The following is a 144,179-nucleotide window of genomic DNA, read 5'->3' on the forward strand; positions in this document are numbered from 1 at the left end:
AATCTGAATGGTTTCCTGATGGCTCTTGGGGGATTTTCCTGTTGCCTCAGCAGCCAAAGCCCTGGCCAATCTCTGGAATGGAGAAATGACCAGGGCTGTGGACACAATCACTCCTGAGCGTCTTCTCTCATGAAGTGGAGCCTCACAAGCACCCTGGTTTTCTAGGGAGCTGTCGGCGATGAAACAAGTGAGAAGACAACTAGAGCGATGTTGGCAGAAAACTCGGAGTAAATCTGATCGAACACGGAGTGAATCCGATTAGGGATGTACGAAAGTGACTTACCTTTCGCGGATTATGTTGATGGTGGGGGGGAGGCGCTCCGTTCCTCCCCCCGGAATCCTCGAACGGCCGGCTGTGCTCCACGGCAGCTCTGCGGAGCAGCTGGCCAGGCCCTGCCCGGCCAGGCCAGAGCCGTCCACAGCTGGATTTCCGTCCGCGGAGGGCTCTGGGTAAAAAAAACAAAAAAAACAACGTGTACGCAAATGGTGGCAGCTATGGCCACCACCATTTGCTTTCCTTCTTTTTACCATCTTAATCTACGGAAATATTTACGTAGACTATGACGGCGAAAATCAAGGGGAACGCAAATAGCGTAGCGGGCACCATTTGCATCCCCTTTTGATTCCCCGTTTTAGCCTATGTAAAGATTTACGTAGGCTAAAACGGTGAATGAAAAAGGGACGCAAATAGCGCCTGCTACGCTATTTATGTTCCCCTCGATTTTCGCCGTCATAGTCTACATAAATATTTACGTAGATTAAGACGGTAAAAAGAAGGAATGCAAATGGCAGCGGCCGTAGCTGCCGCCATTTGCGTACGTGTTTTTTTTTTTTTTTAAACCCACCCCCAACCATGATAGGCTACGTAAAGATTTACATATCCTATCACGTCTTTTTTGTCTTTTTTTTTAAACCTAGCAATGATAGGCTACGTAAATCTTTACGTAGCCTATCACGTCTTTTTTTTTTTTCACAAGCCTGGAAATAGATGTCTCTGACATCCCTAAATCCGATCGAACACGGGCTAGAGCCTATTTGAAGGCCTAAAGGTAAAGGTAAAGGTGTCCCCAACCAGTCGTGTCCGACTCTAGGGTGCGGTGCTCATCCCCGTTTCTAAGGTGCGGTGCTCATCCCCGTTTCTAAGCCGAAAAGCCAGCGCTGTCCGAAGACGCTTCCGTGGTCATGTGGCCGGCATGACTGAACACCGAGGTGCACGGAACGCTGTTACCTTTCCCGCTGAGGCGGTACCTATTTATCTACTTGCAATTTCTTGCTTTCGAACTGCTAGGTTGGCAGGAGCTGGGACCGAAGACGGGAGCTCACTCCGTCACGCAGCACTCGGGTCTCGAACTGCTGACCTGCCGACCTTCTGGTCTGCAGTTCAGCGTCTTAACCACTAAGCCACCGCAGCCCATATATTTGAAGGCCTACTCTGTGGCAATACAGGCAGCAATTTTTTTTTCCCTGCCACTATTGCGTCTGCAAAAAGCCGTCCAGCGGAGCTGTTTCGAGTGGTCAAGGGTCTTTTATATACTAGGGTGCAAGAGGAGAATTTAAACCTCTCGACAGCCCACTGTGAACAATTTGCTCAGCACTTTGCAGACAAAGTCGCTTGGATCCACTCTGACTTGCATGCTACAGTTGATCATAGAATCATAGAATAGTAGGGTTGGAAGGGGCCTACAAGACCATCGAGTCCAACCCCCTGCTCAATGCAGGAACCCAAGATACAGATTGCTCTAACAGTCAGGAAGTTTTTCCTGATGTTCAGCCAGAATCTGGCTTCCTGTAACTTGACCCCATTATTCTGTGTCCTGCAGTCTGGGATGATCAAGAAGAGATCCTGGCCTTCCTTTCTGTGACAACCTTTCAAGTACTTGAAGAGCGCTATCATATCTCCCCTCAGTCTTCTCAAGGCTAAACATGCCCAGTTCTTTCAGTCTCTCTTCATAGGGCCTTGTTTCCAGTCCCCTAATAATCTTTGTTGCTCTCCTCTGAACCCTCTCCAGCTTGTCTGCATCCTTCTTAAAGTGCGGTGCCCAGAACTGGACACAGTACTCCAGATGAAACCTAAGCAGTGCTGAGTAGAGGGGAACTAGTACTTCCTGAGATTTAGAAGCTATGCTTCTATTAATGCAGCCCAAAATAGCATTTGCCTTCTTTGCAGCCACATCACATTGTTGGCTCATATTCAGCTTGTGATCGACAACAATTCCATGATCCTGCTTGCTTGTAGTGTTGTTGAGCCATGTATCCCCCATCTTGTAACTGCACATTTGATTTCTTTCTCCTAGCTGCAGAACTTTGCATTTATCCCTATTAAATGTAATTCTGTTGTTTTCTGCCCAGTGCTCCAGTCTATCAAGATCCCTTTGAAATTTGTTTCTGTCTTCCAAAGTATTAGCTATCCTGCCCAATTTTGTGTCATCTGCAAATTTGATCAGCATTCCCTACACCTCCTCCTCCAAGTCATCAATAAAAATGTTGAAGAGCAGTGGGCCCAGGACTGGTACCCTGCTCGTCACCTCTCACCAGTTTGAGAAGATCCCATTGAAAGAGACCCAATAGATGTAACTTTGACCCTGCTTGTCCAGTGTTATTGGATGCTTTTCAATTTGTACAGCCTGAGGATGTGGACAGGATCCTTGGAGAGGTGAGGGTGACCACATGTGTTCTAGATCTTTGCCCTTCCTGGCTCATAAAAGCAGCCAGAGGTGGACTGGCCAAGTGGGTAAGTAGAGTGCTTAATGACTCCCTTGGTCAAAGTAGAGTTCCAGCCTACCTGAAGGAGACGGTGGAGGGATCTCTATTAAAAAAGCCTTTCCTGAAAAGCCTTCCATATTGGATAATTATCAGGCAGTCTCCAATACTCCAGTTCTGGGCAAGATATTGGAGCGCATGGTGGCCTCCCAACTCCAGGGATTCCTGGATGAGAAAGATTATCTAGACCCATTTCAATCTGGCTTCAGACCCAGTTATGGGACAGAAACAGCTTTGGTCGCCTTGGTGGATGACCTGCGCTGGGAACTAGATGGGGAGTGTGTCCCCGTTGGTTCTGCTGGACCTCTCAGTGACTTTCGATACCATCAACCTTGGTATCCTTCTGAGCTGCCTTGCTGGGATGTTTTACAGTTGCTCCATTCCTTCTTGGAGGGGTGGACCCAGAAAGTGGCACCGGGGGACTTCTGTTCGACCCCCTGGCCATTGGCCTGTGGGGTTCCTCAGAGTTCCGTTTTGTCCCCCATGCTATTTAACATATACATGAAACCATTGGGAGAGGTTGTCCAGAGTTTTGGGGTTCGGTGTCACCAGTATGTTGATGACACCCAACTCTACTTTTGTTTTTCATCTAATTCCAAGGAAACTGTTGCAATGCTAAACTGGTGTCTGTCAGCAGTAATGGACTGGATGAGGTTAAACAAATTGAAGCTTAATCCAGACAAGACAGAGGTGCTCCTGGTCATTCAAAAGGTAGATCACGGAATAGGGATTCAGCTTGTGCTAGATGGGGTCACATTCCTCCCAAAGACACAGGTTCGCAGCTTGGGTGTACTTCTGGATTCAGCCTTGAGCCTGGATACCCAAGTTTCAGCGGTAACCAGGAGTGCATTTGCACAGTTAAAGCTGGTGAGCCAGCTGCGCCTGTTCCTTGAGATGTCTGACTTTGCCACAGTGACACATGCCTTAGTTACATCCTATTTGGATTTCTGTAACACACTCTATGTGGGGCTGCCTTTGAAGAGTGTTCAGAAACTTCAGCTGGTTCAAAGAGCTGCTGCCGGACTGTTGACACTATAAGGAGCATACAACTCCCCTGCTAAAACAGCTTCACTGGCTCCCAGTCTGTTTCCGGGCACAATTCAAAGTGCTGGCCATGACCTATAAAGCCCTATATGGCTTGGGTCTAGGTTATCTGAAAGACTGTATTCTCCCCTATGAGCCTGCTTGTACCCTGAGATCTTCAGGGGAGGCCCTTCTCATAGTCCTGCCACCATCACAGGCTCGCCTGGTGGGAATGTGGGAGAGGGCCTTCTCAATGGCTGCCCCCAGACTATGGAATTTCCTTCCCAGGGAGGAGAGAGTGGCACCCTCCTTGGTATGTTTCTGCAAGCAGGCAAAAACTTGTTTGTTCTGGCAGGCCTTTGGGGAAAGATAGTCTGGACCTGTGAGAATATGATGGATTGGCACTATTGTTTATATTGCTGTTGTTTTTAAATTCTGATATTTTATACAGTTTTTATATTATTGCTGATTTAATTGTATTTTTAACTTTTGTATATTTTTATTTACAAATTTTAACTGTACAAGTTTTTAATGTTGTAAAGCGCCTTGAGTCCCACTTTCGGGAAAAGGCGGGATATAAATAAATAGAATAATAGTAATTTCCAACCTACAATATGGGGGAATGGACTTGTAGTGCATTGGCATAGCGATTTAGAAATGTTTAAATCTCTCTCTGTATATATATGACCAAGCAAGTCTAGAGTTAGAGCGTACAGTCCTGTTTTTGCTGCTAACCTATGTTTCTGGATGGTCATACTGCTGACTAACCACAGCTACGTTATAATCCTGGATTTCTCCAACACACTAAAAGTGAACGGGATTTCTTTTCTAACTTCCTGTTTTTTTTCTATGCAATCCTAAACACACATACTTGGAAGTAAGCCCCAGGCCCCGCTGAACACAGTGGAACATTCTTCTGAATAAATATGCATAAGATTGCGCTGTAGCACTGTAAAGCAGAAATCCCAAATAAAGTGCAATCCTGTGCATGTCTACTCAGAAGCAAGTTCCACTGAGTTCAATGGGATTTACTCCCAGGATTGCAGTCTAAACTTTCTATATACTGGGGTCCTGGCCAATTGAGACTTCAGTTTTGACCCAAAGTCTAGCTTGCATTCTTTTTCTATTTCTGTGGTTGAGAGAAAGCGAAGCGGGGAAAACGAAGAAACGGAGTGATGCCGCCATTCACGAAATGATGGGCGTGTCTGAGAAAAAACAAGGATCGGGGCCAATAAACGATTCAGCTCCGCCCATGGGCGGAAAATAGCCTTCGTTATTGGATGCGCCCGAAAGGGGCCTCGAACAGCCAGCCAATCGCTGACGAGGGGGGTGGGAGGAGTAGGGGAAGACGCGAGGATGAGAGGGAGGATGAGGACGTGGTTGTCTGGCGGGTAGGGGAGAAAGGGGGAGGGCGGGGAAGAGCCGCGTGCGTCCCGGTCACGTGACTCTGCAGAGGGCGCAGCCGCCTGCGTAGCTTCAGCCAGCGGCCTCTGTGGCGGGAGCTACCAAGCAGAGGCAGGGAGAGGCAAAACCGAGGTCCTCCTCCGGTGAGCCCGACAGAGAATTCGGATTGTTACCGAAGCGGCAACGAGGAGTTGGGTGGCAGGGGGAGCAGGAGCCAAAAGGGAATGTTATTGGGGTGAGAGCGAAGGAGTTATGGATATGGTTGGTATGTTGCCGCTCTGCCCTGGTTACCTCGTGTGTATCGAATTTGACACAAAATGGCACGTCACGTCGGAACGCAGGAGTCGAGCTGCTCCCGCTTCGTATTTCTGTGTTGTGAGTAAATTCACGATAACCGTGTTAGTCTGTTACAGAAAAACATAACGAAGGGGCTTGTACTTTCGAGACTAAGGGTGCAGTCCCATGCATGTTTGGACAGAGGAAGGTCCCACAACTCCCAGCGTGCCGTACTGGCTGAAGGGGCAGTCCCATGCATGTTTGGACAGAGGAAGGTCCCACAACTCCCAGCGTGCCGTACTGGCTGCAGGGGCAGTCCCATGCATGTTTGGACAGAGGAAGGTCCCACAACTCCCAGCGGGCCGTACTGGCTGCAGGGGCAGTCCCATGCATGTTTGGACAGAGGAAGGTCCCACAACTCCCAGCGTGCCGTACTGGCTGAAGGGGCAGTCCCATGCATGTTTGGACAGAGGAAGGTCCCACAACTCCCAGCGTGCCGTACTGGCTGAAGGGGCAGTCCCATGCATGTTTGGACAGAGGAAGGTCCCACAACTCCCAGCGTGCCGTACTGGCTGAAGGGGCAGTCCCATGCATGTTTGGACAGAGGAAGGTCCCACAACTCCCAGCGTGCCGTACTGGCTGAAGGGGCAGTCCCATGCATGTTTGGACAGAGGAAGGTCCCACAACTCCCAGCGTGCCGTACTGGCTGAAGGGGCAGTCCCATGCATGTTTGGACAGAGGAAGGTCCCACAACTCCCAGCGGGCCGTACTGGCTGCAGGGGCAGTCCCATGCATGTTTGGACAGAGGAAGGTCCCACAACTCCCAGCGGGCCGTACTGGCTGCAGGGGCAGTCCCATGCATGTTTGGACAGAGGAAGGTCCCACAACTCCCAGCGTGCCGTACTGGCTGCAGGGGCAGTCCCATGCATGTTTGGACAGAGGAAGGTCCCACAACTCCCAGCGTGCCGTACTGGCTGCAGGGGCAGTCCCATGCATGTTTGGACAGAGGAAGGTCCCACAACTCCCAGCGGGCCGTACTGGCTGCAGGGGCAGTCCCATGCATGTTTGGACAGAGGAAGGTCCCACAACTCCCAGCGTGCCGTACTGGCTGAAGGGGCAGTCCCATGCATGTTTGGACAGAGGAAGGTCCCACAACTCCCAGCGTGCCGTACTGGCTGAAGGGGCAGTCCCATGCATGTTTGGACAGAGGAAGGTCCCACAACTCCCAGCGGGCCGTACTGGCTGCAGGGGCAGTCCCATGCATGTTTGGACAGAGGAAGGTCCCACAACTCCCAGCGGGCCGTACTGGCTGCAGGGGCAGTCCCATGCATGTTTGGACAGAGGAAGGTCCCACAACTCCCAGCGTGCCGTACTGGCTGCAGGGGCAGTCCCATGCATGTTTGGACAGAGGAAGGTCCCACAACTCCCAGCGTGCCGTACTGGCTGCAGGGGCAGTCCCATGCATGTTTGGACAGAGGAAGGTCCCACAACTCCCAGCGGGCCGTACTGGCTGAAGGGGCAGTCCCATGCATGTTTGGACAGAGGAAGGTCCCACAACTCCCAGCGTGCCGTACTGGCTGAAGGGGCAGTCCCATGCATGTTTGGACAGAGGAAGGTCCCACAACTCCCAGCGTGCCGTACTGGCTGAAGGGGCAGTCCCTTGCATGTTTGGACAGAGGAAGGTCCCACAACTCCCAGCGTGCCGTACTGGCTGAAGGGGCAGTCCCATGCATGTTTGGACAGAGGAAGGTCCCACAACTCCCAGCGGGCCGTACTGGCTGCAGGGGCAGTCCCATGCATGTTTGGACAGAGGAAGGTCCCACAACTCCCAGCGTGCCGTACTGGCTGCAGGGGCAGTCCCATGCATGTTTGGACAGAGGAAGGTCCCACAACTCCCAGCGTGCCGTACTGGCTGCAGGGGCAGTCCCATGCATGTTTGGACAGAGGAAGGTCCCACAACTCCCAGCGGGCCGTACTGGCTGAAGGGGCAGTCCCATGCATGTTTGGACAGAGGAAGGTCCCACAACTCCCAGCGGGCCGTACTGGCTGAAGGGGCAGTCCCATGCATGTTTGGACAGAGGAAGGTCCCACAACTCCCAGCGGGCCGTACTGGCTGCAGGGGCAGTCCCATGCATGTTTGGACAGAGGAAGGTCCCACAACTCCCAGCGGGCCGTACTGGCTGAAGGGGCAGTCCCATGCATGTTTGGACAGAGGAAGGTCCCACAACTCCCAGCGGGCCGTACTGGCTGCAGGGGCAGTCCCATGCATGTTTGGACAGAGGAAGGTCCCACAACTCCCAGCGGGCCGTACTGGCTGAAGGGGCAGTCCCATGCATGTTTGGACAGAGGAAGGTCCCACAACTCCCAGCGGGCCGTACTGGCTGCAGGGGCAGTCCCATGCATGTTTGGACAGAGGAAGGTCCCACAACTCCCAGCGGGCCGTACTGGCTGCAGGGGCAGTCCCATGCATGTTTGGACAGAGGAAGGTCCCACAACTCCCAGCGGGCCGTACTGGCTGCAGGGGCAGTCCCATGCATGTTTGGACAGAGGAAGGTCCCACAACTCCCAGCGGGCCGTACTGGCTGCAGGGGCAGTCCCATGCATGTTTGGACAGAGGAAGGTCCCACAACTCCCAGCGGGCCGTACTGGCTGCAGGGGCAGTCCCATGCATGTTTGGACAGAGGAAGGTCCCACAACTCCCAGCGTGCCGTACTGGCTGCAGGGGCAGTCCCATGCATGTTTGGACAGAGGAAGGTCCCACAACTCCCAGCGGGCCGTACTGGCTGCAGGGGCAGTCCCATGCATGTTTGGACAGAGGAAGGTCCCACAACTCCCAGCGGGCCGTACTGGCTGAAGGGGCAGTCCCATGCATGTTTGGACAGAGGAAGGTCCCACAACTCCCAGCGGGCCGTACTGGCTGCAGGGGCAGTCCCATGCATGTTTGGACAGAGGAAGGTCCCACAACTCCCAGCGGGCCGTACTGGCTGCAGGGGCAGTCCCATGCATGTTTGGACAGAGGAAGGTCCCACAACTCCCAGCGGGCCGTACTGGCTGCAGGGGCAGTCCCATGCATGTTTGGACAGAGGAAGGTCCCACAACTCCCAGCGGGCCGTACTGGCTGCAGGGGCAGTCCCATGCATGTTTGGACAGAGGAAGGTCCCACAACTCCCAGCGGGCCGTACTGGCTGCAGGGGCAGTCCCATGCATGTTTGGACAGAGGAAGGTCCCACAACTCCCAGCGGGCCGTACTGGCTGCAGGGGCAGTCCCATGCATGTTTGGACAGAGGAAGGTCCCACAACTCCCAGCGGGCCGTACTGGCTGCAGGGGCAGTCCCATGCATGTTTGGACAGAGGAAGGTCCCACAACTCCCAGCGGGCCGTACTGGCTGCAGGGGCAGTCCCATGCATGTTTGGACAGAGGAAGGTCCCACAACTCCCAGCGGGCCGTACTGGCTGCAGGGGCAGTCCCATGCATGTTTGGACAGAGGAAGGTCCCACAACTCCCAGCGGGCCGTACTGGCTGCAGGGGCAGTCCCATGCATGTTTGGACAGAGGAAGGTCCCACAACTCCCAGCGGGCCGTACTGGCTGCAGGGGCAGTCCCATGCATGTTTGGACAGAGGAAGGTCCCACAACTCCCAGCGGGCCGTACTGGCTGCAGGGGCAGTCCCATGCATGTTTGGACAGAGGAAGGTCCCACAACTCCCAGCGGGCCGTACTGGCTGCAGGGGCAGTCCCATGCATGTTTGGACAGAGGAAGGTCCCACAACTCCCAGCGGGCCGTACTGGCTGCAGGGGCAGTCCCATGCATGTTTGGACAGAGGAAGGTCCCACAACTCCCAGCGGGCCGTACTGGCTGCAGGGGCAGTCCCATGCATGTTTGGACAGAGAAAGGTCCCACAACTCCCAGCGGGCCGTACTGGCTGCAGGGGCAGTCCCATGCATGTTTGGACAGAGAAAGGTCCCACAACTCCCAGCGTGCCGTACTGGCTGCAGGGGCAGTCCCATGCATGTTTGGACAGAGAAAGGTCCCACAACTCCCAGCGGGCCATACTGGCTGCAGGGGCAGTCCCATGCATGTTTGGACAGAGAAAGGTCCCACAACTCCCAGCGGGCCATACTGGCTGCAGGGGCAGTCCCATGCATGTTTGGACAGAGAAAGGTCCCACAACTCCCAGCGGGCCATACTGGCTGAAGGGGCAGTCCCATGCATGTTTGGACAGAGAAAGGTCCCACAACTCCCAGCGGGCCATACTGGCTAAAGGTGCAATCCCATGCATGTTTAGACAGAGAAAGGTCCCACAACTCCCAGCGGGCCATACTGGCTAAAGGTGCAATCCCATGCATGTTTAGACAGAGAAAGGTCCCACAACTCCCAGCGGGCCATACTGGCTAAAGGTGCAATCCCATGCATGTTTAGACAGAGAAAGGTCCCACAACTCCCAGCGGGCCATACTGGATAAAGGTGCAATCCCATGCATGTTTAGACAGAGAAAGGTCCTACAACTCCCAGCATTCCCCAGCCAGCCTGGGGAATGCTGGGAGTTATGGGAATTCTGGGAGTTTTAGGGCTTGTTTCTGTCCAAACTTGCATAGGATTGTGCCCTAAGGACTTCTTTTTGTGCATAAGATTCTGCCATAATACACTTATTCTGGTATAACGATGTATTTTAACCTAACATGGCCAGCCCCATTTAAAGTTTATTAATTATTTTTAACCCACCTATTTTATTCAGGTGAGGCTTGTAATGTTCTGGAAACATAAACATATGCTGTTATACATGCAAGTAGCAATTTTGCTTCGGTTTTATGAGATTATTGCTTATTATTCATATCATATTCTAGGCTCAAATCTTTCTTCAGCCAAGAACACATGTGATCAATCAGTACTTCCTAGTTCGATGTCCTAATTTGTACAATGGGATTACTATTGGATTTGCTCACATATTTGTTCGGAAGGCAGATGAGATAAGTTTCACTTATCCTTTGGTATGTGTACTTTAAAACTTTGGTACACTTGCTAGTTGTTGAATTTCTGTGGTTCAGGTCAGAGGACAGATGACTGTTCTGCATTGCTCATGGTTAAGTTCTGCCAGTTATAGTGAACCTGTGAGAATTTATTTATCAAGTAAATGCAGATATTAGAGTTCTAGGTGCCCAAGAATGAAGATTGGAATTTGAGGGAGAGAAGTGGTTAAAAATAGGTTTTAAAAATTATTATTACATTTATATCCCACCTTTTTTCCTCCAAGGATGCCAAGGTGGCTTACATGATCCTCCTCCTCTCCATTTCATCCTCAGAACAACACAGCTGAGTGTCAGTGACTGACGCAAAGTCACCCAGTGAGCTTCATGGCTGAGTGGCGACTAAGGATGCAAGAGTGTTGTTCAGATTTTTTTTCTACTTGGGATGCAAACCTATGGTCCTTGGGAGAGTGCCTCAGGGGCCAAAGGATTGTTTTGTAACTCTTGCACTCTGAGATGGAGATCTGATCTTGGATGCTCCCTCCCAGCCCCTGTGGAAACCTTTGTAGTCCTTACCTCTCCAAAAGGGAGATGTGTCAGATGTGGGCCAGTGGGCGTGTTGGAAGAGGCTGTGGGTTTGTAGGCTACTCAGCTATCTTGACTACCCTCAAACTGGTGCCTGGTCTATGCTAACATAGATCAATTCCCTCCCATCAGTTTCAGTGGGATGCAATTTGTAAAATAAAAACAGCCTGTGGAGGGGAAAAGGAGGGGAAATGCCATTCCTCCCTCTCTTTCGCCCCATTGGGCTTGTGCCAGGTCAGCAGGGCTTTGGATTTCTTAGAGGCTCTAACATTAGTGCTCGTTTCAGCACAGATAGGATTGCTCTGCTCTTGTGTAATCCATCAGATATTTTGGCCTCATGTGCAAACTTTGTAGAAAGTTCTCTGGAAGATGATAAGCTTAGTTTTTGTTTGTGGATTTGGCCCTTTGTGTCACTTGTTTAAACGTTGTGGTTGTAGAGAAGGGCAACTCTGTTACAAGTTGTTTTTATTTATCTTAGATATTCTTCTTCCACCCTTCTTTAAAAGGCATTTTGCCTGACCTAGTTGATCAGCTTGTTAAATTGTTTCCCGCACAGTGGAGATTTTGAACTTGTGCCCTTGGACTGTGTGTCCCTCTCATTTCTGTGTGCACCACATTTTATGAAATCTGAAATGTGATGCAGAGATTGGGATTTTCTGGATCACTGATGCTGGTGCTGGGAGCTATAAACTCAGATTTCCCAGAAAAAAGTGAAAGGGCTTAAGGAAGCTAGTGGTAATGAAGGACGGGTCAGAAAGTAGGGTTCTTGGCAGAACTTGGACTACTTAAAATGTGGGGCATCTGTGAATTTCACAGAATTTTACAGTCCCCTAATACATAATCTGGTTTCCTTTCTTATCACCTGTCCTACATCTCCTGCTATCCATGCTTCTTTTCACTTTCCCATTTACTACCATCCTTTCCAAAAAGCCCTAAATTCCAAAAATGCTGGAATACATATTCAATATGTAAAAAGAAGAAGGAATCACTTTGTACAGAAACCTCATTTGTACCTAACATTAGTTTCCTTATGTTTCAAAAGAAATTATTTTGATGTTGTATTACATTTTTGCCTTCCAGGTAATTTGTGGCTAACTCACATGTCATCAGAAGATGTGACTGTCACTGTTCGTCTAGTTCGCTCCTTTGAGCACCATAATTTCAGGCCTGTCGTGTACCATGGCGTTAACTTGAATCAGACTGTAAAACAGTTTATTGCATTTGTGAAGAATGGTAAGAAGCTCTTGTTATGTTTGGCTAGCACTGCTCAGTTTGTCGAACATCACTTGGCAGGGAAAAGGTTAGGGAACTGCTACATGCTGATAGCACCCCCAGGGGAAGGGCTGTAGCTCATTGGTGGAGCATATGTTTTGTATGCAAAAGGCATCTTTAGGTAGGGCTGGGAAAGAAACCCTGGAGAGTTGCTGCCAGTCAGTGACCTGGGTCACATGTAATGACAAACCATGGTTTGTTGAACCTTAGGTTGTCATTATGTGTGAACCTGGAACTATAGGTTGTTAACCACAAACAAGCCATGAAGAGAACCTATGCTTTGTTATTGGGTTGTGAACTGTGGGTTGTTTAAACTATGGGTTGCTGTTACCTGTGAACCCAGAATTGTGGGTTGCAAATGCAGTTGGGATACAAGGAGGGAGTGGGTGAAGGAGGAGGGAAACAAACAACCCAGGGACTGAGAAAACAAACCATGGTTTGGTCGATTGGCTGTTAGGCAAACCCTGGGTAGGGCAACAAGCCATGGTTGAAATAACCATGGGTTAGCTTTATGTGTGACTGAGGTCAGTGTCAACAGTGCTGAACTAGATGGAACAGTGGTCTGCCTTTGTAAAATGCAACTTCCTTTATTGCTATCATAGTCCTACTGTGTCATGGCTTGGTTAAGCAAAACTCGAGGAATCCATAAAGTTCCATTCCATTGCTCATCCTTCAGAGGACCTGCACATTTCTCAGGAATGATTCACAAATGAGGTTTCCTGCTGTTATGGATGTAACAAAGTGGATGGAATTGCATTGTGTTAAGATAGTTGTTGGCAGTTATTGGGGTGCATTGTGCATGATATTAACCTCTAATCTCTATCACCATTAGGGCTCATTGTGTCACTGCAGCTGCTTTTGCACATAATGCTAACCCATGGTATGGGTTATTGAATTCTGGGTGGTTGTGGTGTGTGAAACCAGCAGTGCTAACAAACTATGTTTTGTTAACCACAAACAATCCAGAAAGAGAACACATGGGTTGTGAACTCTGGGTTGTTTAAACAACGGATTGTCATTACGTGTGAACACAGAACCATAAAAAACCCCCAGCAGTTCTACATGCCAGTACTACAGCACTGGTAAGGCATTTGAGATACAGGGAGGGAGCGGGCAAAAGAGGAGGGAAACAAACAGCCCAAGGATTGAACAAACCATGGTTTGTTTTCTCAATCATCTGAGAACACAAGAGCCATGCTGGATCAGACCAAGGGTCCATGTAGTCCAGCATTTTGTTTACACAGTGGCCAACCAGCTGCCCATAGAAAACCCACAAGCAGGGCATGAATGTAACAGCACCCTCTTGCCCATGTTCCCCAGCAACTGGTGTACATAGGCATACTTCCTCTGATACTGGAGGTAGCCTATAGCCATCAGGACTAGTAATCTTTGATAGCTTTATGCTTCATGAATTTGTCCAATCCCCTTTTAAAGCCATCCAAATTGGTGGCCATCACTACATGTTGTGGAAGTGAATTCCATAGTTTAACTATGCGCTCTGTGAAAAAGTCCTTCCTTTTATCTGTCCTGAATCTCCTACTGTTCATCTTCATGAGATGACCCCAGGTTACAGTATTATGAGAGAGGTATCATGACAGATAATAGCCTGGGTAGGGCAATAAACCATGGGTTAACCACAGGATAGTGTTATGTGTGAACCAAGTCTATGTCTTATCCTTGTTTACTTGGGAGTAAGTTCTATTTGCATGACTTGGTCTACAAGCCTATGTATGTTCATTTGGGAGTAAACTCCATTTGACTTCGTGGAAATTACTTCTGACTAAACATACATAGGATTGTGCTGTTAGTCCTAAGAAAAGGTAGGCATGTGTATCCATCCTGTTAAATACAGGTGAAAACTGATAGTGTTTCTTTTCAACTTTTTTTCTAGATGTGGCATTAAGGACAGGGCTTCCACCTCCTTTTAAAAAATATAGATACGGTATGTCTTTTTTTACTCTTCAGTTAAATCAAATTACCTATATGTTGAGATTTAATCTGCTTTGAGTAAATATAAAATAAGGAACTAAAGTGATTATAGAAATGGAGAAATTATGTCATAAGTGGATCTTAAAAGAGCTTGTTCTGTTCAGCTTTGATAGGAGTGGGGGAAGAGACTGAGGAAAAAAACGCAGTTTATGATGGAAATATATCATGAGGATGTACAGTACAAGGAGAGATTTGTTTAAGCTTGTATCATTTTAGTGACCTGGTTCCGATATCATGCTAAACCATGGTGGTTGTTATTGTGGGTGGTTGCAAGGTGGCTTAGCACGATTTCTGAATCTGGAATGGTTTTTCCATTGCGGGTGGTTTTTCACAAACAAACCACCCTGAAAACCCATGGCTTAGAGTAGCATTGTTTAGGGTGTCTTGTTCTTAGGGTGGCTTGTTGTGACACCCGAACCTGGCAGGATGATTTTATTGTGGGTTGTTGGGAATGGCTAGAGACCTGCCTGGCGAGAGCAGTGAAAAACTCTGCTTCTCCTCGCAATCTTGCTAATGCTGCTGCCATTCTTCCCTCTCCCTTCTTGGCACCCTCCATTGAGAATTTTAATTTTTTTGTGCAGGAGTGAATATCGGTTGCTAGGAATTTTGTGTAATACTTCCCTTGGTTTTACTGCTCTGCCATGAAATTTGTGCAATCTCCCCTCCATTTTACTGTTCTGTCATGAAATTTGCACAATTTCCACCTCAGTTTTACTGCTCTGCCTTCAAATTTTCATATTTTTAGCAATCTGCCTTATGTGTCTGCCTCAAAATTTGCATATGTTTAGTGATCCTTCCACTGGCCTTCGTTGCTAGCTGTCAGATACACATATGGGTTACAGAGCAATGACAAGCACGAAGGGGGAGGGGGAGCCAGAAATGGCTGGCGGCTGCAGGAGAGAAGGAACTTTAGAGGAGGGAGAAAACTCTTACGAGTCCCCTGGACTGCACGGAGGTCATATCAGTCAGTCCTAAAGGAAATCAACCCTGACTGCTCATTGGAAAGACAGATACTGAAGCTGAAGCTCCAATATTTTGGCCACCTAATGCGAAGAGAAAACTCCCTGGAGAAGACCCTGATGCTGGGAAAGATTGAAGGCAAAAGGAGAAGGGGATGGCAGAGGATGAGATGGCTAGATAGCATCACTGATGCAATGAATATGAACTTGAGCACACTCTGGCAGAGAGCGGTGGACAGGAAGGCCTGGCGTGCTATGGTCCATGGGGTCGCGAAGAATCGGACACGACTTAATGACTGAACAACAACAAGAACATGAAGCAGCCTTAAAAAAAAAAAAAATCATTGCTAGCAAGGGAAGCCCTGAAGTGAAGGATGAAATTGACAAGGATGTTGACAAGAGGGGAATATTGGTATGCTTGGCTGAATAGCGGACTTGTGCAAGACCCCGAAAAGAAAAAATGTGAACGCTAATTATCACGTTCATAAGGGCTCACAAAATTGTGAGATAATGCAGGAGGAGTGGTGGGGGGTGGGAGCTGATACAGGGGGTGGGGTGGGGGGGGGGAGTTCCGCTTGGGAAGTGGAGGATGAAGTTGACATGGACATTGACAAAGAGGGGGATATGGCTATACTGGGCTAAATAGTGGACATGCAGTTTTGCAGTCCTGCACACTGCAGGACTGCAGTGATTAACAAATCACTGATTAACAAATCCATGATTAACAAATCATGGTAAGCCACTGAGTGGGCAATCATCCATTGGGAGTAACGGACAAGCTGCCCACCCACCATGGTTTATTCTCAGGGTGGCTTAGTGCGATGTGTGAACTTGTCAAGAGAGTAGCTAGAAATTGACTAGAAATACTTGTGTTATATAAGTGCTGTCAACATACATGGTGTTTTACAGGTTAGCATGGGGCAGGAAGGAAAGTTCCTACCCTGAGGAGTTGTATCAGTCTGGGGAAGGTTTCTAACTAGTAATGGTGTGAAATTATAGAAGAGTTGTTGTAACAACAATAATGGCTACAGAGTTGGATACATTTGGATATCTTGTGACTTTTTTCTGGAGTTGTTGAGCATGATGCGTAAAGGCCAGAAAGTATCCCACCTCCTTTCTCGGTCAGCTACAGCTGTAATCCTATGCACACTTACCTGGGAGTAAGCCCTGTTGAACTTCTGAGTAAACGTGCATAGGATTGCGTTGTGGAACAGCTAGAAACAGGATATTGGCCTGGGTGATCTGCACAGTGCTAAAGCTTTGTTTTGTAGAGAGTGTGGCTGAGTTTTATTTATTCTATTCTGAAGGCTGGGGATCTCATTGAACCCCAAAATGAGCATGCTTAGGATTGCACTATCAGGGTCTGAACTTAGGGGGGATCAAATTGTGGCCAGTAGAGTGGATATGGCCCTCAGAGCAATTTTATCTGTGCCTACCAAATTTTAATTAAGTTATGGTAACTTTTGGTAATTGTTGTTGTTGTTCAGTCGTTCAGTCGTGTCCGACTCTTCGTGACCCCAAGGACCATAGCACGCCAGGCCTTCCTGTCCTGCGCTCTCTCCCGGAGCGTGCTCAAGTTCATATTCATTGCATCGGTGATGCTATCTAGCCATCTCATCCTCTGCCGTCCCCTTCTCCTTTGGCCTTCAGTCTTTCCCAGCATCAGGGTCTTTTCCAGGGAGTTTTCTCTTCGCATTAGGTGGCCAAAATATTGGAGCTTCAGCTTCATTATCTGTCCTTCCAATGAGCACTCAGGGTTGATTTCCTTTAGGATGGACTGATTTGACCTCCTTGCAGTCCAGGGGACTCGTAAGAGTCTTCTCCAGCACCACAGTTTGAAAGCATCAATTCTTCGGCGCTCAGCCTTCCTTATAGTCCAGCTCTCACAGCCATACATTACTACTGGGAAAACCATAGCTTTGATTAGACGGACCTTTGTCGGCAAGGTGATGTCTCTGCTTCTTACTATGCTGTCTAGGTTGGCCATAGCTTTCCTCCCAAGGAGCAAGCGTCTTTTAATTTCATGGCTACAGTCACCGTCTGCGATAATCTTGGAGCCCAAGAAAGTAAAATCTGTCACTGCTTCCATTTCTTCCCCTTCTATATGCCAGGAAGTGATGGGGCCAGATGCCATGATCTTCGTTTTTTTAATGTTGAGTTTCAAACCAGCTTTTGCACTCTCCTCTTTCACCCTCAACAAGAGGCTCTTTAGATCCTCTTCGTTTTCTGCCATTAGGGTGGTATCATCTGCATATCGGAGGTTGTTGATAATTCTCCCAGCAATCTTAATTCCGACCTCTGATTCATCCAACCCGGCATTTCTCATGATGTACTCTGCATATAAGTTAAATAAGCAGGGTTGTCAGGTTTTATGAGCCTACTGTTTCACGTTACCTTTTACTTTTGTATGTAATGCCTCATTTCAGTCTGAGTACATGCGCTCCATAGCTTGGAAGCCCTTACTGATCAATGGCAGCAACTTTGTGATGCAGCCTTAGTCATTTCTAAGGAGGCCAGTTCATGTGGCAAAATACACTTCTGGCTTCCCCAGGCCTCTAGTTGGAAAATGGAGTGCCCCCTCCCCATCCTAAAAAAAATCTTAACTGATCAGTGCAGTATGATGATGGGAAAAGCCCATACCTGGTGAAGCATTCCCTTGTATGTAACTTTTAAATACATAAGAGCTCTCTTGGGATCTGTATCTGGCAACCCATGCTATGGGTCAATGAAAGCTAGCAGTAGGAGACACTGAAAAGTATAGCAGGAATTGTGGGGGTTGTAAGTGTCAAGAGTATTCTTATTACAAAATAGAATCAAGCCTAAATTTTAAAAGGGAGTTCAGTTTCTCTCATTTTGAGGACCAGTAAAATTTGGGTTCTTAATTCTTTGAAGCTTCCTTTGAAAATCTAACTGCTTTCTCTCTCTCTCTCTCTTTCTTTTTGAAGAGTTAGTTATCTCCTGATTTGATGAAGCTATTCTGGGCTGATTTTTGTAAAGCTGATAATCTGTTTCTCACTGAAATACCCTATCTACTTTAGTCAGTTTCTCCATATTGACTAGTTGGCTCCACCTTACCTCAGTTGCTGATGTGGTATCTGAATATAATCTTTCTGTATAATGACTTTGGCTAATTTGAAAAAGCAGTGGATGCTATGAAGTAGTAACATTTAAAAAGTCTGAGATGTAGGAGAAACAGTGAATATGGTGGTTTTCATAGAAGACTGGGTGTAGGCATTAGGAAGGGAAAAGATCAGTCATTTCAGTTCCATTACAGCTAGAACTTTCCCTCATTGAGTTATTAAAGAATTGTACATCTTGGAATTCACTTCAATATTAGCATGCACATTATTCATGCTGGTGTTAATTGGCAGAGTTGTCTTTTGGGTATTTTTTTTTTATCATCTTCCTAAAGTGCCTTTTAAACTTGGCTCACATGTTGAAGTGCTGCTGATGACCCACAATCCTTTGAAATCACAGTTTCCTCTGTGCATCTGCATTTCAATATTCAGCAACTAATTGTGAGGTCGGAAGGGGTAGCCAAGTAGGAGCTGGCAGCGTGGAATGAGAGGCTTATGTGTTGGAAGAATTTACATAGTAAATAAGAAGTAGGTGAGAATGAAGCTGGAGATAAACAGGAAAGATCTTAAGTATGAGTTTGCTAAATGATCTACAATTTAATTTGAAGCAGAAGATTTAGTAAAGTAAAAGATAATGAATGATGAGAACCCAGTTATTATGGCAGTAATGCCATGCATGGGCTAGTTTGAAAAAAAAATTACACCCAGCTACATTATTTATTTATTGGCAATATTATATACTGCTTCTCATTTGAAACAAATCCTACTAATATTTTATTTACAATGGAAGTTTTGTGATAGCTGTGGTAGAATCTCTGTGGGTAAAATATGGGATTGTAAGATATTGGGACATGTTAAAATAGGAACAATATATTAGCTGGGGTATTCTTTAAAAAGAGGAATGAACCAGACAAACTTCTTTGGTTTCTGTGAATGCAGATAACAAACTGCATATATATTGGGATTAGAAATGGCTCTTTTAGGATTTATCTGACTGCTTTTGAAGAAATGATTATAAAAAAGGAAAAGTTTCAAGGAATTATTATCAAGATTGTGTAATTTGCTGTTAGAGGAAGTCCACTCTTGCAAAGTTGGATATTACGAAAGATTATAAAAACAGTCATTAATACTAAGAAACCCTAATTCAGCTCTATTTGAAGTACACCTATGTATCTAAAATCAAGTGCTACCAAAAGCCTGGTAGTATAGAGTAGTTTTCAGCACTCTCCTAAAAGCAGTGGTAAATGAGCAGATCATTCCATAACTGGAGCAATTACAGGACCTGGACTTGTTCCTAATTTTTGCTGAGAATTTTTAAAATATGTTTTTGGCACTTGATTTGTAAATGTAAAGAAAGTCAGCTGCAATCTGATCTCACTTTTTTTAGTATAAAAGGTGCCCAATATAAACCATGTCCTTAGTGACTGTTGTCCACCTGCTTTTATATTGTGTACACAATTAAACACTGTAACTTTCTGTAAGACTAATAATGTCACTGGAGGGTTAACAAGTGGGAATTTATGCTAAGGTTGCTGTCATGTTAATAGCTGGACTGGAAAACAGGATTGCGTACTTCTTAAAACAAGGTGAAGTCTTGAAAATATCTCAGGAAAGTGCCCCCCCATCAAAATATTCTCAAATTATGTGATTTTTAAAATTTTACTGGCGTTGAAAACGATGAGGTGGATTTAACTGTTAAAATGGAGCCTATTGTGGGCATGTGATCCATATAATTACAAAGTAAAACTGCTGTTGAAGGGTTGGAGTTCATGTTGTAGTTTGAATTTTGCAAACCAGATAGGTTGGGATGTTATTTTTTTGCATTTGTATCTGAATAGTCTCAAGGATATTGTTCCATGTCTGTATTGAGAGCATTATGGGGGTAAAATAACCTTGCATAAATGTAAGTAAGTAAACCTTTTATTTTAAGGTAGAGAATACAGCTGACTGTTACTTTAAGGGGTGTAATGAATTAGTTCTTGCATTTGTGTAAGAATTTATTTATGCATAATGCTTTTATAATGTTTATGTGGTATTTTGTTTCTTATGTGACATTTTGACTATTATACACCCTGAAATATGAAGGAACAATAATTTTTTTTTTATGGGGAAGTGAGAGGAAAGCTGTTGATGAGCCCAGAGTATACATTTACATTGTTTCATTGGGCAAAATGTATTTCTGCCACATTTTATAACTTCTACATAGATTTTTTTCTTACAATTTTGGGACAGTTTCTTGGAAATGTTTGTACCCTGATGTTCGCTCAGCGGAAGTCTTTTGTGGTATGTATTAAGAGGGGTCTCTGAAATGGCTGCCAAAAAAAGGATATCTAAGGGAGCAATCCTTTGGCCCTTAGACAGCATCTGGGGGCCACAGGATACTTCAGATTCTGGGATCTGAGGTTGGAGACGGTGCTCTGACTTTGGAGCCAGGACTTTGTGCTTCACCCTCTGCCCCCTTGCAGCCGGTGAGGAAAGAACTGTGCCAGCTGCCCCTCCGAGATCAGCAAGTTGTGTTGGTGGGTGGGAAGGGGGGACTGGAGAGGCTGGGATCCCAAGGGCTCTCCAGCCTCCTTCCCTGCTCCCCCCCAACATGCCCCAGCTAGATGGGCAAAAAAGTCTTGTCTAGCAAAAATGCAGAGCAGGGAGGCTGCAATTTCCTTTGCTGCTCCTCCTGCTCTGCAGTGGATGCTCATAAGTTCTGGGTTCAGAGGGTTACGAGCATTGAGGGCGTAAGTCATAGGATTGTGCCCTAAGGCTGCAATCCTGTGCAGGCTTTCTTGGGATTCATTCAGTGGGATTACCTTTCTATTAAAAGGGTACAGGATTGTGGTGGTGCTACCACAAGAAATGCTGTTGCTTGGGGTGGAACCGGATTCTGGCACGTCACCCCAAACAAACTGACTTGTTCGCTTACTTCTAGTTGGGAGAAGAAAACTATGGTGGGAAATACCACAGGGTAACACATGTGCAGGGAGAATGTAAGCATGTGTGAGACCCGAGAGGTAGTATAGAGGTAGTATAGAGCTAAATGTCCACAAACAAATCATATCTCAAAGTAAGTGATCTCTTTCAGATGCGATGAAGATTATTCACCAGGCGCATGGCTCTAAGGTACATTTTATGATTGCTTACTTCCACCTAGATTTTCCTAAATTTAATTTGTTGATATTCGAAGATGTCTGTCTTCAACTAGGATATAGTGGCTGCTCTTATTTGACGACCCCATATTTATCTTCATTTCTCCTCCTATTTCTAGACCAATGAACTTGTTGTGAGTTTAGAAGATGATGACAAACTCATTTTGGCAGAGGACAGCACCCTGCACACAGCTGGAGTAGGTAGGTATCTCATTTGGATTGACTGAAGACATTGTGCTTGTCATTATCCTGAGAATAGCTGATTATGTTTGGATAGCCAGCTGAAAAGCAAATGCTATTCCTGATGCTCTGTATGCAACCTGGTGATTATTCAGGACGGGAGGGGGTTGGTTTAATGTACATTCAAATCTTTGGGCTTGAGGGCACCGCGGATCTCTCTTCAGAATGCTAATGGAAGTGTGTTTTTTTTAAAAAGAAGGTAGGCTTAGAATTCTGCTGAGGGTAATTTTAAATGATTGACAGCTTGGTTATTAGTACCATGTCTGCTTAGTCTTTTCAGTAACATTTAAACTGATGTTTTGGTTGGATATTCAAGCAGTGGAACTAGTGAGGAATAATGAGATGAGTGTTTAATAATGTGCAATGCGGTGCTGGAGAGTCACCTGGATCACTTGGGGGAACACAAGTATAAGAGCGTGTGGCTCGTCTCCGAACATAATGGCTCACTTTCTGATTGGAAAGTGCCACGGGCCATGGCATGCAGTCATAAGTGTAAGAAAACGGTTTTATGTGGCAAACCAGGTGCCTGCTGGGTGTCATTTGGCTCTGTATAAGCAGCTGGATGCTTGTTTGGCAGTAGCTGAGGTTCCAAGAGTCCTCACTATCAAAAGCCAAATTTGTAGCGGCTTGCTGGATGTACTGCTTAACATGTAGCACATGTGAGTCTGGTGGGGGCTTTGAATGGAGGATTTCAGGGAGAAGAGGCTAAAAATGGGAGATGCCAATCGTAGTGAGGTCTTCCAAAGTGGTGTACGATTTAAAAAAAAATCTACAATCTGTGCCTACTCAACTTGCTGGATTAGTGCAGCATGGAGAACCAGTGCAGGATAGCGGTTAAGAGTGTTGGACTAGAACTGAGCAGACCGTAGTTTAAATCCCCTCTCAGCTATGTAGCTCACTGGGTGACCGTGGGCCAGTTGGTGATCGGATTCGCACATAACATGCATGAATGAGAACAAGTGCACTGCCTGTGGTATGCTCCTCAGTTCTGCTGTCTGTGAATAATGCCATGCGATCCTGAAGCACTAGGTTTTTAAGGGGTTAAACAATCCAGTGGCTAATCCATGCTTTGTTGTGCATGGCAAATTGTGGGTTATTTAATTGGCCTGATGTGTTTCAGCCTAACCTATCCCAGAGTGTTGTGGTGAGTGGGAGAACCATGTATGCCAACATGAACGCCTTGGAGGAAGGGCAGGATAAAAATATGGCCAGTTTATTTTATTTAGGTTGGATCCAGCTTCTTTTCTGCTGGTGGGAGCATTCCCTGAATGGTGTTCAGAACATTCCCTCTGGTAGAAAGGGGAGGTGATTCTCCCCTCCCTTGCAGGAATTTATGTCCCCCCCCCCCCCCGCTTGATCTGTTCTGGAGGGTTGGAGGACCCTCCAGAAGAGTGAGGGAGGTGTTGCTGGGGTTGGGGTGGGTGGATGAAACTGACAAAGATCGTCACTTCCTCCGTTCCACCAGCAGGATTCCTGTGCTTGATCTGAAGCATCCCGCAGATAGCTCTTCTCTCCGTAGAACAGCATCCAACCTGTTTTTATTCTTTTGGTTTTTATTTAACAGTTTCTTATATAATATAAATATGATCTGAACTGTTACTAACATAATGTATAATAATTAAAATGTATTGTTTAGCATGTTAATGTTGCTAAATTGCCACTTAATAAAATAATAATAAAATATTAATAATAGCAACAAACAGTAGAATTTCTGGTTTCTAAGGTAATCTTAACATTTATATTTCTCACAATATCATTTTTTAAAAAGAGAAAAATAGGAAAAATATAGGAAAAGGTATTTAGCAGATAGCTGTTAACTGTGCAGAGGACGACTTTTAGCTGATGAGATTTTATTATTCTGGCTGTATTTGTGGTAGCCAATAGTAGTGACATAATTTTACAATCTCTGTATTACATCCTATATTTTTCAGTGGGTTTATATCCTATATTTTCCAAAGGCCTTTGGCTAAAAGTAATACATCTGACTGGTTAATTAAAATTAACTCTGTATCGGTTTGTGGCCAGCTCAAGTAGACAGAAATGTGCTCTTTTCCTGTCCATTACACTGGAAACTCTGTGCAGAAGTGACAGCTTTCTCCTAGAGGTTTGTACAAGCTAATTGCTGCATTGCCCAAACATTTTACACAGCCATGCAAACAATTGCCTTCCGCAGCAGTAACTACCTGTGCGAAGAGAGTCATACAGCAGGTAGTGATTGCATCCTATATAATCGACTTGGTGTTACAAAAGAAAATGAGCTTTTGAGTTCATACTCTAGCTAAGCTCTGAGGTAGTTTAACTATTCAAAACTCAAAGTAAACAAATCAGAGTGGAACCTTAATTTTTGTGAACTGCCCAGAGAGCTTTGGCAATTGGGCGGCATAGAAATGAAATGAAATAAATAAATAAACCAAGTTCTTCTTGTGATATCAGCAAGCCTCTTAGTTAATTGCTTAGATTTCTGTATATTACATTGGTACAGTATGTGTCAGGACATGTCTGTATATGGTTCATTTGGGGAACTGGCAAGATCATGAAGTGTTTAAAGCCTACATACTGGTTTGAAATTCTCCCATGGAGGTTAAGGATTATTATGGGACAAGCATTCACTGTGGTGTGCATGGCTGGCTTCATTCTCCTGAGGGGATGCACCAGGGGAAAGGGTATTTGCCTCTGTAAGGGGATCTTCTTATGATTGTGGAAGTATTGTACAGGAGCCTGCGTGCTGATCAGTGGGCTGTTTGAACCAGTAAACAAAAACAGCATTGAACCAGTAGTGCAGTTGCCCCGTAGACATTCCCTAGTGAAAGCAGAATGTTCTTGTAAAGCAGGGTGCACTATCTTTTTGGCCGCAAGGGCCATGTCAGGTGTCTGCTGGGGTGTCGGGCTGCACACAGGCACGCGCACACATGCATGGTCCCCTGCTTTAGGGTCACAGGGGAAGGAAGAGATAGCTTCTTCCCTGCTCCAGTGAGCCTGATCCTGCTTTGCCACTGCCATTAGTGCTGTGGAGCAGCAGTTTTCCTGGCAGTGGGTAGGGGTCTTGGGGACCTGCACGTTTGGGGGGACGTTGTTTGTGCACCCCTGGTGTAAAGCAGCCAATGGATGGGTCCTGTAAGAACCTAAATGCTGTCCTGTATTGGCCTAGGAAAATGTGACTTCTGAAGGTGGAAGTAGGGGACAGTATCCTATGCTGTATGGGGCCGCGGTGGCGTAGTGGTTAAGACGCTGAACTCAGACTGGAAGGTTGGCAGGACAGCAGTTCGAGACCCGAGTGCCGCGTGACGGAGTGAGCTCCCGTCTTCAGTCCCAGCTCCTGCCAGCCTAGCAGTTCGAAAGCAAGAAATTGCAAGTAGATAAATAGGTACCGCTTCGGCGGGAAAGGTGACAGGGTTCCGTGCACCTCGGTGTTCAGTCGTGCCGGCCACATGACCACGGAAGCGTCTTCGGACAGCGCTGGCTCTTCGGCTTAGAAATGGAGATGAGCACCACACCCTAGAGTCGGACACGACTGGCTGGGGACACCTTTACCTTTTTATCTTATGCTGTGCGCATGTCAGTGAGACTCACCAGTAGCGCAATGGGGAGCTAGCAGTTCTTAAAGCAACCAGAAACAAGCTGAAATACTCATTCTAGAATGGGGCAGAGCTTGCAGAAGGGAGCTCCGCTAATTTGTCCTGATCCAGAAATGAGCGTTTCGGCTTGTTTCCAGGGTTACTTTAGGAAGCGCTAACTCCAGTTGTGCAACTCCCTGTTGTGCTAGCAGTGGGTCCTGCTCGTGCCACGCATGACCAAAAGCACAGTGGCAGTATTGGCTACTGCTTGGGAGGAGGAAAGTATAACTTCAGCTGAATGTTTAGCAGGAGGAAGCACGTCCCCATGTCTTGGTCCATAGAAATCTTGCTACTTGATGTGGTGGGCTATATCCCATCCACCCTCCAAATAAGGGATCCTCAGTCAGTGAAACCCTTCATTATTCTGAAACTATTTCAACAGTTCCATCTCAAATCTAAGAGAAGTTTGAAGTTTTGAAAAACATGTTTAAACGATATGAATCAAATAAGGATTTCTGTCATTAATGCTTGTACCACCATTTTTACTATTGTTTAAAGTAGGCTTAGTTTGTGATGTGGCCAAGAAAGATAGGGAGGTGACAATCTGAATCTTATTAAACCCTCTGCTTTCTATAATTGGGGAGGGAGATGTGTCTTCCATTTTGCTTCCTCTATGGGCCTATGCAAGCAGAACTTGGGCTCATGTACTCCTTCCTTTCGCTCTCCTAATTGCAAGGAAAATCAAACAAATAAACCAGGAAAGCTCCACATTCAAACAAACGTGCAGTTTCCTGGTTTACTTGCAGGAGAGTAAGTGTGCAAACCTGAAACTTACTCTTGCCCTCCTCTGGGATCTATAAACGCAGGAGTGCCATGTCATCTGAACAGGTCCTATAATTGGAAATATTTGTGAGAATAATTTTTTTGGCAGCTATCATATGATAAAAAAGGCTTAAATGTGTGTTTCCTTTTTTGTTTCATGTGTATGTTGCACGTTAAGTATTGGTATTCAATTTTCATTGCCCACAGTGTCTGTAGATTTCCTAGTCAATATTCAGAGTGTCTCCGCTCCTTTCTGCATAACTCAGGCAGACTTCATTAACTTCTAGTTTAATTTTAAAAAGCAAGCGTGGAACTTAGTGGCTCAACACTTCAAAAGAATTCTGTGTCTTATAATTGTGATGGCTTTCCGTCAGCTGCGTCTCGTTCTGAATTAGTAATGTTGCTGACTTATTGTTTTAGAAGAGGAAGTCCTTGACCTGCTGGGTGGAAAGAATTGTGACTGCTCTGAACCTTTGTGGGTCCTTTAGCTCTGCCATGTCCCCTGTGAATAATTAGAGGCATTTGAAGGTATTGCTGGAGCAGCCAATTTGTGTCTTTCACTTTGCATATTGTCGAAGCCTCATGAATTAATCATCGGCAGGGCAAAAAATTAGCTTCTTCAGACACACGTTTTGATGGGTCATGAGGGAGAATGTAAAGTGATCTGTAAAATATTCTACTGATCCTAAGTATTGAATTATTACTGCTACAGGTTAATTTCAGGGGGGAATGCTCCCCCCGCCCCAGTACAACTGAGCAGAATAAGGAACTTAAAAATGCAGGCTTTTTGTTTCCTTGTATTCTGAAGAGAAAGAAGTGGCTCTTTAAACTTGTGGAATGCTCTCCAAATGGTTTTGTAGCCCTTGGTGTAAAAAGTGTTACTTAACAAGGGTGTTGTTCTCCCTGCAACTGTACTATGCAGCTGGGTGTATGGGGCTAGGCACATTCTTGCTATTTGAATCTGATGTAAAAACAAGTTGGTATCTAGCAATAGCCTTAAACCACAGAGCATTCAGCACCATCTGTGATCCTTATTAATGTTAATATAATGTTATGTTGCTTTAAAATTCATGTTTTCACTAAATATATTAAATACCTTTTCTTTCAGCAAATGAAACAGAGCTAGCATTTTTCTGCATGGATGACTACAGAAGATATAAAGCAGATCCTGTTGCAGCCTGGTGAAGACTTTAAAACTTAGGAAAAAATTTTTCTTGCACTTTTTGTGAGATTTCATTCTCAAAACTTTAAGGTGTGTATTATAAGTATGAGTAGTTTACAAGAACCCAGGATACACAAGTGTGGGAGTGATAAAAGCTTATTAAATTGCTTGTAATACATTATTATCTTCAGTTATTTTTAAAAAATTATGTACAATGTGTCAATACATTCTCACTGTAAAGCATCTCTGCGAGACTGGTAAATTGAGGTTTAAGTGTGAAATGTTGGCTGTGGGCAGAAGTGAAATATCATTATACTTTGTCTTCATTCTAAAATTAGAATCTGTATTAATTAAGCTAGTCATAAGAGCTGAGAGAGAATTCCATGTAATTCTGTCAGAATGGCTGCTGTTCAGAGTCCTCTGGCCCTCACAGCCAGTTCCTTCCTTATCACTCACTCAGTATCCTTTTCAGTTTTAGTAAAATAAGTAAAAGAACATGGAGAACAGGGGTTCCTGATCTGGTCTCACTGCCTCATGCCAAATCTTTGCCACTCCACATTCAAACTCAATTTTCTTATTGGGTTTTATTTTTTAAGGGTTTATCAGGATTTTGAGAGAAACCTTGTTCTGAGAAGATATGGGGTGGTGGATGGATGAGCGGAAAAAGACGAATTGTGTTTTCTACCTGTAAATACAGAAGAAGGTTTACTAAGTGGTCATTTACCATAGTGGGCATAGAACCATATTGGGGCGGGGTGGGGGGGATAATCTCTAGCAACTTCTTGTGTGATGAGAACGTTACCATCCCCTGCTTTTCTGGATTTCAAATTGAGTGCAGATACGTGGTAAAATTCTCACCATATCAGAAGGTGACTGGCTCCCCACATGGTAGTATTTTGCCATTTGGAAAATTGTCATCTTTGTTCATGGCTACAATCAGTTTGTTATGTTAGCATCATAGGGGTATTTTGGTGTTAAGGGTACCAGAATACATCTGTAACATGTAGTTATTCCTTTATGGCATACATCTAACTGTTCAGCACTGATGCTTTCAGGATTTAAAGTCTGTACTTTGTCTTTTTTGTTGTTCTTTAAAGTGGCTTAGATTATTTTAATGACCTGACAGCACTTCTTTCTTTCTGACATGTGTTGTCCATCTTGCATTAGCTCTCTTTGATGGTTATTGCAATTGTGCCTGTATTACACTCTGTGCTTGGTGTTTCCACACTGCCCTGTTGTACTTGCCAGTGTTAAAAACCTGGAAATAAAACCACTCTTGAGAGAAGAGATAATGCTGCTATTGTTTCATGAATTTTACAGTGCGATAGCAGGGGACGCTTCACTGACTGAGCTAAACAATGGGTCGTCTTATGTTTCTGGTAATGATCCTTCTGTATTATGACTTCCTGAAGTACTGTTTATTGTGTGTTTTCCATAGCTGTTTTTTGATTGGCTGTTGTTGATTTTTACAGCGATACAGAAAGGCACTAATACTGAAACGCTTAGTTTTAGATTTCTTTGCGAAGCCACCCCCATCCCTGGCTCTAGTCTGAATACCTCAGATCTGTTTACAGCGTCTGTCTGTGTGTCTGTCTATCTAAAGAGGAGAATCAGAATATACACATACGTATCTTGGGAGGCAGCAAAGACTTGTTGACTAAGGAAAGGAGTGAATCAACTGTCACTTTAAAAATTATGATATGAGTTTTAATATAAGCTGCCTTTTGAGGGCTTCTGCCCTGAAAGGCAGCCTAGAAATACGTTGTGATGATGATAATGATTAGCAATATGGGAAATGACTTTTATTGTAGGCAGGACACAATATTCGACTGCTCTTTGGGTTTGAGGTCCCCTTCCCCACTCTTTTGATTTCTAGAGTGAATGCTGAAATGAAATTAATCGACCATAGGAGAAATGGTCAGGATAGTTGCAAGCAGCATAGTAATAGCAAGAATAAATATGCAGCTAGTAGGAAAACAGGCTGACGGTGGGGCAAATATTATTGCAACAAAACTTAATTCTTCACTGTGGTGGATTTGAGGAGAGAGTGGATGTGGGAGTGCTTAGAAATACTTTGTATTTAATACAGAGAAAACAAGGTGGTTTGAAAGCCACCTGAGTTTAATAAGAATGGTGCATGAAGTACTTCCTGCCTTTAGTAGCCCAGGAACTTTTTAAATACAAGGAACAAACTATTGGTTGTAGGTTGTGGATAAACTATGGGATTGGGGAGAAAAGGGGCAAAGGGTTTCAGAGAGGAAAAATCCTTTGCTCTCCCTTTCCCCCTCCTTCTCACTAATCAGTTATTTGCAGGATGGATGGAAGGGCAAAGGAATAGTGTCTTTGGATCTACTTCTCATCCACACCCCACAATTCCCAGTCTCTCCTACCACCAGTCGTTCTGAGCTGATGGATTTGGGCTCTCACAGTGGGCAGATGGGTGTCCTGATTTAGGGCTCTGTTCTCCCTCCCCACCACTGGTTCCTTTGGAGAGGGGGGACTACTCAGCCTTCTTTTTCCCCCAAGGAAAATGTTACAGGGAGAGATCTGCAACTCCTTGTGTTGGCTGACCTGTACCAGCACACTATTTTCTTGCAAAGGTAAAGGGGTAAGATAACTCTCCCATTGCCCCACTGCCCTATCTCTCATTTAGGTGCTCAGCATGTTAACATAAATGTACTATATTTTGCTATTCTGTGGCTGGATAGATTTGGCGTTTGTGGCTACTTTTGAGTTGGTGCAGGCGTACTGATATTCCTAAGTGTTCAAAATCACCTCAGAGTTCTTCTGTGAGTGACAAGCATATGGTCGGATGAGAGCAGCTTTTGAAATTTCAATAAGCACTACAATGAAACACACACACTCGTTATTTCTAAAGAGCAATGCCGTTTTATTCAGTTACATGCAGGGAGAAGCAAACCTGTCTGCAGCAAAAGCCACAAGGTGTCAGTACAGCCTGTCCTTTTTCTTGCAGGAGCAGGAATGTCTTTGTGAATAATCGGTGAATTGGTTTAACGTATGATGCTTGTGCTCCGTGTCCGGTGTGGTGCCAAAGGCTGCAGAGGCAGATGTTCGCTGTACTGAGGTTTTTAAGAAGCCAGTGTGAACTCCTACATGTCTCTCCTGTAGCATAATAATACTTATTATATATGCTAGTATAATCAGTTCTCTCCATACTGTGGATATGAAATCTTCATGATGTAAATTCAGTTCTCTGTGTTTAAACAGCCAGGTTTGGTTTGCTGACAAAGTGTACATATGTTACTATTCTTTAAAGACATTTAAGCCATACTCTTCTGCACATTTACTTGGGAACAAGTGTCATTGTACTGTTGCTTCAGAGTAAACCTGCGTAGGATCAGGCTCCATGGCTTCCCTAAGCAGAAGCAAGTCTGACTGAAATTAATGGGGACTTCTGAATAAATCTGGTCAGTACTAGACTGTAATTTGTATATTTCTAAATGTATAAAATACCATATAAACAATACTCACCCACAAGGGATGCAAATAGATCTGAAATGTTTTGTGACTGCCCAGTTGTAAATTACTGTTACTGGTGTGTGGTCTTAGTGATAGGTGGGAAATATATTCCCCTAAATCCTACTTCGAATTAAGCACTGGCTCAATCTAGCACTTTAAAAAATCTTGCATAATGGAAACTACTGGAATTGCTAAAACTCCAGTGCAAATACCTAGGGAGTGTTAAAAAGCATTACCTGCAGAGGTTAAGCTTCAGTGCAGGAATTTAAATGAACCCATTAAAAACCAACTGCCAAATAAGCTCATTAAAATTCTGCATCCACTAACCAGCAGATCATGTCTTCGACATGTTGCATTTTTTTTGAGGTAGTGTCTAAAAAGAAAAGTGATGATGAAGGAAGGGTACCCAAGGCCTTTTCTTTTCTACTTACTCACTTATTCATATTAGTTTCTTTAACTAGACACTGAACTGACTTTTGTTGCCTAGGCAATCCCAGGTCAGTGTGGGAGGGTGGGGTAACGGAGGATGCCTTCCTCTGCAAAGACAGTATATGGGCCAACAAGGGTCCTGTCGCAGTTCCCATCTTCCTTTTTCCTTAATGTCTAAAGTAGAGATGTCTCACCACTTTTTTGAAAGAAGCTCAAATGCCAGGAGATGGTATGGAAGAAGTCTCCAACTGCCTTAGGGTGTTGTCCTTTTCTAGAATTTTTCAACCCTTTTGGGTAAGGGAGGGGGAGGAAACATGCCTCAAAGTTTGCAAATGTAGGATAAAATGCAAAGGAACTAGAAATAGCCTTTTATTGCAAATAAGGGGATGGGGAAAGATTGCAGTGGTTAGCTTGCATCAGTGTTTCCATTTCACAGATATAGCCTGATTACATTTTGTACATGACAACAGGAAGAATAAAAGTTCCACTACAAAGCAGAATGGTAACTGGTTTAAACTCCCAAGGCACAAATTAGGCAGTGCAGAAAACATTGATATAGGCAGTATACATTTCATCTCTCATTTTGCAGCAGTATATCTATACAGAATATAGATAGAAAAATAACATTGGCATATTTTCAAGCAAGCGTTGCATAACCTTTCCAGCCCAATACTGATGCAGAAACTATTTACCAAAGGGCTTTGACTCCTATTGCAACTTTAGAAAAAGCAGCTTGCTTCTGTAACAAAATCAGAATAACTTTTCAAATGTTTTATGGGGCAGGAGGGTTTAGTGTACACAGTCAAGGAGCAGTTCTGAAACCTGGCCTCCTCCATAATGTTTATATGTAAAGTATTTGGCATTAGTTTTACGCAAAGGGGAGTGACAATATAACAACCAAATGAGCATCTTCTGATGGTCTATCAAATTAGAGCTGCCAGGGCTGTATGCTTTTTCTCATGTGCACTGCACATGAATGTTATCTGGGGATGGATTAGATGTTTGGGGGATTTTTTTAAATAAAAAAAATCTGGATCTCGTGGTTGTGGAGAAGTTGGAAAATATAGATGGCAGCTGATAAAAAACTGAAGCCTGGGTAAGATAGATGCTAACCGGACTTCCAGTTGCCCAGAAGCAGAGTTGTAGAGCCTTGCACAGCTCTCTCACCCTTACTTCGTGACTCATATTTATCTCCAAGTTCTCCAATAGCTGCACCATCTTTTTCTTGCTTCCTGACACCACGGTCCATCCTCCCTGCCAAATTCTTGTATCTTGAAAGCAGGCAATTATGGAAAGCAAACCTATGCACACTTGCTTATTTCTCAGAATTTACTCATATGGAATATTTGGGAGGTGACTATGGTGTTTATGTAACCATAGTCTTTATTATACCTGACTGTGTAGCAGCTTTGGACATCAGTGAAGGGCACAGTAGAGAATACAGGGATCACTTGTATAAGAAAGACTATGCTTAACATCTCTGATGCTACTCTCCCCTCTCCTTTGCCTCCCTCACTATTTGGTACCTAACCTGTTGCTGCTTGAAGAAAAATAGGAAGCGGTCCCAATCATAGGGAAGTTGCACTTCTTGGCATAGTCTCACAATATATTTGCTGTATTTTAAGTGGTAATATCCCCCCCCCCCCCCAGCATTAACAGTCCTTGGATTGAAGTCCTCACTGGAATATTGTGTACAAATTGGTCAGTTGGCCTCTTTTTAAAAAAGCATCTCTTGCCTTGATTGAAAGGAAAATGAGGGAAGAGCAATTGGGAGACCCCCTGGAGCATGTTTGCTGGGGGCATCATTGTGGGGGGTGGACAGCAGGGGAAAGGAAACTCCTATTGTAAGAGCGGAAATCCACTTGTGTAAGGTTGGATTTAGCCCATTGTGATACGGGGCAAATTTCTGAGGAGCTCAAAGCCACAGTCCTGGACTCTTGGGTAATCACTTGCACTATTGCAAAAAAGGGAAGACAAGCATGAAACTGGAACAGCAGGTAAAGTAGGAGTAGCCTTATTCAAACCTCACAGCAGCTTTGCACTCATCCATAAGTGAGATCTACATGGATCTTGTTGGGGAAAAAAAACCCCTCATTACTTACCTGCTATACCATATCTGTGGGGAGGATAACTCAGGCAGGGCCAGTCCATTCCATTTCAGCTTATCTGAAATTCTTTGCTACCTGCATATGTTATCTTTGTTTAGCCATGTCAACATATGCAAATAAAATTCTTGTTTGACTGTTCGATCCTTCTACATGCCCTCCGCACCAGTGTTTTAGATGCCATTCAGACTCTTATGTCAGTATAGAAAGGCACATAGTTTACATAAGCTACAGAACACTGTGACCCAAAGTACTCCTTGCATGCACCAAAATGTTCCTTTTTAGAGATTGCACTTGCAGAATTGTGACACTGCTTTTTAAACTTCCCTGAAATCTTGTATAAGAGCAGTTTAAAGGAAAACTGCCACTGGTTCATGGGGAGCATTTCCTCCCAAGTTTCCATGTGAATTACTTTTGTGCCAAATTCCCCAAACTACTTTTCTGAATTCAAAGAAGGTGAAAAAGCAGTTGGTGAGGGTGTGTTCTGTGAATACAACCTGTGTATAAACCCCTGCAGAACATTCAGGTGTACATACACCTGAAATCCTTTAGATTCCAGTTGGTAGCTTTATACTTAAATCATTTATACCTGTCCAGAATATCTGAAAGGCAGACATATGTGTGGGATATGCATATGTGCTCCTAAATTGTGGTACTGGTGGTTCTATAGCATGTATCTGGACAGGCTGCATATTTAACATGGAAGCTGGCAAAGATATCAAATAATGCTACTTGTATACAGGTTGGTTGCATCTGCAGATCACACTAGAGCCTCTATAATCTCACACACTTTCAGTTCACATTGAGTTTGAGTTTCACATTCTCACTGAGTTTGGTAGTAGGGATCTGTTCTGGCTAGAGTAGCCGGTCTTCAAGATATAGCATGAACACCAGATGCAGAAGCCCAAATCCTGCTCTGCTTATGTGCAGTCTTATGCCATAGCCAATGAGGATGGAGGGGCCAGTTCAGGGTGGCCACTTTGTGATTTGGACTGGGATAAACATCTACGTCTGTGGCATGTGTGTGGAAATTCCTTTGTTACGTATGTCTGTTATTGTAGTGGAGTAATAAGTAGTCTGTGGCCTGACTCAGTAGTCTTCTCATGATAAAGTTGGCTGTCAAATACACACCATTTATATTAACATCAACCATTTGTATTATAGCTGATGAGGCGGTGTCTAAATGAGTTATTTTTTTTAAATTTTGGACAAATAAGAAGGGGGCTTCAAATGATTTCATTCCAGTTCCTGTTGTCTGTTAAGCTGACTTACTGCTGAACTCCCTCTTCGAGAATGCCATCACAGATTCCCTTACTGGCTTTTCTGTTCTTGCCTACTCATCAAACAAGTGGTTCTGGACTCGTGGATCTGTTCCTCATTAGCGGATTGCACATTTTAACATCCCGGAACTGACAGGTATAATTGCCAGACAGAAAAATACTTTCCCTAGTGCTTCAGGAGTACACATCTGGAAATGGCTTCCTTAGGCAATGTGCTGAGTGTTGGCATCGTAGCAGTGAGAGTGGCTGGATGGATGTACAGTAACCAGTTAAATGAAGATTTAATACACACAGAGAGGTGTGGTGCTCTGGTGTACTTGCCTTCCATCCTTGAAGGATGACAGTTCAAAATGTCACACTAAATGGTTGCTCTCTGATCACCTGTAAATGGGTGAAAATTCCAGTGATTTGTTGAAGGCCAAAGGCAGCCAGGTGGGATGGGGGGTGACAGGGCACCATAAAAATAGACATTTTAACCATACCAGCCTTAGTGGTAGAAGCTCCTAGTCTGCAACTATGTCTTCCAATGGGAAAAGTGGGTGGTAGTCTAAGCCTTGTGCCATGGCTCTTTCCTCTCCCTCCCTGCAATTTCCTTAATGTTGCCTTAAATAGCTGAGGATATAAGCGCCCCTCCTACGCTTGCTCACATACTGTTATAAGTATCTTTCTCTCCCTGTAAATTTTCCAAGCCATTCCAGGAAATGCAAGTCCTTCCATGCTACTTTAAATGGTCGGGGTGGTGGGGAAGCAAAGGGGAGACTGACAGAGGAGCAGAGCTTTAGGCTGGAACATAGTAGGAAGCAATCGCCGTGAATCAGCTATGCTTGAAATTTGCTATTCTGTGTCTGTAGTCATGGATAACTGCCAGCTTATGATTACTCACTCTTTGGAATGGAGGTTGTGATCCAACTTTTTCGCCTTTCGCTTGCAAGAAAATGAATGAATTCACATATTTCTTCACCTGACAGCTAACATGTGATAAGCTTAAAGGGGACAGACTGAAAGCGGATGTTACCTAACTGGTTGACATGGCAAAAGGCAACGATCTGTACTGCATTTGCAGCTCCATTTATTCAGAGCTATTAAAGGGATGAGAACAGTTGCCATATGAATAACATAAGGGGGGGAATTTGCACTAATGGTAAAGTGTGGCTGGAATTACATGTTACACTTAAATGTGTAGCAACTGTACACTTAATTCTCTGTCCATAACATCTGATGTCCCAGCACTCTTGTGTTTCTCTGCCCTTGCCAGTGTCAGCTGATTATCTTGGGTAGGGAAATGCACAATGCTGGAAAGTTATGGAAGGGGAGGAGAGGATTAAAACATGTGGTTGCTGTTTTGATGGTAGCTGTGTATTTAAAGAAACTTGTAGTTCCAGTTTGAGCTAGAGTATTTTTACACCAGGTGTTCACTATTTGAGGGAAATAGTTCTACTGGAATTAGCATTTTGGTTGACTGGTGGACTGATAATGCTGTGATCCTTCATACAATTCTCTGGAAGTTAATTCCACTGAAATCAACATAATTTGTCTGATAGAAAATTTGCCTAGCAGCACAGTATACCGCAGGAGTAGGGAACTGGTGGTCTTCCAGATCTTATTGGGTTCTAACTCCCCATCAGCCCCAGCCAGCTCAGGGATGATGCAAATTATTTTATATTAAATCAATTTATATACCACTTGCCATATCTAAAGATAGGCAGTTTACAAAAACAGAGATGATAATAAACCATAAATACCAAAGCTCATCAATTGAAGTGATTAAGAGTGCAATCCTATCAATTGTGCTCTCACTGCTCGGAAGCCTCCAAACTCGCAGGCTTCCGAGATCCCTATGCCTTTCCAGGCTGAAGCTAGCAGGGCGGGAGGATCAGCGGACGCTATCTTCGCCTCCCTGTCCTCTGTCTTTGGTGATTTTTGCTACACAGGCTTTTCAGCACTAGCTGTGAGGGGGCACGGCTCTCTTCTCTGACGTCTTCTGAGGTCAGAGTGCTGTCTTCAACCTTGGAGGGGTTTCTCTGAGCAATCTTGTCATCTCTGAGACCCTCTCATGGACCATAGGATTGCTCTCTAAAACATTTACAACCAAAACTAAAAGTACAGTAATAAACAAACTAAATTGGCAGCACAACAATTCAGGGAAGACTTGGGTAAAGAGACAGGTCTTTAACAGGTGCCTAAAACATGCCACTATTGGTGTATCCCAAATACCAGGAGGGAGGGCATTATATAAGATGGGTGCCACAATGGAGAAGGCCCATTGTTGTAATCAAAAAACATCTGGCCTAGCCCAGTCTACTGGTCAACCAAATTGATAATTTTGGTGCATGTGAACCAAATGTTAAGCAGAAGAACTACTTACAGTGAAACCATCTGCATGTTTACTCAGATGTAAATCCAACTATGTCCAGTGTGGCTTACAGTCAAGTAAATGTGTATATGATTGTAGCCTTAAGAAAAGAAACCTACTATCAGGTCTCAAGGCAGCTACAGAGCACACTCTTCCCAAGCTGTATCCCACCCCTATGCTGATGTGGCTTTAGGCCTGCAGAATGATTACGTTTTCCTTTGTATCTTTAAACTGTATAGCTGAAATTCTGCATTAATGTTTTAAGGCAACCATTTTCCCGCCGAGAATTACCAGTGTATTCTAAATGTTGTTGTGTAAACTGGCTATATAAGTACTTTTTTTTCTAAAACACCCAAAATAAGATAATAATTACAACCCACCATTCACTGATGCCAAATTTAAAAGCTTAAAAAAATCTATATAAAAAAAGAATCTTCATAGAGCTCTTTGAAATCTGTAAAGGAATAGAGGTGCTGTGTCACACAGTGCTGCTGGTTTCTCCACTTGAAAATTCCCCTGATGCTCTGGGCAAGGCGAACTTGACATAACTGCCCCTTTCCCACCCGTTTCTGATGCGCCGCAGTCTTTGGCTCATACAAGGAAGGCAGAAGAGGAGTTTAGCCAGGATTACAGCACATGGTACCAGCAGGGTGAGGGTAAAGGTGGGAGGCAGGTAGAACTTGTACTGATTTTCATCAAAGGCCCTTGTCCAGCCATAAGTCAGGGTGTGGAGAGTGCTGATCACCAGAGCAACAAAGCCAAGAGTGGACTAAATAAAGGAAGGAAAGAAATACCCATTATTTTTCTGTAAGGTTATCTCTAGTACATTACTATAGTTCTCCAAGCAGTTAATATTTACATAGATACCTCTATATTTACTTTGCCTTTTACTGGATCTGGATTAATGCTACAATCCAATGTGTAACTACTTAGAAGTAAATCCCACTGAGCACAACCGGATTAACTGCTAAGTAACACAGATAGGATTGGGCTTCACATGAACAATAGTTTTGAAGGGGACCTATCCCAAAATACAAGGCTCCCATCCAGCTCACGTTAGTTGTAGTTATAATTATAGTTCTAACAAAGTCACATTAAAAGTAATGGGAAAAGATTAGTCGCAACTCACATTAATGTCAGCATAATGCAATCATGACTAAATTGACATGGATTGGACCCAAACTAGGTCATATAATAGCTATTATTATTGGGCTGGATACTGTTGATGAGAATATGCAAGGTGAAGCCAGACTGTAAATCCACAGGCCACTACTTGCAAGCCACTTACAGATGGACTGGCCCGATTCTTGGTCAGTGCTGGCATAGAGACTTGCCGGTTAAACTTTAAATAGTGATCTGTAAATGTTATAGCTGCTCTGTGCAACCACTGTCACATCAAAACATTTGCATCTTACGTTGGGCTATAATGTGAGAATTCGCCTTTACATTGGCGCTTTCTTCCGAACAGAGGTGGTAATGAACACTTAATTTGGAAGTTGATTCCTTTGTTGCGATACATCTAAGACATCTTAGAAATGAACTGACCTAGAGTAGAACTCTAAAACATCAAATCTAACTAGAAGAAGTGAACAGTAAGATGAGGCTCTCTTTTCTTACGAATGAGCATCACCTGGGATGCCTGAAATTCAGCATGAAACAAAAGGAGAAATTCCTTGCGTATAACTATAAGAGCTCTTATATGCGAACACAAGAAAGACTTATCCAATTCTAAGGATATTACTGGAGTGAGGATACTTTCCTATGACTTTTCAGGAGTCATTGGCTTGGATCCCATGAGCTTGGATCCCAAGTTCCCATGAGCATGACTTTCCTCATGGGATAGTCCCACTGGCAGAAGGCAATTTTTAGAATTTCTCCTTTCCTCCTGTGCCTTCTGACAACTGAACTGCATGGGAGGTGTTGCTAGAGGCTGCAGGGGGTATTGGAGAAAATCACTTCTTCTCTACTTCCACCCATGGCAGCCTCTGTGGTTCAGAGTCCCTTCTGTGAATGGAAAGGCAACTCAGGATCCGGGCCATTGTCTATACTTATGTCACATTATTACTAAAAAATGTAAAGTTGAAAGACACAAATTTATCATTCGATAATATAAAGATAATGTGCACTGCAATACTTTTTTATACTTAGAAGTATGCCCCGTTGTATTAAATGGGGCATCCTCCTGGGTAAGTGTGTGTAAGATTGCAGTTTAATACACATGCTTAGAAAATAATTCAGGGGTGTTGCAGACCAGATTCAGCAGAAAAGCTTCCTTGAAAATGAGGACTCTGGAGACTTGCTCTTTGTCTCTTATTTTATATCTAACTTAAGCAAAACAAACACAGCATAACTTTCTGCTGATACAACTGACTGAGAGAGATGGCCTAACTACTACTACCAAAAGCATAACATGACTTTCAGTTCACATTCCTCAGAGAACATTTACCCTTTAGCGATTCAACAAGGGGAAAAGAAATTCTGGACTTCAGTTTTTCACAATTCAGATGTGCCAGTGGAAACTTTAAAGTTGTTGTGTCTCTTAAAGATAACTTTTTGTACACCTATAAGCTTTCACCACTTAGGGGCAGGGAAGCAGCAAAGGTCACTGTTTAGGGCAGGACAGTTTTGATAGTCAAGAAGCAGCTGGAAATCTTTGGAGAAATGAAAAGGAAAAATAATAAAAACAGGGCTTTGAACTGACTAAATAACGTTTGCTAGTATTAGACATTTGATGCTGAATTTTCTATATTTAATATAGAAAATATGATGTAGGCAGTTAAACTGTTTTGAAATGTCTGACAGTACTTCTCTGCATAGTGCTACTGGATGAGATCCAAAGAAACATGTAGCTAGTTTTGTGCCCCCAAGGAGCACTGGGGCTTTTATATCTGGAACAGCAGCTTCTCATGCCACATGGCAAGCTTCTTTTGAAACTGAGGGAGCATTTGAAAGCTTTTTGTAATATATCCAAAGGAAAAACAACAACCTACTGGCCATACCAAAGCCCTTGGTCATGATCAAAATAGCAGTTTAGATCTTGGCCATTCTGTTCATCCGTTAGTTTATTTAACATTAATGTATGTATGTATGGTTTGGTTGTCATGTCATGTAATACGGACAAAGGACTTGTGGATGAGGGATGTTCCCACAGAAATCAATACATGAACGTTGGTCCTGAAGAGGTACCAGCTGCCTCCCCTCCTTGGGCAATGGGGGAAAACATATCCCATGGATTCTGCTTGGACTGTATTTCAGAATCATGCAACCTGGCCTAGCTCCCCTGTCCCTATGACATAGAGCCTATGTTATGCTAGAGGTAGGCTGCAGCTATTCTCCGTCAGCTGGAATGTCCAGTGAAGAATTGTGAAGGCATCTTGGATAAAAGTTGTATGGACTACGGCAGCCTTCCCCAACCCGGCGCCGTCCAGATCTGTCAGACTACAACTCCCATAATTCCAGCCATCGAACATGCTGGCTGGGGATAATGGCAATTGTACTCCAACACATTGCAGGGCGCCAGGTTGGGGAAGGCTGGTCTATGGATTCATGGACAAGTTGGATGCTATATTCCATTATGAAGTGGCTAAAAACTGCTTCCACATGTGTGTCCATAACTTCTGAAGCTCTCTAGAACTGTGTAGCGAGTTTCCACATCAACAGATACTAGGGAAAAGCTCTGGCATGGAAACTATCTGTTCAAGGCCATCCTAAGTTGATTTCAAACTCTGTGTGCCTTGAATATAGAACTTCCGTATGCAGTGGTTTTGGTGGCGTCTGGGTGGGATTGTAACATTTTAACTGGCCCTCAAATGGAAAGATTTTAGGAAGATTACCCTTGGGTGGAGAGGACACCAGCTCCTGTTCCCTATTTGTTAAGCCATATTGCAGCCTTCCCCAGCCTGTTGCCCTCCAGATGTTTTAGACTGCAATGCCCAGCATTCCTGATCATTGGCCATGCTGGCTGGAGCTGATGAGAGTGGCACAAAACATCTGGAGGACACCAGGTTGGGTAAGACTGCTTTATTGTATCTCATAACTTCTAGGTTGTGAAGTCAATCTCTGAAGGGTTTAATCAACTCTATTATTAATGGAACAGGGTCCAGAACTGGCCTCTGAAGGAATTATCTTATAATGCCATAATTTATCCACAAATCATTATGACATACAACTTTTTAACAAGAAAGCAACTGGTGCTTAGCATGTTTGAAAAACAAACCCACCACTGTGAGGGTAATCTTTCTAGTCCAGTGTGATGATGTATCAACTTCACTCCTCAACCTAAATTCTGAAATGCAGGAACGAAGAGAATCCAGATTTTCTTTCTTTTTTCTTGCATCATTTACAATGAAACTCATCTAATCCTTTCTCTTTTTGATGGTGCAAGATCTGTACATGTTCAGTCTCCACCAATTCAATTAAAAAGCGTACTGCTTGGCCCTTGGATGTGTGCTGGCTCTTATCTCAAGGGAGCATATCTGCAAAGATGAAGGGCCTATATATGTAGAGCTAGACTGACTGGACAAGCAATCAAAAGGGTTACTTTGGATGGCAATATTTTATTAGTGCCAATGAAGCAATGTGAAATCCAAGATGTATGCCTTATAATCCCTGCCAATGGCCCAGAGGAAGCTGTGACACATTCTTATATCGTGTGATGCAGCTCTTTAGAGCAGCATGATATCTTGGGCCAACCCTACATATATATAAAGCAGTTTGTCTTGATTACCATTTAAGCCTTTCCCAAAGCCAAATGAAGTGGAAATTTAAGTTTTATCTCGTGGAAATCAATAGGCTTAAATGCAAATATCTAACATCGGTAAGTATGAGTTGTGGATTAGGCTATTTAAACAACAGTCCTTATTAAAAAAAATAAATCCAGCCCACTTTGCCATATAGCACTAGAATTCTCTACAAGTCTTACACACACACACACACACACACACACACCATTGTCCTATTATGCATGGTTGAACTGCAGCCATCTCTGAAAGAGAGGTTATGTTGTCTGGAGGAAACATTTCTTGCCTGGCAGAGAGAGAAACCAAAATGACCTTAAAGGTATTTTGGATGTCTGCTTATAACAACAGCACAACAAGAAGAACAAACACTCGGGGAGAAATGTCAGGGCAGGAAATGAAGAGACTGATCTAAGTGAATTTGCGGGAGCAATTTGTGAGCAAGCAGAGACATGTTTGATTTTGCTGGGAAATCAGAACTCTTTTTGAAACAGTGAAATCTATTTATATGTTGCCGTTTGATGGTGCTCTGGTCCCAAACCTATCTCACGTGAAAAATGTATTCTATCTTATATAGAAGCACAGCTTTTTTCTCTGATTATTTTTGTCTTTGGGACAGTTCTTGAGGAGCTCAAAAATCTCATTTTCGTATTGCCAGCAACAGGTTCATTCATAGGTATCTTCTTAACTTACTCTGCCTCTCTTACTTTATTCAACGCAAGGTAACATTTCTAACCTCTGCTGACCACTTACCTAGGCCTGCAAACCTTTGTGTTTACGGAAGCTTACAGCCCATCCAGTGAGAACAACACTTGAACAGATTTCTGTATTGAAGCCTATGAAGTTGTCAGCACTTCCTATGGAATCACCTTGGTATGGAGTTTTTTGTTTTTGTTTTAACTGTGGGATTTCTCCATCCATTGAAACCTCAGTGCCAGAAGATATCCAAGGTAACAGAGTATTTTACTACTCTGGAGCTCTCTGGTCAAAACAGGACCTGGTTTTTGACATCTGGTACAAATCCTAGGAGTCTGGCTTTCTTTCAGGCTTGTGTCAGAGGAGCAGCGTCTTCTGCTTACTGCTGATCAGGACCCCATTCCAGCCCAAACTCCAAGCCCCCAGTTTCAGCAACTAAGTTCGGGGGAGCCCTATTCCAGGTCTGGATTTGGAGTTGAATGCCTATGATATTGGCCTGGCTCTTATTGCTGCTTCTGAGAAAATGGAAGCCCAGGTTTATGACCAAGAACTAGCTTTTGGCTGGCATCTGACAGCAAACACAAGCTACCAGTATCTCTATCTGTACATCCTTCTTATCTTCCTGGACCTAGAATAAGTCTGAAAATTGCACTTTCTGAACTCTAAAAGACATAAAGCTAGAAAAGGAAGGGAACACTGCATCAGTGGAGATCTTCTGTAGAAGTAAAGGTTGGACAGAAAGGATCTAAGAAGGGTTAAATGATCAGAGGATCTTCCTAAGGCTTTGATATATGAAAATAGAGATTCCCTATAGCTGGGGAGGACAACCTTCCTATCCGGCCCATAGAGGGCTAAGCACCCTCGGTGGGGCCCTCCCCCTCCCCCTCCCCTCTCTAAGCTCTGTCCCCTTACCTGCGGAGAGGAATCCCGGTGTTCTCTCAGAGTGGAGATAACATGAGATACCCCTGAGTCTTGCAAACCCCAGCTAATTGGGACATGAGCAGGGCAGGAAAGAGGTGCTGTACTTGGTGAACACCTGCAGGAGCTGGTTCTTGAAAGCATTGGCTGAGCTGGGTTTCTCCATGCAGGGAGGCATGGAGGGGAAAAAGTGGGTGGTGCGCAATGACATCATGGGAGGGGAGGGGCTTTAAGCCCCCCGCTCCCCCGCCTTATCATCCAGGTCACCAGCTTGGTCTTGGGGGACAATCCAGCCCCCAGATGAAAATAGGTTACCCCCCACCCTGCCCTATAGGGACCAGGTTGAGCACATTTCTAAGCATATTTTTTGATAAAACTTTGAGACAGGAGATTTGGCTAATCAGTACAGGCAGGGCTTTCAGAAGCTTGTCCGGTTTCCCAATTCTGATGTGTTTTCATTAGCGAAGGGCACTTTGGGAGATCTCATCGTCCTCGTGAGATCTGTGAATTCCAGATTACCTCTTGGGTTCAAGGATCTCTTTATGGGTTGGGATTCATGAGTCCCACTCTGGATGTTGGAAGTGTGAACAACAGCCCCATCACTTCTGGTCTGGCTGTGAGAACATGGCCTGAGGATTGTCTCCCTTTCTTGCAAAAGGCTTTGAGTTTGTGTTTACCTGAATGAAACTAAATTCCCTCCAGTTGAGAGAGCTGGAGATAGAAGGAAGCGAAGTTATGGCAAGCAAGGACAGTAAACCCAGGGCCATGATGCCGAAAGAGATGTAAATCTCCTTCCTCCAGACTTCCTCCTCTACCCAGGCATCTGCTCTCTTCTCCACCTGAAGGAACAAAGAGCAAAGGCATGTAAGATAAACCAAGGGGCTGAAGATGCATACAATTCACTCTGGTTATGCCATGTGGATTTACAGTGGACATTTGTAAACTCTTTGTCAAAGACAGTGATTCAGCAGTTTAATCTGGCACATGGTTGACTCCCATTCCAGTCTATGTATTTATACTATGCTGTTGGCCACTAACTAGTGCTAACCCTTGCGTGTGTACTCAGTTGTGGACAAAATGGGTTTGTCCTAATGCAGCACACTCTTATGTTTAGCCTCTTAGCATTATTTTCCAAAATAAACCTCTTCACTCAATTATTGACTTTGAGGTTTGAGCTTTTCACTTCATGTTGGCTGAATGCAACTTTGTTATTGCACAACACTATGGTCAGAAAAAAATATTCCTGGCTAAGTGTGTGTTTCATTCCAACTTGTATGTTAGATTAATGCACAACTACCCGAGGAGAGGCCTATTCCACAATCTCAGCCCTACTTCTGCTCAGCTTCAGAACTGTTCACATTGCTTGGGGCTGGGCTAAATGTTCTGCACACCCATCAGCAGACTTGTGATTCGTCCCTTTCCCTGCTGGGCACATTTGGCAGAAGAAGACATTTGGCACTTGTGAATCTGTCTGCTGCAGGGCTGTAGCCCCCAAGAATGTGCTCTTTCATGCCCTGTGCAGTGCCAACGATGGTTACAAACCAGATGTAGCACAAAAGGAAAATGAATGACTCCATAGTTCAGGGGTACAGAATCTCAGGCCCAGGAGCCAAATCTGGCCCTTCTGGGGTCTCAATCTGGCACTCTGGGGTTCCCCATAGGGCCAGGAATCCTTCCCCTGGCCCCACCCCATTATTCCCAAACACCAATCATGACTTTTGTGCAGCATTTTCCTTATTCTAAAAAGTAGAAATGCCTCTCCTAAGGCTTAGTTAGTAAGAGCTTTAAACTACAATATGCTGATATTTTTGGCCCCACCCCTTTTGCTTTTGGCTCCACCCACCCTTGGAATGCAGCACCCAAAAGTTTTTCTGAAATGGATTTTGGCCTTTGGGCTGAAAGAAGTTCTGCAGCCCTGCCATAGCTGTATTTGTGAGATCAATGGCTGGATGGTACTCTATCCCCATAGTAAAATGTATGGGAGCCACTGAAATATGATTTCTAAATGTGGCTGAAAGCATGGTCATGGGAGGGTACAGAACATACACAGTTCTCACTGACCTCTGGGGGACTTGCCAATAACTTGGTGCCTGCAAGATCAGACCATGTTTTGCCCCTGAGGGCTGCAATTAACATGGAAAGTCAGCTCTGGTTTCAAGCTAAGACCACAAGCATAGTTCTCTGAATACTTGACTGCTCAGGGGCTTAATGGGATTTGGTTTAAGTGCATTTAGGAGAGAAGTGTTCAAGCTAATGGAAAAAAAGAAATGGGATTTGTACTATATTACAGAGACTGACACTTAGACCCATCCATTTATTCCATTAAATCGATGCGATTCACGAAGCAAGGATGTTGCTAGAAAAAAAAAGACACAAAGAGAGAAATGGACAGAAGGCTTGCCTGGGATTTATTTACAAGAATCACAGAAGAGAAACACAGCTGGAATTAAGAGACCGTAGTTGGATTATATCCCTTGCACCAAATACAGTAAGGTACCCAGGCAGGCAAAACAAACTGCAAACACATCACTGCATCTCATATTCATTAGTATTTCTTAGGCTGTGATCCCAAGATTGCTTACACAAAAATAAGTTCTATTGGCTTCAGTGGAACTTCCATGTAGCCAGTTTAGAGTCGGGGCACTCTAAACTGGGCAGGTCTTATGAAGTAGAAAAAGGCTACATATATACATGCTAATCTTATACCTGATGCAAACCTATTCTGCCAAGGGGCTCCATAGAAATACCCAAGTTCAAATATTACGGTTTAGATCTATAGCAGGGGTGGGGAATCTGTTTGGGCCCAAAGGTTCTATTGGCTTCAGGGACACATGTCAGCTGTGGATGGGGCCAGAGCCCAGATTGGCCAGGGTCATCCTCCTAGCGCACACACTAGCATACACCCTATTCATCTAGTCATTCCCTTTCTCATATCCCCCGCTCCCACAAAATCATTAACCATTCAAAATCCTGTGGCTTCAGTAAATTCTTTCCCCTCCAATTTGACATCTGCCCAAATTATTTCCCCCCTTCCCCAAAATCATGTTTCCAGCACTGGCATTGCCCTGTTAAGAAATGTCCAAGGTGCTGCCATTGTTAGTGTTTCCCCTTTAAGAAAGCTTCCTTGGACCATTGTTTCCCCTTCCTTCTCCACCTTGGAAATTGGAGAAAACAGCTGAAGTACTGAGGGTGAGAAATGCCCTCTATATGGGTGGAAGAAGCAGCAGACGCAAAGTCTCTCTGGTGCAGCCTTGTGCGATGCAAAAGAAAAATACAGAAACATGTGAAACCCCTTCAGCTTTCTAGCTCTCAAGGGTGCCGAGAAAAGCAGCTAATTGGGTTCACGGCTTGGGACTGCCTCTCGATCCAGTTTTGCTCCTGAATGGTCAGGTGATGACTGTGGCCTAGAGTGTGTTTGCCCAACTTAGGTTGCTGCACTAGCTGTGCCCATTCTTGGAGAAGGAGAATCTAGCTAAGACCACTCATTTTTATTTAATTAAAATTATTTTAGGCTGTCTTTAAGGGTGAAACCCTCTCAAGGTGGCTTACAGGATAAAAAAAAAAACATACTAAAATATACAAATAGACAAACATACAATAAAATACTATAAAAACCTTAGACCAATAAAACCTGCAGCCCACAGATTATAGAAAGGCTAGTGAAAACAGGAGGGGCTTCAGAGCCTTCCTGAAGCTCTCCAAAGAAGGGGCCTGATGAACTCTTGATGGAAGCTGATTCCAGCGGTGTGGGGCCACCACTGGAAAGGCCTTCTCCTTTGTATTCACCAGCCTAACTGCCCTTGGTGGTGGGCAAGTGAGAAGGTCCTCTGTTGATGAACTCAAAGTATGGGCAAGTTGGTACAGGAGAAGGCAGTCCTTCAAGTAACTTGGGCCCAAACCATTTAAGGCTTTAAAGGTTAAAACCAGCACTCATGCCTTTATTACATCAAAGCTGGATTACTGCAATGTGCTGTTTGTGAGGCTGCCTTTAAAAAGTGTTTAGAAACTGCAGCTACTCTAGCATGTGGTGGCTACAGTTTCAGCAAGAGCCAGTTTTGTGGAGCATTGGGTTCTTTATTATCTCAACTGCACTGGCTGCCAATCGGTTTCTGAGCCAAATTCAAAAGTGCTGTTTATCAACTTTAAAGCCCCAAACTGCTTAGGGCCAGGTTACCTGAAGGCCCATTCCTCACATGAGCCAGCCCATCCATTCAGACCCTCAGAGGAGGTTGCTGTGTGTCCCCCTGCCATCAGAGCCATGGTTGGTGGGGCGCGGCACAAAGCACTGTCCGTCACGTTGCTCAGGCTTTCAAACTCCCTGCCCTGGGAGATCGGATTGGCCCCTTCATTTGTTTATGGCAGGAGCAGGCAACTTGTGGATCTCCAGATGTTTTGGCCTGTAACTCCTGTCATCACCCACTACTGGCTGTGCTGGCTACGGCTGATGGGAAATGGAGGCCAAACATCTGGAGGGCCACTATTGCCTGCCTCTGCTTTAGGGCCTACAGATGCCAGACCAAGATATTTTTTGGGGGAGGGGGCAGCTTATGGGCTGGTTGGCGCTTATATTTTGGCTCTTGTATTTTGAAATTCTGTTTTATTTGCTGAAGATAGTGCTGCATTTTTTTTTACCGTTTTTACTAATTAGTTTTCTTTTTCTTTTAGTTTATTGTATGGTTGCTTTTGACAATATTGCTGTTAGCCACCTTGAATGTCCCTCTTTGAATGGAAAGGTGAGATATGACACCTATATCTATTCTACCAAAAGCTCAGAAACAATACTGTCAAGCATTCTGTTCCCAAGAGTGGACAACCACATGCCAGTGTTCACAAGTAAAGGATCAACTAGGGCTTCTAAAATTCTTGTTTTTATATGCACATCATATAAAAGGTGCCCTCCAGAGGTTTTGGACTACAATTCCTGTAATCCTTGACCTGACCATTAGCCATGTTGGCTGGAGCTTATGGGAGCTGTAGTCCAAAACATCAGGAGAGCACCAGGTTGTCTACCCCACATATAATAGCAATTTCAATTATCTGGGGGACGGTCCTCATGTAGCCAAAATAGCACCATCTATGCCCAAGAGAAGATATCAGCAGACTCAAGAGAACACCTAAGTTTGAAGTAGCACAGAAAAACCTTTAGAACCCCCCTACCCCACCCCAAACCACCCAATGAAAACTGAACATGCTCAGTGGTCATGGAATACTGACTGACCGCTGAAGGTGGGGGGAAATGGAAAATCAGGTGGAAGGAGGAATGGATTATTTTGGACGAGCACTCTACGCTGCAACATTTTGTTGCAGGTCCTGCCAATTCAGAATATTTTCAATGCATCTAATTAAGATAAGACAGCCTTCCCCAACCTGGCCCCCAGATGTACTGGACTGCCACTCCCGTAATTCCCAGGCAGCATGGCTAATGGCTGGGTTTTATCAGAGTGGCAGTCCACACATCTGGAGGGCGCCAGGGTGGGGAAGGTTGAAATAAAGGACTTGGAAGAAAAGGTCTTAACTTGGTATTCTTTTGAACACACACATACACACACACACACACTCATCCATTACAAATTTGCAACACATTTGCAAAAGTAAGGATTAAGGTGATGCCTTGAGCCATCTTTAAGAGAGCAAATGGCCCTGGAGAGCCCTGGAGTGAAACTGCACCATTAACTAGGAATTCTGGATAGAGTGGAGTTTAAAACAGCAGTGATCCTACAAGTCTGCCAGCATTCCAGATAACTAGAACTATCATACCTGCTTGACGGCCTCGTTGAGTAACAGGTAACGACTGGACTGTCGCATGGGGAGGCAGAAACTGTACATGGCATGCAAGGCTGCACAGAAGAAACTTAGCAGGCCAATCTGCTTCCTATGCTGCAGCCACTGGTCCAGCCAGTCAGGGAAACGCCTGTATTTTGTGCAGTGGTACAGCTGGAAGATGGCCGCCAGTGTTCCGGGCAGGTAAACGAGGGAGAGCATGACGTAGGCAACGCAAGGCAGCGTGGTGTTGACGACCTCCACGGGAATCTTGTAGAACTTGTTCTTTTTGTCCCAAATGTAAGGGTGCAAAACCTGCCGGATGAAGTTGTAGGTGTAGAAGCAGAGAAAGAGGCCCACGGCCAAGAAGACGGGGATCTTCCAGGCAGGGAGGAGGTGCAGGGGAATATTCTCGATCTCGCGGGCTGAGAACAAGGAGCCCATGTCTATAGGGGTGAATCCCAGTTTGTGAGCAATTTCGGTAACAGCACGTTTGGCTTTTTGGTTGTCACAGCAAATGAAGACCTGCAGCAAATGGAGGATATGTGAGCAAATGGCTAAGTGAAAACAGGAATGTAAGAAAGTGGTACAGGTGGAAGAATCTGAGTGATGTGAGCATTGATAATATGCTCACATCTGGACATTTTATAGCATTGGATTGTTCAGCATCCATCACATTTCTAGCCTGCCCAAAAGCCAATAGTCTCTAGGTAGCTCACAACATGATAAAACGTAATATAAAACCTTTAACATACAAATATTTAAAACAGGGTGCCAAGCTGTGCGCAAGGCAGCAGGTTATGTGCTATTTGTGTGGCAGATATGCAAATGATTGATTTATAGGCATGCAAATTACGTAGAGTCCTGATCACAAGTATGAGAGACCTTTACTGTAATTGTGTTTTAGTCAATGTCTTCCCTCCCGTCTTTCCTTTCTCTCCAAGTCTGACAGTCATAGTGGTCTACACACTACTGATAAAAGGAACAGAATGATACCTGCTTATTCCCATCCCTAGGGCCTGACTGTAATGTCCATGCCGAGATAACGTTAAATCCTTTGACAACAATGCATGTTGGGAAAAGTGATGCCAAGTACTCAGCATTTGATTCTTTGTGGTGGTTTATTTCAGCATTGTTGCTCACATCCACCAGTATTTTGCCAGATAGCTCATCACTGAGGTCACAGAGCGTGGTGTAGTGTTCTCTGAAAAGCGCCACAAAGATAATATCCGTCTTCTTTATAGCATCTGCCTGGAATGTGACTTCAGCTGCTGAAGGGAAGAGGCTAGCGTTGCGCTTTGGGTTCCGGCTTCCAATCACCACTTCGAAACCTGAGCACACCAGGCGCATAGAGAGGGAGCGTGCAAAGTCGCCACTTCCCAGAATTCCAATAGTCCAGCTACCAGCAGCTGAGGCAAGGCTTGGGTCACTGTCCGCATGTGGGCAGCCCAGGAGTGGCTTGGCCATGTCGCCTCCTGGCATCCTGTTAAGCTAAAGCGAAGAAAGACAAGGTCGCATCAAATGCTCAGTTGAAAATGGCATCCTGCTGTCCTGCTACTCTGTATGAAGGTTAAATTCGTTTAATTTGTTTGCTGAATTTCTATAGTCACCTCGCTATACAGGTTCTCTGGGTGCCTCACAAAATAACAAATACAACAATTAAAATACAATATCCAATGCTAATGACTCCTAAAATTAAAAATACAATTGAAATGCAGGCTGCAGAATTTCCTTTTAGGCTTCTGCTATCAACCCTTAGAATTAACGTAGGAAAGCCAGTATCCTTTCCAAAGAGAAGAATGCATGCACAAGGACCACAATGCAGTTTGATGAGACTTACAAAATGGATTTGAAATGGGTCACAGAGACCAGTGTTGTTCGGGGAACAGATGGATGAAGTAACTCACATGCACACAACACCTCCACAATCGAGGTTCTGGCCTTGGCTCATGCCAAGTAGGTTTTTCTACTTTAACACAGCAGTTTGTTACTCAGTTTTAAAATGATACAAGTGGTGCTATTATTAACCCATTAAACAAAAGTGCCATCTACCTGCAAACATGAATGAAGTTCACTCCCAAAGTCATTAATATCTGAGAGAATACTATGATCCTGTGATCTTTAAGAGTCTCTTTCCCCCATCGAAGGCTATGTGGTAAGCTGAAAGCAGGATTTAGAGAGAACATTTATTAGGGCATTTATTAAAAAGATGCTGTCTTTTTTGGAACAAATAGCCTGAGGTGGAATTGCTACACATTCTAACCCTATCCAGGCATTATTTAAATGATTTACCTCAACAAGCAAGTGGATATAGGTGGGGCTGCACTAGGTAGCCACTCCCCTGATGTCATGTGCCCTGAGTAACTCTGCCCTCAGGCATCCATGCCTACAAGGAGCTAGCTGTGGCGGCAAGGCTACTTGGTGTGCTGATGTACTTTAAATAATGCCTGATGAGAGCTATCTCATAATTGTTCCAAGCAGGTTAATTTACCCTGAATTAACTGTAATCACCTTTTTTGTTCATACCATCAGAAAGCAAAGCAAGGGCATAACTGACACCCTCCCACACACACACACACACACACACTGTTTTTGAGGTATCTTTACGGGACACTTACCACAATCCTATCTTAATTGATGTATTTTACTCTGGAATAAATATTTTGGGGTGTTCTCATAATCAGGAATATGGATTGATGGGTTGCTACCCAGCAGATGTTTTGGACTACAACTCCCATAATCCCTGACCAGTGACCATGTTGGCTGGGGCTTGTGGGAGTTGTAGTCCTAAACATCTGGAGGGGACCAGATTGCCTACCCATGGATTAGAAGGACCACTGCTTTTTGCCACTAATATGCAAATGAGCCTTATGGTAGCAATCAAGGTGAGAAACAGACTCGCTTTCATTGTTACAGGAATGTCAGTTGTTGAATCAGGAAGTTGATTGTCAACTCTCAGTGACTCTTTTGAATATATGGGTGTGAGGAGAGTGGAGACCCAGGACGTTAAGAGCTATCACCTTGGGACAAATGTGAGGGAAGGAGACAAGGCTTGAGTCAGGCTATAAAAAGGCATTTGGTTGATGCGTTATTGTATCAGTTTGAGGTGTCTTTCAGAGTTTCCATTGCAAACTTCTTAAAACAAAGAGAAAAGCATATTTGTGAGTGAAACAATGAAATATTAATATTCAGGAAGGCGAGGTAAGGTTCATGTAGAGACCTCTCTCACAATGGGCCTACAACACTTCAGAAGCACAGTCAGTTCTCCCCAAGGAGTAGCAAACTGCTCTAGTCTCTTTTTATAGCCTGGCATTTCTGTTCTGTAATTGCCATTCAAAATGAACAAGGATGTTTGAAAACCTCTGAGAAAAACAGTGTGCCCAGGCCCAGTTGTTTTGCTTTGGATGATGTGGTGTGTGTAAAACTGGACAATTAAACTGTTTGAAAGTGTAAGCAAAACTGGGAGAACAGGTCAGGCAAGACCTCTGTAACTAAAGGTGGGTTTAACTGACACTGTTGTTTTAATCCCTGTGTTATCATGAGTTCAAGGTGATTAAGTAAGATGATTCTTTAAGAAGCAATATGGTCTAGTTGAGTGGTTAATAACATCTGAGTCATGCACCACTGGTGGTCTAAGCCTTGATTTTTGCTGATTCAAATGCACTGTACATCTGGGACTGGTCTCATATACATCCTGCTCTTGGTTTTCTTTCCAAAATTGGCGCTTGTTCTTAAGACCAATGGAAACAACTTCCCCCTTGGGGCAAAATATTTCTTAGCTGCCTTTCAGGCCAGAAGCCCCCACAAGGCGGCTTACAGCAACCGTGTAGCTAAGTCTGATCCAATTTTGGTAGCTTGATAATTATAATGGCGTGTGTGTGTCATGCTGTAGAATGTAAAGTATGTTGAATTTCTCTCCCAGTTTGGAGTTACAGCCAGTTCTACTCCCCTTCAAGTCAAAATCGTGGTGAAATTGACTAGACCAGTTTGCAAGCAGGTCTAGTCAACTACTGTCAACTACTCCAGAGAGAGAAATTATTGAATGGCAGGGTACAGATGAGAGGGAGAATAGTTTTGCATTGTGTGTGTGTGTGTGTGTGTTTAAAGGGCTGCAGATATGTGGATAAGCTTCCAATAATTTTAGGTAATTTAGGTAAACTACTTGCCATAATTATTATGTTTTGTTTTGAATTTACATTTTGATTGTTTTATTCTTTCTGTAAGCTGCCCTGGGAATATGATTAAAGAGTAGCATAAAAATTATGTTATAAGTAAATAACACTTAACTAAATCCTAAGAACTTGCTTAGATTTGCCACTTCTTAGATGGCCAAAATGAGTTTATATCAACACATCTGGTATAAAAGCCAGGGCTGTATTAATTAATTAAGTATCAGAGGATGTTAGGAAAATGGGGGAGAACCACAGCTTCTAAAATAAACTTCTGGAACAATTTTTACTGTTCCCCTTGGTTTTTATTTTTTAAGTGGGTCCAAAAACACCCCCTGCCCCCGCAGCTACTTCATTATGAGGGAAACAAATCTATTTAATTCCTTCCTCAAATCTGGAGAGGCTTCCAAAGGAACTGCACAGGTACCACTTCTCTGCTGAGATCTGAGCAGGTTTTGGTAAGAAAGGGACATTTTTAATCAAAGACTCTTTTTCTGTGTGTCTCCAGTTCTACAAGACATCCCAGGAGTCTCTCTACCCTGAAAAGCAATAGCCTGATCCATCTGCATACAATTTGCAAAAACAGCAACAAAGATGCTAAGCAAACACACCTAGAGAGATGGAAAATAAATGAAATGTGTTAGGACAAATTGTCCTCCATGCTACCTTTTACTAGCAGTCACAGTCAGCCATATTCAAGGCCACCCAAATTAGCAGCCAGGAGACATTTTTTGTCAATCCCCTTTGAAAGTCAGAAAACTGAGGGCACAATCCTATGCGTGCATACTCGGAAGTAAGTTCCTCTGTGCTCAGTAGGCCTTTGTGCCAGGTAAGTGCAGGTAAGATTGCAGCCTGAGTGTGAGAGACAGCCACTTCCTTGTCTGAGAGTGCCAAAGATTTGCGACTGTCCACTTTTTTGTACAGATGTGTTACTAGGGTAAGAAAGGGGGTTATTCCTGTATGTTCTGTTAGGGTAGCAGGGCCTTCCAAAGCTAGAGAAGGATATGATGTCTTGAATGAACCTTAATACAATTTCTACACAGGTTGCACTGTGAAAGGGGACCTGTCATGCCCCCACTACAACAAGTGAGATATAAATTGTACAGATTGTGAAGAGGCTATATCTCAGACTTCTATTTGTTCTGGCTGGGCACTGGAAGAAGCTTTACATAGACGCTACAACATGGTGTTCCAACTGTGTTTCTGTCTTTGCTATAATAAAACAGAGTCCGTGGGATTTTCTGAATGCAGCTACTCTTCCAGTACAATAATGGAATGAACTGTGTGAATCCATTTTGTAATCAAGAATATTATTACATGAGAATTTGACAGCATAGAGTTTAATGTTAAGACTATTTTTTATGAGTGCAAGTCTTTATTTAGTTTAGAGGTTTCTTTCCTTCTTAGAGTTAATGCAAATGTGTAATATGAGTTACAACTTGCAGTGCGGTGAGTCTTTACAGCTGAAGAGCACTAGAGCTAATATGTACACTGGAATTATTTAACTCATCTGGCAGATTTTATGAGTATGGCCCAAACAGGCGAGTCAAATGTAGTTTTTGCTGCCGAGTGTTTTAAAAGAAATGCACCCATAGCAGCTGCAATCTGTGTGTGTGCATGTGCGTGTGTGTGTCATAGGAGGAAGAAGGTGCTTCTTAATGAGTACCTGTATTGTTTCCATCATAAGATGCAAAAGCAACTGGGAGAGGGATTTTTAGCAGGGAAAAACTCAGAATGGGTTAAGAAATCCCCAACAGGTCTTCTGAGGCAGAGTGCAACTGCACTTTGTGAAAAATAATGTGCAAGACACTTGAGGGGAAAATTCAAGACTCCACTTCTGACATAGTTCGGCTTTAACATATGTGTTCTTCAAGATGACGTATCCTATGGACGGTGCCAATTCCTTATCTGGCCATAAGTTTCTTTGGTGCTCTTCTAAAGTTTTGCAGGCCTTTAAATGGGCCAATTTGTTTGTTTGCTATTGCATTCTCTTCTATAATTGATCAGATTTTAGCTGTAAGGTATATATAATTGTATCATTTTTAGTAGGCTGCGTGTTACCTGTTTTAGTGTGATTGCTGGCTCTTATTAGTTATAATTAATATTGCTATGGTGTTTATGGTTTTAAAATGTATTGTTTATCTATTCTAAAATTATATGTTGGAAACCTCCTTGGGAGGGTTTTATCCTATAAGGGCACAATCCTATGTGTGTTTAGACAGGAAAAAGTCCTACAACTTTCACCATGCCCCAGCTGGTATGCTGGGAGTTGTAGGACATTTTCCCTGTCTAAACATGCATAGGATTGCGTCCTAAGCCACCCTACAAATATTTTAATCAATCAATAAATATTAGGTGAGAGGCATCTGAAACGATCTTTACACATGTGAAAAAGGTAGAGCTCCTTAACTCCGTGACAGTAGATATTTCAGTGTAATTTAATTTGCAACAAGCTCAGATCATGAGCTTCTTGTTGCAAAATTTCAGCTTAAATTGAAGAACATAGGGAAAACCACTAAACCATTCAGGTATGACCTCAATCATATCCCTTATGAATATACAGTGGAGGTGAGGAATAGATTTCAGGGATTAGACCTGATAGACAGAGTGCCTGAGGAACTATGGACGGAGGTCCATAACATTGTTCAGGAGGCAGCAACGAAATCCATCCCAAAGAAAAAGAAATGCAAGAAAGCCAAGTGGCTGTCTGATGAGGCTTTACAAGTAGCTGACGAAAGAAGGGAAGCAAAAAGCAAGGGAGAAAGGGGAAGATATATCCAACTGAATGCAGAGTTCTAGAGAATAGCAAGGAGAGACAAGAAGGCCTTCTTAAATGAACAATGCAAAGAAATCGAGGAAAACAACAGAATGGGAAAGACTAGAAATCTCTTCAAGAACATCAGAGATCTCAAGGGAACGTTTTGTGCAAAGACGGGCATGATAAAGGACAAAGAAGGAAGGGACCTAACAGAAGCAGATGAGATTAAGAAGAGGTGGCAAGAATATACAGAAGAACTATACAGGAAAGATCTTAATGTCCCTGATAGCCATGATAATGCGGTCACTGAACTTGAGCCGGACATCCTCGAGAGTGAACTCAAGTGGGCCTTAGGAAGCATTAGTAACAACAAAGCTAGCGGAGATGACAGTATTCCAGCTGAGCTATTTAGAATCCTAAAAGATGATGCTGTTAAAGTGCTGCATTCAATATGCCAACAAATTTGGAACACTCAACAGTGGCCACAAGACTGGAAAGGGTCAGTTTACATTCCAATTCCAAAGAAGGGCAACGCCAAAGAGTGTTCAAACTACCGCACAATTGCGCTCATTTCACATGCCAGCAAGGTGATGCTCAAAATCCTACAAGCTAGGCTTCAGCAGTATGCGAACCGAGAACTACCGGAAGTACAAGCTGGGTTTCGAAAAGGCAGAGGAACTAGAGAGCAAATCGCCAACATTCGCTGGATCATGGAGAAAGCAAGAAAATTCCAGAAAAACGTCTATTTCTGCTTCATTGACTACGCTAAAGCGTTTGATTGTGTGGATCACAACAAACTGTGGCAAATTCTTAAAGTGATGGGAGTACCAGACCACCTTACCTGACTCCTGAGAAACCTGTACGAGGGTCAAGAAGCAATAGTAAGAACCAGACATGGAACAACCGAGTGGTTCAAAATTGGGAAAGGAGTACGACAAGGCTGCATATTGTCACCCTGTTTATTTAACTTATATGCAGAGTACATCATGAGAAACGCCGGGTTGGATGAATCACAGGTCAGAATTAAGATTGCCGGGAGAATTATCAACAACCTCAGATAACGCAGACGATACCACCCTAATGGCAGAAAGTGAAGAGGATCTAAAGAGCCTCTTGTTGAGGGTGAAAGAGGAGAGTGCAAAAGCTGGTTTGAAACTCAACATTAAAAAAACTAAGATCATGGCATCTGGCCCCAACACTTCCTGGCATATAGAAGGGGAAGAAATGGAAGCAGTGACAGATTTTACTTTCTTGGGCTCCAAGATCACCGCGGACGGTGACTGTAGCCATGAAATTAAAAGATGCTTGCTCCTTGGGAGGAAAGCTATGGCAAACCTAGACAGCATAGTAAGAAGCAGAGACATCACCTTGCCGACAAAGGTCCGTCTAATCAAAGCTATGGTTTTCCCAGTAGTAATGTATGGCTGTGAGAGCTGGACTATAAGGAAGGGTGAGCGCCGAAGAATTGATGCTTTCGAACTGTGGTGCTGGAGAAGACTCTTACGAGTCTCCTGAACTGCAAGGAGGTCAAATCAGTCAATCCTAAAGGAAATCAACCCTGAGTGCTCATTGGAAGGACAGATACTGAAGCTGAAGCTCAAATATTTTGGCCACCTAATGCAAAGAGAAAACTCTCTGGAAAAGACCCTGATGCTGGGAAAGACTGAAGGCAAAAGGAGAAGGGGACGACAGAGGATGAGATGGCTAGATAGCATCACCGATGCAATGAATATGAACTTGAGCACGCTCCGGGAGAGAGCGCAGGACAGGAAGGCCTGGCGTGCTATGGTCCATGGGGTCACGAAGAGTCGGACACGACTGAACAACAACAATTTGCGACTCCATCTTGTGAGAAATAAGAGAAACCAGACGAGCATGATAATGGAAGACTTACAGTGAAGTGAAAGCATCTCACAGTGTAAAAAAGTAGGAGAAGCAACCAGCACGGGTCCCTTGAACAAAAGAGATAAAGGAGGTGGTATCATAAGCTGACAGTGTTTTCTGTTGACGAGATAAAAGACAGAAAGGGGTGAGGCATTCGAGTATGACTACAGATGAGAGGGGCCCTTACACTTGGGCTGCAGGCTTCACGGTATTTATTCTCAAACATCCCCATGATATTGTTAGGAGGTCTGCTGAGAAGGCGTATAAGGATTGATTGTGTGTGCATATGTAATACTCTTATGGTTTTATAGTATTTTTATAGTATAGTAGTTATAGTATTGTAGTAGTAGTATAGTGGTAGTATAGTAGTATATCGTAGTATAGTAGTTTTATAGTATTTTTTTCTTCCAAAGAACTCAGACTATAGGATTCCCACATAAATCTTCCATGACCAAACTTGCTTAGCTTCATGGAGGTGGCTGCACCAGGTGCCTTCAGGCTGTGTGCTGGAACAGTGCTGGCCCAAGACGTTTTGCTGTCTGAGGCGAGGAACAATGGTGCCCCTTCCCATCCTGTTTACAAAAGCCGGCTGGACTAATAGTTGTTTCTTTCTTCAGCACTGGCTATGGGTCAGCATCCTTCACGACACCAGAAGGCAGTAGGCTAACTTAGGGGGCATAGGGCAGTCTGTGTGGCACACAGCTCTCTCCTCCAACACCGTGCTGCTGCTTCTCAGCATCTGCCACCCAAGGACCGCCTCATTCTGCCTAATGATAGGGCCGTCCCTTTGCTAGGACCACGGGGTTAAGTCCTAAGAGATTTGTTCCACTGTTAAACCAGAGGTAAGCTACTGGGACCCCTTCATTGTTTTTGCCTTGCTTTAGGGTGATTTGTCTCTAGTTCAGTGGTGAGCAACTTGTGGCTGTCCAGCTGTTTTGGCCTACAACTCCCATCATTCCTCATCATTGGCTGGCTAGGACTGATGGGAGTTGTAGGCCAAAAAATATAGAACGCTGCAAGCTGCCCACTCCTGCTCTAGTTGCTGGTAGGGGAATGCTGGCAGTTACTCATTGTATTTTATTTATTGCTATGTAATGCACTACCTCATCAGTATGGCTCTTTTCACAGATAACAGGAAAACACTCTATAGTCTGGTGTTGACAGAGATCCTTCACCTCTTTGGTAGAAGCGCAGATAATATGGGAAGTGCAGATAATATGGCTAAATTAATATTAGCAGGGAGTAAGTAGCCTTATGTCCCCTTCATGGATCACTGCCTTGTTGTGACGAAGGAGCTTGTGTAACCAGTGAAGCCATAAGCTATGCCGTGCAGGGCCACCCAAGACGGACAGGTCATGGCAGAGAGTTCTGACAAAATGTGGTCCACTGGAGAAGGAAATGGCAACCCACTCTAGTATTCTTGCCAAGAAAACCCCATGGAATGTATCACAAGGCTAAAAGATATGACGCTGGAAGATGAGCCCCTCAGGTCGGAAGGTGTCCAATATACTACTGGGGAAGAGCAGAGGGAATTTCCAAGTAGCGCCAGAAAGAGTGAAGTGGCTGGGCCAAAGCCGAAAGGACAGTCAGCTGTGCATGTGTCTGGTGGTGAAAAGAAAGTCCGATGCTGTAAAGAACAATATTGTTTAGGAACCTGGAATGTCAGATCAATGAATCAAGGTAAGCTGGAGGTGGTCAAACATGAGATGGCAAGATTGAACATTGACATCTTGGGAATCAGCGAACTAAAATGGACAAGCATGGGCAAATTTAATTCAGGTGACCATCATATCTACTACTGTGGGCAAGAATCCCTTAGAAGAAATGGAGTAGCACTCATAGTCAATAGAAGGGTGGGAAAAGCAGTACTGGGGTACAATCTCAAAAACGATAGAATGATCTCAGTACGAATCCAAGGCAAACCATTCAACATCACAGTAATTCAAGTCTATGCCCCAACCACTGAGGCTGAAGAAGCTGAGGTTGATCGGTTTTATGAAGACCTACAATATCTTCTAGAACTAACACCACAAAAAGATGTCCTTTTCATCATAGGGGATTGCATTGCTAAAGTAGGAAATCAAGAAATCACCAGGATAACAGGCAAGCATGGCCTTAGTGTACAAAATGAAGCAGGACAAAGGCTAATAAGAGTTTTGCCAAGAGAACATGCTGATCATAGCAAACACTCTTTTCCAACAGCACAAGAGGCAACTCTACACATGGACATCACCAGATGGTCAATATCGAAATCAGATTGATTATGTCCTTTGCAGCCAAAGATGGAGAAGCTGTATACAATCTGTAAAAACAAGACCTGGAGCTGACTGTGGCTCAGATCATGAGCCTCTTATTGCAAAATTTTGGCTTAAATTGAAGAACGTAGGGAAAACCACTAAACCATTCAGGTATGACCTAAATCATATCCCTTATGAATATACAGTGGAGGTGAGGAATAGATTTCAGGGATTAGACCTGATAGACAGAGTGCCTGAGGAACTATGGACGGAGGTCCTTAATGTTGTTCAGGAGGCAGCAACTCAATCCATCCCAAAGAAAAAGAAATGCAAGAAAGCCAAGTGGCTGTCTGATGAGGCTTTACAAGTAGCTGAGGAAAGAAGGGAAGCAAAAAACAAGGGAGAAAGGGGAGGATATATCCAACTAAATGCAGATTTCCAGAGAATAGCAAGGAGAGACAAGAAGGCCTTCTTCAATGAACAGTGAAAAGAACAACAGAATGGGAAAGACTAGAGATCTCTTCAAGAAAATCAGAGATCTCAAGGGAACGTTTTGTGCAAAGACGGGCATGATAAAGGACAAAAAAGGCAGGGATCTAACAGAAGCAGATGAGATTAAGAAGAGGTGGAAAGAATACTCAGAAGAACTATACAGGAATGATCTTAATGTCCCCAATAGCCATGATAGTGCGGTCACTGAACTTGAGCCGGACATCCCAGAGGGTGAATTCAAGTGGGCCTTAGGAAGCATTGCTAACAACAAAGCTAGCGGAGATGACAGTATTCCAGCTGAGCTATTTAAGATCCTAAAAGATGATGCTGTTAAAGTGCTGCACTCAGTATGCCAACAAATTTGGAACACTCAATAGTGGCCACAAGACTGGAAAAGGTCAGTTTACATTCCACTTCCAAAGAAGGGCAATGCCAAAGAGTGTTCAAACTACCATGCAATTGCGCTCATTTCACATGCCAGCAAGGTTATGCTCAAAATCCTACAAGCTAGGCTTCAGCAGCATGTGAACCGAGAACTACCTGAAGTACAAGCTGGGTTTTGAAGAGGCAGAGGAACTAGAGATCAAATTGCCAACATTCGCTGGATCGTGGAGAAAGCAAGAGAACTCCAGAAAAACGTCTATTTCTGCTTCATTGACTACGCTAAAGCCTTTGATTGTGTGGATCACAACAAACTGTGGCAAATTCTTAAAGTGATGGGAGTACCAGACCACCTTACCTGACTCCTGAGAAACCTGTACAAGGGTCAAGAAGCAGCAGTAAGAACCGGACATGGAACAACCGATTGGTTCAAAATTGGGAAAGGAGTACGACAAGGCTGTATGTTGTCACCCTGCTTATTTAACTTATATGCAGAGTACATCATGAGAAACGCCGGGTTGGATGAATCACAGGTCGGAATTAAGATTGCCAGGAGAATTATCAACAACCTCAGATACGCAGACGATACCACCCTAATGGCAGAAAGTGAAGAGGATCTAAAGAGCCTCTTGTTGAGGGTGAAAGTGAAGAGTGCAAAAGCTGGTTTGAAACTCAACATTAAAAAAACTAAGATCATGGCATCTGGCCTCATCACTTCCTGGCATATAGTAGGGAAAGAAATGGAAGCAGTGAAAGATTTTATTTTCTTGGGCTCCAAGTTCACGGCAGACGGTGACTGTAGCCATGAAATTAAAAGACACTTGCTCCTTGGGAGGAAAGCTATGGCAAACCTAGACAGCATAGTAAGAAGCAGAGACATTACCTTGCCGACAAAGGTCCGTCTAATCAAAGCTATGGTTTTCCCAGTAGTAATGTATGGCTGTGAGAGCTGGACTATAAGGAAGGGTGAGCGCCGAAGAATTGATGCTTTTGAACTGTGGTGCAGGAGAAGGCTCTTACGAGTCCCCTGGACTGCGAGGAGGTCAAATCAGTCAATCCTAAAGGAAATCAACCCTGAGTGCTCATTGGAAGGACAGATACTGAAACTGAAGCTCAAATATTTTGGCCACCTAATGTGAAGAGAAAGGTCACTGGAAAAGACCCTGATGCTGGGAATGATTGAAGGCAAAAGGAGAAGGGGACGGCAGAGGATGAGATGGCTAGATAGCATCACGGATGCAATGAATATGAATTTGAGCACACTCCGGGAGACAGCGGAGGACAGGAAGGCCTGGCGTGCTATGGTCCATGGGGTCACGAAGAGTTGGACACGACTTAACGACTGAACAACAACAAGTAGCCTTATGTAGGCTGGTCAAGATTCAAAAAACCACTCTGCTAGTTCCATGGGCTCAAGGGTGCCTTGGACTTTTGTTTCTTGAATGGAAGCGCCTATTGCTGCATGGCAAACTATCCTAAAACTCATGGGACAAAGCTGTTTGTAGTATGGCATAGTGTGTGTGCCAAAAATCTCACTAGGTGAGTCCAAACCCTTGGTTAGAACCAAGGGGTCTCATCATCTGTGGACGCACCCTCAGTTATATGGTGTAAATAAATACACAGATTCCACCCCCTCAAGGGCCAGGCCTTCTTATCCTCCACTATATATACACATATGAGGGACTCCTGAAAGTAGACTCGAAGCCCCAATGCTCCACTAGGAAAACCTTCCACGTTGAGGGAAAACAGTGCTCACCCCTTCCAAGCCCAATGACTTTCAGAAGTGGGGACATTAGAAATGTATTGCTCCAGAATTCTGAAGAACAGGGAAGCAGCATGGGGAAAGCTGCACAGGCTAGATCATGGGTGGTCAATTTGTGGCCTCCGGATGTTTTGGCCTACCATCATCCCTCTCCAGTGGCTATGCTAGCTAGGGTTGATGGGCCAAACCATCTGGAGGTTCACAGGTTGCTCACCCCGGATTAGATCTACCAAACGTTGCTTGCACAGAAACATGGATGATACATAAATAAAAATACTTGATGCTTAAGTTTACCTGCTGGAAAAGCAAGGCATGAGCTATCCAGATGATATTGTGAAATCTGGCAGATTGACCATAAACTGCACTCTATAAAAGGTTTGCTATGTACACAGCTACATTAACAAAAAAAAAGAAAAATCAACAGAAGTGAACAAGATACTGCTCTAAAACTGAAGCTGTGAGGATGGTGGTGCTAGGAATAGTGTTGCCCCAACCTTCCCCAACTTGGTACTCTTCAGATGTGTTGGACTACAACTCCCATCACCCGAGGTGATAGGAGTTGTAGACCAACATGTCTGAAGTGCACCAGGTTGGGGAAGGCTGTGTGGCCACATGTCTGTTGCCAAACCTTGCATACTCAGTGAGTTCAGGGGCTCATCTGTGTGGGTTCAGCTCTGTCTCTGCCGCCACTTCCCCTCCCCGCCTTTCAGAGAGCTAAAGCCAGAATCAGGAGTACATAGGGTGCTTTTCCAAGAATCTTGGAAATTGCATCCCCCTCCTACTCCCCAACCACAGCACCTCTTGGGTAGCTCAGCCACACTGCACATCAGTGCTGGCACGGCAGAGCCAATTGCTATCATTGCACCCAGTCTAGGAGGCAGAAGTGGACTTTAGTGTCTACACAGAAAAAGAAGCTGTCCTTTTACTGCAACACTGAAACCCTAGTATTAGACCGCATGCGCTGCTGCTACAACATGCTGGAGGACAGAATCCAGCCTTAAGCCATGTTACATAACCAACTGTGTATAAATATAGTTGCTTCTGCAGAGCAGAGAGAGTCCAGGAGTTTGACTCAGCATCTCACTTAAGCACATACTTAACACTAAGAGTGCAACAGAACCCCGCTTGGGATTGAATCACTTTTCTAAGGGCTTAACTGAATCTAGATTTTAAGACGATAAATGCTATCTGGGAGGCAAGGCAACACCATGGCCACCTGCATGGTTCCTAGCATGCTTGCAGACAAAACAAATGGCAAATGGGATATAACACAGGAGCTTGTTTTTGGCATGCAAACTCTGGCTCCTTGCCCACAGCTGCAAACAGATAATGGCTGATCATTTCAGGGCTCTTTAACCACATTTAGTTTTTATTGGCAGCATGCAATCTGCATGCTTTTCCTCAAGACAGTGCTACTAGAAGATCACTTTTTCCAAGCAATCAAAACACTGTATTTTCCAGTGGTGAAAATGTGATACAAGGGATTTATAGCCCTGGTACACATTCACATGTTAGCAGAGCTGCTTCCTCGAGGCCAGTCCCATTCGTCTCTGGGTTATGCTCCTTTACATGTTTAGATATCTCTTTTGAATTAGAGACATCAGAAAGCCAGGGTAGTATAGCGCTTAGACTGTCAGAGCGCCCACTGAGGGCCAAAACAGACATTGCTTTAAATGTGTTTCTAGCAGGGATGTCTTTTCATTTTGCTCTAGAGCAGGTGCAGGCAGCCTGATCCAGATCTTAAATGCCTCCCTATCTCCCATACTAGGAGCCCAATCTGGACTGGAGTCCCTGCACCTACTCTACAGTAAAAATGAAAAAAAGAAGAAGACATAGGTGGCAGACATACATTTACAAGTAATGTCTGTTTTGGCTCTCAGTGATTATACAGAACGGATCTTGCTGGTTTGCAAAGCCACTACAACAGCCTCCAGCCTCAGGCCATGAATGTTATGATCCCACTGAGATTTACAAGAGAAGAACCAAGCTTAGTGTTCAGGTGTTATCATTACGAGATTAACTGTTAGGTCATCAAACATATCCATTAATCTCTTAAACCATTGCCCTTTTTTACTCACAAAATACTGTTGCTGTTCTCAGAATAATTTTTGGATCGCTTTTGATTTAGTGTGTACAAACATCCCCAGCATTTGAGATCTTCTAATGAGGCCTTACTACAGGTTCCATCCTTTGCGGTATGAGAAGCAGGGCCTTTTCTGTCACAACCCTAATCCTTTGCAATGCCTTCCTACCAGAGGCCACCTTCTAACATATTAATTAACACAGGTATATGTTAATGATAATTTTTTGTTAAGTATTGGTGGCCAAAAACTAGGGAGAGGAAAGAACTACTTTTGAGAATGCTTCCTGACTAGTGGTAAGCAAGCAAGTGGTTATTTACAAGTTTCTGTTAGATATACAGCATTTGTAATAACAAATGTTTAGTGTGATTAATCACAGATATTATGGGCTGGTCAATTGATTTTCTTTACCAAGTCAACAGCCATTTAAATACAATACGTACACGGTCTGAATTAATTTTTGATGGGAGGTTTATTTTATGCAATCGATAAGTAACATTCAGCCAGGTAAAGAACCTGTTATATTATTTTTACTTCTTGTGTGTTTTTTTGGTTACCAAACAATAAGATGTGACTAAAATGTGAATGAAATAGCAACACTTGATGAAAAATCTCTGTGACACGTTTCAGTAGAAACCCATTCTGTCAAATCAAAACAGCCTCACAGCCAGTTCAACATGATTACCCTGACAAAAACATCAATACATAAGCTTGGAAACCCTTGATTTGGTGTTCAAAATACTCTACTGGACTTCTTCCTCTTTAGATTTTTTAAAAAAATATTTTCATCATAATTTAATAAGTAATACCTTGTTCTCTTTCAAAGATCGTAGCTAAGCACAATCCTGAAAGTAACCAGCAACCATCAGCAGAACTAACATGACAATTAATCCTGTATACTAATAGCAAATTAGGGCGCAATCCTATGCGGAAAAAAATCCTACAATTCCTAGCATTCCCCAGCCAGCCGTACTAGGTGGAGAATGCTGGGAGTTGTAGGACTTTTTTCTGTCTAAACATGCATGGGATTGTGCCCTTAATTATTTAAGTTCTAATCCTTACATAACAAAAATGGCACCATTCATGTAGAACAGGGGAGGTATCAGCAAAAGGGTAGTGATCCTCAAATGTTTTGCACTCTCTCCCCCTTTTAAACTTCCTCTACCTTCCAAGATCCCCCCACCACATGCCAATAAACTTTTCAGCAAGTGAATGTGGGGAGCTTCTCACACCAATTGCCATGCACCCTGTGACATCTGAAAGCATCGAAGAATCGTAGCCAGATATTAAAGTTTATTCTACAGTGAGTGTTCCCTCTCTTTCTATCCGCTACTTTCTTGTATTGCCCATAGGACCAGTCAGACTGCTCTCGGCATAGGGATATACGAAAGTCACTTACCTTTTCGAAGGGTGACATTCGTGGTAGGGGGGAGGAGCTCTGTCCCTCCCCCCGAAATTCTCTCCGGCCGGCTTTGCTCCGTGGAGATTCCGCAGAGCCACCAGCTGGGACCGCCCACAGCTGGACATCCAGCCGCTGGGCAGCCTGCAGGGACGCAAATGGTGGCTGCCGTAGCCACCGCCATTTGCGTCTCTGTATTTTGCTGTGATAGGCTACGTAAATATTGACGCCTATCACGGCGACCCCCCCCAAAAAACAGCGAACGCAAATGACGGCAGCTACAGTGGCCACCATTTGCGTTCCCTTTTTTTTGCCGTGATAGGCTACGTAAATACTTACGCAGCCTATCACGGCTTCCGCAGGGACGCAAGTGGCGTCCCTGCATTAGCCATGATAGGCTACCTAAGTGCTTATGTAGCCTATCACGGCTATAGTGATGAAGCGAATGGCGGCCGCAGACGCGGCCACCATTTGCAAGTCAGAGCAAACGGCAGCACGTAGGTGTCCCGTTTTGCGTGCCTTTCGTGGGGCAGGCGGGGCTTCGTTCTGCCAAGGATTTCGGGGGGCCGAATGCACTGGCATTCGGCCTCATCGAGATCCGTGGTGGAATTCTCTGACATCCCTATCTAGGCATCCACCCAAACGGCAGGAACTAAGAAACTTTGTCCTTCACTTGTGATTTACAGCAGGGGTGGGCAGAAGGTGTTTTGGTCCTTCAAATCCCAGAAGCCCCTGCCAATATGGTCAGTGGTCAGGAATGCTGAGAGCTGAAGAGTTGAAACGTGAAGATCTCCTTTCTGCCCACCGCTAGCTTACAAGGTTCCCTCTGAGAAAGTGAGAGGAATGGAGGAGAATGAGATAGAGTGGACTGTACCATTTCAGACTACAGGTACAGCAGGCACCAGTCTTGAATAGTTCCCTTTGTAAAAATTGCACACCAGGGAAAGAGATTTTAACCCAGCTCATTCACTGAAGTGCTTATTTTTAAAATTATTTTTACTGTGTTTTTCACATAGAGGACATTAATACATGGAATCTCCCACCTACATTCTGAAATGTTATAGTCCATTCTCCCACTTCAGAACTTTACCACTTCATTCTGCTGCATTTGAGGACCAGGTCAAAGGGAGGGAGGAACCAAAAATGAGCGGGGATCACTTTCAGACTTCTACCTCTCATAACTAGCCTGCTGATATCTTGCAACAGGATTCTGAGCTATGGTTTGAGAATCAAGGACCTATGAGAGCCAATGCATTACAGTGGACAGCACTGGACTTCTGGGACCTGGGTTCAAGTCCTGCCTCCAACAATTTGGTAGCTGGCATCAGTTGTCCGTCTGCCAAATAAAAATAACTGTGACCTACATCACAGGGCTGTCATGAGGATAAACAAAAGATGGAAACCTGGCTATCCATCAAAAGCCTTCATGTGAAAATGTAAGCTAGGCAGGCTATAAATAAGTAATAAAATCATCAAGATGTTTTTGGATTCATACTAGCTGATCTTCTGGACTCCTAGATGCCCCTTTAGTCAGACAACACAGTTTGGGTGAAGCCAGAAGCCACCATTTTGGATATCCCATGCCCCCTTTCTTGTAAACAGCGAAGCTGAGTGTATTAAATTGGCATGTCAGAAGCCCCTACTCATAATGGGTAATCAAGTAACTGAGGCCTAATTAATCTTAAATCCTATCTGTCTGGCATTCTTTAGCGTTAAGTCTCTGCCTAATGTCTATGCCAAACAACTGACAGTAAACAAAGTTCACTCATTCCCATTAATAAGAGGTGACACTTATTACTGATACCTCCTGTTGATTTTTTGCTACAATTACGTGATCCCTGTGCACTTTGATGATAGGCAGATTAGTAATTATTTTAGCCTCACAAATACTTACACAAGTTAGCAACTTTCATGGCAAGGGAGTCAAGCACCGATCTACATGTTTGCAAAATGTTTTCAGAAATCTGGATTGCGGATTATTTTCAAAGATTGCGTTTTGCAAGAGGCAATGCTAAGGACTGGGTGTATCTATTTTACCTCCCCCCCATTATTGTTTATCACTATGTAAATGAAGCATGTTTGCATGTCTCTGCATACTATGTATCATTTAGTTTACCTTGAAAATGAAAGTTTTCAAGTAATTTAAAATGTATTTCCATGGACACATGTGGCGACAGGTAAGGAAGGGAGTGAGCAGAACTAGAGAAGGGCATGGAAGCTGGGGTTAGGTGGACAGGAGAACAGTATTTATCAGAAGAGGTATTGCTATGCACATGAAAGGTTCAGGGCCCAGGCCCGTAGGTGACAGTGTATTGTCATTTCTAGAAAGTGGGTATTTTCAGCTGCGGTATCACACTCTTTGCCGTTTGAGAATTAATTACTGTAAATATTTTTGCTAATGTTTTGAGGGGGTTTCCTTTCCTTTTAAAACTTTCTAGAGCATTTTTTAAAGAACTCACATGCAACATTGTTTTATAGGTATCAATTAAGGACAGGGATGGACAGAAGGCATATTGGAATCTACTGGTGATTTGCTGTATATCAGGAAAGGTTTCTGACTTCTAAATGTCTAACAGAAACAACCAAAAAGACTCCCCTCACTAAGGGCACAATCCTATGCACGTTTAGAAGGAAAAAAAAAGTCCTACAGCACCCTACAACTCCCATTCTTTTCTGTCTAAACATGCATAGGATTATGCCCTAAATTAGGTTACTGAAAAAGAATGCTCAGGGGGAAACCAGGAGTAGGGATGCTAGAGAAATTTGAGACAGACTAAAATGAGCTCGGATTTCTAAGTATCCGACCTGCGGATCCACTCCTCAGGCCACGCGGAGAGTCTGTGGACTTTGGGATCGTTTTTTTTTTTACTTTCCCAAAATTTACACATATTTATTCGTGGGAAAATACATGTTTCTGCTGAGATTGGTAAATATACATGGGGAAAAGTTGAATGGAATGGGAGACAATACGCTAAATGTTACGTACTAAGGTAAATTATGTAAATTGTTGCGAACCCTCTTACAAAATTATTTGTGTATTTTTCCGCATGACAGAAAAAAAATTGAATCCATCTGTGAATGGACGATGGAACAAAAGGCACTTGACAATCTGTGAAACACAGATGGAGCGGATTTTACACAATCCATACATCCCTAACCAGGAGTGAATTTTTGTGTGAAACGGCTTGGTGCTGGTACCAGTTATAAATTCCTGGGCTTTCCATGTGCTCAGAGGCACACAGTTCCTTAATTCTTAGCATATGTCATCCTGCCTGAGTGACGTTTTGCACCTGGTACTGGCTGGCGGATCTTGGGATTCTAGTAAAACACAAAGTAGATCCCACAAGCTTGAAGTCTGCCCACCCTTGGATTAAGGAGACCAAAGAGGTTGCTGCACCTTATACAAAGATTTCCTGAATGTGTGAAGATTTTTCCAATGAACTCATCAAGGGCCACATGTTGGAATGTTCAGTCTTGTGAATATGAAGTATAATCTTCACGAGGAAGAATTTGGTTTGAAACAGTCCTCCCTTTGGGAAAGATATTGTAGTTTGTAAGAGTGTCCTTTGGTCAGGTGATTAATAATACAATCCTGTACATGCCTTGGAACTTACTTCTGAGTTGATATGCAATCCTATGAAGAACTTCCACTGAATAGACGTATATAGGATCACACTGCACTAGACAGATATAACTGCATTTGAAATTATTGTATTTGGAATGACCAACTTGGTTTTTTGTTTTTATAATGTATATTCTAATTTCTAAACTTTGTCACGTATGTGTTTTCACACAGATAGTGTTTTGATGCTATTTTATTGTATGCAATTTTGATGTGACTTTGATACTACTTCGTCCTTGTTTTGCCTTTGTCTGTGAGCGTCTTCGTGTCTTTTGTTTTGATGAGTGTACCTCTATGTGGTATTCTTCGTTACTATGTGGCTTGCCCATTCCCCTCTGTGACTTGTTTGTTTTTCTGTCAACCGCCCACTGCCAGGCCCCCAAATAGTGCCCTGTGGAGTATCTGTTGGATTCTGCTGCCTCTTAATTACGTTTCTGAGAGGTCTGGTTTAAAAAACCCAAACTCGCTTAGCGAAGCCTATTACATGACACACTTTGAAAACCTTTGCTCTAGATTATTTTTATTTACTTCCTCTCATGAAATATGTTTGGAAAATATTCAAGGGCATTATTGGATGCAGTACTAAAGAACTGGCACCTACACTACATATTTTCCTATGATGTTTTTGAATGTCCAATCTAACCACCTTTTGGTCCCCCTACCCCATATTTTTTTGCTATATGTATTTATGGTTTACAAATTGCACTATCCAAGTGCAATTACTTGCACTATCCAAGCATTATCTGCTATAATGAACAGCACAATGAGGCTCTGTATCATATTTAAGTCTTTAAAAAAAATAGAGAAAAGCTTGAGGAATTTTTATACTACACTTAGTCCTTCCCCTGCCTATTTGGCTCTCTCAGTATGCTCCAGGAAGTGGCATATTTCAATGCACACATTGTATTCAGAAAGCAATATAAATGTTCTTAGGAGCAGGGATCATATTCCTGTAGTAAATGTGTGCGCACTGCCCAAAAAGTGGGGGAGTGAGGATATTGCAATACAAAAGAAGCCTTAGTCGATGCATTCATTAACTTTCTGTAACCCAGCAGCTTGCTGTATTCACTCTCTGATCTTGTTTGCCCTTATGTACTCACAAGCACAGAAATGAATGTTTGACGTTGCTTCCTTGGTATTGGCCAGTCCCTTTACTGAATTTCTGGGATCCTTGGAGATCTTGAAGGCTATGTGACCAACAGACCACTGCAAACAACCACACTATAGCAGCACAAGCCACTGGCAAGTTCTCACACTGCAGTCAATGGGAGCTGCACAACATTCTCTTGCATTTAACTGTGCAGAACTTCACAGCACCCTAAAATAATTACATTCTCCCTGCATGCAGACTGCTACAGAATAAGGGCATTTATATCTACAGATCTATTGACAGATTAGGATGTTTGGACCTCACTGGTTGGCTCACTGTTGAGTTATCAAATTGTTAAGGTACTACTTCCATAGCACACTGAAAACTTAAAATTCGTATGTATACAATCCTTCTGACTTACCTTGACGACTAGAAAGATCTGGAAATGAAACTTTTAAACCCCTCCACATTGAAACTAAGGGTGTTTCCAGATGAGGTTTTCTATTGTGCAATGGACCTCCCTTGTTCACAGAAGTGTACAGGAGGTCCAGATGCCATCATCTTCCACTTGTAATGTTCTTGTGCTTTCCTACTGCTTTTTTTGGTCTTTTTTCTTTCTACAAACAATCCATTAAGGAAGAAAAGACAGAATAGCTGCACAGTGCCTTTTGATCTGTAGCGCTAGGAGCACTCCATCTGGAAGCACCCTAAGAACATGACGGCTGCCTCATTACAGTGGCCACCTTTTCTTTTAGTCAGTTTTCTCTAATCCATACCAACATTTCTGAAAATACCAAAAACACAATTTTAAAAAAGAAAACAGAAAACTCCAGAACCACAAAGTTTTTGAGATAATTCCCCTCATTTAACATATTACCCTTCCTTTAGCATTCTGCAATGTGTATTGTGTGACAACCTGTTGTTTAACCCATGATTACCTTATGGTGTCTAGGTTCAGACATCGCATAGCAATCCCTGATTGGGAGTTGAATATTAAAAAAGCATGTGGAACACATCCCACAATTTCCTGCCATTATGTGTGAACAGCCTCTATCTCATTGATCATTAGCTTGGATGAAGGGGAACACTGTTAGCGACAGAAGGCTAACTCTGATAATCAAGAGACATGCATCACTGAGGTGTTTGATACCTGAGTTTTACTGTATATCCATTCCAGATCACCTCCAAGAAATTAAGAAACGTTAAGAACTATTGATAAAGACAGGCACAATTATTAGTCAAAACAACAACATCTTGTAGCACCTTAAAGGCTAACCCATTTATAGTGACATAAGCTTTTGTGGATCAGTACACTTCATCAGATGAAGTAAATTGTAGTCCAGTGAAAGCTTATGCTGTAATTTTTTTGTTAGGCTTGGATCCTGAGAGGAACAGCCTTTGATCCAATAGAGACGCCTGCAGGTGGAAGGGGTCAAAGAGGTGATTTTTTGCCAATTCCCTTTCTCCCTGCAGACCCTCATGTCATCTCCCATGCTGTTCCAGAGGGTCTCCCAACCCCATGGATCAGGTTTGGTGGGGGTCATAGGGGGAATTGGAAAAAAATCATTTTTTTCCTGCCCCCTTCCATCAGCTGGAGTATCCTATAAGCAGAGTTCCACTCATGGGATCTCAGGATCCAAGCCTTCATCTTTATGGTACCACAAGATGTTTTGTTGTTTTTGCCGCAACAGACTAACACAATTGTCCCTCTGGAAATTATTAATCAGGAACACGCGGGCTGAGAACAGTAATTGTATTCACAAGTTGAGACCTTTGGGTGCTGCTTGAATTGGTATTTAAGAACTTTGTGCTACTACACACACAGGTTGCAATCCTAAACCCCAGGGTGTTGGTCCTGTTGACCTTAGTGGGACTTACTTTTGTGCAAACACATTTCAGATTGGGCTGGGAATCAGGTAAATGCATCATTCAGACACACACACCCCTTTCACCCATATGCCTGCACTGAAAGGGTGAGTTCACATCCATCCTTTAATCAACAGTAGTTTATTTCAGCATTAATTGATGCTGTAAAGTACTTCATCTCAGGAGGTGCAGAGGCACCTGCACGAACAGGAGTTATTTGCTTCCCACTGCATTACAAGAGAAGCAGTCTACATATGAAGTTTCTGCTGGAGGAACTTTGGTAATTTCTGCTGGTCATTTCTCAAAGTTGGAGTGGGTGAGTGTGACCATAGCCTGGTGGTTCAAAGGGTAAGGAGAAAGAACTAATCTGCATTAAGGCAATCCTGTGCACATTTACCTGGGAGAAAGCAACATTAAACATGTCTTCTGAGTAAACATGCATAGTGCTGCATGTGATATTAACAGCACAATCCTAAGTATATTTACTCAGAATCGAGTCCCAATGAGTTCAATGAGCCACTTGTGATAGCTTTAAAATTCCACGATGTAATCACATTACCAAATGCAGATTCAGTTTTCCTTATTGGATCAAACGACATGTACATACAGACATTTTGCACCCTCTCACGCTGGTCTTCAACAGATTCTTCCTACACTGAGGGCTGTAACGTGACGAATTGCCATCTCGGGGTTTGGGGCGTGTGGGGCCGGATAATTCCGACGTAAGCACCTTTGGCTTTAGCAGAAGTGGGGCGTGGGGCGAAACGCAAGAAAACCCGCTGCACGGAGGGCTCGCACCGTGGAACCCATTTCTACAATATAACAATCAACACACATTTCGAGGCACTGGGGCGAAAAAGAGGCGAGCAAACGTTGCAAGGATTCCCAGAAGGATGCGACATTTGTCATGGGAGCCGGATCGGGCACACGCTCCTTCTCCTCAAAGCGTGCTTCAAGGGGGATCGTGGGTTGGGAATGCTGTCGGGGGGAGGAGGAGAATTAGGGGAGGCCCTGCTTTAAGGCCTGCCTCCCACAACCTAGAGAGAGACAGGAGAGAGATCCAAGGAAGGCAACTGCCTCTCGTTGCAGGAGCAGAGGCGAGAGCGTCTGCTCCTGGATCGGGCCCTTCCCAGCGGCTCCGTCCTCTGAGACCGCCGCTGCGCGACCCGGGAGCTCAGGCCCCCTCCCCTTTCCAGGCGGCGGTCGAGCTCCGCGTCCCCCCGCCCCCGACTCCGGTTTCCTCCTCTCGTGCGCGGCCAGGAAGTGGCATGCAGCCCCGGGCCCCGCAGCCGCGGCGAAGCACCGCCACATCCGAGCCGGGCCGTGGCAGGCGCTCCCTAGACCCCAGCCAGGCCGCCACCTTGGGCTGTTTACTCACCGCTCCTCGGGGGCCAGGGCAGTGAGAGGAGAAAGGAGAGTGTTTTTTCGGTGCTTGGGAGCGCGGTGGAATAAAAGCGCCGGGCTCCTCCTCCTCGTCGTCCCTGCCCGCCGGCCCGCCTCCCTGCTTTCCCCGCCTCACTCCATGTGTGCTATCGACCTGCCTCCTCTTTCCTTATCCAGGCCAGGCGCTTCATGCACGTGGTAGGTTGTGGCTTTTGTAGTTGCCTAATCTTCATTCGGCACCAGGCAGCGCCTGGCCACCTCTCCCTCCCTCCGGAGCTGAATGCCGAAGAGACATGGGTGGAGCTGGTGGTTCGGTTGCGCGCACCGCGATGGTCTTACACCCCTTCGATTGCGTAGGTCCATAAGGGCACAATCCTATGCATGGTTAGACAGAAAAAAGGCCTACCATTCCCAGCATTCCCCAGGAGGACCTTTTTTCCTGTCTAAAGATGCATAGGATTGCGCTTCAGAGTACTGTTCAGGCTTCAGTAGGATGATTGCATGTAAGAAAGGAAGTACTGCTTCACACCAGGCATGATTCACTTTTGGAACTGGCTGCCACAAGACTGGGGATGATGGCTTCTGGCTTAGGGTCAAAACAGGCATTACTTTAAACCTATGTCTGGCAGCTATGTCCCCCTCCACCCCATTTTTAATTTAGAGTAGGTGCGGGACGGCTAATCTGGATCTTAAGCCCCCCATTACCCCCACCCCCACTAGGGTCTCAGTACAGATTGGGGGCCCTGTGCCTACTCTAGATTAAAAATGAAAGGAAGATGTAGCTGCTAGACACAGATAGTAATGTCTAAGTTGGCCCTGAGAGGGCTTTGAAAGGGGCTTGGACAAATTCATGAAACAGAGCAAAATGGAACTGCTGCTGGGTTCTGTGATAGAAATACCATGAAATCATGAAATACCAGTTGTTGGAGGCAACAATGCGGGAAGGGGATTACCTGATTGCCCTGTTTGCAGGGGGTTCTTCTAGACAAGGCTTTTATTGCACCATTGCCCTGCCTCATTCACAGAGTGTTACTGGTGTGTATGTGTCCAGATGACAACATCTTCCATTTCTAGCCCCCCCCCCCATGTTTTCCCACTGCTTTTCTCTTTTTTCTTACTGGAAAAATACCTTAAGGAAGAAAAGACAGAATAGCTGACGGTTAGTACTAAGAGCCCTCCATCTGGAAGGACTCCAAGAAGCATTGGGCTGGGAAACAAAATGGTAGATTGGATAGCCCTTGGGTCTTCTGTTGTGTGCTGAAACTTGACTATTGAATTTGTTGGCATCTGGAGTTTGTTGGCATTCGTCTGCTTTTTTTGGTTAAACATCTAAATACACAAATGGCTGAAAGCTGAAGGGAACAGGCAAGGAAACTGCATTTGTTGGACAGCCCCACAAATGTGTTGGCAATGGAAATGATTTATTTATGAGGTTATATGCTGCTCCTTCACAGGGCTCGTAACACAGGCCTGCAGCAAGTTTCCTCATATAGGGTGTTTCCAGACGGGATTCTAGTGCTAACATTCAGAAAGCATTGTGTAGCTATTCTATCTTTTTGTTCTTAATGGGTTTTCCATAGTAAGATGAAAGAAGCAGTGGGAAAAAATGGGAGGGTTCTGAGTGGAAGACATTATCCTCTGGACCCCTGTAAAATTCTGGGAATGAGACAGGGCGGTGAAGCAGTAAAAGCCTTGTCTGGAAGCACTCCTGTTTAAAGGAAGAGACAAAAACGAAGTGTGAAAGTTTTCTAAATTTTGTTGTGGAGCAGTATTTAAAAATACGACCTGCAGACTGGAGGTGGTGCATCCAGAATAATGTTCTGCCACCTCATTCTGTGTGATGTGTAAAACTGCTCTCAGTTACAAGGAAGAAAGAACAGTGTCAAACAGGTATCGTTTGACAGTATTTTAAAGTGACACACTGCAAAGTACTGGAGGATTGGTTGTACTTGTGAACAAGCAGTGCACTCACCTCAGGGTGGTGTCAGCACTCGAATGTAAAATTAAAAAAATTAAAAATGGAAGGCACCTTGAGAAATTACTAAGGAAGTCGTAGTCCATTCTTCATCACTTGTAATTAAGGATAGGTCGATACATGCAACATAATGAAGTGGTAGAATGAAGTGGTAGAATCAAATGGATGATTTCAAACTTCAGGAGGGAGATTACATTTTGAATGCCTCCCTCTGGAAAAACCTCCCTGCAAGTAGAAAAGGAGCACACTAAGGAGTGAACTAGGATAGAATCTTTCTCCCTGATGTGCTAGCTTTTCCTCACTACCCCGGGAGCGTTACATCAGGGAGCATTCAAAATGTGATCCCCTGCCTGCAATGTGAAATGGTAGAGTTTGTTCTTGCGCCTCATCCTGTGTGGACCAGGCCCAAAGCCGATAGCATTTTAGAAGCAGAAAATGGGGGGCTTCTCCGCCACAGAGCTGATTATATGAGAAATCCAGTTAGAAGAAACCCACAGAGATGAAATAATGACAGGCGGATTATTCTGCCATCAGCATGCTGGGACAAGATAGCACCGGTTTCTGCTCTGAGACAGGAGTCCGACACAGACTTTAATTTTCTATTAGCAAGCACATTTTACAGCTACAAAAATGTGGTCTCTTCTTATGGGAGGGTGTGGAGGTTTTTTTATAGCTTCTCTGCATGCTATCAATAGCCAGCCACTTATAGCCCTAGTAATGCCAAAGGGTATAAAAGGAGATAATAGAATTTACCCTAGATAGACAAGGAGAAAGCTGATGTATTGAAAACCTACGTAGCTAACTTGGCCCCTTGCAGCTCTGTTCCATTAGCCCCCAAATGCATTGCTAGGATTGCCAACGCAGGGCAGTGAGAGCCAATGTTATACTTCAGCCAAGAAGATTGTGTTTAACCCCTACTGTGAACAAAGGAAGATCTTATGAATATAATCATCAGGCAGCCAGTGAAGACGGGTTCTTCTGATTACCAGCAGTTGGCATCGGCTGGTTTAAAACAAGAAAACGAGGAGTTGTGCCATAACAGCAAGTGTTTGACTGGTACCGCAGTCTCACTCTAGTTTCCTGAGGCATTCTGGGATGGAGTCCCAGCATGCATTGCTGTTGGAGTTGCTGGACCACAGGGCATTTGGAGAACTGTAGCACAAAAGGTAGATGTTGGTAGAAGTAAAAAGGGTAGTTAATGACTGAAAAACTAGCTGGCACTGCGAGGGTGGCCTAGGCTTGTATCCAGAAAATTGCGTGGTGGTGGTATAGGCAGGGGACAATTGAAGACAGTATGAAAAAGCCTAAATGCATCTTCATATGCTATTTAATTCATTATATAATTTTAGAAAAAATAAAATTAAAAATAATTAGATAAAGAAATAAGTGCTAAGTATCCAAGTGCTTCTTAATTGTTCTAGCAGGGATGGGCAGAAGGTAGATCTGAGGGAAGGGCAGTTTGGAGGGGGGCATGGCTGGCAAGGAGTGGTGTAGTGGAGCCAGGGGATGCGGAGATGCAGCGCCAACCCTCTTTTTATTGGCAGAGGCGCTGATGTCATCTGCCATCCCGCTCAGACTTCTCTGTTCCTTCTGAGCTTAGCTGCAATGGGGGGTGGGGAGGGAATGAATTTTCCCACTGTATTATATTGCTCCCTGTTGTAATGCAAAGTATTTTGCAGTGACTTGCTCTTGAATGGGCAATTAAGACCCATTAGCTTTATAAAAGACCTCCTCTTGGTGGAGATGAAAACTGCTAGAAGTGGTGTGTCGACAGGGCAAGGCAGCTGCCTGAATTTTTGGACTCTCCTTAGGGGTGCCCCTATGGGGACTATCATGATAAGCCCCTGTGCTTCAAAATTAACACTACACCACAGCTGGGGAGGAAAGGATTAAGCCATCCTCCCTCTGCCCCACCCCACCCCACCCCGCCACTTCTTTATTCCCAGTTTCCACCTCCTGAAACATCTTTTCTTCCTTGAAGAAGACTATCGAACTACCATTACAAGCATCTGTATATAGAAGCCTTCCCAAGTTGGTGCCCTCCAGATCTGTTGGACTACAACAGATTGTTGGTTGGGGCATGCTGGGAATTGTAGTCCAAACACCTGGAGGGCACCAGGTTGGAGAAAGCTGGCATGTAGCATGTAGTCCAGTCCTCAGGCCTTGAGGTTTAAATGTCTGCACAACCTACATTAGCGGAACTGTTTTTCTCTGTATCTGCATACTCTGTTTCTGAATATATAGCCAGTGATCTTCCCTAGCTACCAGGTCATCAGTGGCCACACACAAACACACAGCCATAATTCTGCTAAAGAGATGTGGTTTTCAAGTAGGTCTGAGCCATGGAACCACTTTTTAAATGAAACTCATGGGTGAATCAGTAGTTTATTCCAGCAAATGCAGCATCATTTCCCTACCGCAAAAACATGCAAATAACCGCAATTTGGAAGTATACGCAAACATAAGGGGTGGGGTGGGGAAAATAAAAACTGTTTCTTTAACTCTCACATTACATTTTGTCTGCTTGGGGACTTGGGATGGAGCCAGTTCCACAGAAGCCAATGAGCAGTGGATCATGGCTGCCCTTTTTCTCTTTTTTTGGCTGTCACCCTAGAATAACTTTCTAATCTTGGGAGGAATCCAGGCATTCAGCCAGATCGGCTGGGGACAAGGGCTGAAGGGCAGCCTGCTGGCTGGCAAGCAAAGAACATACCATGGCTTGTTGCCCTGTGGACAGTGTGGACAATGGATGCCTCAGGCGAGCACAATCTGTTGAGACAATGTCAGGTCTGCCACCGAGTGATCATTTTATCACTTCTTAAACCAGCCTCCTGGGCATATTTCCACCCTTCCAGTTTCCTCCCCACCCCCTTTGTCATATCTTCCACTTTCATTCCTTTCTGGGTCTTGCTCTCTTTTCTTTGATACCATCAGTGCAACCACACACACACACACACACACACACACACGTGAAGGAGCAGGAGAGCAAATAGCTTGAGTGGGAGCATGGCAGCCACTGTGCCACTGTGCCCCTACACAGAACAGTTCTTTCCCCAAAGCTCTTGCATGACACTGATCAGCCTGCAGCCATGCCACTGGGGGCAATTATCTTATCAGATCTCTAGAGGGGTCAAGCACAGGAGCTCTGAGTATGCAGGGGAAATGTGTGCACTTTGGGAATCAGGCCTGGCATTTCAGCAGAATGTCAGTCTTCCCCCTTTTTAGATCAGCCTCTTAAGGGCAATGCAGTCTGATAGATCTTCATTCATTTAGATGAAGGAAGAGTCGCAGCACTTTCTGGATCCTTTTGTGAAGGGCGAGACTTGGGCTTGCTGTCCTCCCAAACTGCAGTACCTTGATCTGAAAGAAGCAGAGATATTCCAGATTTGGACATTTCATTTCCCTTGCTGAATATATGAAGACCATCTTTGGAAAACTTGGCTGGACTTCTACTACTGACCATTGGTGTTAAAGGGATGTTATTCCCATTTCAGTGCAAGGGAGTGAATAAAAGTCACTTCTGAGTATGCGATCGCCTGATCTCTGCCTTCAGTTCATCACATGTGACAAGTGCATATATCTCTGCTGAGCTGGTTGTATCTGGAAGAAATTGACAATTCGTACCAGTTTCCTGGTGAATGTACACATAGTGGAATAAAAGCATCACTGTTCAGCAAGTCTAATGAACGACATGTGGCATTCATGCAATTCTTAGCTGGATTTTTGTCTTGTGTGAAATGGGCATTAGAGATACAAAATAGATACGAACATATGAGCAGGAAGAAGAGGAGCAGACAGGATACAAGACTATCTGCTAAATAATACTGGAGATTAAATACACGGAACCTGGAATGTCAGATCAATGAATCAAGGTAAGCTGGACGTGGTCAAACATGAGATGGCAAGATTGAACATCGACATCTTGGGAATCAGTGAACTAAAATGGACAGGCATGGGCAAATTTAGTTCAGGTGACCATTATATCTACTACTGTGGGCAAGAATCCCTTAGAAGGAATGGAGTAGCACTCATAGTCAATAAAAGGGTGGGAAAAGCAGTCCTGGGGTACAATCTCAAAAACAATAGAATGATCTCAGTACGAATCCAAGGCAAACTATTTAACATCACAGTATTCAAGTCTATGAACTTGAGCACGCTCCGGGAGAGAGCGGAGGACAGGACGGCCTGGCGTGCTATGGTCCATGGGGTCACGAAGAGTCGGACATGACTGAACGACTGAACAACAACAACACATCAGTGCGTGTAACTGAACTAAGGATGCAATCCTATGGATGTTTAGACAGTTTAGACTTAAGGGGGCAATTCTAGGCATGTTTAGACAGGAAAAAGTCCTAAAACTCCCAGCATTCCCCAGCCAGCATCATTGGCTGGGGAATGCTGGGAATTGCAGGACTTTTTTCTGCCTCAGCATGCCTAGAATTGCCCCCTTAATGCCCCCTTTCCCCTCTAGGCAATACTAGTTCAGGAGGAGGTAATTTGTGGCATAGGAGTGGTTGCTAGGGAACATAATGAGGTGGTGTTTAACCCTTTAGTGTTGCTCCCACAGTTGCTCCCTTCACCTCATGAAATTTTGGCTGCAACATCAAACAGCAAATGAATACACTTGGCAATCCCTGTATGAACTCTACTGTGGAGCTCCGAAGTGGAGCAGAAATAAGAGTGAGCAGTGCACTGAACAATTTTGTGAAATTGATTGAGTGTTAATCGTGCTTTGAATTCTTGTTTCAGTTCAAATTCTCCTTAATCAGCTTTCTTGGAAATGACATTTCCATAGCTGACACTATGATTATAACAATTACGATGACAGACACACATCTAACACTTTTCACTACAAGGAAAATCGATAGCAAAGAACCCGCTTTTGAAGATTGCTGCTGCAAAGAACAGTCGACTTGAGCACCATCTAGTGGATAACATGGAAATATTTATTTTAGGGACATTTCATGTTGTAATGCTTGTTGATCTCTGGAAGAATTGCACAAGTTAATCAATTAAGAGGTAATAATTCTGGGGTCACGAAGAGTGGGACACGACTGAACGACTGAACAACAACAAATTCTGAGATCTAGCTGGAGAATTCTCTACCACAGGATGCAGTGATGGCCACTAACTTGGACAACTTAAAAAAGGGATTAGACCAATTCATAGAGGATAAGATTATCAGTGGCTCCTAGTTAGGATGGCTATATATTACCTCTGAGTACCAGTTGCTGTGGAACACAAATGAGAGGGTGCTGTTGGCCTTGTGTCCCACTTGTGGTATCTGGTTAGGCACTATGGGAGTAGCATGCTGAACTAAGGCAGGAGAAGGAAATGTTAGAAGTGTGCTTTACAACTGGAGTAATACACATGGCCATCTAAAGGGCTCCCTCTATAAGATCATCAAGTCCAGGGTCTAAAACTACCTAGCTGTAGCTACTCACCCTGTGACGCTGTGTGACTGGAAGATGCAACTCTGCAATTATTTTGATGGATGCAAGCTATGAAATACAGTAGCACAGTTATGGAATACTTGGCAATTGCGATGTATACACTCCCAAGTGCTTCTAGTATAAAGTGAAATTCAATCTGGTACGAAGTAAGAGATGTTTTAACTTTTACCTCATTAGCATATACCCTGTAGTATCTTCCCTGCAGGTATAACAATGTGGTCCATTCCTTAGTTCAAAGAGAAAAAGCAATGCTCAAGTCTCACCCTTGAATGGATGGCAAAGCCTGCTTATGGAGAATCTCTTCTCAGGCCAGGCAAGAACTTGCACCCCCATCCCCAGCAACTGTCCACACCTTCTTAGGGAGAAGCACCTTCCACTTTGAGAGCTGCAAGACTGAAGGGCTTTTAAAGTAAAAGTCCATGAACTGCCTTTTAATTAGCCTGTTGAGTCAAGTGATAATTTAAGAATATTTAATGGAGTATTTTGAGCGAGCAAGAGAGAAGGTTGTAATGTTTGAATTTCCCCTTAAATACACGTGCATTCAATTCGCGAGGGCAATATAAACACATAAATAAAACTGACTGCCTCTTGTGCATACTCTGGTGGGTGGCTATATTCAGCTGCACAAGCTGCATGTATGACTACTTTTGCTGGACTGGGAGCTATGCATCCAGCCCCAGTCAGACAGCTGATCGCAGCGCCGAGGGGTGTGTGCGTGTGTGAGCAAGAGAGATACTGGTAGAAGACTGAATCTAGTTCTCCCTCTCCCAAAACAAGCGATTGGTGTTATTAAAGATGATCACACCAGATATCTGGCTGGCAGGGAGATACTTAGGGGTGGCAGAAGCAAACACATTTCTGGATTGAGTTCACTATGTAGAATAGATTGTAGATCACACTCTTCTTCAAACGTCTGATAGTAGAGCTGTGCGCAAATGGCAAAATTCTTCACCCTATTTATGGACACAGAAATGTGGGGGGGGGGCAGTTTTACTGAATGTTTCCAGCGGAGGAGAAATTCTCTAACAATTTTTCACAGGTAGAGCTCACCATTGACAATGGTTGTAGCATGGCTTCTTTATTATTTTTCCCCTGAAGGGTTTTTGTTTTGTGCACTGCCACTGCAAATGGGGGTGGCATCAGCCCATTTTGCATCGTCCACAGTACCCCTTTCCTAGCGTCATTCTAGGGCATGGTGGGGTGGGGGGAGGGAATGCAGCCACCACAAAAAATAACAGTGAAGAAAATGTGGAGAAAATTCTTCAAAGCTACATTTTATTTCTAGGGCAGTAAGAAAAGAAAAATGTCAAGTTTTTTCCGAGAAAAATGTCTTCTGAGAAATTTTGTCTCAGTTCTAGTTGTTATTCTTCAGAGTTCAGCACCTTCCCCAGGGTCTTCCAAATGTTAAATATTTGAGGAGTGATTGTGGATACACCTTCCCTTTAATGCAGCTGCTGATAATATGACTCCGTTCTTGCAAGGCCTGTAGCAGGTAGAGGGAAGGGGGCAGTGTTCTGTTCAGCTCCAGGGAAGAGGTAGATTTTGAATCAAAATCTGACTCCAATTTCCTGACAGTTTTCTTCCCCCATGAAAGAGGCTTCCATTTTTCTACTTCATTCTCAGGGTGTTCTTTAATTTATTTTGAATTTATTTTGATGGTGTTTTTGACCTTACTTAAAACTGAGGTGGCTGATGGTACTGCTTGTGTGTGTTTTTTTCTATAATTCACCTCTCTATTGCTCTGCAGCCTCCTAGGCTGCCTGCATTTCCTGATCTGAAAGAACCCTATGGGAGGACTTACCTCATGCCCTGGGCAGGAATTGTGGGAAGCCAAGGATGTTACAGGCTGCCAGAGAGGTGATTGTACAATGAAATACAGGACATTTGCACAAACTCCTCAGCCACTTCAATAGTAAGGTAGGCACAAGAACCCTGAACCCAAGCCATGAGAATTCCTCTGAAATTTCTTCTCCTTCAAATGTCTTTTTGAAAGCAATTTCTTTTCTATCAAATTGAATGAGAATGATCAAAAATATGTGGGAGAAATTTTTGGCACAGCACGATCTAATAGATTTAGGGCGAAGGCCTCTGGGTTACTGCTCTTTTTACACATGTGAACATGTGAATTAAATCTGCAAAGGATAAAAAAGAAGAATACTTCAATTGTATCCTTCAGTGAAACACTACATCTGGCTGAAAGCTGTAATAACAACAATAAAAATAGTGATTGTTAAATTTAACGGGAGAAAGAAAATCCTTGTTAAAGATTCAGCCATTTAAACACATATGGCCATCATTTTCACCCTCTTGTAGAAATTTATCCTCTGGCTAGGCTAGCTTCTTAAGACTATATTTATGATTCAGTCCGTAAGAAAAAGTGTCTTGTTAATTGTTGGCTGTGCTAATTTGTCCCACCAGCTGTGTTGGCAGAGTAAAGAGCAGCATTGCCAACTGCCTCTGTTCTGAGACTTTTATCCGCAAAGCATATGCCCATTCTAGAGAGATGCCAATTAAAAGGAAATAGGCTTTTATTCTACCTAGAGCATGGGGCCAACCTCTAGCTTTGGGATTAAGGTGGAAGGCTGCAAATGCTGCTCCCTATAGTCTCATGTGGCCGTTACTGGGAAATGGTGGGGGCAGTGAGTGAGAGAGAATGGATCGGTCTGTACCCAGAATCAGTTGAGAAGATAGGCTAGAAGTTAGGGTTAGTGTGGGTGAGACAAGTTTGGATGATGGAACACTAGGCGGTGCTTCCTGACCAGGCTTTTGTTGTGTGGTTGTGCTTCTTCATGGAATTTTAAGGGGGATCCAGATGTCACGGCCTTCCATTTGTAGCCCTCCCATGTTTTCCCATTGCTTCTTCTGTCTCCTTCCTTACCAGAAAAAAAAAGTCCTGGAGGAAGAAAAGATGGAATAGCCGCACAGCACCTTTTGATTGGTAGCGCTAGCTGCTCTTCACCTGGAAGTACCCAAACGGGACCAAGCTAATATGATTTGTGGGGAGGAAACACTGTGCGTTCTTAGGTAAGAGGCAGGGGAGCTGAAGTTGGTGGGTGGGATTTTGAAAGGGAACTTAGTCGTCTACTGGGCTTGTTCCATCTGGGATTCTGTCATTTGCTTTGGGCGATGGCTCAGGCGAAGAAGCAGGCCGTGAGACAGGCAACTGGAACAAGAGCAGACTTAGCACCAAGGCCAGCACTGCAGGTTCCAGCCCAAGACTTGGTGTGACTTCAGGATCACAGAGAGCAATCTTGCAGCTAGAGTTCTGACAGACTGTCCCAGCCCTGGCTTAGACCAACTGGTGGGGTTTCTAGCCAGGCCAGGAGAGTCCTTCTGGAATCTCTACCTCCTTAAGTGCTGCAACAGGTTTTTGTAAAGCGCCAGTGTCCTTCCACCCAGCTCCTGGATTCTTCTGGGTAGTGAGGTTCTGGAGAGTGAGGTGCTGGTTGGGGAATGCTCCCCAGAACCTCCCTGCTCTCTGGAGGAGTCTGAGGGCAGCGGCTCTTCACAGGATCGAGAGGACAGTGTGGGATCCAAGGTGGAGGGCCCTACCTATGAAGCTCCGGAACCGGTCCTGACTTTTCCTCAGAGCCACTACTGCTATAAACCCGTCTCTGAGGGCTCTTGGGCCTGGCCCATGACACAGTGTTTTGTCCACCCATTTCTTTGAGTGCTGGAATGGCAGAGAAGAGGTACGTAAATAAATCTGACCTGACTTAACTTCTGTCTAGTGAGCAAATTAGGTTGCAAGCTTTGTGCTTTCTGCTGTTTTAATCCTTATGCCTGGCACAGACTCCTTTTCTCTATTTGTCAAGCAACCACCTACACTTTGTCTTTCAGATCCTGCCTTAAAACCTGCTTTTCTCCCAAAGCTTTTCCTGGGCCATCACAGTCTCAACTACTGTATGTTTCTGCTATGTGAGCTCCCCTCTAGATCAAGACTGCTACTCTTCTATCAAGCCCTGGCTTCTGCTGTTAACATGGTCATAGACATCTTCACCTTGGGGTGGCTTTGGACATCATGAGATGTGGTGGGAAGAGGAAGCGTGAGTCACTTCATGCTTCTTTGTAATGTCTGAATCTGCACGTGCTCATCTTTTCCCTTGATGAGAGGGATGTGCTCCTTATTTACATACCAGGGTCAAATAAGACAAGACACTTATAAAAAAGTAAAGGGCAGGTGCAGGGCTCCTGGTCCAGGGAGGGGGGAAGGGGTTTAATTCTTTCCCCTCCTCTGCAGTCCAAATCACCCCTTCTCCATGCCTGCTATTGTTGTGGAAAAAACCTCCCATTCGCACAATGTAAATGTTCCTCCCTAATACAAATAGCAGGCATAGGGGGCCACAGTGAGTGACAAAGGGTTAAAGCCCCTAATCCAGGCATGGGCAACTTGTGACCTTCCAGATGTTTTGGCCTACAACTCCCATCAGTCTGAGCCAGCACAGCCAATGGTGAGGACTGATGGGAGTTGTAGGCCCAAACATCGAGAAGGCCAGAAGCTACCCCCCCTGCCCTCCCCCTCCCCCCCGGAAGGTTCTGAACTGGATCAGAGTCCCACATGTGTTATTTACTTTAAAAAAAACAATAACACAATTGCTAATTGCATGAATGGTTTCTTATCAAGTTTGGCCTTTACTGCGTGGGGGAAAACATGAGTCTTCCTCCTGCTATTATAAAGACTGAGAAAGAAGAGGAAACACAGGGGACTCATACTTCCTCTTCCTCCCAAATCTTGCATTTTTGAATGCAAGCTTGTCTTAGTTCTGAGCACTAACTCACTTCTGTGTTTTGTTCAGGACCTAGCACTGTTGGTGATCAGTATCTCACGTCACATATACATAGTCTGAGCTTTCAATGAAAATCCATATCACCTGCACTGTACCCTATATATTAGAGGTGCCTGATTTTGAAGTTGTGATGATGAAGATGATGATTTCGATGTTTGATATGGGAAATAGGACTATGTGCTTAGATATTTCATTCAAATTAACTGATAGACACACATTCTGAGCTTCTTTTAAGAGGAGGACTTTTGCTCTGAGATTTCTTCCTGGGGGTGGTTGCCTCTGCTGAATTTAAACTTGTTAAAAAAAAGAATTAGGAGTACAAAAATATTTCTGTGTGAAGATCATGTAACAAGGGCACGAGATGTGCAGAAGATAAAAATAAAAATCCAGTTTTGCTGTGTCAGGTGAGGGACATTTTGGGACCTTTTGCAAAATCTTTTTTTAATTAATTTTTTATTAGCACAGCATGGACTCACTGTTGTGAACACACATAAGGGATTTGAATGTTTCATTGCACATGTATTGGCATATCTTCCATGTGCTAATTCGACTTAATCCGGTAAGCAGAGAACAGATTTCCACATTGAAAAAAGCAGTATTTCTTGAAATTAGGTACAGTGGTGTGTGATGAGAATTAAATTCAAATGAGAACTAAGCAAAAGTCTTCCAGACCAAATATCTTCATTGACCTCATAAGATCAGAATCTGTATCTGAAGTATCCTCTTGAAAGTAGGATTTGTAAAAGAATGTATCTGCAAAACAAAACAGAGTATTAAAATAAAGGGCCAAAATTAGTCCTCACTCTGAATTTACAATTCAGAGAAGCAAAGAAAGTTAAGAAGATCACAGACAATTCAATTTAATTGAAAGGGGAAGATTAAATAAAATGAGACTAGAATATGAAGAGCTAATTTGAATGAGGGGGGGGGGAATCTCAACTGAATGCCTGAAGAATAAAATCAGCAGATTGAAATCGCTGTACTTTGCATAGGGGTATTTAGACCGTGCAGGTGTTTTTTTTTAAATTACAACTGAAAGCACTCGTTTGCATTTCAGAACTGAATGTATGTACCACTGGTCTAATCACAGAGGATGGAAATATAGAATGTATTAAAAAATAATCAGTGGCAATGTTTTTCTTTATTTCAATGAGAATGTATTTGTTTTTTCATCAGAACCGAACAGGAGTCCCCATTTTTTGGGCCCATAGGCACATTTGGAATTTTGAAAAATTGCCCTGGGCACCACTACAAATTGGCTGCTGTGTGGTGGGGGCTGGCCAATCACAAAAATGTTGGGAGTGCCTCCTTCTTCCATGTGTGAAGGTGTGTGTACATGCACCCTGTGTGTTTGTCCATCCTCTCCCCCCCCCCCCCCCGTGGCTGCTTTTCCCTCTCTCTCTGGTTGCTTTCTCTGGCAGCTTCTCTCTTTCTTTCTGCTTGGATGCTTCAGCAGGCGCCAAGGGAGATCTGAGGGGCACACTGGCATATGCAGGCACTGTGTTGCTGACCCCTGACCTAAGATGAATACTGCTGGATCAGGCCAAAGTCCATCTTGTCTACAGTTCTAATGGTGGCCAGACACAGGCCTTTGGGAAGCTTACAATCAAAACAGCCTTCTCCAACGGTTGTATCCAGTGCTGGTATTCAGAGGTAGACTGTCTCTAGACCTGTAGGTTCCATCAAAATTGCAGGAGTCTTGCCAGGAAAACCCCCCACACAAAAACATTTGTTTGGTGCCAATAAAGTGTGAGGTGTACACAAACGTAATACTGCCTTCTCCTCAGAGAGCTAGCAGACTCCAGCGAATGCAAAGGACAAAGCTGAAGTGAAAGGAAGTATTTGATGGAGAAATACTGAGGCTGAAACAAAGCTTTGTACACACACACACACACACACACACACGACTTGAACACTTAGTGTCTGCTTTTATTCTTTAACTGTATACAGATGTAGAAAAGTTACCAGAGCATGCAGCATAAGGAACTTATGCACTTTGAGTAGTGCACTTTGAGTAGCTGCACTTTGAGTAGCTCAAAGTGGTTACAGCATAATTTAGGGTGCAATCCTATGCATGTTTAGACATGAGTGTTGGCTGTGGAATGCTGAGGACTGTAGGATTTTCTGTCTAAACATGCATAGGGTTGTGCCCTAAATGCTCAGTGCTCTTCCATTTGGATGGAGCCTCCTAGGGGCCTACCACTGGGCCAACTTTCAAGCCCAGGTCTCCACAACTAGGCTGACCTACCAAACCCACCACCGGTAGCCCTGCTCACCAGGGGCTTGATAGACTTCCTGACCTTTGTTGCCTGCTGGAGACTAAACCCAAGGCAGTGGAGGCTGGTGGCCCCTAATGTGGTGGGGCTGTGAATCCATTCTGGGGTTCAGTCAGAAGCAGCCAGAACTCTAAAGGAGCTATCCAAGGAGCTGAACCCTATCCCCCAAGTCGGTTCAGCACCTCAGATAGCTCCTTTAGAATTCTGGCTGGTTCTGACTGAAACCCAGAATGGATTTACAATCCCACTGAAATCAGAGCCACCAGCCTCCACTGACCCAAGGGGATTGTTGGCTACCCAGCAGGCCACCGCACGTGGCGGGCTGCATTCTGTGTGGTGGCGCCAACCTGTGCAGGCCAGTTAAATTTAGAACAGTTGTGTCCTGCATATTCATTCAATACAAGAACAGCTGGACAGAAAACTTTGCCATAAATTACACGAACTCATGCTTTTACTGTGTCTTTTATTTATGCCAGGAAAAAACAGGCTTGCACTGATGAGCCATATGAGAGTATATGTCTTACACTGAGCCCTGAGTATACTCATTACACAGACACTTTGTATATGTTACACTAGAATGGAAACGACATACAGTTGCTTAGGGTGTTGATTAGCCACAGTGCATCCCAAATGAAAGGAAATTACAGATGTGGGAAAATGCATTTTGTGCTTCCTTGCAAAACCTAATTGAACTAACAGTTGACATATGGAGTCACACGGGCAAAGTAATTAAAGTTTACCCTTCCTCAACGATCTGCGACTTCCAGAAGAGGTGCTTTATTTTATATATGCTAACTCTCAAAAGTATAACAAAGAGGATGCACCTATTTTGCCCAGTGTGAGGTGGCTGAACTGGACAATCGATAGTATATCTGGAACTACTAGAGTGTATAAGTATTCACATTGGACAACTTGTGCAGAGCAGCTGTGCTGCACACTCAGCAACAAGTGTGTTTTCATTGTGTCTGCCACATATCATGTGGTAAACACGTTTGAAGGACTGATACGTGTCCATCATGCAGAACTGTCTCAGGACAACGAATGCAACCCACCAGTCATCCGTTGTGGCCTGCCAGGTGTGGCTTATCCCTTCCTATTTCTGTAGTCTCCCAGGCAGGGTTTTCATTCAAGTCTCTGGTGAGCTGCCATACATGGCTGGTATTCATCATGGTAGGTCACAAGTGGTGCACACCTACCTGCTGAAAACATTCAGAGCGTTTTCAGGTGCAGAAAAGGACAACCCAGGGGCTGGATCAGCTCCCCTATGAGGAAAGGTTACAATGTGTGGGACTGTTTAGCTTAGAAAAAAGGCAAGGGAGGGAGACTTGACAGAGATGTACAAAATTCTGCATGGTGTGGAGAAAGTGGATAGGGGGACATTTTTTTCCTCTCTCGTGATACTTGAACCCAGGATCATGAAGCTGAATGAGCGGAGATTCAGGACAGATAAAAAGAAGTACTTCTTTATGCAGCACATAGTTAAACTATGGAATTTCCTACCACAAAGTGTACTGATGGCCACCAGTTTGGATGGCTTTAAAAGAACAGTAGACAAATTCATGAAGGTTAAGGCTGTCAGTGGCTACTAGTCCTCACGGCTATATGCTTCCTCCAGTATTGGAAGAAGAATGTTTATGTACACAGGTTGCTGGGGGGGGGAATGGGTGGGAGGGTGCTGTTGCACTCATGTCCTGCTTGTGGGCTTCCTGTGGGCAGCTGGTTGGCTACTGTGTCGACAGAATGCTGTACCAGATTGACCCTTGGTCTGATGCAGCAGATTTCTTCTTATGTTCTTAAGGCTTGCATGTAGTGTGTCCAATACAGTTTTTACATTTCTTTTCAAAGTGAGTGGAGAAAGAATTGCTTTAAGCATCATGTGTGAAAATGCCCTCAGTTGACACACACAGGGGGAAGCCATATGATGCACTGAAGATGCGCCTTACAGTTCTGTACATGTCAGCTGCATATGGAGCATTGTGATGCCTGTATGTAATGGGACACTTGCCCCTCTCAGCAGGTGCATAGTACACATCAGGGGTCTCTAGCCTTGGGCACATTTGGCATTTTGAAAAAGTGCCTTGGGCACCATCACAAACTGACTGCTGTAGGGGTGGGGTGGGCAATTACAAAATGTTAGTGTCCCCTCATCTGCGTTTGTGTGCGCGTGCGTGTGTGTGTGCATGAATATGCACCCTTTGTATGTACTATCCATTCGGGCCTCTCTCTCTGGCTCCTCTCTTTCTCTTTCAATCTCTCTCTTTAGCATCTCCCTTCCTTCCTTCCTTCCATTTGTCTGTCCCCCCTGCCCCGTTTCCTCTTATCTCTCTGGTTCGTCTCATCTCTTTCTCTCTCTGGCCCTTCCTTCCTTCCTTCCTTCCTTCCTTCCTTCCTTTCCTTCTGTTTCACTGGTTGCTTTTCCTTCCTTCCTTTCTCCCTGTCTCTGGCTCCTCTTCTCTCTCTCTCTCTCTCTGTTCCTCCCCCCCCATTCTCTTGTTCATCTTTTTTCTTTCCTCCATTTCTCTCTCTCTCTCTGGTTCCTCTTCCACTCTCTCCTGCCTGCCTGCCTGCCTGCCTGCCTGCCTGCCTGCCTTTCTTTCTTTCTTTCTTTCTTTCTTTCTTTCTTTCTTTCTTTCTTTCTTTCTCTTCCTCCCTCACTTCTGCCTCTCTGGCTCCTCCCTCTCCCCCTTCCACCCTCCTCTTGCTCCTCTCTCTCTCTCTCTCCCCTCTTTCTGACTCCTCTTTTCTTTCTTCCTCCTCTCTTCATCTTTGCTGTCCCTCCCTCTGTTCCTCTCCAGTACCTCTTTCTTTCTTACCTCTCTCTCTCTCTCTCTCTCTGGTTCTTCTTTCTCCTTCCCTCTCCTGGGTCTTTCTTTTGCATAGATGGAAAATAGTTTGGTGGGCACCTCATCCTGGCCCGTGGCTGCTTTCAGGTGTCACGTTTAGTTTTGCCTTCCATGCCAAGCATGGGAGGCCATGGTACTGGCCTGCTCAGCAGTAGTCAGGGCCCAAGTGCTGGCAGTGGGAATGAGGTGAACAGGTATGCTCTACTGAGGCCTGAGGAACATGCTCTCCACAAACCACACATCCCCAGGCTCTTAGTTCCTGAGGGTATTTCCTATACACAGGCCAGAGGAATCAACATGGGCATCCTGCTGGCAGCACGGGCGGGGCAGGGTGGGGCAGGACAAGCACCACAATCAGTCAGGGACGTTGAAACCTGAGACACAGCAGGAACCTGAGGCATAGCAGAAGCCAGAGCCTCTGCAGGATCTTCAGGGCTAGAACCTATGTGAGTAATTAGCTGAGCTGTGCGCAAAGGGCCTCTCAACATCCCCCAGCCTGTTTGTAGGCAGAGAAATTAGGGGGACAATTTCACCGCATTTCTCCTAGGGGAGGAGAAATTCTCCAGCAGCTTCTCACAGGTAGGGCTCACGATTGGCAGGGTTGCAGCACAGCTTCTTTCTTTTTTCCTAAGGGTTTTTGGTTTGCTGCACTGCTTCTGCGGGTGCCAACAGCATCAACCGTGTTGAGGCTTCCACTTTTCAGAGGCAGAATTTTGAATTTCTTCTGGTTTTTGAGCTTTCCTAATCATATGAACAATGCAAGGAAATCGAGGAAAACAACAGAATGGGAAAGACTAGAGATCTCTTCAAGAAAATTGGAGATCTCAAGGGAACGTTTTGTACAAAGATGGGCATGATAAAGGACAAAGAAGGCAGGGACCTCGCAGAAGCAGATGAGATTAAGAAGAGGTGGCAAGAATACACAGAAGAACTATACAGGAAAGATCTTAATGTCCTTGATAGTCATGATAGTAATGTCCTTGATAGCCATGATAGTGCGGTCACTGAACTTGAGCCGGACATCCTCGAGAGTGAAGTCAAGTGGGCCTTAGGAAGCATTAGTAACAACAAAGCTAGCGGAGATGACAGTATTCCAGCTGAGCTATTTACAATCCTAAAAGATGATGCTGTTAAAGTGCTGCATTCAATATGCCAACAAATTTGGAACACTCAGCAATGGCCGCAAGACTGGAAAAGGTCAGTTTACATTCCAATTCCAAAGAAGGGCAACGCCAAAGAGTGTTCAAACTACCGCACAATTGTGCTCATTTCACATGCCAGCAAGGTGATGCTCAAAATCCTACAAGCTAGGCTTCAGCAGTATGTGAACCGAGAACTACCAGAAGTACAAGCTGGGTTTCGAAGAGGCAGAGGAACTAGAGATCAAATCGCCAACATTCGCTGCATCCTGGAGAAAGCAAGAGAATTCCAGAAAAACGTCTATTTCTGCTTCATTGACTACGCTAAAGCGTTTGATTGTGTGGATCACAACAAACTGTGGCAAATTCTTAAAGTAATGGGAGTACCAGACCACCTTACCTGTCTCCTGAGAAACCTGTACGAGGGTCAAGAAGCAATAGTAAGAACCAGACATTGAACAACCGAGTGGTTCAAAATTGGGAAAGGAGTACGACAAGGCTGCATATTGTCACCCTGCTTATTTAACTTATATGCAGAGTACATCATGAGAAATGCCGGGTTGGATGAATCAGAGGTCAGAATTAAGATTGCTGGGAGAATTATCAATAACCTCTGATATGCAGATGATACCACCCTAATGGCAGAAAGTGAAGAGGATCTAAAGAGCCTCTTGTTGAGGGTGAAAGAGGAGAGTGCAAAAGCGGGTTTGAAACTCAATATTAAAAAAACTAAGATCATGGCATCTGGCCCTATCACTTCCTGGCATATAGAAGGGGAAGAAATGGAAGCAGTGACAGATTTTACTTTCTTGGGCTCCAAGATCACCGCAGATGGTGACTGTAGCCATGAAATTAAAAGACGCTTGCTCCTTGGGAGGAAAGCTATGGCAAACCTAGACAGCATAGTAAGAAGCAGAGACATCACCTTGCCGACAAAGGTCCGTCTAATCAAAGCTATGGTTTTTCCATTAGTAATGTATGGCTGTGAGAGCTGGACTATAAGGAAGGCTGAGCGCCGAAGAATTGATGCTTTCAAACTGTGGTGCTGGAGAAGACTCTTACGAGTCCCCTGGACTGCAAGGAGGTCAAATCAGTCAATCCTAAAGGAAATCAACCCTGAGTGCTCATTGGAAGGACAGATACTGAAACTGAAGCTCCAATATTTTGGCCACCTAATGCGAAGAGAAAACTCTCTGGAAAAGACCCTGATGCTGGGAAAGACTGAAGGCAAAAGGAGAAGGGGACGGCAGAGGATGAGATGGCTAGATAGCATCACCGATGCAATGAATATGAACTTGAGCACGCTCCAGGAGAGTGCGCAGGACAGGAAGGCCTGGCGTGCTATGGTCCATGGGGTCACGAAGAGTCGGACACGACTGAACAACAACAACAAAAATTATTGCAAGGTGGCTGAGGGTGCTGTGTGTGTTTTCTCTATTACACATCTTTCCATTGCTCTGGAGCCTCCCAGGTCACCTGCCATTGCTGAATTGAAAAAGCCCCACAGGAGGAATTCCCTCATGATGTCTTCCTCATGATGGCTTTAACTGAAGTGTGGGAAGCTGAGAAGGCTACAGGCTGCCACAGAGATTAGTGTACAATGAATCTCTAAACATTCCATGGCCACCTTATAAGTAAATTAAGCTCCATGGCCACCTCTTAAGTGAGGTAAGCACAAGAACCCCAAACCCAACCTATACTTTCTCAGAAATTTCTTCTCCTTTGAATTTCTTTTCAAAAGCAATTTCTTTTCTATCAAATTGAATGAGAATGGTTGAAAAAAAATGTGGGAGACGTTTTTGGCCCAGCACTAGTAATTAGGCCCCTGGTCTCCACAGTGTACATAGATACAGGGGTGGGCAACTTGTGGCCCTCCAGATGTTTTGGCCTACAATTCCCATCAGGCCTAGCCAGCATAGCCAGTGGTGAGGGATGATGATAATTATAGGCCAAAACATTTGGAGGGCTACAAGCTGCCAACTCCTGGCATAGAAGAACTGACCCTGGATCCTAGTGACAACATCTAAAGGGATAATATACTTGTGTATGAATACTGCCAGATCGACATGTCTGGCTATCACTACAAATCAGGTGGTCAGAAATGCCTGGGAATAAGCCCCACTGAACAAAGCAGAACTTCTGTCTGAGTAAACATCCCTAGGACTGCGTTTGCCTCTTCTCCCTTTGGGGGAAATATAGATAAGGGGCTGCTTGATCTTTTCCTGATCTCCGCTGTATTTTGAAGTGTATTTTAGTGTATTTTAAAGGAGAGATTCCCCTTCATGGATCACTGCCTTGTTGTGGCAAAGGGGCTTGCGTAACTCAGTGAAGCCATAAGTGATGGGAGTACCAGACCACCTTACCTGTCTCCTGAGAAACCTGTATGAGGGTCAAGAAGCAACAGTAAGAACCAGAGATGGAACAACCGATTGGTTCAAAATTGGGAAAGGAGTACGACAAGGCTGCATATTGTCACCCTGCTTATTTAACTTATATGCAGAGTACATCATGAGAAATGCCGGGTTGGATGAATCAGAGGTCGGAATTAAGATTGCCGGGAGAATTATCAACAACCTCCAATATGCAGACGATACCACCCTAATGGCAGAAAGTGAAGAGGATCTCAAGAGCCTCTTGTTGAGGGTGAAAGAGGAGAGTGCAAAAGCTGGTTTGAAACTCAACATTAAAAAAACGAAGATCATGGCATCTGGCCCTATCACTTCCTGGCATATAGAAGGGGAAGAAATGGAAGCAGTGACAGATTTTACTTTCTTGGGCTCCAAGATCACCGCAGATGGTGACTGTAGCCATGAAATTAAAAGACGCTTGCTCCTTGGGAGGAAAGCTATGGCAAACCTAGACAGCATAGTAAGAAGCAGAGACATCACCTTGCCGACAAAGGTCCGTCTAATCAAAGCTATGGTTTTTCCATTAGTAATGTATGGCTGTGAGAGCTGGACTATAAGGAAGGCTGAGCGCCGAAGAATTGATGCTTTCAAACTGTGGTGCTGGAGAAGACTCTTACGAGTCCCCTGGACTGCAAGGAGGTCAAATCAGTCAATCCTAAAGGAAATCAACCCTGAGTGCTCATTGGAAGGACAGATACTGAAACTGAAGCTCCAATATTTTGGCCACCTAATGCGAAGAGAAAACTCTCTGGAAAAGACCCTGATGCTGGGAAAGACTGAAGGCAAAAGGAGAAGGGGACGGCAGAGGATGAGATGGCTAGATAGCATCACCGATGCAATGAATATGAACTTGAGCACGCTCCAGGAGAGTGCGCAGGACAGGAAGGCCTGGCGTGCTATGGTCCATGGGGTCACGAAGAGTCGGACACGACTGAACAACAACAACAAAAATTATTGCAAGGTGGCTGAGGGTGCTGTGTGTGTTTTCTCTATTACACATCTTTCCATTGCTCTGGAGCCTCCCAGGTCACCTGCCATTGCTGAATTGAAAAAGCCCCACAGGAGGAATTCCCTCATGATGTCTTCCTCATGATGGCTTTAACTGAAGTGTGGGAAGCTGAGAAGGCTACAGGCTGCCACAGAGATTAGTGTACAATGAATCTCTAAACATTCCATGGCCACCTTATAAGTAAATTAAGCTCCATGGCCACCTCTTAAGTGAGGTAAGCACAAGAACCCCAAACCCAACCTATACTTTCTCAGAAATTTCTTCTCCTTTGAATTTCTTTTCAAAAGCAATTTCTTTTCTATCAAATTGAATGAGAATGGTTGAAAAAAAATGTGGGAGACGTTTTTGGCCCAGCACTAGTAATTAGGCCCCTGGTCTCCACAGTGTACATAGATACAGGGGTGGGCAACTTGTGGCCCTCCAGATGTTTTGGCCTACAATTCCCATCAGGCCTAGCCAGCATAGCCAGTGGTGAGGGATGATGATAATTGTAGGCCAAAACATTTGGAGGGCTACAAGCTGCCAACTCCTGGCATAGAAGAACTGACCCTGGATCCTAGTGACAACATCTAAAGGGATAATATACTTGTGTATGAATACTGCCAGATCGACATGTCTGGCTATCACTACAAATCAGGTGGTCAGAAATGCCTGGGAATAAGCCCCACTGAACAAAGCAGAACTTCTGTCTGAGTAAACATCCCTAGGACTGCGTTTGCCTCTTCTCCCTTTGGGGGAAATATAGATAAGGGGCTGCTTGATCTTTTCCTGATCTCCGCTGTATTTTGAAGTGTATTTTAGTGTATTTTAAAGGAGAGATTCCCCTTCATGGATCACTGCCTTGTTGTGGCAAAGGGGCTTGCGTAACTCAGTGAAGCCATAAGTGATGGGAGTACCAGACCACCTTACCTGTCTCCTGAGAAACCTGTATGAGGGTCAAGAAGCAACAGTAAGAACCAGAGATGGAACAACCGATTGGTTCAAAATTGGGAAAGGAGTACGACAAGGCTGCATATTGTCACCCTGCTTATTTAACTTATATGCAGAGTACATCATGAGAAATGCCGGGTTGGATGAATCAGAGGTCGGAATTAAGATTGCCGGGAGAATTATCAACAACCTCCGATATGCAGACGATACCACCCTAATGGCAGAAAGTGAAGAGGATCTCAAGAGCCTCTTGTTGAGGGTGAAAGAGGAGAGTGCAAAAGCTGGTTTGAAACTCAACATTAAAAAAACGAAGATCATGGCATCTGGCCCTATCACTTCCTGGCATATAGAAGGGGAAGAAATGGAAGCAGTGACAGATTTTACTTTCTTGGGCTCCAAGATCACCGCAGATGGTGACTGTAGCCATGAAATTAAAAGACGCTTGCTCCTTGGGAGGAAAGCTATGGCAAACCTAGACAGCATAGTAAGAAGCAGAGACATCACCTTGCCGACAAAGGTCCGTCTAATCAAAGCTATGGTTTTTCCATTAGTAATGTATGGCTGTGAGAGCTGGACTATAAGGAAGGCTGAGCACCGAAGAATTGATGCTTTCGAACTGTGGTGCTGGAGAAGGCTCTTACGAGTCCCCTGGACTGCAAGGAGGTCAAATCAGTCCATCCTAAAGGAAATCAACCCTGAGTGCTCATTGGAAGGACAGATAACGAAGCTGAAGCTCCAATATTTTGGCCACCTAATGCGAAGAGAAAACTCCCTGGAAAAGACCCTGATGCTGGGAAAGACTGAAGGCAAAAGGAGAAGGGGACGGCAGAGGATGAGATGGCTAGATAGCATCACGGATGCAATGAATATGAACTTGAGCACGCTCCGGGAGAGAGCGCAGGACAGGAAGGCCTGGCGTGCTATGGTCCATGGGGTCACGAAGAGTCGGACACGACTGAACGACTGAACAACAACAACAACAAAAGGAGAGATTGTCAAAAAAGACACATGTACACACATTTCACATCTTGATGCTCAGCGTGCATACTTTTTACTTTAGTATTGTGCTCAAGTACAAACATTTCTAACCAAGTGTCCCTTATAAGGAGGCAGGAATTCCTGTTCAGAGGACAGCAGGAATGAGAATCAGAAACCCATACATAAGACCCATGGCCCAGGCCCACTTACACTTTGCCAGGTGCATCACCTGTTTGACCTTGATACCACAGACATTTTGGTGGCACTCTAGTATGAAAGTCATACCTGTCTTCCCCACTGATTTTCAATGAGATTTAAAACCAACCAACCAACCAACCTTCCCCAGTGAACCCAACATAGACTGAAATGGCAACCTTGAGTTAAGGAATAACACTTCTGCCAACCCTCTTCACAGAAGTTCATACCTTCTGAAGCCTATTCCAGAATTCATGCCAACCCCTCTCTTAGCACACCCCCTCCTTCATCTTTGTGCCTGCATTGGCATAGTATGGAGGTTGGAGGCTGGCTAGGTAATTAACTCATGAGGTCTGATTCTTCTTTTGCTGGGAAACTGTAACAGGCCAGTGAGCAAATATAATAATCAGCTAAAACAAAACCCCATCAGTGCCCCCCATGCATGATTTCAAGTAAATTAGACAAGCCAACGCTTTGGCTTTCCATTTAGCCTTGTCCCTGCTCGCCCTGGAGCCCAGTTCATGAATGCAGCTGAGAACAAATTACATTTCTTTGCATTACATTATATTTCATTGGCACTTTAGTTATAACACTGTAGTACAACGTGTCATCAGTTTGTGCATTCTCTGTGTACAAATCAATGTGGCTAATCTAATACATAGCAAGCTAGGCTAGGAGGGACCTTGCTTTAGCCTTGGCAATGCAAATACACCCCATCCCAAAATGTATCCAATGCAATGCATTTTAATTTAATGTAATAATAGGACCTGCTGTATGTTATTAAAATGAAGCATTAGAATAGGAATAAGAATTTAATGGGGCTCTCTGGAAATGTATCTGTCAGATCACCTTGAAATGGGACTGATTTAGTACCATTGGCAGAAATGGTTGAACAACTGAAATATAAATGGGAGGCCCCGCTTGCAGCCATTAGCATGGCCAGGGCCAGGGAGAAGATAGGGAATTAAGTAAACCCAGTGGTAGATGCACAACAACACAGTGGTGTTATCTGTAATCAGACACATTAGGTTACCAGTTGCTGGGGAAAATGAGTGCTGTTCCACTCATGTCCTGTGGCTTCCCACAGGCAGCTGGTTGGCCACTGTGTGAACAGAATGTTGGACTAGGTAGACCCTTGGTCTGATTCAGGGTGGTTGTTCTTATATTCCAATGTTCTTTCACATCCTCACTGCCTCCATTTATGGGGAAAAAATCCCTTGACTAATTTTATTATCTGGTTTGCTCATGAAGGGTGCTTCCAGATGGAAAGCTCCTAGTGCTACCATTCAGAAGACACGGAGCAGCTATTTTGTATTTTCCTCCTTCTGGTAAGAAAAAAGATGGAAGAACAGTAGGGGAACACACAGGAGGGCTACAAGTCAAAGATGATCTGAACCCCCTCTAAAATTCTGAGAGTGAGGCAGAGTGATTGCATAATAAAAACTTAGTTTGGAAACACATGAACGGTGCATTTCGATTTCTTTCTATTCAGAAGTATCTCCACCGAGTCCACTGGGATTTACTCCCAGATGTGGGTATAGGATTGCAGCCTAATACTGTGTAGAATGTACCTGGAAGGTTCTCATGAGCATTTTCACCTCTTACCTTGGGATTATGCTGCCAGTATTTGCAGAATTGTGATGATGAATCTAGTTGAGGTTTATGTTAATGGCTAACACAGAAGGTTCTCTACAGCAGGAGAGAGCAACCGCTTTTGGTCTCAGAGCTGGATTAACACCCCACCCACCCCACCCCGTACCAAACTGGAGGGCCAGATGACATCAAGGGGCAGGGCCTCCTCCAGAGCCCCTCCTCTGGCATGATGTCATCCACCCCACCCATTTAAATTTTCTTTTTCTTCATGCAGAGAGAGACATGGACCTGTGTGCCTCTCTCTGCACGGAGAAAGGGGACTGAGCGGGGGCTTGCAGGAAATGGCTTCTGCAAGTCCTGGCTGAGTTGGGCTGCTCAGCATGCTTTCTTGAGGAGCTCAAGCAGCATGGGAGCTGCCACAGAGGAATCCCCAGTTTATCTCTGATCTCTGATCTTGGAGATAAGCTGGGGATTCTCCTTTGCACCATGGCTTTGGGAGGGCATGGAGCTTGGGGAGGGCAGGTGCGGATTGGGTTCCAGCATGGGCTGGATTAGGGTCACAGGCTGGAGGTTGCCGTATCCTGCTCTATAGCCATTAATACCTTGTGTTATGTTTATTCCCATCAGTCTTTGTAAGAAGGCTCCAACAACATATGTTATCCTACAACCATCCTATGCATCTTCATGATTCACCTACCTACCTACCTACCTACCTACCAATACATATATATTGTATTTTCCTTTTTCCTCTTGCAAGGAACCCTAGGTGGCTTACATGGTTCTTTTCATATCTAATATCATATCTCCTTGTGTCTTTATACATTTGACTTTCAGCCTAAATCATATGTATAAGTTACATATTGCTATTGATATGTTAAATAGCTACAGTGGTGCTTAGGAAATTTGTTATCCTGTCCCTGGCATATTTGACAGATAACATTCGAAATACAAATGTCAAAATGCATTTAGATATTCCCCCTTTTCCCTAACGAGCCCTGAAAAATATACAAACCCTTCTTGACAGAATCAGTTCAGCAGCCTCCTTTAAGCCATGCCTTAAGTATTCAGGAGAATCTAACTCTTAAAGCAATGGAGATCCATCACTGCACCATGAACAAAACAAAACAAAACCCAAACCAAAAACAAGCTCTAGGCCCAGGGGTGGAATTATTTAAGAAAATCCTGACATGGTTAGATACCACTTTATACTGAAAGGGTAAAGATAGAAAACATTTAACAAAGTGGACCGTTGACTTAATTTCTGTGAAATCCCTGAGTTGTCATGAAGAACAATGGCAGAAGCTGTATACATTTGACTTTAAAAAATCCTAAGTAAAAAGCCAGATGAAAAATTCCCCATTGGTTTATACCCCTGGAATGTGAACAAAATATATTTCATGCTTTTATATGTAGAACAGTGTATCAAAGAACCAATTCTACATGTTCAGAAAAATCGCAAAGTACAACCACCTGGGACCATACCACTTAAGAAGAGCAGATTGAGGAGTTCAAATCTCTGTGGTCTTCCACACAATAAAAACACCCCTACATATAGCACAATGGGTAGAAATCTAGCTACAGCTCTTCTTCCTGACATACTAGCTCTCCACAAGTAGGGAGTTTTTGGACATGAGGGAAGTAGCAAATGGGATAAGAGGAAAATGGACCAAATACAAATAAAATGTAAGCTTACACTTTGTTGCTAATCTCTGCCAATGATACAGCATTACTTCTGTATTTAACGGAGTCTGGGATAACACTTTCATGGTCTTAGTATCTACCTGAGATAAAAACAAAAGACTTTGTTTTAAATCCAACACCAACACCTCTTCCCTCCACTCCCCCTCCCCCCAGCCTATTCCTTTAGGAGACTTAGCGAATCCCTTCCTCTAATATGGTTCATGCCTGTTCAGTGAGGTGTGATCTCTCATCTGAAGCATCTGTAAAGTATGGATTAGACAAAAAAAAAAAAAAAATCATTCTATCTTTTTATATGCTGAGCTCTAGAAGGCATGGGAATGTATCTGATGAGCAGAAAAGATGGTGTGTGTGTGTGTGTGTGTGTGTGTGTGTGTGTCTCCACCAGTGATTTACTCTGAGCTGTCTGTCTATTGAGGTCATTAGGGATTCATGACATTGTGGCCAACCCGCAGCCACCCCAGAGCTTATCAGGGAAAACCTGGATTTCCTGAGACTGCTTGAAGTCCAATTCTTTTCCTCAACTCGGGTGCTCAGTGGTATAGTTCCTGAGTGCCCCCAACCCCCCCTTGACCTCAGGTATGCTAGCGCTGCCTAGGGGTGTGCCTTTCACCGTGACCCTGGTTAAGGGGTGTTTCCTCTGTGTTTCCCATCCAGCATTACAGTGTGTCATGTGCACATAAGAAATAATTTGCAGTGTCAAGGGTATTGTTACACACTCCCACCTCTCCGAATGGTGAGTTGTTTCAGGACTGCAGCACTTATCCAGGTTTGGTTTCCTTTCGAAAGAGGTCACTGGAGTCTTATTGGTGTTTGGTAATATTTGAGTTCATTTACAACTATACAGACTGAGCACAGCTTCAACTCCAACAGACAACTAAATGCACTGCCCCACATCAGAACTCTTGAGAGATGCCCCCGCCCCAGTCCAAAGAGTGTACAGCTCACCATTCTGTTTTTCTGTCTCTGTGTCCCTCAAAAACTGCTTTGATTGTTTTCCACACACAGCTGGCTTATCTCCTCCCTCTGGATAGAATGGGGGGAATAAGGGTTAGCCATCTTCTCCAGCCATCTCCTAGCCATCTTGGGTCCTTTACCTGTAGCTTCCCTAAAAAGGATGGGCAAGTTTGTCATTGACTATTAAGGGAGTCTCTAGGAGTACTTCTGGCTTCATTAATCCCCTCCAGACCTCCAGTCTTCCAGTGGTATTGATCTTACCTGTTGTTGCTAGAACTGAAATGAATCATCTGAATTTATGTAGCAATACAGGAAGCTGCCTTATACAGCTGGACCGTTGGTCCATCTAGTCAGTATTGTTGACACTTACTGCAGCGGCTCTCCAGGTTTCAGGAAAGATACTTTCCTAGTCCTACCTGGAGAAGCTGGGGGTTGAATCTGGGACATTCTTCATGCAAAGCAGGGGCTCTACCACTGAGCTCCAGTGGTGAACCCATACCATGTGAGAAAGCAAAACTGGTGATACATTGGTCACACCAATTATTAGGGTTATGTGCAAGAAATGGGATAAGACGCCCAACAAATAATTTTAGACACTGTGTATGTTGTGGTTTCTCACAGCTTTAGGAAAGAAGCATTGTGGGTATTATTTATTATATCAACCACTGTTGTGGCACCTTAAAGATTTATCATGCTATAAGCTTTAATGGACTAGAGGCAGTGTGCCCTAGTCCATGAATGCTTATGTGTGCCCTAATAAATTTGCTAAGCCTTTAAGGTGCCACAAAACTCTTCGTTGTTTTTGCTGCAAAAGAATAACAGGGCTACCCCTCTGGAAATTTTTATTACACCTGATACATCTGTTTAGTACTCATAGGTCCTCATTGTAGGATATGACAAGTTATCCCTTTTTATTCTCATAGCAATGCTGTGAAGTAAGCTCACCCTCTGCACATCATGGGGATTTGAACCCAGAGCTCCCCAATCCAAGGCCAAGACATCACCACTGCACATAACCTGGCAGTACAGGAGAACTGTGCCTTTAAAAATGGCATGATGTGGTTCTTTGCTTCCATTCACAGCACTGTCAAACTCATCACACCACCTAATCCTGCATACTGTGGATGATACCAGTACAAAATGGGTTTGGGTGCTGCCCTGCAGGTGATATAAGTGGTACTTCTATCGATGAAGCTCAATTGTGGACATAAATGAGTGAAAAGAGATAATGGAGACTCAGCCCTTGTGCAATCAAGGTTTCAATGATGTATGTCACATGTTACAGTAATTGCAGCATTTCTCGTGACTAAGGATCCCATGTAAATTATGTGAATACAGAATTGAACCTTGGCAAAATGTGAAACCAGCCGGATCTACAGTTGACTCTGACTCTTTCAGCCCTACTTTCCCTCCCTGTCCATTTTGCACTTTTGAGGGGAACTTGCCCTCTGAGAACTGCAAAAGCTAAAATTTTGCGCTTTGGATGCTTGCAAGTCCTTACTGATTCACTGAGCACTTTACGTGGCTTTACCAGGTCACAAGTGTGATGGGCAGTGCTTGCAATTCTGGGCAGACTGAAGGCAGTGCCAAGAGCTGGCCATGCAAGGGAAACCTGTATGTGCCTGTGATTAGCTAGCCTATCCACAACATGTCACCGGTGCTGCACACAAGCTGTACCCCTGCAGAAGAAGAAGAGGGCCCAGCATTGTTGTGCCTATGAGCAGGGAACATATCAGACAGAATAGCAGGAGTCAGGAGGAGGAGAAGAGCAGGAGACTCTTTTCCTTTTCGTGGTGATGGGGCCTCACTGGGGAAAGATACTTTGCCAAGTAAAAGAAAGACCAATTGTCCCGTGAAGGCACCATTGGCATTGCCTGCTGCAAAAAGGAGAGGGAGTCACAGATGCTATCATGTTGCCAGCTGCTGAAACATCTGCTGTGAGTTCCTCCCCCTACTACCCCCCCATCCCTTTATATTTCATACATTTCCCTCCAGTCTACGTGACCTGTCGCACTTTATGAATCCCTTCAGTAATCCAATCCGATTATTTAATATATAATTTCTATAACTCCTCATAAACCCTTGGAGGGTCGAGATGGTTTTGTGAATGTGGCCATGTAAATGGGTGGCTGATGAGTGTCAGGGATTTTAATGAAACAGTCTTAGGATACAATCCTATGCCCACTTACTTGAGCCTAAACCCCACTGAACTCGGTAGGACTTACTTTTAAGTATAGTATTGTGCTGTTAGTGGTTCTTACATTGATGATAATTATTTATTTATACCCCTCCTTTTTCCCAGTACTGGACACAAGGTGGCTTATAAAAATTAAAACATATACAATTAAAACATATGAAGATATACAAAAGTTAAAATATAAATTAAACAACAATATAATTAAAATTATATTAAAACATTAAAACAGCATTTTAAAACAACATTTTAGCAGCTTACCCCCAGGTGCCAACTATGTCCCAAAGGCCTGCTGGAACAAGAATGTTTTAGTCTGCCTCTGGAAACACCTCAAGGAGGGAGCCATCCTAGCTTCCCTGGGAAGGGTGTTCCACAGCTGTGGGGCAGCCACCAAGAAGGCCTTCTCCCTGGTTCCCACCAAATGTGTCAGTAACAGTGGTGGGACTGAGAGAAGGGCCTCCCCAGAAGATCTCAGGACATGGGCAGATTCATAAGGTAGGATACGGTCTTTCAGATAACCTGAATTGGAGCCGTATAGGGCTTTATAGGTCATAGCCAGCACTTTGAATTATGCCTGGAAACAGACTGGAAGCCAGTGAAGCTGATTTAACAAGGGAGTTGTATGCTCCCTGTAATCAGCCCCAGTCAACAGTCTGGCAGCAGCTGTTTGAACCAACTGCAGTTTCCTAACACTCTTCATAGGCAGCTCCACGTAGAGTGCGTTGCAGTAATCCAAATGGGATTTAACTAAGGCATGTGTCACCGTGGCCAGATAAGACATCTCCAGGAACGGGCATAGTTGGCGCACTAGTTTGAACTGTGCAAAAGCACTCCTGGCCACCGCTGAAACCTGAGCATCCAGGCTTAGGGCTGAATCCAGGAGCACCCCCAAACTGCAAACCTGAGTCTTCAGGGGGAGTGTAACCCCATCCAACACAGGCTGAATCCCTATTCCCTGATCTGCCTTTCGACTGACCAGGAGCACTTCTGTCTAGTCTGGATTAAGTTTCAATTTGTTCTCCCTCATCCAGTCCATTACTGATGCCAAACACTGGTTAAGAACAGAAACAGCTTCCTTGGAATCTGGTGGAAAGGAGTAGTAGAGCTGGGCATTATCAGCATAATGGTGGCACTAAACTCCAAAACTCCAGACAACCTCTCCCAGCGGTTTCATGTAGATATTAAATAGCATGGCTGAGAGGTCCAGCAGAACTAACAGGGACACACTCCCCCTGTCTAGTTCCTGGCATAGGTCATCCACCAAGGCGACCAAAGCCATCTCCGTCCCATACCCAGGCCTGAGACCAGATTGAAATGGATCAAGATAATCCGTTTCATCCAGGAACCCCTGGAGCTGGGAGGTCACCACATGCTCTAATACCTTGCCTCAAAATGGTACGTTAGAGACTGGATGATAGTTATCTAGTATGGTGGAATTCAGGGAAGGCTTCTTCAACAGAGGTCTCACAACCGCCTCTTTTAAGCATAATGGAACAATACCTTGTTTCAAAGAGGCTTTAACCACTCCCGTTATCCACGCAGCCAGTCCTCCTCTGGCCTCTTTAATAAGCCAGGAGGGGCAAGGATCCAGCATACACATGGTGGCTCTCACCGCTCCAAAGATCCTGTCCACATCCTCGGGCTGCACAAATCGAAAAGAATCCATCAACACTGAACAAGCAGGAGGCAAAGTGACATCCACAGGATCTGCATCAATTACAGCATCCAAGTCAGAATGGATCCGAGCGATTTTATCAGCAAAGTGCTGAGCAAATTGTTCACAGTGGGCTGTCGAGTGGTCAGAATTCTTATCACATGGGCCAGGACAGAAGGCCCCTGGCCACTCGAAACAGCTCTGCTGGCCGGCTCCCTGCAGATGCAATGGTGGCAGAAAAGAAAGACTACTTTGGCGCCCTCACTGCCACGGATGGCTTTCAAATAAGCTCTAGCCCGTGTTCGATCGGACCCATTCCGAGTTTTCTGCCAACGTTGCTCTAGTCTCCGTCTCGTTCGCTTCATCGCCGCCAGTTCCCTAGAGAACCAGGGTGCTGGTTTGGGTCCACTCCATGAGAGGGGACGCTCAGGAGCGATGGTTGGGAATGTTCTACTTGCACCAGGAATCCTAGCCTTTGGAATGCTTCTTTTAAGGTGGGGCTTGTTATTTTCCATTGTTATACTTGTATTAAATATGCACACACACGCTCTTGGTTGGTTCCACGATTTGTCTTTTTCGACTGGAAGGACTTCGCTCACACAAGCTGCCACCGCCACCTTCCAGCTGCAGCACAGTTCACCCCATTCAGCAAGGTCCCTAATCTGTGTAGCATTTTCAGGGGGCTGGAGGGGCTACAGTAGGGAGCAGGGGATGGAGAAGTCCACTTCCACCAGCCCAGTTGCGCGTACCATCATCTGGATCCAACTCCCACCCCCGGTGTATTTATTTATTTATTTGTTTGTTTGTTTGTTTTCCACATTTATTTATTTGCAATATTCGTATACCACTCCATATCTAAAACAGATTTTGGAGCAGTGAACATAAAAGATAAAATTGTTGTTCAGTCGTTCATTCGTGTCCGACTCTTCGTGACCCCATGTACCATAGCATGCCAGGCCTTCCTGTCCTGCATTCTCTCCCGGAGCATGTTCAAGTCCATATTCATTGCATCAGTGATGCTATCTAGCCATCTCGTCCTCTGCCGTCCCCTTCTCCTTTTGCCTTCAGTCTTTCCCAGCATCAGGGTCTTTTCCAGGGAGTTTTCTCTTCGCATTAGGTGGCCAAAATATTTGAGCTTCAGCTCCAGTATCTGTCCTTCCAATGAGCAGTCAGGGTTGATTTCCTTTAGGATGGACTGATTTGACCTCCTTGCAGTCCAGGGGACTCGTAAGAGTCTTCTCCAGCACCACAGTTCAAAAGCAAAAAGATAAAATAGTCAAAGAATAAAAAGATTAAAATACCACATTAAAATTATGCTTTAAAAAAAGAAAGAAAAGAGAATGCCAATAGAAACCATGGCTGGTCAGTTAGGGAATGCCTCCTGGAACAGTGCTGCTTTCAGGAGGCACCGGAAACAACACAGTGTTGGTGTCTGCCTGACTTCCAGGGGCAGGGGGTTCCAAAGAAAGGGGACTGCTTCACTGAAGGCTCTTCTCCTGGTAGAGACTCCAATTGGGCCATAGGTCCATGTGGAACTACCAGGAGCAGGCCATCCGATGACCTGAGTGACCAGGCAGGTTGGTAAGGGAGAAGGTGCTCTCCCAGGTGCCCTGGTCCCAAGTTGTTCAGGGCCTTGTACACAAGTACTAAAACCTTAAACCTGGCCCAGTAGCCAATAGGCAGCCAGTGCAGTTCCCTCAGCAAAGGAGTTACATGATGGAAAGGGGGCAGCTCCCAACAACAGCCAAGCTGCTGCGTTCTGCACTAGCTCCAGCTTCTGGACCAGCCTTAAGGGCAGCCCTACATAGACCGCATTGCAGTAATCCAGTCTTGAGGTTACTAGCGCCTGTACCACTGTGGCCAAGCCATCCCTGTCCAGGAAAGGCCATAGCTGGGGAACCAGCTGAAGCTGGTAAAAGGCACTCTGAGCCATCATGGCCATTTGGGCCTCCAGCAACAGTGATGGATCCAGGAGTACCCCCAAACTACAGACCTGATCTTTCAGAGGGAGTGCAACCCCATCCAGAACAGGCAATGAGCCTATCTCCCAGACTCAGGAACCACTCACCCACAGGGCTTCCATCTTGCCAGGATTCAGTGTCAATTTATGGGCCCGCATCGAGCCCATTACTGAGTTCAGGCACTGGTCCAGGACTTGCACAGCCTCTCCTGATTCAGATGTCACAGGGAGACGGAGCTGTGTGTCATCAGCATACTGATGGCACTTGTCACCAAATCCCCTCACAATCCCCAGCAGCTTCATATAGATGTTAAATAACACTGAGAACAAGATGGTACACTGCAGAACTCTATTGCTCAACTGCCAAGGGGCTGAGGAATGGTCACCCAATGTTACTCTCTGAAATCAGCCCTGCAGGTAGGACCAGAACCACTGTAACACAGTGCCTCCAATACTCATCCCACGGAGTTGATCCAGAAAGATACCGCAATCAATGGTATCAAAAGCTGATGAGAGATCGAGCAGAATGAACAGGGTTGCACTCCCCCTGTCCCTCTCGCAATAAAGGTCATCCATCAGGGCAACCAAGGCTGATTCAGTCCCTAAACAGGACAAAACCCAAGTTGGAATGGGTCTAGATAAGAGTGCATGCAGTTGTTCTGCTACTACCCTCTCCAGAACCTTCCCTAAGAAAGGAGTATTTGCAACTGGGTGGTAGTTGTGGGCTCTGGACCACATATACTCTCTTATTTGCTACAGTCACATCAAGGCAGTGCACAGCAATTTAACCCCCCCGCCTTATAACAATACAAATAGGAACATTAAAAGCAGTAAAAAATTATAATATTATATATATAATCTGCCTCCTGATGAATCGGGGGCACTGTTTCAGTTGATTCAAACATTTATTAAAAAATCAAGTAATCAATTAATTTATTGAACACTGAATACAGTAAATATTGCAGCTCTGTTAGCTGTATTTATTAACTAATCACATTTGTATTTCAGCTCAAAGCAGCATGCAAGGGGTTATCCAATTGTACCTTCACAACTACCCTACTAAGTAGGCTAGATGGAGAGAGAATGAGTAACAGAAGGCCATCCAGTGAGCTTCATAGCTGAAAGTCACTTCACACATTACATTTTTCTATCTGCACCTAGAAATATAGAGCGGGGAGGTGACAAACGCATGTATCGTACTGGCATAACTACTAGGCAACTGTGATTGGCACCTTGCTGGTGCTGAGTGTACACTTTCACTTTTGTAATCAGATTACACCTCTGGAGCCTATTTAGGACTTGCATAGCTTTAGGCCTATTAAAGCTATGCAAGTCCTAAATGAGATCAGGCACAGAACTGTCGAACCCCATCTTTCCCATAGAGCAACACCTATTAACTTTTAAAGTGAGAATCCTAGGAGGGAAAAGCAAGCTAGACTACATATATATATATATATATAGAGAGAGAGAGAGAGAGAGAGAGAGAGAGAGAGAAAGGAAAGTAGAATTAGGGAAAGGAAATTACACACACACACACACACACACACACACACACTCTGATGCTGTGCTGAAAATTTATCCCACATTTATTTTAACCATTCTCATTCAATTCAATGGAAAAGAACTTGCTTTAAAAAAAATCAATGGAGAAGAAAACTTTGAAGAAATTCCCAAGAGTTGGGTTTGGGTTCCTTGTGCTTACCTTACTTAGGAGGTGGCCAAGGAATGTATGCACGTGTCCTGTCTTTCGCTCTAATATCATCTCTCCAGCATCCTGTTGTCTCCTGGGCTTCCCATACTTCAAGTAAAGCCCAGGGGAAGACATTATGAGGTTATTCCTGCCATTTCAGCTCAGGGAGCGTAGGCAGCCTGGGAGGCTGCAGAGCAAAGGAGAGATGTGCCATAGAAAGAAAATACACACACAGAACCCTCGGCTGCCTCACAGTGATTAGGTATGGTCAAAACACCACAAAAATAAATTAAAGAACACCCTGAGAATGAGGGAGAACAATGGAGGCCTCTTTCATGGGGGAAGAGAAACTGTCAGGAAATGGGAGGACAGATTTTGGCACAGCACTAACTCCACTTCTTCCCTGGAGCTGGACACAACACTGACCCTCTCACACCTGCATCCTGGTGGATGCAAAATGGGGGCCAGCCTGCCAACACAGTTGATGCTGTTGCCAGTTGTCCCCCAACCTTCAGGGAAAAAGAAATTGTGGAGAATTTTTCCTCCCCCTGGATAAATTTGGTGAAATATTCCCTGCAATTTCTCTGCCCACAAATAGCGTGGGGAATTTCAAGAGGTCAGGATTGTCGCAGAAAGGTGGCCCAGATACTGCAACAATGCATCTGGATTTGCCCATTCTTCCCCACTTTTCATCAGACAGCCAGTGCTGGGAATTAACTACTTCCCTCCTGCCTTTTCAGTCTTATCCAAATAATCTATGGCATAGAGGTGAGGCACACTTAACTCCATAACACAATGGACAAACAAGACCCCCAAAGACTCTGTCATGCTTAAATCTCATTGAAATTAATGATTCAAGTGCTTAATTAGGTGTTTAGATCTCATTAATTTCAATTGGATTGAAGTGCAACTAACTTTGATTGCACTCGGCATGTTTATTTTTGTAATAGAAGTTTCCTAAACAGCCAAATTGGCAATTAAAGGCCTTTCCAGATGACAAAAACAATCCCTGAACTTATCTGATAGCACTATAGTCACAGCTAGTGAATATACTAACCCGGGAATGCAATAGGCCGACTATGTTAAAGGGCAGGGATAAGATTTACTGCGGAAGGTCAGTCTGCCCAGTGTTTAAAAATAAATGAAGACATCTGTGGAAAGATGGAGCAATGGGGCCCACACAGCCTTTAAAGGTGGGGTGAAAAACCTCTGGACCAGGGGCCAAATCCAGCCAACTTGAGGTCCTAATCTGGCACTCCAGGATTCCCCAGATGGCTGAACCCTCCTTAACATGAGGCCCAGCCACCAATCGTTTAGTGGTTTCCTGGCTTTTGTGCAGTTTGCTAAAAGGCTGAAGTGAGTGGAGGCTGGTGGCTCTGATTTCGGTGGGGCTGTGAATCCATTCAGGATTTTACTCAGAATCAGCCAGAACTCTAAAGAAGCTAAAGAACCTCTCCAAGGTTCTGAACCCCAACTCCAAAATAGGTTCAGCACCTTGGATAGCTCCCCCCTTTGCCCCCTCCTTTGCCTTTGGCCCCACCCACCACTGGAAAGTGACCCTCCAAAAGCTTCTCTGAAATGGAGTTTGGCTCTTGGACTGAAAGAGTTACTGCCCCAGAGGATGCTGGGAGTTATAGTCCAAGACGTCTTGAAGACTGCTATATGAGATGGTTCAGGGATGATGGTTCAAAGATTCTGTGATCAGCATTTATGTATTTAGTCTGCCTTTCTATTAAAAAATATCCAAAGCGGCTCAGCAAAAAACTAAGTTTTAATGAGAAAAACGTCAGTATGTGGCCATGTGCCCTTTGTAACCTGAAAGAACAAATTTAAAAGGCTAAACAAAGATGGGTGTCTGGGGATCAGTACCTGTTTTCTTCCCCTGAGCTATTTCTGCCTTCTCAGTACATTCTTGAAGGATGTTGATAAGAGAAGAGGAACTGGAAATTTATTCAGACCTTCTGAAAGGGTCTCTCACCTTCCTGATTTCCAAACACACTTCCTTTTTGGGGTTTTCTTGGGCTTGATAGGTAGCAACAGTGATGAGGTGGAGGGAAGCCACTTTGTACAGAAGGAAGTGTACATACAAGGCTGCCTTACGCATTCCGTATAGGCCAGTGTGCTGCCTCTCCTGACTAGCAGAGGCTCTTCAGAGTCTCCAGCCCTTCCTAACTCAGCTACCTGAACTGGATCTCCAGTGTCAGGTCTACTGACGTGGACCCTAGAGGCATTCTTAGAAAATAAAATGGCAGGTGGCTGTAGGCCAACATTTCCTTTTAAAGTGTGCCCAGCTGCCCAGAAAAACAAAACAAAACAGAAAATTATATGAATTTCTAGCAAGGGATGTGTGGAATATTCTTCCACTTTAGGAAGCAATAGCTTAAATCGCTGTTTGAGATTATAGCAGAAAAGGAGTGTACTCTGTCATGCATCATAATAAATAAATGTGACTTCTTTTGTGTATATCTCTGAAAACGCAAGGACTTTTCAAATCACAAGTCTGGCCTCCAACATGTCACAAGCTTGAGTCTGTTTTGTCTGGTTTTGCCTCCACTATGCACTGTATAATGGATGTCATTTCAATGCTGTTTTCTGAAGAATGCTGTATATCCATTTTCTTTGTATACACTTCTTCATCTTAGACATGTCCCTGCCCCCACCACATCTACCGTGTTTCCAAGGCCATTCTCATTTCATTTCATTTCATTTCTATACCACCTAATAGCTAGAGCTCTCTTTGTGGTTCACAAAAATTTCAAAACATAATATAAGAAGTGTTAACATACACAATTTAAAAACAGTTTAAAACAGCTAAAAACGGTGACAATGAGATACTGGGAAACAACTGACATTAAAATCCTATCATATTGCCATCAAATGCCTGGGAGTAGAGGATAGTCTTAAGCTGAAACATTGGTAATGTTGGCGCCAGGCGGACCTCAGTAGGATCATTCCACGGTCAGGGGGCTACTACTGAGAAGGCGCTCTCCCTTGTTGTCACCCTGCGAGCCTCCCTCAGAGGAGGCACCTGGAGCAGGGACTCAGATGTTGGCTGTAGTGTATGGGTAGGCTCATATGGGAGAGGCGCTCCATTAGGAATTGCAGGCCCAAGCCATGTAAAGCCTTATAGGTCAAAACCAGCACCTTGAATCAGGCTTGGAAATGTACAGGCAGCCAGTGCAAGTGGGCCAGAACTGGCATTATATGCTTAGACCTCCTGGTCCTTCTATCAACCTGGTTATTGCATTTTGCACAAACTGAAAGTTCTGAACCATCTTCAGAGGCATCACCATGTAGAACACATTGCAGTAATCTAACTTGGAGGGTATCAGAACATAGGCTACTGAAGCCAGGTTATCCCTGTCCAGAGAGGAGCATAGCTGGGTCACCAGCAAAAACTGGTAGAAGGTACTCTGTGCCATTGAGGCCACCTGAGCCCCAAGTGACAATGATGCCTCCAGAAGAACCCCCAAGCTATGAACCTGCTCCTTCACAGGAAGAGCAACCCCATCCAGAACAGGATGAACACCTCTATTCAGTCAGAAGAACCACCCACCGACATCATCTCTGTCTTGTATGGATTGAGCTTCAGTTTATTAGCCCTCATTCAGTCCATTGTCACAGTGAGGCACTGATTTTGCACATCCACAGCCTCACCCAATGAAATTAAAAGGAGAAAGAGAGCCGTGTGTCATCAGCATACTCCATCAGCAGTGCACTCCCAAACTCCTGATAGCCCCACTCAGTGGTTTTATGTAGATGTTGTATAGCACAGGGGACAAAACCAACCCCTCCGGAACCCCCTTTTGGCAAATCCAAGGGGCTGAGCAATATCCCCAAGCACCACCTCCTGGAGCTGACCACCCAAGCAGGAGTGAAACCATTGCAATGCAGTGCCTCCCACTCCCAGCTCAGACAATCGTCCCAGAAGAAACCATCACTAATGGTATCAGAAGCCACTGAAAGATCAAGGAGACTCAACAGGGTCACATTCCTCATGTCTCTCTCCTGGCATAGGTCATCATACAGGGTGACCAAACATTACAAAACCTATTAAAAATTCCATGACAAAACCCAGCTTCAACCCCAAATGAAATGGATCTAGATGGTCTCATTCAAGAGCATCTGGAGCTGGTTGGCAACCACCGCTTAAGGACTTTGACCAGGAAAGGAACATTTGCCACTGGCCTAAAACTGTTAAGGTCTTCTTGGTCCAGGAAGGATTTCTTCAGTGGTGGTCTTTCAGGTGGTCCAGGATCACTCCCTCTTGCAAATCACATCCCTGGCCCAGCTGGCTGTTCTCTCCCTGCCAGTTTTTATAAGCCAAGAGGGACAAGGATCCAATACAGAAGTGGATGCACGAATGTACCCAAGCACCTTGTCAACATCCTCGGGCTGAACCAACTGAAATTCATCTAAGAAAAAAGGAACAGGCTGTGCTCTGGATACATCACCTGATTCACCTGCTATAACACTGGAGTCTATGTCATGGTGGATGCAAGAGATTTTATCTTGGACGTGCCTCTCAAACACATCACAGTGGGCTTCAGATGGTTCTGCAGTGTCCTTAGGGCCAGCATGTAATAAGCCCCGGACAACCCTGAAAAGCTCTGCTGGGCAGCATATAGAGGACTCAACAGTGGCAGAGAGATAGGGTTTCTATCCACCTTTACTGCCCCTGAATATATTTGACCATAGGCAAATACCAGTGTTTAATTGCATCCGTCAGGAGTTATTTTCCATCTGCACTCAAGCCATCTCCTATTTTTTACCTCATTCAAAAAGCATGGTTGCTTAGCTGCCTAACAAACTCATGGCCTGGTGCACTCTTCATTTGGCAGAATAACATGCTATTAGGGCAAGAGTGAAGCCAGCTTGTTGCTCTAGTCTAAAAGGTAAAACCAGTGCTTTACAGGAGTGCATCTATACAGTGATCTTTGGCCAATTAACTCAGAAAAGCATTACGCTGAGCATTTGGGAGAAACACACGCACCCAGGGATTCCGGGAGACATACTCTTCTAGGTGGATAATGGATGTTTCCAAGGGAATAATTTCTTATGGCAACCAGCAGTCACTTGGCTTGGTGCAGAAGCCGGGAAACCACCAAACCATTGATGGTCGGGGGAAAGAGGGTGGGCCCAGGAGAAGGGGCCATGGCCATCTGGGAAAACTTGGAGAGCCAGTCTGGGGACCCAGGGACAAGGTTCTGCACCCTTGTCATAGACTTTGCTACTATACAAGTTCTTACATCACACATCTTCAGATTCTCCACCGGCACACTGGTGAGATTGTTGTTCCAATACCTCTAGAAAGGCACAGAGATTTCTCAGAGGCCTCTAATTGGCCACTGTGGAAACAGGGTCTTGGACCAGATGGTCTCTTGGACTGATCCAACAGGGCTCTTCCTGACGGAGGACAGATCTACACCTTGTGTCATATCATTATGACCCCATCATGGTAACGCAACATCCGTGTTGCGCATTTATACCTCATAGCACATGCAATGATATTTGTTGCAGTATTTTGGGTAATGTGGAATAAAAAACAGGAAATAACACTACAAAAGTGGTATATCGAATGTGTAATGTGCCCCAGCAGTTATCAGTGCACTTCACTACCACTATAAGGCAGTAGTATAGATCTAGCTTTAGTTCGCACAACACACTAACCCACACTCAGTGGATGAGTGCGGGTTGTTGTTGAACTGTGGGTTGTTTGGTGAGCCATGGGTTAGCATGTTGTCTGAACCCAGGACATTTTCCGTGGGGTGGCTTGTTAAGCATGCAGTGTGGTATATTTTTCTCAAGCAAGCCACCTTGAGAACTCATGGTTTGCTGTTGGGTTGGGTTTGTTGTTGGGTTGTTGTTATGAAGACAATGTCTTGACAGGAGAGCTTTGTGGGAAGGGATAGTGAAAGACTCCCTTCCAGAATTCAGAATAAGAGGAGATAAAGATTCATAGAAGGCAAAAGCTCCAGTTCAACCCATAGATCCCAATGTACCTGCTGCCCACCCTTGGCTTTGGGGAAACACTGAAGGCTGCATGGCACACTGAGCTCTGTCTTCCAACAGCTCACAGGGGTTCCTTGCCTTCCAGCAGCTGCTGCTTGAGGGGGCCACCTCACTCTGCCTGCCTGCTCAGAGAACTGTTGTTATTGCATGGTATATAAATACTGAAAATAAAATGAAAGAAATGTACAGTGGTAGAACAGACCCTAGTCAGATGGTTAGGTACCTTCAGGATTATTCTGCCAATCACCCAATTCACACATTTCATGTCGGAAAAACAATAAAAAATATTGCGCAGACTGACCTGTAGTTGGAGTGCCATTGCTGAGCCTGTATATCCCAAACCGAATCCCAGTGCTGTTTGTCATGTGCAGCTAGTAACCAAGCTGAAGGAGGTAAACACATGTGCGTGCACACCCGCACTGTAATACCACCTCCTTGCTTCCTTATTTGCTTTGCAAAGCGCTCTTGTTAAGTATGAAAGCTCTTTATGAATAAGTAATAATGTACCGGTGCACAAGATTTCCTTTAGGAGTCTCGGACCCTCAATCTGAAATTCCAGTGCACCTCGGCAATTTTAGAGCTGTGGGATGAAATTTTAGAGCTGTGAGATGAAATTGGGGCGGGGGCGGGGGGAACAGAACAAGAGCAGGAAAGTACCCTGAGCTTGCATGGTGACTAGCCAGCCTTCAAATTGTTTCGGAGGGAAAGCCTGGTATATCTTTTGTGCATTTTGTTATGCATGTTTCTTTTTCAATGGGAAGTAGGATTTGCAATGGATTTGGTCAAAGATTTGTGAAGCTGTTTCTGGGCTTTGCAGTAAGGGATTGTTTGAAATTTGCTGGAAGTGAAGTGCAAACGATTAAGACAGCCTAGCAAACAAGAGGAGCAGTTTGACTAGCCCACTACAAATAAGAGACCAGGTGACTTGTGCTCTTGGGACTCATCCATAGGGCAGCTTCCTGTTCTCCCCATAGCACAACGGGGAACACTGGAAGTGTCACAGGGAAAACCACAGGCCAAGCAGATCTGATGACTGACGCTCATGCCTTGGTTACTATCAGATTAGACTACTGCAATGCCCTTAATGTGGTGCTGACTTTAGAGACTGCCAGAAACTATAGCTAGAGAAGAATACAGCAAGCTGAGTTTTGACAGCAGCCCATCTTTCAGATCACATTACGCTGGTGCTATGTCATCTTCATGGCTCTTGGTTTGTTTGCAATTCAAAGTGCTGGTTCTGATTGTTAAAAACCGAAGTGCCTTGAACTGAACAAGGAAAGATGGGGAGCAATATTTCAAATATATGAAATGAATAAGTGCCTTGGGGCCAGGATCTCTAAAGATCCACTTCCTCTCATTGGGGCATGCATGAAGTTTGAGATCCTTTGGTGAGGCCTTGTTGGGTGTCCCCCTGCCATTGGAGGGGCAGTGGTAGGGATGTGGGAGAAAGCCTTTTCTGTACAGGTCTGGTGCCTGATGTGAGAAGGACCCTGGGCAGTGTGTCCTCTGGTGGGCCCCCTCCTCTCTCACTGAGCCCTGATGGGCTTATCTGATGGTGGCATTGCTCCAAGCAGTGCCAAGCAGTTGTGTCTAGCCACCCTTTAAATTTCCCACAACCCCCTTGAATGACACTAAGTCAGGGGCATTGTGGGAAATTAAAAGGATGTCTAGGTCCAGCAGCCATCTGGCACTGCTTGGAGTGCCAGGCCAGAAAAACATTAAAGGGGCTCCAGGGCATGGTTCAGCAGTGGGCTTTAGCAGAATGCTGGAGCCCTGGCAGTTGCCCAAGGAGTCCAGTTCAGTGAAATTTACTCCCAGGTAAGTGTGCATAGCCTTATCCTGCAATCCTATATCGACTTACCTGGGAATAAGCCCTATTGAACTCCATGGGCATACTTCTGATTAGACATGCATAGGATTGCACTGTCTGTCTTTCAGATAAAGCATCTTGTCTTCTACTGCAGTAAGCTGGGTATTTACATGTCTGGATTTAAAAAGTCATTCAGAGAAGTTGGTGGCTTCTCTCTTACATTTTTCTCCCTCTGCTGCTTCCTTTCATTTTTGTAGCCATTTAAGAAGGCAAAGGCAGCCTTGGCAGAAGTCCTTTTGGTGTGTCTGCAGTGTGGGTGCCTGTGAATCTCGAAAAGCCATCCTGCCCCTGCATCTGTCCAAATGTATTTGGAGTGAGCTCGCCTCTTGGGTTCGCATCTTGTTTGGTACAGGCTCCTCCAGGCAAATTCCACTGAATGACACTTTCAAAGGTAGATATGCACACACAGCACATCAAACCCTGTTTAGAAACCGTACATACTTTCCTTGCTAAAAGAATGAAATTTACCAGGATCCCCCTACACCTCAATCTACTCCACTGCATTTCATATCCATCCATCCATCCATCCATCCATCCATCCATCATCCATTCTATATATAGGTATCAAGAATAGAAGCAAATGCATTGAACAGCTAAATGTAGTGCACTTTTTGAAAAGAACTACATGTATCTTTTTGAAAATGCAGATTTTGAAATGTTAGCATAGATGTACAGTAAATGAAAACCTTTCTGGAGCATTAACCCTTCTCCCTAAACAAAATTAAAGGTAGGATCCAACAAATAGTGGTTATTCTAGATGTATTAGCTCAAAATACTAAGTTATGATTTTAGGATTAATTAGGCCTCTTCCAACATATGTATAAGAACATAAGAAGAGCCATGCTGGATCAGACCAAGGTTCCATCTAGTCCAGCATTCTGTTCACACAGCGGCCAAGTAGCTGCCCACAGGAAACCCACAAGCAGCACCCTCCTGCCCATGTTCCCCAGCAACTGGTGTACATAGGCATACTCCCTCTGATCTTGGAGGCAGCACATGGCCAGGATGAGTAACAATTGCCTTAGCCCCTTAGAGGGGATTGCTTTAGCCCCTAGGAATTTGTCTATAGAGGGTATACATAGAACTACTTGTACTGCTGGCAAAAGACAAGGCCACATACATTATATGCAGAAAGCTGGCCAGTGGGAGGAGCAAGGGTAAGAGTTGATGGCTTCCATAGTGCCTGTATGCCTGCTGAACAGAGTGGTTCCTACACTTTGTGAAGCATTGCTCAGGCATAAAATAGTGTTTTACCCTTTCTGCTTCCCTAGATGCTACAAGGTACGTTTCCCTAGGAAGGAGAGAGTACTGGAAGTGTAATGGCGTTTTTGTCATATTTGTTTATTACAAGCAGCCAAACATTGCTAGTCTTTAAGGCAGAGCCAGTTTCCCCAAAAGCAAACAGAATGCACCGGCACTAACCCCCACAAAATAGCTTCTTGCCAGCCAGCTAAAAAAGCTTCAGCTTCTGTCTCCTGTGCAGGCTCCATTTTAAATTGCCAAACTCTTTCTCTCCAGTCCCTGCCCAAGAAAGTGAGTGTGTTGCAGGTCTAAAAGCCACCAGCCATCCAAAGCCACCAATACTAATTTAAACAAGCATCTTTATTTTTGTATGTATGCATGCATGCATGGATGCATTTATTCATTCAAAGCATTTCTATCCTGCTCTTCAGTCCAAAGGCTCTCCCAGAATGGGTTACAAGAATCAATAACAGGAATTATTGTTATTATTGTTATTATTATTTTATTTATATGCCACCTTTTCCCCAATACTGGGACTCAAGGCGGCTTTACAACATTAAAACATTAAAACATAAAAAGGGAAAGTCCCTGCCCTCAGGCTCACATTCTAAAAAGGTTGTGAGACACAAGGAAAGTGATTGGAAGGGAGGAGAGGGAAAAATGGCAGTGGGGGCGGGTGGCTTTGATTGTGGTGGGGCCATTTATCCATTCTCGGTTTCAGTCAGAACCAGCCAAAACTCCAAACAAGCTATCTAAGGTGCTGAAACTAGTTTGGGGATAGGGTTCAGCACCTTGGATAGCTCCTCTAGAGTTCTGGCTGGTTCTGACTGAAACCAAGAATGGATACACAGCCCCACTGAAACCGAGAATGGATGCATAGCCCCACTGAAATTGGAGCCACCAGCCTCCACTGCTTGATGGAGATGTTTGATTCAGTTGCCCAGATGGATGGGGATATATCAATTGAAGGCAGGTTTGCCCTGCATCTATTGTCCTTTTAGGTTGGCCACCAGCCCCCACTGAGGAGGCAACTTTGGCTAGCATCAGCTTGCAGGAAAGGGCCTCTCACTTCCAGGCCACACCACAAGGGTGTAGATCCCAGGACTCCCTTTAGTCTGTTTTGGTGAAAGTAAGATGTAAAATTCAGCCAGCTTTCATGAGCTGTTGTCAGCATTGTTGCCACACTTTGACACCTTTTGAAAGTCGTTTGCCTTCTTCCTTCAGCACGGAAAGGACAGCGCTAGCTTTCCAAGTTCTCAATTGCTTTGCCTTGCAGCAGTCGTTTCAGTTCTTTTTCCCCATATGCACCTCACATACCAAAATGCATCCTGCATCTCTGCCCCTTGCAGAGAGTTTTCTTGACACTGACGCCATTCCCAGAAGACCCTCCAGTGTGTTTGTGTCACCCTGAATTGTGTCACTCACAGGGGAAGGAGTCAGTTTTAGGAGCTGCTTGGCTACTATCTTAGGAGGAAAAGACAGTGTGGAATCTGATAGTGTGTTTTATACAGAGATGCAAACTCCCTCCCCATGAGAGTATTGAGATAACACCTGTGAAGCACTTTGACACTGGAACAGCACAATCTTATACATGCCTACTCAGAAGCGAATTCCATTGATTTCAATGGGGCTTACTCCCAGTAAAGCGGTTTAGGAATGCAGCCTGAAGCATTGCAGAAATGTTTGTTATTGTCATTGTCATAATATCAGAAATTATATGTAGTTTTAATGAGTCAGACACATAATGCAGATTGACATAACAGACACATTGAAAGGTTTTATCACTACAGAACCTGAAGTCTCCTTTTTGGCATGTAGAAGAGAAAGGAAAGAAATTTCTTGGAGAATCAACATGCAGATGGGTGGTTGGTATCAGTGGTGTGTTGGACCAGGACTGTAGAGAGCTGGGTTCAAATCTCCACTCAGCCATGGAGCTCAGTGGATGACCCTGGTCCAGACTCTGTGTTTCAACCTAACCTACCTCACAGGGTTATTTTGAGGATTAAATGGGCAAGGAAGAGAAGGCTCCTGTATGTTGTCCTGAGATTCTTGGAGGAACAATGCAGTAAATAAATTCCTCTCCCCCCAACCCTGCCGTCCTGCATCCAGTTGCTGCTGTCATCCCTGAAACAGCCAGTTCCTACTGCAGAACTAGCTGGGTGAGTATTAGTATTGCATCTCACATATCTGAGGGTTTTGTTTTGTTTTTGCAAATGTCTACTCATCCATCTCTCAGTAAGTGCAGCATTGATCCTTGCACTATGTTTTCACGTGCTCTGCCTAGGATAACTTCCCTCAAACTTTGTCACTGTGGGCCTTCCTTAGTCAAGAAAAACAGTTTGAGCTTAGAAATGGCAATGACAATTTGACAGACAGACATCACTCATTCATGACCCGCATCAGGGATGCCAGTCACTGGCATTTACTTGGGAACCAGCCCCACTGAACCCAGTTCATGGTTAAAGGAGGTTCTTGGGAAGCATTCTGCCCTTTGGTTCAGTTAAGACAGAAACAAAACCAGAGTTGGGAAATGGTCAGGAACAGCTTGTGTCTCCCTTGGCATTTCTGAGTGCACCTCCTTAGAGAAGGCTGCCTCACGCCTGGAATCCAGGATCTAAGATGAGTAGCAGCAAGATTATGAGAATGGACTTCTTGGTCCAGATTGGTTGTGCATCTGATCTTATTTTCCACCCCTCAACAGAGATCCATTTTGGATGCTCCAGAAATAAACAGCAGTATGAAACCCAGTAAGAGTGCAGACAGACAAATAGTTCTTCAGGAAATTGAAAGGGGATGATGCTGAAGTTGGTCACTAGTTCCCAATTCCTCATTTGCATGAGACTTTGAAAGAGAGCTCAATCAGTAAACTGCAGAGAACCTTTGTCATGGTCATCTGAGGTCATCACACATTAATGGGTTTTGTGTAAAAATTGTTGTTTTCATTGGAGAGCATTATTATCTTCAATGGGACAGTCTCCTGATCATGGAGATATATGATATGAGGTAGCCTGAACTTAGTTTGGGGTGCAAGAACATTTAAACATTAGGTCCTCATTCAGTTTACTGATTGAGCTCATTTGAAATTTTGCACAAATAAGGAACTGGGAACTAGTAACCAACTTCAGCAACATTGAAAGGAGGTTGAGGGAAGCATCACTTCTAGTGGAGGATACACCACTTTCTTTTGTCCCATCTCACCCCTGGTTAAATAGGTTTTGCAGGTTTTTGAAACTCTACAAAAAGAAACAAGGCTTTTGGTGGGAAGGCTTATAGGGATTCCTCTGCACATGGGCACTGCCGAGGGACCATACCCTCAGAGTCTTGTTATTTCATTTAATCAAGGCTCACTTTGTTTATATGTGATGGCATTTCGTTTCCAAAGCACAGCAGTGAGTATTTTGAAAGAAGGTTCATAGCCTAAGGACACATTGGCCTGGTATGCACATAATGAGAAACAACTGTGGGTGAATTTCTCTGTGGGGCTTCTAATTATGGTGGTGGCTGCCATTTTGAATATTTGAGCTGTGGTGGGGGCACACTGTAGTTTGTCATTACATGTGAACCCAGCGAAGGTGGGTTGTTGGCAATGTTTTGCCAAGGAAGATTTTACTATTCAGATAGATTGTTCTTTTTGCTGGATGGTTAGAGTGCTATTGCCATGTAGGTTACAAATAAGTGACAGTGATAATGTAAGGAAGGTGATTTAAAAACAATCTAATTTCTATATCTGCGAAAGCAGAAGCTTTCACACATTGTGAAGGCGACCGTGTTTTTCTTCCACTGTACTGATATATTATATATACATTCTAATAAATACAGCTTTCCTTCTGCAAGTGTAGATATGTACTTTCTAGCTGACAATAGAAACACTTTTACCCCAGGCTGAGGGTTGTTTGAATGTATGAAGGGGAACTGCCAAACATCTCCATTCTGTGGCATACCTGGCTTGACTGTGGGTGTTAACCACCCACAACCCGAAAATAGCGCATGAGTTCTGGGTGGCTTGTCAACCACTCCAACAACTCATCTTTGCTAGGTTTGCATGTAATGACAAGCTACATCATGCCCCCTCTGCAACTCAAATATTCAAAATGGAACCTGCCACCATGATGAAAAGCCCTGCAGGGAAATTAGTCCATAATGGCTTCTTGTTACATGTGAACCAGGTCACTGAATAAGGAGCTCAGCCGCAAACTTCCAAGCCATGCCTGGAGTATGTTCGCTTCGCAAATTAACTGTTACATTCCACATTCCAGAATACACCCCTTCCAAATTCACATTTTCCACCTCATTATCTAGGATAAATAACACCGACCATGGCTGTATTATGAGTAACTAGCAAAAGCCCCTGGCTTCACACAGGTTGGAATAGCCATTGGCTGGATGCAGCGAAGCCTTCAAGCAAGCATACACAGCTGTCAGAAGTGGACACATTGTGCCTGCCCTGCCTGAGCGAAGCCACACCCACTCACAGCCCTAGCCACAGCCCCTGCCATGGTCTACCCTGATAGCCCCTCAGGGAGGGGTCTGTCCGCTCCCTTCACCTGAGAGGGGCTGCCCCACAGCAGTGGGGAGGGGCAGCCATATAACTCTGTCCCTTAGACTACTTCCCCCTTGCTTCAAACTGTGTTGACTTCAAAGCTATGTGGTAGTTAGGAAAGCTGGTTAGTGACTAAAGATAGTACTGCAGGCTTCAAACACATGGACAGATTTAATTTAATTAAAATGTATGGATGCATTTAAGAAACCAGATAAACTTGAGGTGCACACGCCTAGGCTCCCCTTGGTATGCATGCTGAGTTTCAGGTGTCTAGGGTTCATGATCTTGGCACTATGGCGGTGATAGACAGATACACATCCTCTTTTATTGTTATAGGTGGAACTAAATGAAGAATCTCAGGTTCCAGAGGGAAACTAGTTGGGAAAGGAAATAGGAAGGCTTAGCAGGAAGGCTTAGGGAGGAGTTTTCCTTACTGCAGCTTGCTGAAGTCAGACTGGTAAGAGCACAGTGAAATAAAAGATCCCAGCTCCTCCAACCTCATGTCTGAAAGTGCTTTATGTTGATGAAGAACAGTAACCTTGTCAGCTAATTTCTTTAATATTCTAAGAAGAATGAATGCTTATATCTTGGACACCTTGACTAGGGTAGATTCCATGTGCCCCTATCCCTTCCACCTTCAGTTTCCCTTCTGCTGACAGAACGACACCAGTGGAGATGACCTTGTATGTCTCAAACACATGAGAAAAATATATTCTTTGAAATTAGGCTTGTAAAAAGAAATTATGGTGTGTGTGTGTGTGTGTGTGTGAGAGAGAGAGAGAGAGAGTTGAGTGGGCAAATACATGATTGTGCATGTATGCTGTGCAGTTTATGGGTGATATTTCAGATTTATGGTGATGAAACCTAGATTAGAATCAAGCCTAATATATGTTTATTTTTCCTTTCTCATGTAATGAAATCATATTGATCCCCCCTCCCCCCCGCCTTCCTGCTGCCCAGAGCTTGCACAGAAGAAATCATTCCATGAAATCCAAGAGAGTTGTACTGCTATGCAGCCTATGCAACTGAGATATTTTTAATGCATCATTCATAACATTTAGAGAAGCAACAATTGTTAATGTTTTCTAACGTTCTTCCTCTATTGAGTGAAACTAATGGGCACCACTGCAGTTTCCATTTTGCAGAATGCAAATTGTATTACATATGCTATAAACATTAACAAGCACAATTGAGCATCCCACAAGAAAATCAGACACTTTAGTGGAACAGTTCATGGTATCACATTGTACTAGACAGAAAATATGGAATTCCAAATGCTTAAGTTAATTCTAGCAGTGAAAGAGAGATTTTAGCAGAAGTGATTAAAGTCCCATTCCCTCTCCAAACACTTCACTTGCCCTCTGATTGAAGGACATCGTAGAGAACTTAAGTCCCAAAAGGAGTCAAGCCAGGTATGCCACAGAATGGAGATGTTTGGCAGTTCCCCTTCATACATTCAAACAACCCTCAGCCTGGGGTAAAAGTGTTTCTATTGTCAGCTAGAAAGAACATATCTACACTTGCAGAAGAAAAGCTGTATTTATTAGAATGTATATATAATTTATCAGTACAGTGGAAGAAAAACACGGTCGCCTTCACAATGTGTGAAAGCTTCTGCTTTCGCAGATATAGAAATTAGTCTAGATTGTTTTTAAATCACCTGTCACTGTCATTTATTTGTAACCAACAAGGCAATAGCACTCTAACCATCTGGCAAAAAGAACAATCTATTCGAATAGTAAAATCTTCCTTGGTAAAACATTGTCTAAGCTAACTATTTGACATGTCTCTTCTTGGCTCCCACTGCCCCAATAATAATTTTCCTAAGAGCTTCCACAGATTTTCTGAGATATTCTTCCATGCCTGCTGCCTTTCATTTTATCCCTGTGACTGATAAAAAAACAATTGATCCATGAGACTGCCAGGATCACATCTGGAATATTATTTGTCGCTCCGGTCATCTTATTATACAAATGATACAATGCAAATATAGAAGTTGCAGGCGAGGGCAAGCCAAATGATGCAAGAACTTAATTATTCAAAAAGGGTTAGAAGAAGCAACAGTGCATCTGCCGCCTTTGGAAAATAGAAGATTAAAGGCACCTCTTCAAGAGGCAGGCAGAAATCTGAAGGGAATAGAGAGGCCTCATAATGTACAAGGGTATTCAAGCTAGCAACAAATGCCAGAACAAAAAGAAAATTAATTAAGGCTTTGGAAGAGCTGATTGGTGAAGCACTTTAAATAAAATGTATTTGTAGTCAAGGTTGATAATGTATGGGAACATTGCCAGGAACCGCACCAGGAGCAACTAGAAATTGTGTGTGTGTGTGTGTTTGTGTATGAAATTATATCTATATCTATATCTACAGTATATATCTATATATCTTTAGAGAGACCAGTTAGAAGTAAGTCCCATTGAGTTCAATGGAGCATACTAATTTATTGGATATAAGATTGCAGTGTCAGTAAGGGAGGCAATTCCTGTATTTTCTCAAGTGATCTTGTACTAGTCTTGCTGTGTTGAGTGTGTGTGTATCATTGCTGACTGGTATATATTTGCACATTTTGTTCTTAACCATGGATGCATTTGTTGAAAGTGGTTAACATTGACAGTTGTAGATGCAATTAATCATTACATTATTTTATATGATTAAGAGCACATTCCCATTCAGATAGGTGGCCGCCTCTGAACTCGGAGGCGACCGCCTATCCAATGCAGGGCAGGAGAAGTATGGAGGGGATTGTTCCCTCCGTGCTTCTCCTGCCCTACATTTTCGGCTAGACAGCCGATTGAGGCCGTCTAGCTGTGGGAGGGCAGAGAGGGGGAGGAGGCTGCTGTGCAACACATTGGATGTGTCATACAGGCATTTCCGCCCTCCTCGTTCTGGAACGCCCCCCAGAATGCCCCTTTTTGGCCACTCCGTGCTCCTCTTGCGAAAGCGGAGCACAGGGCTGTTCCATGCTGCCGCGGAGGCAGCGCGGAAGTGGGGGGAGGTTGGTTCTCTGGAACCAACCTTGGAGCGTGGGCTGTGAGATAGGTTCCTGGAAAACCAGATATCTTATGGCTGTCTAGCTGCTGTCTAGCGGCCATAGGATTGCTCCCTTAATATATGAAATTACTTTAGAGGAATCTCTCTCTCTCGGCATATAATGAGGGCATTGATTAACAGAATATAGATGTATAGATAGAGAAATTTTGTTAACCAGTGCCCTCACTTTTCCCCTAGTTCCCAAGCACAATATTTCTAGTGAAACGCCCATAGAAACTTCTTTCAGACTGGTGTAAAGCCCATGTTGCCATGGGCATTAGTAGTCTGAGGGTGAAACATACTGCTCCTCGACTCCCTCTACGTTGGTCCTTCAGAAGCTGTATGGAGGTTACTTTCCTTCAATGCAGCCGAGGACTTTCGGCCCTCGCTTCCTCCCACCCATTGCTGCTGAAAGACATTTGCTTGTTTCCCTCAGGCCTCAAGCCCACATCCTAACCTCTTCCCCAGCATTTTAAAACCCAGCTTTTCCTAGGGTCATTTCTCTTCCTCCTCCTCTGCCACTGCCTCCAAGTGTTTGCTGATGCCTCCGCCACCATCCCTTGCTGTTCATATGGGCTGCTCTGAGAGAGGGCTCAACTCACAAAGCCCAAGGCCTTCCCTCTGTCCCTGCCTTTGAGGTTTCCTCCCTGTGCACTTGCGTGGTGTGGAGCTACATGGGAGCTGTAATTCTCTGACCACCTCAGGCTTCTGGCCAGGGTGCAGAAACACACTGTTTGGCTATTAAAGCTCAAGCTTTGAACTTTTTGAACTTTCAATGTTTTCTGCATGTCTACGCTGCTCAAGCTTCAGTTTAAAAAAAATAAGCAAAATTGATTTGGTAGATCTTGAGTAATAAGCCTTTCACTACCATATTCTTATATGGACAATTTCCAATTTGAACAGGTATATTGGAAACTCCTTCTATTTAGAAGGTCCACATGAGTTGCCCAGACTTGCTATAGTGACATGAACAAGGGAGATGAAATTAAGAATTTTTTTTTTCAGTTCACATGAGAATTTGTTCACATCTTTGTGCATGTTTTTCCCAAAACATGAATTTTTGTGCACAGTTTTGCCTAATATACACAATGTTTGTAAGGAATTTTCCTAATATAATGCATGTTTATGTTATTTGCACTAATATGCACATTTTTTGTGTGCACTTCCCCCCAAAGTACACATTTTTGTATGCATTTTTTTAATTGGAGAATTCCATTGCAAAATTCTGAGAAGTGTGAATTTTAAAGGATAACTGAGTTTGCATATTGGTTTGAAAGTGAGAAATTAGGTTAAGTTTGCAAAATGCAAACTGGACAAATTTCTCCCCACTCCTAGGAAATGTACAAAGCAGCCCTCAGATGTCTGTTTTGCTGGACTGGAGCTGGGTGATACTCCCCTTCTGAGTGCACATTCCTTTTCAGTGGCTCCTTCCCCCTCATCACTGAATGTCTACCCTTTTTCTACTTGTGATGGGGACTGGTAGTGAACGAGCATATTGTGGTTGATTAACAGTTTCATGGTACACTTCCAGCCACTTTGGGATTGACCCAGAATGAACTGCCAGGAGCAAGAGCCACAGTTTAGCATGGTAGACAAAGTGTCACACTTTGTGGAGAGCTGGGTTCAAATCCCCACAGCTACATAGCATGCTGGGTGATTTTGTGGCCAGTCATAATCTCTCATTCTAACTTACCTGACAGGGTTGTTGTGGTCATAAATGTGGGCAAACCCATGGATGCTCTCCTGAGAGCCTTTCGGAAAGGATGGGATATACAAGTTAGGAGAGGGAACATAGCTCATTGATAGAGCATATGCTTGGCTTGCAAATGCACCCAGCTTAACTTCCTGGTATTTCCAGTTGAAAAGAATCAGGTAGCAGCAGTGGAGGCTGGTGGCTCTGATGGATCACTGCCTTGTTGTGGCAAAGGGGCTTGCGTAACTCAGTGAAGCCATAAACTATGCCGTGCAGGGCCACCCAAGATGGACAGGTCATGGCGGAGAGTTCTGACAAAATGTGGTCCACTGGAGAAGGAAATGGCAACCCACTCCAGTATTCCTGCCAAGAAAACCCCATGGAACATATCACAAGGCTAAAAGATATGACGACGGAAGATGAGCCCCTCAGGTCGGAAGGTGCCCAATATACTACTGGGGAAGAGCAGAGGGAATTTCCAAGTAGCGCCAGAAAGAGTGAAGCAGCTGGGCCAAAGCTGAAAGGACACTCAGCTGTGGATGTGTCTGGTGGTGAAAAGAAAATCCGATGCTGTAAAGAACAATATTGTTTAGGAACCTGGAATGTCAGATCAATGAATCAAGGTAAGCTGGAGGTGGTCAAACATGAGATGGCAAGATTGAACATCGACATCTTGGGAATCAGCGAACTAAAATGGACAGGCATGGGCGAATTTAATTCATGTGACCATTGTATCTACTACTGTGGGCAAGAATCCCTTAGAAGAAATGGAGTAGCAGGGTGGGAAAAGCAGTCCTGGGGTACAATCTCAAAAACAATAGAATGATCTCAGTACGAATCCAAGGCAAACCATTCAACATCACAGTAATTCAGGTCTATGCCCCAATCACCGAGGCCGAAGAAGTTGAGGTTGATGGGTTCTATGAAGACCTACAACACCTTCTAGAACTAACACCAAAAAAAGATGTCCTCTTCATCATAGGGCATTGGAATGCTAAAGTAGGAAGTCAAGAAATCACTGGGATAACAGGCAAGCCTGGCCTTGGTGTACAAAATGAAGCAGGACAAAGGCTAATCGAGTTTTGCCAAGAGAACACGCTGATCATAGCAAACACTCTTTTCTAACAGCACAAGAGGCGACTCTACACATGGACATCACCAGATGGTCAATATCGAAATCAGATTGATTATGTCCTTTGCAGCCAAAGATGGAGAAGCTCTATACAGTCAGTAAAAACAAGACCTGGAGCTGACTGTGGCTCAGATCATGAGCTTCTTGTTGCAAAATTTTGGCTTAAATTGAAGAACATAGGGAAAACCACTAAACCATTCCGGTATGAACTGAATCATATCCCTTATGAATATACAGTGGAGGTGAGGAATAGATTTCAGGGATTAGACCTGATAGACAGAGTACCTGAGGAACTATGGACGGAGGTCCGTAACACTGTTCAGGAGGCAGCAACGAAATCCATCCCAAAGAAAAAGAAATGCAAGAGCGCAAAGTGGCTGTCTGATGAGGCTTTACAAGTAGCTGAGGAAAGAAGGGAAGCAAAAAGCAAGGGAGAAAGGGGAGGATATATCCAACTGAATGCAGATTTCCAGAGAACAGCAAGGAGAGACAAGAAGGCCTTCTTAACAGAACAATGCAAAGAAATCGAGGAAAACAATAGAATGAGAAAGACTAGAGATTTTTTCAAGAAAATCGGAGATCTCAAGGGAACGTTTTGTGCAAAGATGGGCATGATAAAGGACAAAGAAGGCAGGGACCTAACAGAAGGAGATGAGATTAAGAAGAGGTGGAAAGAATACACAGAAGTACTATACAGGAAAGATCTGACTGTCCCTGCTAGCCATGATAGTGCGGTCATTGAACTTGAGCTGGACATCCTAGAGAGTGAAGTCAAGTGGGCCTTAGGAAGCATTACTAACAACAAAGCTAGCAGAGATGACAGTATTCCAGCTGAGCGATTTAAAATCCTAAAAGATGATGCTGTTAAAGTGCTGCACTCAATATGCCAACAAATTTGGAACACTCAACAGTGGCCACAAGACTGGAAAAGGTCAGTTTACATTCCAATTCCAAAGAAGGGCAATGCCAAAGAGCGTTCAAACTACCGTACAATTGCGCTCATTTCACATGCCAGCAAGGTGATGCCCAAAATCCTACAAGCTAGGCTTCAGCAGTATGTGAACCGAGAACTACCGGAACTACTTCGAAACCAAGCTGGGTTTCGAAGAGACAGAGGAACTAGAGATCAAATCACCAACATTCGCTGGATCATGGAGAAAGCAAGAGAATTCCAGAAAAATGTCTATTGTCTATATTTTCTATATTTTCACTATAGAAAAATGTCTATAGTGGTTGAAGAGACAAAGGAGACAAAGGAGACAGAGGCTAAGAGGTAAGTGGGTTGCAGGAAGCCCAGGGGGCTGCCCTTTATCCTTCTGATTGGCTGTGAGCTCACCAGGTGCTTCTGAGAGCTCCAACTGAATTGGAGGGGTGTGGCCTGAGTACTCCCAGAAGCTGACTAGGCGGGAAGCTTCAGTCTGTTTCCTGCCTCCCAGCTGAGCAGAGCAGAGCAGAGCAGAGCAGAGCAAGCTGCTCCAGCTGGTCCAGGGACTACCGAAGCAGGCAAGCTCCCAGAGAGCGAGCGAACAGAGCGAGTAAACGGGGGGAGCAAACAGGAGTTGGCCAGGGGAGTTCGGCAGGGGAGGTCAAGAGGGAGGCCCCTAACATTTTTTAATTATTTTTATTTTTTATTTTAACTAACTTTTTTCCATTTATTTGTCTTGTAACACACACTTTCACACCAGTGGGACTCTGCTTTTAACCTCTACTGAGTAGAGGAGCAGGCACAGGCTAGTCTAGAACAATCACAAAGCTAGACACAAAAAGGGAAAAGAGGCTATGGAAGGACAAGACTCTCCAGTGGTAGTGACCTGCAAGGTGTGTGCAATGTTTGTTTTCTTGCCTGAGAACAACATGGCCTACACCTGCAACAAGTGCAAGTTGATCACGCTGCTGGAGGAAAAAGTAAGTGGACTGGAGCGGCAACTGTCGACCCTCCGGGGAATAAGAGAACACGAAGAGTTCTTGGACAGAATGGTGGAACTACAGCAGCAAAGGGCAGACCAGAAGCTTGAAGAGCAACAGCAAGATGAGGCAGTGGGAAATGCTGAGGTGAAGAAAAATGGAATAGAGGATACTCCTTGGAAAAGGGTGACAGTTAGGAGAAGAAGAACTAGATGCCACTCTGCACCAGTGGAAGCAGTGGAGCTGTGGAACCGATTCCAGGTACTTGCGGATGAGACTGGAGGACAGCCTGCAGAGGAAGAATCACAGGGGAACCTGCATGAGAGTGAGCAAGAGGCTAAAGATCAGTCAAACAGAGGCGATGAAACCCAGGCTTACAAGAAGAAGAAGAGAAGAGTGGTAGTAGTGGGAGACTCCTTGCTGCATGGGATCGAGACCCAAGTATGTCGCGAAGACCCATGGACTCGCCAGGTATGTTGTCTCCTGGGAGGACAGATTAGAGATGTGACTCAAAGGTTGCCTGCACTCATAAAGCCCACTGACAGGTATCCCTTTCTTCTCATCCATGTGGGAACAAATGATACTGCCAAGCGGAGCTACGAAGAGATCACGTCAGACTTTGAAGCTTTGGGAAGGAAACTCAAGAACTTTGGGGCCCAGATAGTTTTCTCATCCATCCTTCCAGTAGTTAGAAGAGGGATAGAAAGGGAACGACAAATACTCCGGGTGAATGACTGGCTACGAAGGTGGTGCCGACGAGAGAGATTTGGATTCTGGGACCACGGGCTATACTTCCTGGAAGATGGGCTGTTGGCTAGGGATGGGTTGCACCTCACAAAGGATGGGAAGAATGTGTTTGGCCACAGTATGAAGAACTTCATCAGGAGGGCTTTAAACTGAATCCTACAGGGAAGGGAGATGTAATGTTGGGGGTAACAATGGACTTAGGCGCATGCACTGCAATGGAGAGAACAGCTCTGATAGCGCCCAATAATAGTCTTTAGACACATGTAGGAAGAAAGCCAGACTATGAAGCACATGGTCTTCGATGTCTATATACTAATGCCCAGAGTATGGGAAACAAACAGAACGAACTTGAACTCTTAATACAAGAGGGAAATTATGACCTGATAGGTATAACTGAGACTTGGTGGGATGACTCTCATGACTGGAATACAGCAATTGAAGGATATAACTTGTTCAAAAAGAACAGGAGGAACAGAAAGGGAGGTGGGGTTGCACTGTATGTGAAAAATACATATCTCTGCACAGAAATACAGGAGGAGGAGCTTGGTAGCCCCATCGAGAGCATCTGGGTTGAAATAAATGGAGCAAAGAATAAAAGGAACGTGGTGGTCGGAGTCTACTACCAGCCACCCAATCAAGGAGAAGACATGGATGAAACTTTTGAAAAGCAAATAGCCAATGTTTTAAGGAAGCATGATGTAGTAGTAATGGGGGACTTCAATTTCCCCGATATTTGTTGGGAGACAAATTCTGCAAAACATGGCCCCTCCAGGAAATTCCTGACTTGTGTGGCGGATAACTTCCTCCTACAGAAAGTAGAGGAAGGAACTAGAGGATCGGCTATCCTTGACTTGATCCTAACCAACAGAGATGACTTAGTGGATCAAGTAGCAGTTACAGGAACTCTGGGGGAAAGTGACCATGTTGTACTTGACTTCTTGGTTCTAAGGGAAGCAAAAGCTGAGTGTAGTCAAACGTGTACCCTGGATTTTAGGAAAGCTGATTTTCATAAACTCAGAACAATGATCAGTAAGGTCCCATGGCAAGCGATGCTAGCGAGAAAAGGAGTCCAAGATGGGTGGGAGCTTTTAAAAAAGGAAATTCTCAAGGCACAATCACAAGCAATTCCAACAAGAAGAAAAGGTGGAAGACAACAGAAGAAGCCAATGTGGCTTCACAAAAAGCTTAGGGATGACCTGAAAACAAAAAAGGACACATATAGGAAGTGGAAAGAAGGCCAAGTAACAAAGGAAGAGTACAGGCAGATAGCACAGAATTGCAGGGATGGCATCAGGAAGGCTAAAGCTGAGAATGAGCTGAGGTTAGCAAGGGATGTTAAAAACAACAAAAAGGCTTTCTTTTTCAGTCCTGGACCCAGTGCTCTTCAACATTTTTATTAATGACTTGGAGGAGGAGGTGCAGGGAATGTTGATCAAATTTGCAGATGACACACAATTGGGAGGGATAGCTAATACTTTGGAAGACAGAAACAAAATTCAAAGTGATCTGGATAGACTGGAGCGCTGGGCAGAAAACAACAGAATGGCATTTAATAGGGACAAATGCCAAGTTCTGCACCTAGGAAAAAGAAACCAAATGCACAGTTACAAGATGGGGGATACGTGGCTCAACCACACTACAAGCGAGAAGGATCTTGGAATTGTTGTCGATCACAATCTGAAGATGAGCCAACAATGTGATGTGGCTGCAAAAAAGGCAAATGCTCTTTTGGGCTGCATTCATAGAAGCATCGCTTCCAAATCCCGGGAAGTACTAGTTCCCCTCTACTCAGCACTGGTTAGGCCTCATCTGGAGTACTGTGTCCAGTTCTGGGCACCACACTTTAAGAAGGATGCAGACAAACTGGAGAGGGTTCAGAGGAGGGCAACAGAGATGATCAGGGGACTGGAAACAAAGCCCTATGAAGAGAGACTGAAAGAACTGGACATGTTTAGCCTTGAGAAGAGAAGACTGAGGGGAGATATGATAGCACTCTTCAAGTACTTGAAAGGTTGTCACAGAGAAGAAGGTCAGGATCTCTTCTTGATCATCCCAGAGTGCAGGACATGGAATAATGGGCTCAAGTTACAGGAAGCCAGATTCCAGCTGAACATCAGGAAAAACTTCCTGACTGTAAGAGCAATACGACAATGGAACCAATTACCTGGGGAGGTGGTGGGCTCTCCCACACTGGAGGCCTTCAAGACGAGGCTGGACAGCCATTTGTCAGGGATGCTCTGACTTGGATTCCTGCATTGAGCAGGGGGTTGGATTCGATGGCCTTGTAGGCCCCTTCCAACCCTACTATTCTATGATTCTAGTTCTGCTTCATTGACTATGCTAAAGTGTTTGATTGTGTGGATCACAACAAACTGTGGCAAATTCTTAAAGTGATGGGAGTACCAGACCACCTTACCTGTCTCCTGAGAAACCTGTATGAGGGTCAAGAAGCAACAGTAAGAACCAGACATGGAACAACCGAGTGGTTCAAAATTGGGAAAGGAGTACGACAAGGCTGCATATTGTCACCCTGCTTATTTAACTTACATGCAGAGTACATCATGAGAAACGCCAGGTTGGATGAACCACAGGTCGGAATTAAGATTGCCGGGAGAATTATCAACAACCTCAGATACGCAGACGATACCAGCCTAATGGCAGAAAGCAAAGAGGATCTAAAGAACCTCTTGTTGAGGGTGAAAGTGGAGAGTGCAAAAGCTGGTTTGAAACTCAACATTAAAAAGACTAAGATCATGGCATCTGGCCCCATCACTTCCTGGCATATAGAAGGGGAAGAAATGGAAGCAGTGAAAGATTGTATTTTCTTGGGCTCCAAGATCACCGCAGATGGTGACTGTAGCCATGAAATTAAAAGACACTTGCTCCTTGGGAGGAAAGCTATGGCAAACCTAGACAGCATAGTAAGAAGCAAAGACATCACCTTGCTGACAAAGGTCTGTCTAATCAAAGGTATGGTTTTCCCAGTAGCAACATATGGCTGTGAGAGCTGGACTATAAGGAAGGCTGAGCGCCGAAGAATTGATGCTTTTGAACTGTGGTGCTGGAGAAGACTCTTACGAGTCCCCTGGGCTGCAAGGAGGTCAAATCAGTCCATCCTAAGGAAATCAACCCTGAGTGCTCATTGGAAGGACAGATACTGAAGCTGAAGCTCAAATATTTTGGCCACCTAATGCGAAGAGAAAGCTCACTGGAAAAGTCCCTGATGCTGAGAAAGATTGAAGGCAAAAGGAGAAAGGGATGGCAGAGGATGAGATGGCTAGATAGCATCACGGATGCAATGAATATGAACTTGAGCACACTCCGGGAGAGAGCAGAGGACAGGAAGGCCTGGCGTGCTATGGTCCATGGGGTCACGAAGAGTTGGACACGACTTAACGACTGAACAACAACAATAATGAATCCATTTTGTTCAAGTCAGAACAAGCCAGAGCTCTAAAGGAGCTGTCCAGGGTGCTGAACTCCAGCCCAAAATAGGTCCAGCACGTTGGATAGCTCCTAATGGATTCACAGCCCCACCAGAATTGGGGCCACCAGCCTCCACTGGAAGCAGGTGATGTTGAAGATGTGATCTTAAAGACCTCTACCTGAGGCTCTGGAGTGCTGCTAATTAGTTTTTAATTGTATTTTAATATGTTTAATTGTTTTAATCTATTTTAAATTCTTTTTGTAAGCCGCCTGGAGTGCCATTTCTTTTTTTTGGTAGAAACGCAGTATAAATCAAACAACTAAATAGATTAGATAATACTCAGTTAGATGGACAAACAGTCTGATCTGGTGTAAAGCAGTTTCATATGATCAAGACTTTTCTTTTACTGCTGGCTGACAAAATAACTGTCTCTTATGAGTGTGTGTGCCTGCTAGGTGGCCACATACGTTTATGTGCCTCCCCTGCCTTTTTGTGGCATGGGTTTCTGTCTGTCTGGTTTAAAAGGCTCTGACCTCCACCCCACCAGCTCCTATGGGCACCAGCTGCCACTGTCCCCCAGCAATCAAGCATCCGGAGTAGGGCTACTCTGTCAGCCCCCCGCAAGACAGCCACCATCAGGCTCTTTCCTCAATTGTCACCACCAGCAGCCATTCCAGCAAGTGCCAGCAGAGGAAAATGAGGCTGAAAGACCACCTGCTTTCCCCCTCTTCCCTCTCTATCTCTTTTTCCTTTTGTGTCATGTCTTTTTAGATTGCAAGCCTGTGTGGCCAGGACTCTCTTGTTTTTATTTGCATGCAAGCCACTCAGGGAGCCTTTTTGATTGAGGAGCAGGATAAAAATGCTTTAAATAAACAAAAATAAAACAAGGCTGGTCCAAAGCACATTGCTGCCCATCACGGCTGCCTTTGCTATATCTCAGAGGAGCTTCTCTCAATGGCAATTAAAGAAAGCAGCATGCCAGAGCGAAACAAGAGTGGGCAGCGTGCCAAAGGGGAGCACCACCAGCTTTTAAATCTCACATCCGCAGCTTCAAGAGGCAATGAGCAGTTAATATAGTGGGAGTGGGAAACGGCAGAGAGGGCTGAGTGTCCAAGGCAGAATGCCATCAGCTGGCCTCTCAGTTTAGTGCCTATTCATAAACGAATATCCAGGGACTGTCATTTAGAGATGATAGGAGGGAAGCGGTGTGTTTCAGACCGCACATCATTAATCCTCAGGAGCATCTAGAACTCTGGCCAGCTCACTGCTGGTTCTGCGCACTGAGGGACAGTCATTAGAGATTTCAGATTCAGCCAGGTCCCCAAAGTCAGCTCATGGAATCATTCAAGGTTATGCAGCAAAAAAGCAAGCACTGGTAACTTGTGATGTTTTTTAGTTCTCCACCACAGCTGAAGCAGTGTTATCTTCGTGGGACAAAAAGGCAATCCCCCTCGAAGGAAAGTGTTTGTGTGCCATATTTAAGTGTTCTGAACAGTGCTGGCTCCACTGTTTAGGGGGTCCTTGGGCAAGACAGCCTCAGTGAGACCCCTCCCTTGGTGAGTCTACCTTCTCACCACCATTGTCACTAGTGGCTACTGATCTTCATCCTCTTTGTAATCATTGCTACTGCTGGCTTGCTTGGCAGGCAGAGAGCCAGTGAGCAAGCAGGAAGACGCATCTACTCAGCAAGAGGCAGGTGAACAAGCAGGAAGCAGTAGTGTAGAGGAGGAGCAACTCCAGGGGGTTCTTGTCAGTGGGCCCCAGCTGGGGTGTGTGCCCTGGGCAGGTCCCCGACTAGGGGGGGCTGGTGGAGCCAATTTCAGTGATCCATCCAATTTCAGTGGAGTGCAGAGATTCCATTCTGGATTTCAGTTACAGCCAGCCAGAAGTCTCAAGGAGCTGTCCAAGGTGCTGGACCCTATTCCCAAAATGAGTCCAGCACCTTGGATAGCTCCTTTAGATTTCCAGCTGGTTGTTACTAAAACCCAGAATGGAATATCCGCCCCACCAGAATTGGATCTACCAGCCTCTCCTGTGCCTGACCATGACTCCCCTTGATGCCTGCCTTGATTCTGAAGATGTAAATCTCTTGTTCAAAAAAGGGTGATTGTCCTATGCAGACAAACAGAGCTGAAAAATCACAACCAACCCTTGCCTTTTGGCAATGTAACTTGGCCTATATCCAAGAACCAGCATTTAGATTCTGCTGAGTCTTGCCCCCCTCTTCCAATTGAAACAGCATCACCTGTTAACCTGTAATATGGGAACATGCTAAACCTTGGGCAGGGGTGGACAACTTGTGGTTCTCCAGATGTTTTCACCTATAACTCTTTGGTGTTGCTGGTTATGCTGGCCAGGGCTAATGGCAGTTGTAGGCTGAAACATCTGCAGGGCCACAAGTTGGCCACCCCTGACCTAAGGAATCTGGCAGCCCAGCCCAGGTGCCTTACTCTTTGCACCACCAGGACATCTTGTGGACAGGAGGAATTGCTATCCCGAGCCCTTCTGCAGCAGTGTCACCTTGATAGTGGCAGGAAGAGGGGCTGCAGCGGGTCATCCCAGAGGAATCAGGTGACTTTGAGAGCCAATAGAGACCCTGCTGGCCTTACATAAGAAGTTCAGAAGTGTCCTAGGCTTGGCTCTCCCATCTGGCAAAGTCATTGCTAGAGTAGTTATACAGACTTCTATGCCTCGCCTTCTGGTACCTGAGATCTGCCTGTCTTGGACCAAATTGCTTGCCTCTGGCCCTTGACCTGTGCATGCCCTGGACCATCCCAATCGGCTCTGACCCTCCCGGGCCCTGAAGGAATACCAGACTTTAGCTCTGTTCAGGCATTCTCCCCACCCCCCGCAATGCACACACACCCAAGGAGTAGGAGGAGGTCAGGACCATGCTCTCTTGCCCTGCCTCCTGTGTCATGTTCAATCAGCTCCATCCTCCTCCATGCATTGGAGAGCAAACATCTGCAGCAGGCAGCCTGCCCTGCTTGGGTAGGCTCTCCACATGATATGGAACCCTGCATGATCAAGGTTTGAAATCGTACAGGAGTGGAGCAGACTCCTTGCTGCAGAAGTTACCCCTCCAACCCATGGAGGACAATGGAACGGAATAATGGGAATGCAATGGAGGGGGCGGAGCTAACGTGTCATACAATTTGAATGACATGGTGGGTGAACACCTGAACAAGGTTTCTGTGTCAGAGAAATGTATATATGACAGTGTCAAATTAAATCAAGCCCTCATATAGAAGAAGGCTTCTACTTCCTTCCTGCTGTGGTTAACTGCTAATATATTGATAACAGAACTGGTTGGTGTAATAACATGTGGGGGGATGCAGAACTCTGTACAGATCTTTAGGCAAAGTTTTCTGTTAAATCAGTTTCCCACTCAGCTTTGCATAAAGATCTGTGCTCAAGAAGGAGATGTAGGCAGAAGTGTGTGTATATGATCTTGTTTTTCTGATCCTGATCCTAACAATAAAGATGGAAAATTATGCTATCTGAAATTTATTCTCAATACAACCAAGGTTCTCAAGGTTTCCCCCCATCATTTCCTTTTAATTAAAAGTGTTTAGTTTACTTTTTTATGTACTTCACCCTTAGATCCATGTTTTGGATGAAGATGTGGTTAATACATTCATAAAATAATTAACTTTATAAATTAATAACAATATTTATTAATAAATTTAATAAATTAAAGTGAAATAGGTAACAATACAAAATAATTGCATAATAATTAACTGACTAATTTAACTACACTCAGTCAGAAAATTCAATCATTTGTCATGATGGATGTTCTATAGGATGGCTGTGACTCCCACTATGGCAATGAAAAGGGTTATATAACTAACTGGCATTTGTCAGGGGGTACTGCTCATGATGCAACTGTAGCAAGTAACTCAATAAAGCTGCAGTTATACTATGTACAGTTACCTGGGAATAAGCCCCATTGAATACAAAGAGAACATACGTCTTGTATATTCTGTTTTTTTTATGCTAGAAAAAAATAGCATATTTTTGTCCACATAGAACGTTTTGGTCCATAGCTTAGGGTCAAACTGCCTTTTGCAGAGTTCTAGCTGACTGTAGGACATAGAGGTTTCATAGGCAAAAGAATAAAGGGTAGAAGATGTAGGGAGAAGATACAGCTAGAAAAACTGTAAGATAGGGTAACATATATTCTTCAGGGATTCTCTGTCACATTTATGTGCTTCTTAACCAAATATTGATTTGCCTTTACATCAAACCCTACACTTGTCCAGATCCACAAGTGTTTGCTCTCCTTTGATGATGTATGGGCCTTCCTTTAGCAGCACTGAAAAAATCAAAGCAATTAGCAAATTGATTTCTTTTCAGCACAAAAATGGGGGCAAACTGAAATGTGCCCCCATAATAATCATTAATCATCTCTCTGTTGCTGTTGCACCCTGTGAATGAATTGCCTGTATTCTGCAGCAATTTCCAGAAGGTGGGTCACTCACGGGAAGCCTACATACCAAAAGAAGGTTTGCCGAGGATCATTCCATTTGGCTCATTTTTAATATAAACCAGAATGACAGAGATATTATTTCGAAATGGCGGAATTGCACATAGAGCAGTAACACCAAATGATGAAGTGCTTTGAATAATAAAGAAACTGTTCTGCAGCAAATGCTTGTTAAAAATACAAGAGTGTTCTGGAGTCCATTGATTAATTACTGGAATAGGCACAGTAACTTCAGATAGACTGCATATGTCTTAAGCTGAAGTATTGTATTGAGTATGAATTATTTAGATTTTTAAAAAATATATATATATGGGGAAAAAATAGAAAAGATGTTCCACGTTGCCATGTACATTTGGACTGACAGGTCTCCTTCAGCAGATCTGTTGCCATGAAATCCCTAAATATGTTTTAATGCTCTGGCCTGATTCACAAGGCATATTCATCACTTGTTGGGTGTGGCAATATCAGATGCAATGCTTTCAGCTGCCTGTCATCGAGTGTAGAGAAATCAAGTGATGTACATATGTGTCCGAACCAATATAACATTTTACAGTCTTCAGACGTATCAGGTGACTGTTCAGCTTCTAAACCCCCAGCAGGAAGAACTGAGGCTTGAATGTCTCTTAATACTACTGCTATATTAGAATCCATTTATAGCTTTTTTCAAAGATCAAAATCAACAGGATCTGACCAATTCAAAAAAGGCACATTGGACAAAAGCGTGCCTCCAAGCTGTGTGCCATTCTTACAACTAGCTGAGATACCACACTATTTAATTTTGTAAGAATTGTATAAAAAGAGAATAGCCATAGTGGCAGCAATAAATCTATAGTTCCCTCCCTGCACCAGTTATAAAATCCAAATAAGATCAGGGTGGAATTTCACATTACCTGGACAATTGAGTGTTAATGACCTGGGCAATGTGCAATTGCAGGAGCAATTGGGTGCAAAGGAGTCAAATGCTTAAAATGTCCCATGCCTACTAATTCTTCCCTGCAAATTCTCCGGTTTTTGTAACCCCAGCCTGTTGTTGTTGTTGTTCAGTCGTTCAGTCATGTCCGACTCTTCGTGACCCCATGGACCATAGCATGCCAGGCCTTCCTGTCCTCCACTCTCTCCCGGAGTGTGCTCAAGTCCATATTCATTGCATCGGTGATGCTATCTAGCCATCTCATCCTCTGCCATGGCTTTCTCCTTTTGCCTTCAATCTTCCCCAGCATCAGGGTCTTTTCCAGGGAGTTTTCTCTTTGCATTAGGTGGCCAAAATATTTGAGCTTCAGCTTCAGTATCTGTCCTTCCAATGAGCACTCAGGGTTGATTTCCTTTAGGATGGACTGATTTGACCTCCTTGCAGTCCAGGGGACTCGTAAGAGTCTTCTCCAGCACCACAGTTCGAAAGCATCAATTCTTCGGCGCTCAGCCTTCCTTATAGTCCAGCTCTCACAGCCATACATATTACAGCCTAGCTGGACCTATTTCCAATTTTGGAACCTAGGCAGGGGAGAAAGCAGATTACACTGGCCCGCATGGGCCTGTCCAAGTGGGCTGAGGAAGAATCAAAGTGCCCCCCTCCTGCTGCCTGCTGATTAGGAACATAAGAAGCTGTCTCATACCAGCTTCTAGCTTAGTATTGTTTACTCTGACTGGAAGCTGCTCTCCAGAAACTCGGGAAGAGGGTTTCCCCAGTACCTACTACCTGGTCTTTTTAAAAGGTGGGAATGCCAGAGATTGAACCTGCCATCTTCCGCCTGCAGAGCACGTGCCCTTCTGCTGAGCGATGGCCCTTTCCCTACAAAGGCTTCTGCACCCCTTCTTCAGCATGGCAAGGCAAAACAGGGCTGAGCACCCCTCCCTCTTTTACAGTCTGGAAGTGAACGATTATACTGTTGCTCAAGTTCACACCTAGAGAAAGGTGAAGCTAAGAACATGTGACTATTTGGCCAAAGCCTCCTGGTGAGTGAATTGGTTTTAGAACCACCTAATCTGAAGGCCTGGTAAGTAATCATTGCATGCAAATGCATGTAATGAAGCCCCCACTCCTCCCGACCATTAAAGAAAGGGAGGGGGAAGATGCAAACTGGTTCTGGGAGGAGGTGATTCTGGGTGGAGCAATGATGTGCTTATTCCTCACCACCCATTTACCTGCTCCAAATCACTCCCCTGGCTTGTTTTTCTTCTTGCAGGGTTCCATGTGTTTACCATAGCACACCTGCCTCTAGAACCCCACCAGAGGAAGAACTGCTATTTGCAGCAGGGAAAAAAGAAAGAAAAGAAACAGTGTGCAGGGGGTTATGTTAACCCCTCCCCTGCCACTTCACCAAATTCACCCCCTCCCAAAGCATCTTTTCTTTACAAAAAGTGCCCTTCAAGACTGTGTTAAACATCTTTGATGTGTAGTTTGCCCCCAAATGCACTGTTGAGCAGGGGAGAGGCTGATTGCCCATGCCAGCCCTCTGGGTGGGGAGGAAGAGGGAGAGAGGGATGGAAAGAGAGAGAGAGAGAAAGGGGGAAAGAGAAGTGGTGATTGAAAGAGAGAAAGTGGCTGCCAGAGAGAGAGCGGGGGGAGAGAGAGAATAGGGAGCACCTTGCCCACTTTTGGGGCTTGTCCCACTCATCATTCGCTTCAGCCCCACTCACCTTTGTCATGTAGTCCCTGACAGATCACCCCCAAGGGAATGCAGCCCGGAACAACAAAAGGTTCCCTACCCCTGTTCTAAATAAATGGTGACAGGGCAAGTATGAGTGATTCATACTTTTTCTCCTGTAAGCTTCTGGGTGAAGTGGGTGGCTGGGGGAGATGTGTATTCTGTCTCCAGACTGGAAATATGCCATTTCTTCCCTTTACACAAGACCCAGAAATGGTGGGGGAAGAATCATGAGTCACTCATTCTTTTCCTGTAGCTTCGTCTTCAGAATGTCTGGACAAGCCCTCAGGGATACTCGTTGTGGAATCTATCTAATTATATCTATCTATCTATCTATCTATCTATCTATCTATCTATCTATCGTTTCTAGCATTCCTGCCAAGCTTTTCTAAAAATAATTTAAGGCAGAAAGCAAAAATTCAAAATGTAAAACATTATTGAAACAATGTGAAACAAACATTATTGAAACAAACATTAAATTAAAATTACAGTTAAAAGATCAAAAGCAATGCAAAACTCAGAAATCTAAAACAACAACAACAACAACAACAACACACCTGAAATATACTTGCTGGAAAAGGAATGGTGCAATGCAATCCTATACATGTCTGCTCAGAAGCAAACCCCATTGATTTCAAAGGGACTTACTCCCAGGTAAGTGTATATAGGATTGTAGCCTTAGCTCCTCTTTATAGTAGCAGTGACTTGTTATGTATATGAGCTTGGTGGTATGTAAGCCATGGGCACACTTGCCCATGCCATCACAATAGCTATATAACTGACTGCTGCTACCTAATAAATTTTCTGTCCTTACCTACGCATGTACTCTTTCATCAGGAGCTGGCAACACAGTGTTGTTGTGAGAGCAATACAAGAAAGATTGTAAAGTACTCGGCACATTAAATGTGCTACAGAAATTATTGGGTGGCACTTGTACTTCCCTTTCTCTTATTTGCAACATCAGATACACATGTTAAGCCTGCTTCTGGTGAACAGAAAAGAATGACAAGTGTGTAATTTTTGTAGGAATGCTGGATATTACTTTATAGTGTAGTAAACTACACGTCCACTCAAAATCAAGTCCCATTGAGTTCAATAGGGCTTACTCCCAGGAAACTGCAACAACCAAATGGCTTAATAACCAGATTGTTTCTCATCTCTCTATTAAGAGGCCATGTAATCATTTGCTGCTTTTGTGACTGAAAACAATTTTAAATTCCATACAAAAAGATGAAAATCTGCTTCCATCAAGACACCAGAATACTTTAGTTGGTGGCTGTTTTAGATTTTGCAAACTGCAAACTGCATTACAGTCCAAATAATTATGGCAGCAAGGAAGACCCAGATCCACACTCAGGGGCAGGAAGACAAATCTGAAGTAGAAGACGGTACAAAATTGCAAATAGGGCTGGTTAAAAGGTAATTTTTGACAATTTTGGTCAACGATGGTATATACATATGCATGTTCATCGTTTGACTACAGCACCAAGGGTGACTTGCAAATGTTAATGGGTCATCACAGACAGTACCTTCACATCATCTCAAATACAATGGTTTTTTTACACATTCAACTGCCAGCCAGGATTGTGGGTAGAGAAGTCAA

General features: G+C 44.4%; 2 protein-coding genes and 1 long non-coding RNA gene across 17 annotated transcripts; 2 read left to right on the forward strand and 1 right to left on the reverse strand.

Moving 5' to 3' along the window:
• Positions 1 to 5,271: 5,271 nt before the first annotated feature.
• Positions 5,272 to 70,735, forward strand: C1H2orf76 (chromosome 1 C2orf76 homolog). 12 transcript variants are annotated; one of them, XR_014784091.1, is made up of 8 exons: positions 5,272 to 5,330; positions 12,093 to 12,245; positions 14,176 to 14,226; positions 21,386 to 21,423; positions 21,569 to 21,650; positions 27,174 to 27,317; positions 28,548 to 28,606; positions 30,202 to 30,670. XR_014784091.1 is itself a non-coding variant. In XM_084808168.1 (7 exons), exons 1-7 carry the CDS (start codon positions 5,505 to 5,507, stop codon positions 27,248 to 27,250), a joined length of 510 nt encoding a protein of 169 aa, XP_084664294.1. In that variant the 5' UTR covers positions 5,272 to 5,504; the 3' UTR covers positions 27,251 to 28,519. The 12 variants fall into 12 exon arrangements, 6 of the variants coding, with proteins under 6 accessions (XP_084664294.1, XP_084664311.1, XP_084664303.1 ...); XR_014784078.1 differs by lacking the exons at positions 5,272 to 5,330; positions 28,548 to 28,606 and adding exons at positions 5,416 to 5,562; positions 20,542 to 20,592 and having other exon boundaries at positions 30,202 to 30,668; XR_014784092.1 differs by lacking the exons at positions 28,548 to 28,606; positions 30,202 to 30,670 and adding an exon at positions 69,202 to 70,735.
• On the reverse strand, positions 31,493 to 74,208 carry STEAP3 (STEAP3 metalloreductase). Of its 3 annotated transcripts, XM_084808147.1 has the most exons (6): positions 74,104 to 74,208; positions 51,037 to 51,144; positions 49,981 to 50,475; positions 48,982 to 49,509; positions 43,902 to 44,063; positions 31,493 to 37,643 (listed from the first exon to the last, which is right to left on the reverse strand). In XM_084808147.1, exons 3-6 carry the CDS (start codon positions 50,464 to 50,466, stop codon positions 37,353 to 37,355), a joined length of 1,467 nt encoding a protein of 488 aa, XP_084664273.1. In that variant the 5' UTR covers positions 50,467 to 50,475; positions 51,037 to 51,144; positions 74,104 to 74,208; the 3' UTR covers positions 31,493 to 37,352. The 3 variants fall into 3 exon arrangements, with proteins under 3 accessions (XP_084664273.1, XP_084664265.1, XP_084664281.1); XM_084808139.1 differs by lacking the exon at positions 51,037 to 51,144; XM_084808155.1 differs by lacking the exons at positions 43,902 to 44,063; positions 51,037 to 51,144 and having other exon boundaries at positions 36,454 to 37,643.
• Positions 73,766 to 87,453, forward strand: LOC146358339 (uncharacterized). Of its 2 annotated transcripts, none has more exons than XR_014784096.1 (3): positions 73,766 to 74,306; positions 84,418 to 84,560; positions 85,377 to 87,451. It is a non-coding gene; the product is annotated as an uncharacterized LOC146358339 (long non-coding RNA). The 2 variants fall into 2 exon arrangements; XR_014784097.1 differs by lacking the exon at positions 73,766 to 74,306 and adding an exon at positions 74,323 to 74,461 and having other exon boundaries at positions 85,377 to 87,453.
• The last annotated feature ends 56,726 nt before the right edge of the window (positions 87,454 to 144,179 follow it).

This window comes from Heloderma suspectum, chromosome 1, assembly GCF_057233095.1.
Source record: "Heloderma suspectum isolate Gila_16-S chromosome 1, 16-S_ref, whole genome shotgun sequence".
Taxonomy (NCBI): Eukaryota; Metazoa; Chordata; class Lepidosauria; order Squamata; family Helodermatidae; genus Heloderma; species Heloderma suspectum.

What these genes read in the sequence shown, in the direction of transcription:
- C1H2orf76 (XM_084808168.1), top strand. Translation starts at nt 5,505, where the DNA reads ATGGCACGTCACGTCGGAACGCAGGAGTCGAGCTGCTCCCGCTTCGTA. An exon ending in TATTGCATTTGTGAAGAATG is followed by an intron (nt 12,246 to 14,175) that starts GTAAGAAGCTCT and finishes CTTTTTTTCTAG; the next exon opens with ATGTGGCATTAAGGACAGGG. An exon ending in CTCAGCGGAAGTCTTTTGTG is followed by an intron (nt 20,593 to 21,385) that starts GTATGTATTAAG and finishes GATCTCTTTCAG; the next exon opens with ATGCGATGAAGATTATTCAC.
- STEAP3 (XM_084808139.1), bottom strand. Translation starts at nt 50,466, where the DNA reads ATGCCAGGAGGCGACATGGCCAAGCCACTCCTGGGCTGCCCACATGCG. An exon ending in CTAGGGATGGGAATAAGCAG is followed by an intron (nt 49,510 to 49,980) that starts GTATCATTCTGT and finishes CATTTGCTGCAG; the next exon opens with GTCTTCATTTGCTGTGACAA. An exon ending in TCAACGAGGCCGTCAAGCAG is followed by an intron (nt 44,064 to 48,981) that starts GTATGATAGTTC and finishes TTGTTCCTTCAG; the next exon opens with GTGGAGAAGAGAGCAGATGC.